The sequence below is a fragment of the Lycium barbarum genome, chromosome 4 (genome assembly GCF_019175385.1).
Source record: "Lycium barbarum isolate Lr01 chromosome 4, ASM1917538v2, whole genome shotgun sequence".
Lineage (NCBI taxonomy): Eukaryota > Viridiplantae > Streptophyta > Magnoliopsida > Solanales > Solanaceae > Lycium > Lycium barbarum.
Window position 1 is genome coordinate 1457178 of NC_083340.1, and position 121896 is coordinate 1579073.

Consider the following 121896-nt stretch of genomic DNA (forward strand, 5'->3'; position numbering starts at 1 on the left):
ATACTTATAGAGGTACTCCAGAAGTTTTTTTTTTTGGGATTTTAGAGGTGTAAGACATCTCCAAAGTTATGTTGTTGCTGGCAATCGACTTCGGATTGAGTTTACAAAGGCGATTAGTTTTGTCAACCTTTGCCTAATTTTCCTTGTGACCTTATTGTCGAATAGAGAATTCTTGGGCAAAGCGCATGACACTACTATATTTTTCCCAGAAAATTTCTTTGAGACGCATTCTTTGAGCTCAAACATTTGTTGTTTATAATAATGCACCCATCTGCAAATTCGATGTGGATCTTGATCTTCCATTTGCCATTCTCTCTGCTTTCACTCAACATGAAGCGACACACACTGAGTGCTTCTGTAACTCGATTACTTTATAGGTACGTAATGTTATCACTTCTTGGACTGAATTAGAGACTAGAGTAATATAAGCACAATCGATCCACGATGTATAAACATTGGTGTGATCGCGTGGAATCTTACGGAAGAATTAACAGGCAAGTAGTGGAAATCCAGCAGTTAACTTTTACACCATGGAAAATAGTGGAAATTCAGCAGTCTAATCACAAATATTTGCAACAGTGTCTTGCACTTCTGTTTATTATTAGCCAGTGTGAGAGCATAAATGCTGGTGTCAATTTGTTGGATGCTTTTAAATACCAGGCAGACTCTCTTTTCAGTTAATCAATGGCTGCTTAGTGCTGCTATTGACCTTGACCATACAATTAGTTGCTCAATGGCAGCATTTATCCGTTAAGTCCTTAGTAAAGGTTATTACTATCAGAATTGGCATCACCAAAATTTATCGAAATTGCCTTGTTTCACCCATAACTTTCTACGCGTAGCATAAATTTATGTGTATAAATTAATTAAAATTGCAATAAATAGTAGACATGAACTCCTAACTTTTTAAATTATAGGTTCAATGCTAAGAATATTAAAAGCTTGAACGCATAAAGTTTAAATCTTGGATCCGCTTCTGCATAGAGTTCAGGTTATTACCTTTACATCAGTTGATGTACCACGAGATTAGGGTCCTAAGGAATTAGTTATCTCAAAATAATGCCGTATGAATTTGCATCACTTGATAAAACGAATTATTTTGTCAACTTCTTCGAGGTGTAATGCTTTGTGAGATATGTATTTAATTCTTTTGTGGACAGACTAGTTTAGGTTAACAGTGTTTTGGACTCAATTCCCATTTACTTGATGTCTTAGTTCCGTATCCATCAAGTTCTCAGAACTTTAGTCTTTCTCCGGGAAGGCAAGAGGGATAAAAAAGTGTGTTAACTGGAAAACTGCCACACGTAATAGAAGTGTTGGAGGACTTGGTATAAAGTACTTGAAGCATCACAATGATAGCTTGCTTATGAAGTAGTTGCGGAAGTATAGTAGTGAAGACTGGTTCGCTGGTAAACATCAATAAGCCGTATAGAGTTAGTGTTTGGAAGCAAGCCATGTTTTGAACGCATTTAAGCCCTGAAGAAATACTTTTCTGTGGCAATGAGAGTAATCCTGAAGAAGCAACAACAAACAATTGATATTTCACTTTATCGTAACTATTTTTTCAGTTTTTTGTCCAAACATTTGTTATTTTTCAACCTTCGATAACATTGCTCAATAGCTTGTTATGCAGGAGGTATTTCAACAGTTAAATCCGCATTCTAACTGCTGAATTCGAGCTTCAAAAATGCTTCTATGTGGCCATGGAGACAAATTCGGAGACTTGAAGCGGCATATAAAGTTGCTGGTTTTTGCTATGCATGATGCATGCCTCACTAAATTAAATTTACAGGAAAGAAGAGTGTCTCTATGTAACAGATTCGATGCTATATTTGTGGAAATCCAGCAGTTAACCTATGGACCATGGAAAACAGTGGAAATTCAGCAGTCTAATCACAAATACTTGCAACAGTGTCTTGCACTTTTGTTTATTAATAGCCAGTGTGAGAGCAAAATGCTGGTGTCAATTTGTTGGATGCTTTAAATAGCAGGCAGACTCTCTTTTCAGTCAATCTCTGGCTGCTTAGTGCTGCTATTGACCTTGACCATACAATTAGCTGCTCAATGGCAGCATTTATCTGTTAAATCCTTAGTAAAGGTTATTACTATCAGAATTGGCATCACGGAAATTTATCGAAATTGCCTGGTTTCACCCGTTACTTTCTACCTGTAGCATAAATATGTGTAAAAATTAATTAAAATTGCAATAAATAGTAGACATGAACCCCTAACTTTTTAAATTATAGGTTCAGTGCTAAGAATATTAAAAGCTTGAACGCATAAAGTTTAAATCTTGGATTCGCCTCTGCATAGAGTTCAAGTTATTACCTTTACATCAGTTGATGTACCACGAGATTAGGGTCCTAAGGAATTAGTTATCTCAAAATAATCCCGTATGAATTTGCATCACTTGATAAAACGAATTATTTTGTCAACTTCTTCTAGGTGTAATGCTTTGTGAGATATGTATTTAATTCTTTTGTGACAGACTAGTTTAGGTTAACAGTGTTTTGGACTCGATTCCCATTTACTTGATGTCTTAGTTCCCTATCCATCAAGTTCTCAGAACTTTAGACTTTCTCCGGGAAGGCAAGAGGGATAAAAAAGTGTTCCGCCTTGTTAACTGGAAGACTGGCGCACGGAATAGAAGTGTTGGAGGACTTGGTATAAAGTACTTGAAGCATCACAATGATAGCTTGCTTATGAAGTAGTTGTGGAAGTATAGTAATAAAGACTGGTTCTCTGGTAACATCAATAAGCCGTATAGAGTTAGTGTTTGGAAGCATATTGTTGAACTCTAGCCCTGTTTTGAACGCACTTAAGCCCTGAAGAAATATTTTTCCGTGGCAATGAGAGTATGAGAGTAATCGTGAAGAAGCAACAATAAACAATTGATATTTCACTTTATCTTAATTATTTTTCAGTTTTTTGTCCAAACACTTGTTACTTTTCCACCTTAGATAACATTGCTCAATAGCTTGTTATGCAGGATGGTATTTCTACAGTTAATCCGCATTCTAACTGCTGAATTTGAGCTTCGAAAATGCTTCTACGTGGCCATGGAGACAAATTCAGAGACTTGAAGCGTAGTATAAAGTTGCTGGTTTTTGCTGTGCATAATGCATGCCTCACTCAATTAAATACTATGTTTGTTGTAGCAAGTAATCTGCCTTGCTTCCTTGCTTTCAAGTTACTAATCTGACTTTAATTTTTATGTATGGTAGATAAAATTTAGCTAGGGGCAATTCATAACTAAATCCAAGCTATAATTGGCTAGGAAATAGTATTTTTTAAATCTGTGCTAATGTTGTATATTTCCAAACAACGTCTAGTTATGTGTTTAACAACGTCTAATTACGGGTTTTTGTGTAGCTAGTGTTACATACTTATTTTTGAGTCTTGAGAATGGGAAAAAAATCCTAGTAAGGAGTGTGTTACATTTTAACAGGTCTTACACGGCGTGAGTCTGAATTAGTCGGGGGCTTCAATACAGGTATCAAGCACCGGATAGGAAACAAAAAACGAATCATACATATAAATTAGGTATTCCGAGAATAAGATTTTCTTAAAATAACATTCACTTTCCTAAAAAGAAAATTACAAGTCGAAAAAAGGAAGGTGGAATGTTTTATTCATGGTAAAAAATTTCCGGCACCCGATATTTACATCAAGTCCTAATAATATTTATAGCAAAACAGAGTTGAGAACCGATTCTAAAGGGCCAGAGATCAACAATAGATCCCTTTTGAAGTTTATTAGCGGACACAAATTTGTTCCATCCTTTGTTAAATACGTGTCTACTCAAGCTTTTCCATCTTGTAAAATTCATGTCATGAAAGTTACCCTGTGGATCCATTACTCTCACCTCAAGACCTTTATAATTGTTTTTGTCCTCCAATTTCTCTATCTCCCTTGAGCTCAAGTACTTGAGTATTTTTTTGTCATATGTACCTGCAAAGGCGGATTCATGATTTAAACATAATGAGTTCAATATCTAGCTTTCTTAAAAATTATGAGTTCATAATTTATATTGAAAAAGGGACAAAATTGTCTCCGTACTATCCAAATTGAGCAACTATGCCATATGTTAGACGTTTGGCCTAATATTTGCCAGCGGGAAAAAAAGGTCTTGTTTTTTGTCTTGACACCTAATTAAACTCCTGTTGATGATACTTTTAAACCATAGTAAACTATTTAGGGTAAATTTAAACTTTTGCTGATGGACAAGTAGAGTCCACCTATTAGAGCTCCACTAAGACTAACGGGGAATAGGAGACGATTTACTGAAGACAAAAGTATGACTGGCCCAAAAATTTAGTGGAGGTCGAAATTGAGCGATTTTGACTAGTATAGAACAAATTTGGACCTTTTCCCTTTTAACAACCCAAAGACAGATTCATGATTAAACTTAATTAAGTTCAGTAATTAAAGTTCTTAAAAATTATATGCTCATAATTTAATAATTTTTGAAATTTTGATAAATTTATTTTCTGTCTCACACAAACAGATGCACAGTAAATGTAAGCTACATCCCTCTACTTACGTACCTGCAGGAATAAAGAACCGGCTCAAGTTCTTGTTGACGTCCGAGTCCTCTACCTTTTTCCGGCCAATGTACACCAGTCCACTCCCTCCGGCGAGTAGAATAGCTTCACGCATATTTGGTGGAGGCAAATCTCTTTGTATTAATGCTTCTTGTTCTTCTTGTAATATTAATGGTGCAACTTGTTGTGGTTCTTCTTGTTGTAATAATAATGCTGCTTCTTTTGGTTCTTCTTGTAATGTACTAACAATTATAATTTTTCCAAATAGCTTTATGCTCTTCTCCTTAACTTCAATGTTTTCCCCAAAGAGTCTTATGGTGGTCATGTTTGTGCAATTGTGTTTTGACGTGAAACCTTAATTTGCATGTTATTTAATGAAGGAAGTTGTCCTATGTTTTTTTTTCCCATTTTGGATTGGATTGGGAAAGTTAATTATGTTCGATTTCTACTTTTTAGTACAATCCCATGCACATTAGGACTCCTAGCAAATTTGTTGATGTGCGAGTCCTCTTTCTCCTCATATTCTGTTTTTTCTATGTGGCTTATACATTAATTATAACTAAGTGATAATTGTGTACGAAAAGAATCCAAGATATAAGATTTATGGGTTCAATATTTAGCATTGAACTCATTGCTATATTTAAATTTTATGAGTTCAGATCTACTATTTATTGCATTTTTAGTAAATTTTACACATAAATTTATGTTTTAAAGTAATGGTTCATATGAACCTCATAAGCTCTGCATCCACCCCCTGTATGTATATTTCAATACATATCATGTATTTTTTGATTTGACTGTAAAAATCAAAGTCCAAAAAAATAATTAGATTCCAAAGTCTTGTCAACAACAGAATATGCTGTCCTTTGTTAGTGACCTTCGAAGTCAAAAACTATAAAGGAAGGTTTAAAACTATAAAGGAAGGTTTAACTTTTATACTCGCCCTAGCAACCGTACATACTCTTTAGTCTCTATGGCGAACTGGGAAGAATTGCCCTACGACATCATTGTTTTGATTGCAAAGCGTTTTAAACTGCTGAAAGATTTCATTCCTTTTTGTTCTGTTTGTACTTCTTGGCGAACTGCTGCTACAAAGGAAATCTTTGAAGTGCGTCCGCCCCAAGTTCCGTTGCTAATGCTAGCCGATAAAGATGAAGATTATCGAGAATTTTACTTTGTTTTCGAAGATAAAGTTTCACGCATGTTTCTCCCGGAAGTTAGAAAGGCAGAGTGTTTTTCAACAAAGGGATGGCTCTGCACCGTCGCGTATACTATTAACGGAGAGATGAACTTGTTGCATCCTTTCTCCCGTACCCAAATTCCACTTCCTCCAGAAAAAAACTTATGGGCTTTACAGGATTACGGACCAGTTGAAGCGAGAGGGATCTATCACTGCATGGACAAAGCTGTCTTATCTGCCAGTCCTTCTGTTACATCAAATTATGTGTTGTTGGTCTCCTATTATGCCGATGTGAATAATTTAGCTTTTTGGCGACTTGGAGACCTCAACTGGAATCATATTGATAGAAATTGGGGTGCGTTCAGTGATATCAACTATTATGATGGCCAATTTTATGGGGTCAGTTATAATGGCAAAGTTTGGGTTTTTGACATTGCAGGGCCTACTGATCCTCAACCAATTGTAGAGCCACGTTTGCTTGTTCATCTAGAAGATGATATGTTTAAACATCCCGGAACTAAGTTCTACCTAGTCGAGGTATCCGGTGCATTATTACTTGTTGCCCGATTTTCCCATGGAGATTGGAGCGATACTTTTAAATTTAAAGTGGTGGAACTCGATTTAATCAAAGGCGACATCAAGGAGATCAAAACTTTGGGAGATTTGGCTATTTTCGTGGGAAGTAATGCAGCAATCTCCGTTGACGCCTCCAAGTTTGCAAGAGTCAAGCCTAATCACATATATTTTACTGATGATTGGTATGTGGCATTTAACGACTTGGAAGGTGGTGGTGGAAGAGATATGGGGGCTTGTAATCTTGAAGATGGAAAAATTCAATCTTTTTATCCTGAATTGTCATTAAGCCCTATTTGTCCTCGGGTTACACCGTTATTTTTTCCAATAAAAAGTTGAATGATCTCCTTATTCTTTGTAATCTTAGTTGATGGATGGTGTTTGAATGCCAAGGTTTTAATCAATTCTAAATTTACTTTCTCTAGATGCTAAGTCATTTTAGTTGTTTGTTGTATTTTATATATGTATTTTAAATAGCAACAAATTTATAGTAAAGAGAAATATAGGGCCAAGGTGCCATGGTAACAGCATTGTCAATTTGCATAGAATGACAGAAATGGTGTGGATATACCCCTTAACTGTGTGATTTAGAAAAAATATACCCTCGTTAAAAAATGGTGTATAGATACTCCTGCAGCTACACAAGTGACACAAATATACCCTTTTTGCTGACGGAAGTATTTTAGAAAATCATGTAGCTTGTTTTTAATTAAGAAAATGTCATGTGGCTATAAAAAATTAAGTCTATCCATTTTTTAAGTAGACTTATTTCTTTAAAGCCAAGTGGTAATTTTTTTTTCTGGTGGATAAGGTCTGGTTCGTTTAAAAAATGATTAAACTTATTTTTTTAAAATCCACAAACATATTTTTTTAAGCGAACAAGAAGAACGTTCTTGTTGTTGTAATAATAATGCTGTTTCTTTTTGTTCTTCTTGTAATGTAACAGAAATATTTTTTTCCAAATAGCTTTATGCTCTTCTTTTGTTGCTCCTTCTCCTTTTACTTCAATGTTTCCCCCAAAGACTCTTGTAGGGGTCATGGTTGTGTAATTGTGCTTTGACGTGAAACCTTAATTTGCATGTTATTTAATGAAGGCAAAGTTGTCCTATGTTTTTCTGTTCCTTTTTGAACCGGATTGGGCAAGTTAATTATGTTCAATTTTTTATACTAACAATCACATGCACATTAGGACTCCTAGCTATTAGCGAAGTTCAGTTATATAATGAAGTAGAAATACACATTGATTCAAATAAGTAAAAATACGCATTAATTAACCTCTAATAATTATGATTCATTCCTTAAAGAAACACTTGTTGACACCCAATTTTGTCCCGCCTCTCCCCCGAATACCTATTTATACCTCTGGTATTTTGAGAAATTAAAAAATATGCATTTTAATTTTACTATAATTATTAGTCTTTTATTAACGCCCACGTTTTATTATTCCACTGCAGTTATTATTATTATTATTATTATTATTATTATTATTATTATTATTATTATTATTATTATTATTATTATCATTATTATTATTATTATTACTATTATTATTCTTAAATTATCATTTTTATTACTGATTGTCATTAATTATTATTATTCCTGTTATTTCCATTATCGTTATTATTATCATTATTATTATTATTAATTACTAATCATTATTATCAGCGTTATTTTTGTTATCAATCATTAATCATCATTATCATAGTTATTTTTATTATTAATTATTATTATTGTTTTATCAACAACTGTTATTTATTACTATTATCATCATTATTATTTCTTATTATTATTATCATTATTATCTTATTATTATCACTATTATTGTTATTATTATTAATTTATCAACATTTTGTCACTATCAATAATTGTTATTTATTATTGTTATCTTATTATTAATTATTATCCCCTTTATTATTATTAATTATTATCATTTTTTAATTATCAATGTTTGTTATCTACTATTATTATTATATCTATTATTATTATTTTATCACCATTATCGTTATTACCATTATCATTATTGTTATTAACAGTATTACTACCGCTATTTTTTTGCTGCTATTATTTAGTATTATTCAAACTTGCATTTCTCAACGTTTCTACCAACTTCCGCATACGCATCGCATTTACTTCGCACATTTTAATGATAGCATTTGTTATTAAATATTATTGCACGGTCATTTGCGACATCATATAATTTTTACCCGAGTCTTTTTATAATTACATATTTCCGTATTAGGTGATATTCTGGCACCCTTAGTACATCGTTAATCAAAATGTGTCTCTTATTCAAATTTAAAAGCCAAACTATTTCTTGCACTCAGTCCGTATTTTGACTTACCGGACCCCAAATCAAAGTCCGATTAATTCCTAATATTTTTTGGACTAAACCATGTTTTCTATCTCAATTTTTTAGACCAGTCCATGTTTTAATTCTAACCCATTCTTTCAATACTCAGTCCAAAAATGGACCCAGTCCAAAAAAGAACTGGGTCCGGCCCAATCTTGTTTAAAGGAAACCCTTTAGGGTTTCCCCTTCTCATTTTTCCCTCATTTTCACTTCACCTCCACCGCTGCTCCTTCTCTTCCTTTCCCGCCTCCCTCGCCGCCGCTCCCACTTCCCCCTTTCCCTCCTTCTTCTCCACTCCCCACTCACCCTTGTCCCCCACTTTTCTCTCTCTCCCGTTCCTCCTTCCCTTTTTCAGCACAAAAACAAAAAGAAAAACCTATAAAGAGGGGGCAGGAGACGAACACAAACAAAAAGAACACAAAAACACGAGCAGAAAACAAAGGGGAGAAACGGACCAAAAATCCTCTGAAAAAGAACAAAGTTTCCAGTGGTAAAAAAATCCCCAGAAAGCATTAAGATCGTAGTCGTCACAACGTCCTACATCGATTTAAGATACGCAATCGATCTTCTGTTTTTTTTTTTGTATTGCATCGAATCCGAGAACACACAAGCTTGATTCGGGTTTGGGTCGAAGGAGATTCGAAGTGTTCGCGGATAGATCGAAACCCCGTACCCATTTCGCTGCACCCGAAACAGGTGATTCTCCCTTTCCCCTTTGCGCTTTCTTATTTTTTTTTATTTTGATCTTGTTTGTTCTGTGTTGTTTGCTCTGGTTTTGTCAAGGGTAACGAATGATTGTACCAGTATTACCTGGATATAGTTTTTTTGCATAGGTTCGTATATGTTTAAATTTACTCAGTTAGTTTATCCTTAATGTGTGTTGATATGTGTTTATTCGAATATCATATTTGAAGTGATGATTTGTTGGTATGAACATGACAATGTTCGAGTATTACCTAGCCGATATTCGAACCATTGTCTAGCTATCTACCCCTTGGATAATAATATTCGGTTATAAGTATTTCAAATAATGGTTTGAGTACCCTCGAACGATATCACTTAGTTCTGTCTAAGCAGTAGTGCATAGGTAATGATCTAACGATGTCTAATTCCAAAGGATATATCAGCCTATTAGTTAAAGTGTGAATCCCACTGTTAGTTTCACTTAAGCTCATCCTATCTAAAACATAGACTTACATTTAGTATGGTTTAGATGGTTAATAATTCTAAATAACGAAGGATGTCCAATCTGGTCTAATATGGTGTTGTTGTTGTGTCTATGCCAATTCACAAACTGTTCCTGAAAATCTTTTAGTATTGGTATTTGTCTACTTGTTTCAGTCAGTTTTCAGCATGGATAAAGTATGTTCAAAATGTCCCTGCTTATTGTTGGTGACATTGTATATCTGCTTACCTCTGTACGCGTTCAACTTGTAATATTGATTGGAATCTGTATGAATAATGAGTTGCTACATCTGGTTAATATATTAAAATGAGAACACCCAAATATGCATTGATTAAATGCAATGTCTGGTATCTGCTCGTTATCCTCTTCTATGCCCAGTAATGGTAACACTATTTTCTACTACCTTCTCCATGTGTCTGCTTAATTGGATTTCAGGGTCCATGATCATGTGTTCTGCTCCTGCTGTTGTATTTTTTTTTTCTTTTTCTCTTTGAAGTTGGAAGTCGCAATTTGTGCCTCTTCCCTGACTTAGTATGCACTATCAGTTTGAATCATTGGTTTGTAAGCTCGAAGATAATGCTCACTATGATATATTAGAAAGTTGGTATGTCTCCCGTTTGTTTTGTTTGCTTGTCTGAGACTACTTATAAAACTCTGGATATAAAATGAATTTAGTATCATGCTACTTGTCCTCATATATGCTAATAAACATGTGCTATGCAGCAGAATATTTTTTTAAAAACCTACTGTGTCCAATATACTTTGATCTTGCTGAACCTTTCTCATTAATCTGATTCCAAGTTGTGTTCATTGGGCAGTGTTTTATTAAGTTTGAGAGTACAAATCTGAGTGTAAATATATGACATAATGTGAGCTCTAGATGGATATAAGAGGGTATGCTCTTCTTGGTGATTTTGCCCTCTATATCCTAGGTATATGAGAGGTATATCAGGTATATATAGCTGCCTATACTTAGTAAAATTTCAGAGAAAAGCATCAAATTTAAGTGGTATGTTGATGTGTATCACACTCTATGCTTAGAAAATTTTAAGGGGGAAAAAGGGGCATATCAGTGGTATATTAATGGTATACCTGTGTATACCATGCTTTCCAGTTGCTTTCCAGTATCAGTGGTATGCCAGTAGTCTACCTGTTGTTTCCCGCCCTTATGATATGAAACACTTTCGCATTCTATTTGCTTATCTTAATCCTGTTCATGCTTAAATGCACAAATGCTATACGGTTTTGGATTCTGCCATGTCTAAGTGCTGTTCTGCTTGTAAATTAAATTGTGTTGTACCTGAATTATGCAAATATACGCGGTATATACATAATCCACTGATCTGTTCTGAATTTATATTATATATATGTTTAGCCTTATTTATTGTTTAGGTACTAATCCTTTTCCTCTTCATTTTTTGCATGATCACCGTATACGAGTCTGAGAGACTCATTCTTCTTCCATATTCGGTGTTGGGCTAAAAGCCCAACGAAATCTTCTCTGTCCAGCCATCAACTACAGCAAAAACAAAAACCAATATTCTGGGCCGAGCCCAATTCCAACAGCAGCAGCAGCAGCCCCAGTAATAAAACTGCTGGGCCGAAACCCAGCAGTGACCCAGTATTAAGCAGCAGCGGCCCAACAAAAAAATAGAGCTGCTGGGCCGAAGCCCAACAGCGAACAAGGCCCAACAGCCCCAAAATGGCTGGGCCCATTTGATTCATTTTTTATTTTTCGTTTGATTGTGTATTATGTGACTAACGTTTTATTTTGTTTTATCCTTGCTAATTTAGATGAACTTTAGATGAATTAGTGGATTAACCTTAGCTATGGGTAGTTAACTTAAGAGAGAACTAACAATCAATTTCACAAATTATTCCCTTCTCTTCATGCTTTTATTTAAAATAATCAATTTGCAAAAAAATGACATGACCATATATTAAAGGATTCACATATTATTATCTTGAGAATTTTGAAACATCATGCAAATAGGAATTAAAGATTTTTTTTTGAACTTCTAAAACGCAAAATCAATCAATACATCATCGTTTAGTTTGTTTCAAATATTTGTTAATGCATTATGCAAACCCGCGTCTTCTTTTGCTTATACATTTCATGCGAGTTTTTATTTTAATTAGCATCATTATTTAAAATCTTTGTAACATTTATAAGTTTATTTTATATGGCATTTGCAGTTTCTTTTTTATGCGAATTATTATATTTTCTACAAATTTCATTTTAAACATCACTTTTTTTTTATTTAAACCTTAACAATATTTTCTAAATTTTATGGCATTTGAAGTCTCCTTTTATACAAATTATTATCTTCTTTTCCATAAGTTTTATTAGTATTTTATTTTAAATCTTAGCAACATTTATAAACTTCTATTTCAAATAGTATTCTAAAATCCCCTCTTATGCGAATTATTACTCCCATTTTTTAACAGTATTATTATTTGAAGTCTTCTTCTTTTATAAAAAAAAATGACATTTTAAAATCCTCTTTTGCATAAATTGTTATATTTTTACAAGTCTTATTTGCACAAGCTTTCTTTTAAAATTTAAATACTATATCCAACATTGATTAATTAACCTAAGTTTGGTCGGATAACCGTAAGTTAACGGATTCTAAAGGATGCCTAACCCCTTTCCTTTAGGATAATATAGAACCCTTACCTAGAATCACACTGGTTAAGCAGACCATTAACAGAGGTTTAGTTTTAACTTTACCTTAGTTAATAATCAGGTGTCCTAATTCACCATAAAATCAATTAGGTGGCGACTCCTTAAAACAAGCAATATAGGAATCTCCAATATGTTGTACTCCGCTTCAACCCGGTTAAAATGGGGTATAACAACACTCAGTCCCTATAATACCCACATATATTTTATATACTGATAGAATATCATAAATATATGATTTATTCCTTCAAAAATAAAATACCTAGTCCTCTATAATATCCACATATAAATTTCATATAGTGACAGGGTATCACATATGACTGGTTCCTTTTTTTAAAAATAACTAATCCTTGGTTCCTCGGTTCTCTGTGATACATGCATGGTATCTGTTATATATAGACAAGGTATCATAGAGGTATTTGATTTATTCCTTCAAGAAAAACACGCAGTCCTCTGTGATATTAACCTGGTATATATCCCATACTGACACAGTATTATAGAGCACTGGTGCATTCCTTAAAAATATATTTTTAATATATTTTTTATTAATAAATAAGCTAACAATAGTATTTTTATTAATTACCTTTTTTTAGTAGTCTAATTATTTAGTTTTGTTATATTTTTATTAGTCTAAAAATAGTTAGTAATATTTTTATATTTGTATTATTCTATCTTTCAAAAGAAAAACAAAACAAAAATGGGCAAAAAATTAAAACAAGAAGACAACTTAATGTTTTTTGTGGGCTGCATGTGTAATCTATATAATATAAAGTTAGACATAAATAAGGTGATGTGACACCTTTCTATAATCTCCATTGATATTTATCTTTATCTTCTTCTTTTTTTGACACTTTTAACCTATTTTTTAGACTTAAAAATTTCCAGAAAATTAAAGATGCCTCATTTATTTCTTTTAATTTTTTTTATTTTAATCATTAATGGCTCCACCACCCACCACCTACTTTTTTTTAAAGTTCCTATTTAATCATTTACCTAAATTTTATATATAAATTAATTTCTAATTAAGAGTTAAAGGTATTGTAGTAAACTTACAGGTTATTATACAATACTATACAGTCAAACCGAGCAATACAAATATTATTAAACCACAATAAACGGTAACCTTGTGTTCTTTAATACAATACAACAACATACTGTATCATATCATATTGTACATTAATGAACCAGCGGAAACAACCATCCAAACAGGGGGTTACTAGTTTCTAATGGCTAATGCAACTAGATATCATAAGCCTCGATAATTTATTAAATGTAATAACAATTCGCCAGCCAAGATTACAATAAAGGATAATAAATAACTTATAATACATCTAAAAATAATAATTCACCAAATTGAAAACAAATAGTGACTCCTCATGATTTGAGCATACATGGAGTTGACATTATTAGTGATGCCGGCAAATAATATCACATTATTAGCGATGGTACAACCCAAGTTGGTGGGCAAATAAAACTTACTGACATTCCAGGATAAAAAGATTCAATTGTTCCATCTTCCAAATTATAAGCACCCATATCTCTTCCCGCCCCTCCTTCCAAATCTCTATCATATTCATCTAACCAATGATCAGTAAAATATATGTAATCTGGCTTGATTCCTGTAAATTTAGAAGAATCGATGCAACTTGCTACATTGCGACCCAAAAATATTGATGAATCTCCCAAGGTTTTAATCTCGTCCTTCAATTCACCCTTGATTACATCTAATTCAACGACTTTAAATTTAAAACTCCTACGAATATCATCCTCCATATATAGGGTAACAAGTAATAGTCCACCAGATAACTCAACTAGGTAATACTGAACATCGGGCAAATTAAACTTATCTTCGTCCATCACAGCAAGCAAGCGTGTCTTTACAATTGGTTGGGTAATGTTAGGCCCTGCAACATCATAAACCTGTACTTCACCACAATAACTCATGGAATAAAATTGGCCGTTATGATACGTTAGAGCCGTGACCCCAACATGATTAACAACATCAATGTCGCCAAAACGCCATACAAGAACATTTTCCATAATACTGAACCATCAGTGCATAATCTGATGTAAGAGAAGGATTGGCAGATAAGACAGCATTGTGTATGCAGCTCCAACGTTTTCCACCATGTGGTCTTTCAACATAACCGAGGTCATGAAAATCCAACATGGCTTTTTGGGAGGGTAGCGGTATTTTGATGCAACAGATTCTGTTGTTAATCTGTATTCAAAAAATAATTTAAAATAGAATCTGGAAAAAAGAAAAATAAATTTGAGCTCACTGAATTCACAGTGTGTCCTTAAGGAAATTATTCCCCTCAAGTACCCGAAGTTATGGAATATATCCTCCCAGGATAGAACGAATTAACTCACCAAGGTAACGGTACCTCAAACCCCGGTGAACGACTAACGCAACAGACGACAACAAATCACACAGAATATATTTGAAGTGCAAAAAGAAGAAAGAAGACAATAAGAATTTTCGTAAGGAAAATCTGAAGGACTGGCCAGATTTATATGGCTATTGGGTAGAGTTCAGTTAAGTTGCATCTTTTCAGAATTATCCCCATTCACTTAACTTAAACCCAACAATCCCCCACATGAATGAGGATAGCTATATGATAAAGGAATGCACGGACAAGTGTGTGTGATTTGCAAGTAAAGATTAATTGCATCTGGATAAGTAGGTTTCCCGTTGAACTTTCCATAGTGAACATATGTCATATATACTCGTTCAATTGGTATTCTTTGAACCGTCGAGCTTTGGTGTTTACCTAGAAAATCATATGTCACACAATTAGCCCTTGACCGTCTTTGGTTCTCACTGTTGTGTTCGTTTTAGCCATGAACCCTGCCTGGTTTCATGAGTGCGTAAAGCAAGGGCCTTTACCTAACATACTCCTTGAAGCAGCTTACACTTCACACTCACATAGCTGATTCCTAAACGTGTCACCCCGCAGATACACTATTTGGTCATACCTGCCAAACTTAGAAACCATGAAAATGCTTAAGCTTTATTAACTCGTTAAAAAGCCTTAATGCTTTATCCTAATTTCTAGACATTGTCTTCATCATGAGAATAGGTAGAGTTATTTGACAATTTTGAACTGCCATTCATAACTTTGTTTGATCTCTTTGAACCTAACTCTTGGGATCTCCAGTATACTAAGTAGACTTACCGCCATGATAACTTGTCATAGGCCTTAAACCCATTCTCCCCGATGATTTTTCAACCGCCTCTCTAGTTAGGCCTTTTGTAAGTGGATCCAACTCGTTATCTCTTGACTTTACATAGTCAATAGTGATAGCTCTACTACAGAGTACTTGACTAACAACATTGTGTCTCCGTCGTATGTGACGAGATTTTTCATTGTACATAACGCTCCCTGCCCTACCTATTGTCGCTTGGCTATCACACTATATGCATATTGGTGCCAACGATTTGGGCCAGAATGGAAAATCTTCTAAGAAATTCCGGATCCATTCAGGTTTTTCACCATTCATGTCTAAAGCTATGAACTTAAACTCCATTGTGGAGCGGGCGATACAAGTTTGGGCGATTTCCAAGACACTGCACCTCCACCAATGGTAACAACATATCCACTTGTGGATTTTATTTCAGTTGATCTAGTGATCCAATTTGCATCGTTATACCACTTAATAACCGCAGGATATTTATTATAATGCAAACCAAAAAAATTATAAATAGGATATATAGTAGACTGCTCACTACACTTAAAGTGACATCATGATTGTCACACCCCAAACCATGGCCTGGACGTAACACGGCACTCGATGCCTTACTGCATGTGACCGAGCGAACCACATGGCTTGCTGAATCATCATGAGGCACAACGTAAGCGGAAATGTAACGTGAATGCATGATGAGTCTTTATAAAATGTAAAAAGTAATAATACTTAATAAAAATACTTGTTTAAACATGAGTGCGAAAATAATATGAATGAGCCAAAAATGGCTATACGACTCAGAAAGTCTGACATAACATAACTGACTTGTCTAGTCTATGAAACCACTATCATGAGTCTGACTGTAAAACATACTTGCTGGGACAAGACCCTTAACATACCTTAAATGCATAGCTAATCATAAAATAAAGAGTTGGCTAAACCCCGAGTGAGATGGGGCTCACCAATAAGCTGATATGAGCAATGTCCTACAAGTAAATCTACTGTCATGTGAATCAATACCTGCATCGTGAAATGCAGGCCCCCGGGGAATAAACTGGGACGTTGGCACATTGAATGTACTGGTATGTAAAGCAACTGAATGAAATAAATGTGGGACATGAAGTAATAAAGATAAGAACTGAATGTGAAACTGAAACCTGGTCATGAGCATGAACATGAATACATATATAATATAAAACATAAGTAAAACATGGTAAGTAGGGAGAGAATTTCATAAACCGACAATATGATATCACCACGTGGGTACGTGGAGTCTGGTACATCGCCAGCCCAGCAGATCCCCCATACCTTGCCAGGGTATAAGGTGGTAACGTGCCCGATGGATCCATTCAGTGTAAATTAAGGAATCGTCCTAACTGGGAAGTAATCCTTGTCCTACGGTGGCTGCATAGTTTCAGGCTATCTGAGCCTTCTCGGTAACTTGTACAACTTCCAAAAACATGAACATGATATAGTTGTTTAAGAAGCCTGTGACTTTCGTGAAATAACTTGTAATCATGATTTCACAAAATAACTTGTAAACATGGTTTCATGAAATAACTTGTATTTAGCATGTATGTATCTTGAATCATGGCATGAAGATAATTATATAATACAATTGCATGAAAACTTATAGACATGTAGGAGATTCATGAAATAAACATTTTTATTTAAAAACATGCATGCAAGAACTAATGGAATACGAGATATGGGTTTTCATGGATTACAGACAGATTCTCAATAATCAAAATGAAATATCAAGAACACAACAACGAGATTATATCACAAAGCTTAATATAATATAGTAAATGGACCTAGGGTTATCATAAACGTGGCTAGAACCCTACTTTTTGGAGAACTTGCATGTAATCATGGAAGAAGGGCGTGGGGAAGAACAATGATGTTCTCACACGTAGATAGAAACTCTACATACCTGGTAATGCTCCAAACTTGTATAAAAAATTTGTTCTTGAAAGAAGAATCCCAAAGCCTAGTCTTGAACTCCCTTTAATTGGGTTTTCTTGAAAACTCTAGGTTAAGAATGATGAATTCTTGATTAGAATCCATGGATACATGTTAGAATTGACTTAGAAGGCTTAGAATAGGCTTACCTTGGTGTTCTTGATGATGGGAGAAGATGGAGGTCGTTCTAAGGCTTGAAGGAATGCAAAATAATGATTTGGACTGATATGGATGAATATATACTGTTCTGGGTCGTAAAATTACATGGTCATTATATACGGTCCGTATTTTAATATATGGGCCATGTTTCAGGTCGTATTTTCTGGACTGCTGTGCGATTCTTCAGTAAAATGGCTATAACTTTTTGTACAGATATACGCTTGACCTCCATAATATATCACTGGAAAGGTATTTCAAAGCTCTACAACTTTAATAGAGGAAGTTTTCCAAAATTCCCAAATAATAAAGGGGTTATGGTCGCTGGAAGTAAGACCTTCTACAAACTCAATTGAAAACATGCCCCGTAGAGTGGCTTCCAACTTTGTTTTGCCCAAAGACTATTCTTATGACTTGATTAGTTTTCAAAACACTTCCTATATCTCCCATATTTGTTCCATTGAACCCCCTACCTTTCGCGTTAAACCTTAGCCGAAGATCCGAGATGTTACAATATCTCCCCCTTGGGATCATTCGTCCTCGAATGATGGGTCATGATCAAGAATGAGACTGGACATGGCTTGAATACATGAACGTAAAAGAAACATGACATAAAACATAAGAGCTTGACATGTTTACATGGGAACATGATCTTGGATCATGAGAACTGACTACGCGATTACATTGAAACATGTACACGGGAACATGAGACTGAGTAGTACCTACATGAATGAGAATCGTGAAACATTTGTCCTCGATTTATGACTAGTGGTTAAGAATCGCTACTAACTCCGAAATCTACAAAAAATTTTGGCAGGACTTCCTTCATAATTCGGACACTCACGACATTTCTCGAACGCCTACCAGCTAACTAAAGTACCAATACACAACTCACAAGGTATCTTAATACGCATGATCTGACATAACGTGATTTATGAATCTTGAATGTGGCTAACAGGAATATTGAGCTGGCCTGAACATACGGATATTGGCTGAATGATTATATGATTACTATACATGGGTTTTGGAAGAGAATCCGTAGGCACAAATGACATGAGTTCTGGAAAATGGGCACTAACATTACATGATTATCTGGGCATGAAGAGCATGACATGGGACATAAATACATCAAAACTGTCTGGCATGAATACATGAGTGCTAAACGGTCATGAGATACTGATAAGTTGGTATTTTCCAACTTATTTCTTCTTGAACCTTAAACTTTTGAATTGTTTGATTGAGAAAATAGTGCATTTACTATGGTTTACTTGAATTTTATAGGTTTATATGATTGAGAAGTGATCATGAAGATATCAAGTGAAAAACAAGTCAAAAAGAGATCAAAGTGAGGAAAATGACAAAAGTGGCTAAAAGTGCAAAAAGTGGCCAGATCTGCAATTTCAAAAATCTAAAAATATTGAGGTTGTTTTTGTCATATTTTGACTTTGCATAAGTATGGAACTATAAAAGAAATACTTGAGAGTAATATCTTTCATCTTTGGCCATTTTACACAAGTTTGGGAGTTAGGGTTCATCACAACACTTTGGAAGAGAAGATTTGGAGGCACCCAATGAGAAATTCTTTACCCATTTCTTCTACTCTTGCTATGTATTGAATATTTATGTGTGTGGTATTTCATTTCAATGCTTGAATCTTGTTTATGCAAATATTCATATGTTTAGTTTGGATGAATCTCTTATTTTGCTTATGTATTAAATAATTTTTATTTCTAATTGAGTGGGTTTATTGTTTCTCTATTAACTCTTCAAGATTTAATGTCATTTAATGGTGTACAACATTATTTGTGCCTAAATACCCTTACTTTGCTTGGAAAAAGAAAGTAGAGATTAGGAAAAGAGTTAGTAGCAAGGATTGGGGGCTTAACCCTCATCTAATAACTTGAGCTAAGAATAGGATAGTTAACTTGAGATTTAATTGGTAGTGCTTAATTTCACACTCTAAAGCTTGGAAAAGTTTAGAGTGAAATTCATTGATTTGGTTGGAAGACTTTCAATGAGATTTTGAAACCATTATCTATTAACATAAACTCGCTCTTAGTTATAAAATTGTAAAATATATTGGATCGTTACTTGAGAGTAATTTCCTTTGTACCCATGCTTGTGGCCATTGATCATTTTACTTGCTTTCTAGGTTAGTTTACATTTTTGCATTAGTTATAATTTTCTCAAAACCAAAATATTATCAAGTGTTTGGCTTAGTGTAGAAAGTGAAAATTCCTTACTTGCTTGATCGCCTAGTATATTGGTCCTTGTGGGATTCGACCCCGACTCATAGTTGGGTAATTATATTGCATACGACTGTGTACACTTTCTCTTTGAGGAGTGAATTTGGACGTTATCAATTTTGGCGCCGTTGTCGGGGAACAATTTGGCGTATTTGGGTTAGTTTGGGATTTAAGCTTACTTGATTTGGTCCAAACTTGGGAATATTTGTGTAGTTATTTTCTTTGACTTTGTTCATTTTCTTAGTTTTTGTAAATGGCATCATATAATGAAAATTGGTCGGATGGTAGTTGTTCATACTTTGATGATCCTTGTCCTTATTGTGGAGGACTGCACTTATGTCAAAATTGTTTGAATTCTCCTGGGGGCGGATTGTGCGCACAATCTCAAACCTATGAGTGGAATATTTGTGATAGGTGTGGTGGTCAAAATGGTCATTGGGCTAATTGTGTTTATTTGTCCTTCCCTTCCCCGAACCCCCACTATGACGATTCTACTTTTGATTTTGATGATGATAGGGCTATGGAAGTGGAAGAAGTTTCAAATGCTCAAAATGAGAGGATAATGCTCATGTTGGAGACCATTCTTGAAAAGGAAGAAAAGTTGAACTTAGAACTCGAGGACTTGAGGCAACCACTTAATGACTTGAGGCAAGCAATTAATTACAATGACAAAGCTATTCACACCTTGGAGGATCAAGCGAAATTATTGGTTGAGGCTCATAATGCTCACCAACTTGAGGGTGTTGAAAGTAGACAAGAAAGTGTCCAAAACATGAATTTCTCCATGGGTGGATTTTTGCAAACTTTGAATGACTCCCACCATGAAGAAATGGAAATTGTGGGCCAAGATTGGCTTATGACTCAAGCTTAACAACTTGAAGCCTATGGGAAACACCGTGAAGGCATTTCGCGGATGATGGAAGAATTTCTAAAAATTCATGTTGAGCAAAGTCAAGAAGTTGAGCTACTTGAAATTGCTATCCGGATATTGGAGGCCGAATTGAATGCAAAAATTGAGGAATGTGATGCTCAATATCAAAAAGCCACGGAGTGTAACTTTGAGTTGGTTTGCAATAAAGAAGAGGTCAAGATTGACTTTCAAAGGCTAATGGTGAATTGCCAACCGATCAACCCAAAAATAATGCAAGATGTCGAGATTGAAGAAATGATACTAGAGTTGCTTAAAAAAGTTCATGAAATGGTTTTTGAAGACTCTAGTTCATTTTTGGGTTAGGATGTCAAAATTCATGCAAGTTTGGAATTTGAGCGCATTGGACCTCATTCTAACCATTTTTTAACATTGTGCTTGGTGGGTGATATGGAAATTGAACCACCCGAGCCTATGGAAGAATTTGGTGATGAAGACCAAGGTGTTTTTCACTCCTTCATGGTGTAGGAGCTTTCAATTTGCCATGTCAGATTATTTTGATGACATATGTAGTTGAGTGATTTTATGAGATAATAGGCCAAAGTTGAGTGATTTTATTGATAAGTAGCAAAGTTTAATGACTTTACAACATAGTTTTTCAAAGTTCAATGACCTTTCGAGATATTTACCCCTCAAGATCTCATTACCCATGACTCCATTTTCGATTTTTCACCATTACCGTCTCCAATTTTGAGAAGGTGCAATTATACCCCTCAATTTTGCGAAAAGTGCTAATATGTCCTTATAATGACTTTTATTTTAATTTAAAAAATTCCGTCAGCAAAAAGGGTATATTTGTAGCATTTGTGTGACGGCAGGGTATATATGTACTACTTTTTTTAACGAAGGTATATCTGCTCTAAATTGTAAAATTGAGGATATATTTGCACCTTTTTCCTAATATATATAGCTTAATCATTTCTTGGTATAACAATAATAGGGCAATTTAAATGTTTGGGATAATAGCACTTTTGGTCCCTAAATTGTTGATAAATACTAATTGTGATCCTTATAATATTTGACTAAGCACATTTAGCCTTCAATTAATAGAGATGTTCACTTTTAATCCCCTTGCTTGTGTGAATATTCACAATTTGTTCATAATTATTGATCGCCCCACCACTTAATTACCCATTTATTGTTTTAAACTTATACTGTTACTTCATATTTGACGGTAATATAGTTCTAAAAGTAGTTCAAATACAACAAACTTCTTACATAAAAGGACTAAAAGCACTCGTTTGGATTACTTAAAGGTTAAAAATGTGTCAGATATCACAAGGACTTAATTAGAATATACCTACAATTCAGGGATCAAAAATACACTATACATTTCCTTCGGTTGGTTATATTCCCCGCCAAAAGCAGTCGATATTAGTACAGTTAGTTACACTAGTAGTTTTATCCTAACTCTCTGAATCTACCATGGATTTCTCTGTAATCAAGGTTCTATTCATCTTCATTTCTTTCATATACCCGGAAGCTAAACTATGATTTGCTCATTGGGTAAGATTGTATAAGAATTGAGAATGTTTTGATAATTTTCACAATTTGTGGGGTTTTATGTCTATAAGAGAAAATACAACTTAAAATATCCAAATTGTATATCCAAACATGGTTCAAAACCAGGTTTCAAACCATGGTTTCAAACCATGGTTTCAAACCATGTCCAAACGGGGCCTAAGATGATGCAACTTATGAGTTTTAACAGAAAAGTATGATTTGGAATATTGGTTTTCTCTATTTGCATTTTGCTGTATCAGGTAAACAATCTTTATAATGGTTAGAACATGGATTTCGTGGATTAAGATAGTCGTAAGTTTTAAAATTCAAGCTTTAATGGTATATAATACATGTAACTATTTTCAGCATCTATATTTCAACTTCTATTGAAATTTCTTTCTAAAATGAATAGCTAGCACCTTTCTTGTATGTTACTTCGCTAAAAGGGCAGTCCGGTATACAAGCATCCCGTGTTAGCAGGGTTCAGTAAAGGGCCGCACCCCAAGTCTCCTATTTTTCATTAAGAGTAGTTTATATTTTTTAATGATTAACATCTTTTTTGCGTATTAATAATCATTTGCTTTTAACTTTTCATATTTATATTCTCAAATGTTTACTATTTAAGTTTATTACACCTCCAAATTCAATCAAAACTCATTTCGCTCATGATGAAAAATAGTTTTTCATTTTTCGAAAATTATAAAAGTTAGTTGTACTTCAAGGAACATTTTGGATAGCAAGTTGTGGCTGAAAAATAGGGAGCAAAAAGAATAAGAAACAGTTGATTTTTTTGTTGTTGTTATTTTGTGCCCGTAAATTCTCAACTAAATTAGTAAAACATTTCTGATTTCATGTTTGGTTTGCTGCTCTCTAATTCCTTTTCTCTTTCTAATTTATCTAATTTCTTTGTCGAAGAGAGATACCAATTGTCATGCTACTAGATGTGATGCAATAATCAAAACGAAAATGAAAAGAAAATAACAAGAAAGTAAAGGATAGATAATTTGACATAACTAAAGACCCAAATTAGCAACCAAAGTTCTTCAAATAAATAAGACCTCTAATTTAGGAACTAAAGAGCACCAAACTCTTAGGATGACCAAGAGGGTTTGATGACCCAAATAACCAATCCTCTCACAATGTTCACAATCTCAAGCTTAGCAAGCTCTCAACACTCAAAAGAGTTTTACAATCTCAAAATATCAATAATCAAAATAGTCTAAACCCTAGGGAAATGTCTAAGTCTACTACTTATAATAGGATAATAAGGAAGACAAGCTAGCTATTATAAATATACCCTTAATGAAGTAAGAGTCCTGTTTGGTTGGTCTTCCTTGGAAATGAAACTCGAAAAAGGCTTGCATTTAAGTATTAACCTCTGTACACGCATAGCCATCTTCGTCACTCTTCTCCATTCCGTCCTCCCAAGCAATCTTCCACGCTTGGGATCCTTGGTATGGCGCTAATGCATGCTAACGAGTGCCTATCTTCATGTACAACCCTTGTGATGTTTGGAGCTCCTTGACTTGATTCCACAAAGGTGATCTTGGGGGAACTAGGATTGCATCAAGATGGAGTTTGATTCTCCATATATTGCAGTGTAAATGAAATTCTAAATGAAATTTTACTTATCAAAATTTGATCGTTTTGAGTTCTCAATTATTTCTTTTTGTAACTATATATTAGCTTTTCATCTGTTTCTTCTTTTCTTTTCTTTGTAGTTTGTGCCTTGATCTTGGTTTTATCATGTCCAATCATGCGGGTCCAAAAAAAATTAATAAAATATAAAAATGCATAGAGAATAAAAAGTTGTGTTGAAATTTTTTATTGTACTAAAAGAAATTTACATTACATTTATATATAGATTCTTTAGAATGATAGGAGAAAACAAATGCTTCAAGAACACTTAGTGTATTTTTATATTTAGAAGTGAAAGGCATACATTAGCAACTTATGTGACTGAGTTAAGGAAATGTCAAACAAATAATCATTCTCCTCATCTTTAATAGAAATACACATATATGAAAAGTATTACTTTTTCTATATTGATTATTTAAAAAAAAAAATTAATTTAGTGATGTCTTTTAACAATCGGGGGAAGCACGGTGAAATTTCCTAGTGGGAGAATAAATATAGTCTACCCAGCGATTTCCGCAAATGCAAAGTTTCGCTCGCAGAGGCGACGCTGCATCTGCAGAAAATATTCCGCAGATGCGAGCTCACTTACCCGGTCAGATACTAGCAGAAGCGGAAGAAGAGCTGCGGAAGCGGGCTCGCGGATGCGGCCCATGCAGATGCGGAGGAAGGGAAGGCTAGATGAAATCAGAAAGAGGTAGATAATAGAATAAGAAAATGCTGTCACTTGTAGGGATTGTGATTTGAAGACACACGTTATAGAGCTAATAAAGGAGTGACTAAGTGAACTTGTAGATGAGGATACGTGAACAATGTTATTAAGAGCTCACTGAATAAATCAAATGTCAAGATTTATTCCTAGCTAACTACTTCTAAAATATCAGTTAAAAAATCCAAAATATCAGTTGACCGGTTGAAGAAAAGACAATTATTGTTTACTATAGAATGTGCCATTTCTCACCAACTTCCAAAAGTCGTCTAAAGGTCAAATCTTACCCGCATAATTAACCTAAAAACCCCAAAATCCTCTGGAGCTACGCCACTCATCCCCGTAGACCCCTGAACACGTAAAAAAAAAAAAAACTCGAGAAAGGTATTTTCCGGAGAGAAGGAGAAAAATTCTATGATGGGCCGTTACGACTCTATTTATGTGTCATCTTCATTAATGATAATTAAGGGTAAAATGGAAAAAAAATAATTAATTTTACTTTGAACTTCTAAAGTGATAAATAATTGAGACAACTATTTTTAAGAATCGCGACAAATAATTTAGGGAGCAGTTGGTTAGGATTTTATAGGAAACAATAATTGTCTTTTCTTCAACCGGTCAACTGATATTTTGGATTTTTTTAACTAATATTTTAGAAGTAGTTAGCTAGGAATAAATCTTGACATTTGATTTATTCAGTGAGCTCTTAATAACATTGTTCACGTTTCCTCATCTACAAGTTCACTTAGTCACTCCTTTATTAGCTCTATAACAGGTGTCTTCAAATCACAATCCCTAACAAATGACCGCATTTTCTTATTCTATTTTCTACCTCTTTCTAATTTCATCTGGCCTTCCCTTCCTCGTCTACAATCAAGCTTCCATAAGCTTTCTTTATCTGCTTTTTGACTTAACGGGTATATATAAAAAAATTGTGAGTGAGAGAGTGAAAAGAAAGAGTAATTCCACTTTTTAGGTGAGTTAACTATAACATTGCTACTCTACTTTTTTGACCTAGACGTACTTTTTAATTTTGTATAGGTGATAGTGACTAAGGACTTGTTTGGCCATAAGAATTATTCACTTTTTTTTGATTTTTTTTTTTTTTTTTTTCAAAATTAACGTTTGACCATAAGAATTTCAAATACAACTTGAAATTGTATTCCGGAATTTCAAAAATAAGAAAAACTTATTTTTCAAAATTTTCACTTTTATTACAACCAAAACAACTATTTTCAACCAAAAACTACAATTTAAAAAACTATGGCCAAACACAACTCCAATTCCAACTCCAACTCTAAAATTCCAAAAAAAATGATTTTTTTTTTATTTCTATAGCCAAACGCCTACTAAAAGTATAAGTCGTTGTTTTGACAAAAGACATACTACTCCCTCCATTTTATAATAAGTAAATTTCTAGCATTTCTTTGGTCCAAAACAAATGAGTTTTTTAAAGCTCGATGAAGTTATTAATTACTCCGTCCATTTCAAAATATTTTCTATCACTTTTTTCATTGTCCAGAATAGATGAAGTTTACAAAGTCCAAAGATGTATTAATTAATTTTCTTAAAACTTACCCTTCTTTCTAGTTTTCAACTATATCAACATTGACTATTTCTAGTTTTAAGAAAAAATTGGAAAGAGTAAAAGAGTTATATTGACAAATTACTCGTTATTAGTGCCATTAATTAAATTTATTAGAAAATATTTCTTAAGGACATGTAAAATAAAAAGGCAGCAGATAATTTGAGATGAAGAAAATACACTTTTAGATTTTTAAAAAAAGTTATTCATTTTGGACCAAAAAAAAATGCCAGAAATTCATTATTATAACGGAGGAAGCATTTTACTTATTAGCTTAGAGGTACCTTTTAACTTCTTCCATTTTTTTTATATTTTTTTTGTGATATGGCAATAAATTTGACTTACTTTCTTTCCAGAACATATATAATTGACCAAATACATAAGTAGCTCCTTAAATTTGAAACTATTTTCTATTTAGACACTTTAACTAATGTTTGTTCCTATTATCCACCTCAACTCCATAAGAAATGTGCTATCCAGCACGAATTTAACAAATCAAATCAAAATTGCTGTGTGAAACTCACTCTCTTTTGAAGTGGCAGCCTAGACAAGTAAAACATTTCCATGTCAGCCAAAAGAAATAGAGATAAAATAAAATTTAAATAAGAAAGAGACCAAAAAAAACCTAACCATCCAAACAGAGTGTGAGAAAAGAAAGTAGGTGTTGGTCGGGAATCCATCACCAGCACTCCGGCAGAAAGGAGTTGTGTGTTTCCTACCCCCCCCCCCCCCCCCCAAAAAAATTTTTTTAAGTTATTATAAATCAAAGATGAAGAAAAAAGTGTTGCCCGCTGAGATGTGCGAAAGGAAGAGGCAAAATCTAAAGAAGAAGAAGGTGGCGGTGATTATGGTGGTCGCTGACCAGATATGAAAAAGGCCCGGATCAGTATCCCCGAACTTTCAAAACTTCGTTTCTTCACTCTTTTTCATAATTACTTAACTAGATACCTATCAATTTTGTTGTAATCGGTTGGGTTCATGCTGCTTTGATTTCATCGTCAATTGCACGAGCCGACATTATCCAAAGTGGCGTAAATTAAACTAGAAGGAATCAGAAGACATCATTTTTAGTTAGAAACATCTCAACGAAATTTTCTTGGAGCAGAAGAGGTTTAATGGGTGGCATTGACAATGGTAGGAGAAAGTACTGTAAGAGTAAAGGAAAGGCTAGGGAGAGAGAAGAGCCAAAAAGAAAAAATGAATACTAATTCTCTTGGCTTTTCACGCACTCAAAGAAGGTGTATCACACTTGCCATGCCACTTCAGCAGTTCATGACTAATGGCACACTTTATATATAGATCAAGTGTTCAATAGCAATAAACTTTAATTAAAGTGTCTAAAAGAAAAATATTGTCAAGTTTAAGAGGTATCTATGCATTTGGCCTATATAATTTGTCATTGTGAAATTTAATTTAGTGATAACCATTCAAGAAAGGCCAAAACAAGCAAAATACGAACCCCTACCAACAACTGGGAATATCTGACCAGAAATTATTATTATTATACTGAAAGCAATAGCAGCAGTCTTTTTGCGTTCCACTACTTTACTCGTCTGTACTCTGTACCTTTCCCTGTAAGGTGTCTTACAATTTTGGCTCCATGTAATTTTTTGTTAAAGCTTTTTTTTTCCCCCAAATTTAAATGTCTTAATTTAATTAGATATGGAGTTTAAAAAATAAAAAGAAATTTTAAATTTTATGGTTCTAAATTAAAAATATGTATAATATATGAAATGTCATTTGAATCTTATGATTATAAACTTATCAGTTAAGATATTTGAATTATCAAATTACTAAATATAGAAAAAAATATTATTTTTGAGACTAATCAAAATAAAAGTAAAACACTTAAATTGAGAAGGAGGGTGTAAAAATTTCCTAGTTGATTTTGAGATTTATTGTTGTATTGAAATTTTCAAGTTAAAAATTTGGCTCCAATTCTACGAACTTTTCATAGAGGACAAAAGTTTCAAGAGTTCAAGTTGAGAATTTGGCATCAATTCATCAAACTTTTCATATTACTTCATTAACCGCTAATCATAATAATCAAATATCAATATTAATTATCTCTAGTTTAAAAAAAATAAAAAGAAAAGGATAATATTGAACAAATTAGTCTTTAATTAACTTAAAGGTGTGTCACATCCAAAAGTTTATTTATTTGGAAATGTACAGAGTAGTAGTATTAATTATCACAAAAAGGTAATTTGTGACATTGACTTTTGGTGGCAAATAACGGCACCCATCCACAAAAAGACAAAAAAAAGCAATACTCCTTACAACAGAAATTATATACTGCAAGTCTGCAACATTACCAACAGTCTTTTTACATCTCACTACTCTACTCAGCTGCACTCTGTACCTTCCCCTGCAAGGCGTTTCTTGCATTCGTCTGTATATCATTTCCATTTCTTTCATTGGTATTTTTCCCTCTAATAGGAGACACTTTCTTTGTTTTTCCACATCCAGCTTTAGAACGCTAGCGAGGTATACGTATTTCTCCAATACATACGTATTTCTTCATAAAAAATTCTTCATTATATTTTGCTTTGTATTTATGGTATATACGTCTGTAATATGTTACATGAGTCATTTTAAGATTTCACATTTATGTTGTTTAGTGTTTTCGTCCATCTATGGGTTATCTGAAAACTTTTTTCCAGGAAAACACAAGGGGTGTTTTTGGGTCTAAATTTCATTTTTAAAGGTCTTTTTCTCTAATCTGTACATGGGTTTTATACATATTTTTTGTTTTTGTTAATTTTGCATATATTTCGTCCATCTATAGGCATACATTATATATAAACACTGATTTTTATCAAGCAATGCTCTCTTCCCCTTTTTCTTGCGTTTGCTCAAAAGGATGGGTGTTTGTGCTCTGGATTTTAATTTCTATGGACATTCAAACTATTTTACGTAGTTTTTAACGACGCCCCCCCGACCCAGTGGCTCATCCGAACCCCCTCGGCGAAAAATTACAGTGTATTTTTAAAGTTAAAATTATATTATTATGTATAAATAATAGATGTTAAACCCCCTGACTTCTTCGTATATTTACCTTTTAGAATTTTTGAACCCCTGGATGAAAATCCTGGCTCCGCCACTACCCCCACCCCCCCACCCCCTTTAAAAAAATATTTGCTCTGTTTTATCAAGCAAAAAAGGAATGAGTGTGTTGTGTTAATATATTCACCCTCTAGCTGTTTTTTACTCGCTAGTTACTCTTTTGTTTCTCTAGGCAAAATAAAGGTCATTTGTGACATTAACTTTTTGGTGACAAATAAAGCACACATCAAGAAAACTCCAAAAATACAGAAACAATATACTCTGAACCGTACCAACCAACAGAGTCTTTTTGCAATTCCACTACTCAACTCAACTGTACTCACTCTCTACCTTTGCAAGACATCCCTTTCATTCCCCTCTCTCCATATCAAGCAATTTCTCATATCCCTTTCTATGATTTTCACTTCTACTATCTGCCATTTAGGTTTTTTCTTCTTTTCAGAGCATGAGTGAGGTATATATCTTCATCATTTGCTCCAACAATGCATACGTATTTCTTCATAAAAATTCTCTATTTTGCTTTATTTTATGGTATATGCATATGTATTTCAGATTTTTTATTGTTGTTTAGTGTTTAGGTCCATCTATGTGTTATTTCAAAACTACTTTCTACTCTGTTTTTTCATCCAGTATATATTTGCTTTGTTTTATCAGGCAAAACATCAGGGCCTATATTTTCATTTTTAAAGCTCTTTTTCTCTAATCTGTACGTGGGTTATATTCAGATTTTTTGTTTTTGTTTATTTACATATATTCCATCTATCTATGGGTGTACATTGCATGTAAACAGTGTGTTTTTTCACAAACAATGCTCTCTTCCTCTTTTGTTGCATTTAAATGAAAAGGATGAGTGTTTGTGCTCTAGTCTGTGTATATTCAGACTTTCATTGTTGCTTATTTATGTATATTGAACACAGTTTTTTTTTTTTTTTTTTAATATTATAAATATTTACACTGTTTTTCCCGGCAAAAAAGAATGAGTGTTTGTGTTCTAACTTTGATATATACTCTGCTTTTCAGGTTTTTTTTGTTCATGTTTGTTTTTGTCCTCTAAGTGCGTTCATAAACACTGGGTTTTACTTTATTTTCCCTTTGTTCTTGTATTGACTCTCTGTTTTTCAGTACATAGTTGTTTTTGCCAAGCAAAAAAGGGTATTTCTGTCAACAGCCCCTCGTCCCCCTTTTTTGTAGTAATATATTTACTCTGTTTTTACAGGGGGAAAAAAAAAGAATGTGTGTTTGTGCTCTAAATTGGCATTTGAATTATCGGAAAAGGGCCAAAATTACCCCTGAACTTTGAAAAATAGTTCATTCATACCCTTCATTGTACTTTAGAGCCAATTATACCCTTACAGTTATACTATGGGGTCAATTATACCCTTCTGTCTAACTGTTGCCACGTGGCATCATCCCAGCCCTTCAAAATTATTTTACCCTCAAATAATTTTTTACTCACTAAAATAACTCAATCCGACCCGAAATTTTTTTTTTCAGCAAAAATAATACGGATAATTTTTCCAGAAAAAATATAAAAATTATCCGTATTATTTTTGCTGAAAAAAAAAATTTCGGGTCGGATTGAGTTATTTTAGTGAATAAAAAATTATTTGAGGGTAAAATAATTTTGAAGGGCTGGGATGATGCCACGTGGCAACAGTTAGACAGAAGGGTATAATTGACCCCATAGTATAACTGTAAGGGTATAATTGACCCTAAAGTATAACGAAGAGTATGGATAAACTATTTTTCAAAGTTCAGGGGTAATTTTGGCCATTTTCCGTTGAATTATTGTATGGATATTCAAACTGCTTTTTAGTTTTTATGAACAACGTCCCCCCCCCCCCCCCTCTTCCTATAAATAGTTGCTCTGTTTTTCTGAGCAAAAAAGAACGTGTTTGTGCTTGAGCATTTCATTTGTATGGTTCTGTCTGTAATCTGTAACAATCATTCTTTTTATTGTTGTTTATGTATGTTAATTTTGACCGTCCAGCTGTTTTTACTCACTAGTTACTCTCTTGTGAGTCTAGGCAAAATAAAAGTCATTTGTGACACATCCAGAAAAGAAAACGCCAAAAATAGCAAAACAACAGAAGCAACAGTCTTTTTGTAACTCCACTGCCTTTCCCAGCAAGGTATCAAATTCTCAAATCCATTTCCATCTTTTTCACATTTCTTCTTCTCTTCACTTACTATCTGCCGTTGGGTTTTTTTCTTTTGAACTGGAGACTCTTTCTTTGTTTTTTTCACAGCTTTTAGATCACCTGTAAGGCATTATAATATCATCATTTGCTCCAATAATGCATACGTGTTTCTTCATAAATATTTCCATTTTTGCTTTGTGTTTTTGTATATGTACATGGGTCATATTCAGATTTTTATTGTTGTTTAATGTTTATGTCCATCTATGTGTTATTTTAAAACTACTTTCTATCTGTTTGCTTCCAGTGTATTTATTTGCTCTGTTTTTTCAGGCAAAACTTCAGGGTGTTTAGGGTCTATATTTTCATTTTTAAAGATCTTTTTCTCTAATCTGTACATGGGCTATATACAGATATTTTTTGTTTATTTACGTATATTTCGTCCATCTATGGATGTACTTCGCATGTAAACACTTTTTTTTTTTCATCAACGATGCTCTCTTCCTCTTTTCTTGCATTTATCTGTTTTTCTAGGCAAAAGGACGGGTGTTTTTGCTCTAGATTTTACTTTCTATGGATATTCAGACTTTCATTGCTGCTTATTTATGAATATTGAAAACAGTTTTTAAATTTTTCTCAACAACCCTTCGTCCCTCTTTTTTTTTTTTTTTTTTTTTTTTTAATATTTACTCTGTTTTTCTAGGCAAAAGAAAGGGTACTCGATTCCATTTTCCTTTGTACCTGAGTGGCATTCATTTTTTTTTTTTTTTTGGTCATCTAAGTGCATTCATAAACCCATGTTCATAAACTTGCTTTTCCAGGCAAAAAAATAAATACATAGGAGTTTGTGATCTAAATATACATTTGTATTTTTATTTTTGTTTATGTGTGTTAATTTTCACCGTTTAGCCGTGTTTCAGTCGCCTAGTTAGTTACTCTCTTTTCTCTAGGCAAAACAAAGGTCATTTGTGACATAAACTTAATTTTTATGGATATTCAGATTGCTTTTAGTTTTCATCAACAACGGCCCCCGCCCCAGTGGCGGAGTCAGGATTTTCATCCAGGGGGTTCAAAAATTCTAAAAATTAAATACACGAAGAAGTCAGGGGTTCAACATCTACTATATATACATAACAAAATAATTTTAACTTTGAAAATACACTGTAATTTTTGGCCGAGGGGGTTCGGATGAACCCCTAGAGCCAATGTGGCTCCGCCCCTGCCCGCCCCCTCCCTCACCCACCCACATTTGTTTTTTCTTTATTTCTATAGTTGCTCAGTTAGCAAAAAAGAATGGGTGTTTGTGCTCTAGATTTCCATTTCTATCATTGTATGACTCTTTCTCTGTAATGTGTAACATGGGTCTCTTTCATATTTTTGTTGTTGTTTGTGTGTGTTAATTTTCACCGTCTAGCTGTTTTTACTTTCTGTTTCTCAGGGCAAAATAAAGGTTATTGTAACATTAACTTCTGGTGACAAATAAAGCACACATCAAGAAAACTCCAAAAATAGCGAAACAACAGAAATACTAATATACTCTGCAACCATACCAACAGTGTCTTTTTGCAATTTCAATACTCAACTGTACTCACTCTCTACCTTTTCCAGCAAAGCATCTCTTTCATTCCTTTTTCTCTATAACAATTTCTTAAATTCCTTTCCATAATTTTCACTTCACTTTCTATTTTCTTCTTGTTAGAACACTAGTGAGGTACATTATCTTTTTCATCATTTGCTCCAATAATGCATACGTATTTCTTCAAAAAAATTCTCTAGTTTGCTTTGTCTTTATGGTATATGTACTTCGGTTTTTTATTGTTGTTTAGTGTTTAGGTCCATCTATATGTTATTTTAAAACTACTTTCTACTCTGTTTTTTCTTCCAGTATTTATTTGCTCTGTTTTTTCAGGCAAAACATCAGGGTCTATATTTTCATTTTTAAAGCTCTTTTTCTCTAATCTCTACATGGGTCATATTCAGATTTTTTATTTACGCTAACGATGGGTGTACTTAGTAGGTAAACATTGTTTTTTTCCACCAAAGATGCTCTCTTCTTCTTTTCTTGCATTTACTCTGTTTTTCTTCATAAAAATTCTCCATTTTGCTTTGTGTTTATGGTATATGCGTATGCATGTCAGATTTATATTGTTGTTTAGTGTTTTTGTCCATCTTTGAGTTATGTAAAAACTGTTTTTTCCCCAACAACACTCCATCCCTTTTTCTTCTATTTACTCTATTTTTTGCAGGCAAGACAACAGTTATATAGGGTCTAATTTTCATGTTTATGGCTCTTTATCTCTTATCTGTCACGTTTATGACAACAGTTATATAGGGTCTAATATTCGGGTTTCATTTTTGTTTCTTTTAAGTACATTAAACACTGCTTTTAAGTTTTTATCAACAATGCCCCCTTTATTTTTTATAGTTGCTCTGTTTTTTCAAGTAAAAAGGAATGGGTGTTTTGTGCTCTAAATTTTCATGTGGATAATTGTATGGTTCCTTATCTGTAATCTGTACATGGGTCTCATTCATATTTTTGTTGTTGTTTATGTATGTGTATTTTCACCGTCTATGTGTGTATTTCAACACTGATTTTAACCTAAAACACTCCACTAGTTACTCTTCGATTTTCTAGGCAAAAGAAAGGGTATTCAATTCTCCATTTTCATTTGTATCTGGGTCACATCCAGGAAAATTATTGTGTTCATGTTTGTTTTTTCCATCTAAGTGTGTTTGTAAACACTGGGTTTTACTTCGTTTCTCTTTGTTCTGGTATTTACTACTCCTTGCGGTTCAAAATAAGTATCAACTTAATCTTTAGCACAAGAAATTACTAATTTCTAGGGGGAATATAGGTATTTTGACTAAATGATTCTTTGTTAAAATTTGCATATTTCTATTAATTTGACACATTGAATTTGACCACTTTACACTTAATAAGGGAAACCTGAAAAATAAAATTAATTACTTTTGATTAGTTAAGTGGACGCTTATTTTGAACCGGAGGAGTATCTGCTTCCCAGTAAAAAAAAAATGGTAGATTTCTGTGCCACTTTTGTTATTTTATGGGAGGAGAACCGAGGGAAAGAAGGTTCTTATTTTGCTTCATTAAACTTTAACCCAAATAAATATCTTTTATCACCTCTGTTTAAGTTAGTTGAATAGTTTATGTATAATCAGCTCTCTGTTCAATTACTCAATACATGTTTCTTATTAAAGAGATTGAATCAATCCAGAAGTTTTATCTCTTTTTCTTACTTCCCTCTAAGAGTTTCTCCTCTGTATTTTTCTTCAGAATTCAAAATGAGGGATTCTGATATGTTTAAAGACCAAAAACTTTGGTCGACAAGGTCAATCATTATCGGAATACTAATTTCGGAATAGGCTGGGATGAACAACTTGAAAAGTTCGCGAAAAGAGCTAAGGGACTTATTTATAAACTTGAACAAATTCCAGAAGGTAGATGTTTATATTGAAGTCTGATTAATGTATATTAAAGTTCAGTTTATATATGTGAATAATTTTATATTTTGAATTTGATAGAAAAAATTCAATCGGGTAAAACACAATCTATTTATCATTACCTCAAAGGGTTTTTATTGGAGGTATCTTATGCCGAGTATGATGAGAGGGCTCGAGAAGAACTTGACAAAGCTGTAAGTGAAACTTTAATTTCATGGTTTTGTCATTTCCTTTTTATATTTTAATCATGTATTTACTTAATAGCTTGCGTTGGATGAGACATTACTCGACGCAATGATCGCTCGTGGTAATTGAAAAGCCGACCTTTTCAATGACATAGTCGAAGCAACTTTTAGCATTAGTAAGACCCACCTCACCTCCTAATTTCAAGGCGCAATTACCACGAGCGATCATTGCGTCGAGTAATGTCTCATCCAACGCAAGCTATTAAGAAAATACATGATTAAAATATAAAAAGGAAATGACAAAACCATGAAATTAAAGTTTCACTTACAGCTTTGTCAAGTTCTTCTCGAGCCCTCTCATCATACTCGGCATAAGATACCTCCAATAAAAACCCTTTGAGGTAATGATAAATAGCTTGTGTTTTACCCGATTGAATTTTTTCTATCAAATTCAAAATATAAAATTATTCACATATATAAATTGAACTTTAATATACATTAATCAGACTTCAATATAAATATCTACCTTCTGGAATTTGTTCAAGTTTATAAATAAGTCCCTTAGCTCTTTTCGCGAACTTTTCAAGTTGTTCATCCCAGCCTATTCCGAAATTAGTATTCCGATAATGATTGACCTTGTCGACCAAAGTTTTTGGTCTTTAAACATATCAGAATCCCTCATTTTGAATTCTGAAGAAAAATACAGAGGAGAAACTCTTAGAGGGAAGTAAGAAAAAGAGATAAAACTTCTGGATTGATTCAATCTCTTTAATAAGAAACATGTATTGAGTAATTGAACAGAGAGCTGATTATACGTAAACTATTCAACTAACTTAAACAGGTGATAAAAGATATTTATTTGGGTTAAAGTTTAATGAAGCAAAATAAGAACCTTCTTTCCCTCGGTTCTCCTCCCATAAAACAACAAAAGTGGCACAGAAATCTACCATTTTTTTTACTGGGAAGCAGATACTCCTCCGGTTCAAAATAAGCGTCTACTTAACTAATCAAAAGTAATTAATTTTATTTTTCAGGTTTTCCTTATTAAGTGCAAAGTGGTCAAATTCAATGTGTCAAATTAATAGAAATATGCAAATTTTAACTAAGAATCATTTAGTCAAAATACTTTTATTCCCCCTAGAAATTAGTAATTTCTTGTGCTAAAGATTAAGTTGATACTTATTTTGAACCGCAAGGAGTAGTAAATACCAGAACAAAGAGAAACGAAGTAAAACGCAGAGTTTACAAACACACTTAGATGGAAAAAACAAACATGAACACAATAATTTTCCTGGATGTGACCCAGGTACAAATGAAAATGGAGAATTGAATACCCTTTCTTTTGCCTAGAAAATCGAAGAGTAACTAGTGGAGTGTTTTAGGTTAAAATCAGTGTTGAAATACACACATAGACGGTGAAAATACACATACATAAACAACAACAAAAATATGAATGATACCCATGTACAGATTACAGATAAGGAACCATACAATTATCCACATGAAAATTTAGAGCACAAAACACCCATTCCTTTTTACTTGAAAAAACAGAGCAACTATAAAAAATAAAGGGGGCATTGTTGATAAAAACTTAAAAGCAGTGTTTAATGTACTTAAAAGAAACAAAAATGAAACCCGAATATTAGACCCTATATAACTGTTGTCATAAACGTGACAGATAAGAGATAAAGAGCCATAAACATGAAAATTAGACCCTATATAACTGTTGTCTTGCCTGCAAAAAATAGAGTAAATAGAAGAAAAAGGGATGGAGTGTTGTTGGGGAAAAAACAGTTTTTACATAACTCAAAGATGGACAAAAACACTAAACAACAATATAAATCTGACATGCATACGCATATACCATAAACACAAAGCAAAATGGAGAATTTTTATGAAGAAAAACAGAGTAAATGCAAGAAAAGAAGAAGAGAGCATCGTTGGTGGAAAAAAAACAATGTTTACCTACTAAGTACACCCATTGATGGACGAAATAGCGTAAATAAAAAATCTGAATATGACCCATGGAGAGGTATCTTATGCCGAGTATGATGAGAGGGCTCGAGAAGAACTTGACAAAGCTGTAAGTGAAACTTTAATTTCATGGTTTTGTCATTTCCTTTTTATATTTTAATCATGTATTTTCTTAATAGCTTGCGTTGGATGAGACATTACCACGACGCAATGATCGCTCGTGGTAATTGCGCCTTGAAATTAGGAGGCGAGGTGGGCCTTACTAATGCTAAAAGTTGCTTCGACTATGTCATTGAAAAGGTCAGGGAAATCATGACGGACAACATTGAGTCTTAGCCAATGGTATTATGATATACTCCTATCAAATATGTTATCTTGCGTCGATTGTTAGTGATATGGACGCGAGTTTAGGTGCTTTGCTTTGGGAAAAAAAACTTCAGTTTAGTTTGGTTAACATCTTTCTTTAAGACAGCAGGTATATTGGTCTGTAAAGTTGGTTCCGAAGTCCAGATAAGATTTGTACTGATTAGAAAATAAATACTCATGCCGTAATCTAGTTGGTGAAAGGATGTGATTCTCAAGGAATGAATTCTGTTGAAGTGCTCAACTCTGATTAATTGAATCCCTCCAAAGATAGATCTAACACATTGTAACTACTCCTGCCTAAATGCAATGACTATAAATTATTTTGGATGTGTAGCTTGGGCTTGGACAAGCCGACAGGGACACAGACATGAGCCCAGGTCTAGCAAACTAATGAGTTTTATCAGTACACCTGCATGTGTTGGTCTGTATATATGACCTAAACTGATTAAAAACATTTAAGTCACGGGTGGACATGAGAAATTTTTATATGTTTTACACTATTGTCTATTAGCAGTTGCATATGTGGGTTATTTCAGTGCTTAGTAACAAATGTTTGGCTCCTCTAGGATTTGCAATTCCACTACTCAATTGTACTCAATAATCGATTTATGTGTTTAGCATCAAAGTAGAAAGGACTTATTTCAAAGGCTGGCAATGCTGGAAATAAGAATGTTGGAAGAAACAACTGGTAAATATTTTTTACGGTCCCTTTTATTCCTTGTTAAATCTAGTCTTTAATTATTTATTAAATTCATTTTTTAAGGGTGACTATTCTCCTCCCAGTTCCCATTATCTCTTTAAAGGTGAAACTTAATGTCTTGCTGCAGCATTTCTTTTTTTTCTCAACATATACTCTTCTTCATCAGGTACTATGTTGCATGTGATCGTGAAGGCACAAATTTTGTACTCACTGTGTTCGGCTATTTCCGCACTGGAGTAAGTAACATCTTTGATTTATTAACACATTTGTCTATTGAATACCAATAGAGTGAATTACGCACTTGGATTAGAATGTTCACTAAATTGGAATCTGCCTTCGGTATTTGTTCCGTTAAATAAGAGATTTACAATGTATTTAAATTGCACTTGAGTCTTATTATATTCAAGAACTGATCTTATATCCAATGTGTCCACCAACTAAACTATTGATAAGGTAAATAAACTTGACATCATTAATTTCTGTTAGACATGATTGTGGTATGACATAGCTTCTCATTTTCATGTGCCTTATGTAGAATAAAGAGATGAAATAAATCATATATGGAAAAAGAGAAAGACTAAAGAAAAGTTTGACTGTATAGTAAACCTGTCTTCTTGTTCAGAGAGTAGTTTAGTGTGCAGTGAGTAATGAGAAATTCTTAGAGTCAGTTGCTGCTGTTCAGTTGCTCAGTTTCCACTTAGATTTTCATATTATAAGACCCTTATATTTTCAAATTATAAGATTAGAAGCTACTACTGATGACAGATTGAAAACAAAGATGAGGTCATGCTGCTGGATCCGGCCTACCAGTCAATTCATTTTCGATGGAAAGGAAAGGTAACCTTTGATCTTTTTACTCTCTGTTTCTTTTGCATCCATTGCTACTTTTATATGCTTAGGACTGCAAGAACTTTTATATAGTCCATATTTAAGCTTTTGTTCTATGTATGTAGTTTCACAATAATTTGTAAACCAAACTGTTTCTTAACCTAACTGATACCTTGCTGCTCATTTTTTTACCCCAGCAATGCAGGTTCAAATTGGTGCGGATGAATCTTCGGGAAAAACTCCTTGTGAATGCTATTCCAATTCGTAAACCACCTTCTATTGTGTATAAGGGAAAATCCAAGATAAATACTGTTGGTGGACATGGAAACGCATAAGTTTAGCTTCTTTTTTTCTTGGACATTAATCGTGCTTATAGAAGATGTGTTAGTAAGCTGTAGTGATTTCTGGATTTTTGAAGATGTATTAACGCTATTCCAACTCCTGATTTTTGGATTTTTTTTCCTTCTCTTCTTTCTCCCACCTCTTCAGTTTCTTATGTAAACATTGTAATGGTTGAATATGTCATTTGTGGTAGAGTAGAAGGAACTTTACTGCCATGGGAGTGGCCTTACTCTTGTAGAAACTCTATTCTGCATACACTTGTTTATCTCTATACAAGGGCTATATGTGGAGCGGAAAGAACAACTACACAAAGGATATTTGGTCAAATTCTTTTCCTTTTTTGCGTTATTTTTTGTTATACCCCACATATATATCGATTTCCTAGAAGGTGAAGATTCTCTTGCTGAGTGTCTCTATATTCTCATTCATCCATATAGCTTGCCAATGGTATGAAAGTTTATAAAGTTGAATTGAGTTTTTCTTTCTTTCTTTATGTTATATGTTTAGTTATAGAGATTCTCTCAAGTCAAATAATCTTTAATAATATTCAGGTATATACATTGGTTCCTTCTCTTTGTTGTTATAGTAAAATAAAGCTTTCATGATGACTTCGTGTTGACTTTTGGATTTTATCCTTCTCTCTTTAGAATTTCATTGTTCATTATCTCAGGATTCTCGCCCTAATTCTAAATCTCATCATGGTGTGGAATAACGGGGTCAATCTCTTATTCTTTCTACTTATTCCATTCCAAGTTTGATGTGCAAACTTTGGTCAATAATGGGTTTATATATGTCAGCACTGGGGAGACCACTAAGGTGGTTGAACCATTCAAGCTATCAGAACCCATACAAGTAGCTGTATAAATTGTTGACATGCTGGTGTCTTTTTGTTCACAATCTGTCTTTGTTCCAATTTAAGGAGACGTGTGGTTTGCGGACAAAATTATACAGTAGTATAATATACAGTAAGATGCAAAGATTGTAACACTTGAAATAATGATCACTTGTTGACAAAATATCAATAGTAATCACTTGATTATTTAGTTCTTATGTACCTTTTTTCGGTAGATATTTGGTTCATTACATTATAATAGATGTACAGTATAAAGTTCTCAGTATAAAATAACTAGTGATCAAAACAAGAAGAGTGCTGCTGAAGGAAGATTCAGTACATTCTTTTCTCTCTGGCTCTCTTTTTTCTTATTTATGTTTATAACTGAGAGATCCTGAGAACTAACAATGCATTGTTCACAACTCACCATCTTCTACCCTTCTCTACTTAAATACTAGACTCTTGGGTTCAGAGTAAAACTTTTGACATGCGACACCTTTGCTGGAAAATTACAAATCAATTATTGGATTTTCCTTTTCTTTGCCAGTAGATACAGCAACTTGGAGCCACCTCAGCTCGGTAGCTTCTTTAGGCTCAGTGCTTGCCATTGTATTTTAGATGAGATATAGAGAGGGTCCCTGAAATAACCTTTGAATTAAATGAAGAATGTTCAAGGACTAAGGATTAATATAGGAGTTTCGATGGAATTAAAAGCCACTTTTCAGTTATTTAAGACTCAAGTTTTCAAAATTGGATACAAGTGATTTTATCTTAATGACGCAACACTCAAGTTTTTTTTTAATTTGCACAAAGGCCCATATAGAAAACCATCTTTTTACCCAAAAATCCAATCTCACTTTCTACTTTTATAGATTTGAATTAGTGAAGAAAATTTTAAAATATTTAAATTAATGTAGATTATCTTTATTGCTTGGCTTGAATTTTTTTTTTATCAATCTAGTGTGTAGGGGTGTATAAAGTAAACCGACAAACCATACTAAATCAATAAATGGAGTCAAACTGAGAAAAAAAAAACCCGACTAGTGGTTTGGTTTGACTTGGTTTGGTGTTGAAAAAAAGAAAATTATAATTGGTTTGGTTTGGTTTCAGCTAAAAAAAGTCAAACCGAACCAAACCAACCCGACATTTCATGTATTCAATTTTTAAAATATTTTATACATAAAAATATTTATTTGTAATGTAATTTATAAATATTTCTTAAATTTTTGTAGCTTTTTTATCTATTATCATATTATTCAAGCTTGAACTTAGAATTTTGAATGTTAATAAGTTTTATATCCTGCGGATGTTAATAACTCAAATAAAGTCCAAACCAAAACCAACTCAACACTAGTGCTAACAAACAAAAAAAATCAATCTACCACTAAGAATGACAATAATGTTGTATATCTATTCTTTAGTTTCGCATAATTGGTTTAGAGAGTGAAAATACACAACTTGGTTTTTTTGCTTTGTCATGTAACTAATACTTGTTAGTTGTACTTATTTTAGATGACTTTATATTTTTAGATTATGGTCATTTTTTTATGGCTTATTAATTAGCAATATTTATTTTAACTGATTTTATTATCTTTTGTTGAATATTTTAATACAATGTCATCACTTTTCTCACATTTTGTGTTATTTTTTTAAAAAACATCTTAATTATAGAGTTGTGTCTTACTAGGACTAAAAAAATATTTGAAGTAAAAGTGGATATGTTTTGTATCAAGACTATTTCAGAAAAAAAAAAAAAAAACTGAAAAACCCGAATTTTATTGGTTTGGTTTGGTGTATAAACTTTAAAACCCGAGACAATTGGTTTGGTTTAGTGTTTAAAAAATTCGAACCAACCCGGTCCATGTACACCCCTACCAGTGTGTATATTACAGATAGTATTATGTCTATTCTATGGATTTAAGATAAACAAAATTTTAACATTCTTCATCTCTATGTTTTTCAGCTATGGTACCTGTTTAAACTAACTAAGATACTTAAACAACTGCAAATTTGCTGAACCTGCACATGTAGGTTTTATTTAAACATTGTTTAAACAATTTTAGCTAGTTTAAACAACCTTGTAGTTATTTTAAAATAAATATAATTGTGTACACAAAGAACCTACGCTGCATATATATAGGCTCCATTTATATATATTGTTTAAACAACTTGTTGTCGTTTACACAAATGACCTTAGAATATCTTATGATTATTTACACAAAATACTTCGTCCATGTGGTATAATTACATTATAAATCTAGTGCCATTTGAATTTTTTTGAGAGATTTCTTCAAAGCTTTTGGAGAAAAATATCTCCCCACACATGAGGAAGGAGGACAAAGAGAATATAAACATTCAATCGGGAACAAAGTCCAACAACTAGTTAACATTACATTTATTGAATTAATGTTAATTGAACATCAACAGAATTTTACTAGTAGATTAACATCTAATTAATGCGTATTTATTAATTTATTAATAATTGAATATCAATTTAGTAAAGTAATGAGAAATTAAATGTAAGTTAATGTAAACAACCACATATTGTTTAAGTAACCTAGAGTTGTTTAACATAATCAACTTGTGATTGTTTAAACAACTGAGTTGTTTAAACAATTCGTAATTATCTTAAACAATAATGAGTTGTTTGTGATAAATATACGGTTATTTATAAAACAAAAACATGTTGTTTGTTTATTTATTCATAGAATCACCCAATTAATTTTCACATTATCACTAGATGAATACGTTATTGTTAAAATTATTAGTAAAAACGCTCAATGATGTTTAATAGTAATCAAATCATTATGTTAAGGTTTAGCTAGAAAAAATGACTCCTTCAATGTTCAATTGTTATAGAGTCAATAAGTTAATATTTGATTATCAATATAATCACACGACTAATGTTTAATTATCATTATATCGATAAGTTATTGTTAAATTATCAGTATAATCACTCAACTACGGTGCAATTCTGATCAAATCAATAGGTTAAGCTTAACCTATATATGGAATGACACGTTTGATGGTCAATTATTATCAAGTTAGTAAGTTAATGTTCGATTATTCATAGAATTACCTAATTGTTGTCATTCAATTGATCTTTAATTTTAATCAAATCAATAGTTAAGGTTGACCTATATGTAGAATGACTCGTTTGATGTTCAATTGTTATCAAGTCAATAAGTTAATGTTCGATTATTTATAGAACCAACTAATTGACGTTCAATTATCACTATATCAATAAGTTATTGTTGAATTATTATTAATAGATTCACTCGTTTGATGTTCAATTCAAATCATATCAATAAGTTAAAGTTAGCCCATTTGTAGAATGACTTTGTTCGATACTCAAATGTTATCAAATTAATACTCAATAAGTTATTGTTAAATTATTAGTAGAATCATTCAACTGATCTTCAATTTTAATCAAACCAATATGTTAAGGTTGACCTATATGTAGAATGACTCATTTGTGTTCAATTGTTATCGAGTCAATAAGTTAATGTTTGATTATTTATAGAACCACCTAATTGACGTTCAATTGTCACTATATCAATAAATTACTGTTAAATTATTATTAATCGATTCACTCATTTGATGTTCAATTCTAATCAAATCAATACGTTAAAGTTAATCTATTTGTAGATTGACTCGCTCGGTACTCAAATGCTATCAAGTTAATAAGTTAATGTCCGATTATTCATATAATCACCCAACTGATGTTCAATTATCACTAAATCAATAAGTTCTTATTTAGAATCACTCAATTGATGTTTAATTTTCATTAAATCATTAAACTAAAATTTAACTATGTGTCGAATGACTGTTTTGACGTTCAATTATTATTAAGTCAATAAGTTAATAGTTAATATTACATAACAGACTTAATTGAATATTAATTTAATAATAATTGAACATCAATTGAGTGACTTAATGAAGAATTAAACGTAAGTAAATGTAAATTACAAATGGTTACTTGAACAACTTCTTGTTGTTTATTGTAAACAATTAGTGTCTGCTTAAACAATCATTTATTGTTCACTATAATTTACAAAAAGTGGATTCTTACGTAAACAACATGTGATTGTCCGAGCACCTTCTTGTTGTTTATCGTGAACAATCATTATTTATTTAAATAATCAATGATTGTTTACTACTAATAATTTACAAAGAGTGTGATTCTCATGTAAACAACCAGTGGTTGCTGTTAGACCCCGTATTTTATACGTCGAGTTATTCGCGAAGTAGTCAACGTGAGATAGAAACCTCGGATTTTTAATTTCTAAACTAGAACTAATCAGTTATAAATTTTACTTAGTATAAAAATGATATTGGAGATTAGGAACTACTTAATTGTGGTATTAAGTAAATATTAGTGGCAACAATGAGCCAAAATGCACCATAACATGCCATGTCCAAAAGATGACTCAAAGTCATCTAAAATAAGGCTATTATGGAAGACATACAAATAAACATTTAAATGTGATTCATCCACTACACTTACATTATATTGTGGACAACCAAATTGAAAGAAATGAGTGTGGAATTCAGCCAAGTGACCGAAAATAAGGCATCCATGTGAGGCATGCATTTGAATATTGAAAGCATCCATTATTTTATGAAGGCATGCATTATTTTATGAAGGCATAACATGTTGGAGGAACCATTGCATATTTAAATATTGACCATTCATCTTGTATGATTACAATGCACAAAGGTTAGTGTATTAATCATCCACTACACATGCAATTGTCTTGTAAACAATTGAAAGAAAAGGAGAAGAAAGGGGGACATTCGGCCAACTAGCCGAAAGTAGGAGAGGGAAGGAATAAAATTTTAGTGTAAAGTTAATTGAGTGACTTATTGTCATGAGTGGAGCATGTGTCCAACTTGTAGGCATCATAATTTAACCAAATAATGACTAAGGAATCAGCCATTACAATTCATTTCAACTTCACAACACAAAGAAAGAAAACTAGAAAACCCTAGAGAGGGAGAGAGAGAGAAAGCTCACGACCAAAGGGCTGATTTTGGAGTTCTTTGTGTTGATCAAAAAAATATTTCTTCAAATATTTCAACCCTTTAGAAGGTCCCTAGAAACGTGAAGATAGTCTTTGGAGCAACAAGAACCATTATCATTTCAATTCACAAACTCTAGCTAAGTTGAGAAATCGGATTGTCAAGGTAAGATCTAACTTTATTTTACATGTGTTAAGAGTGATGTAGATGTGTGAATATAAGTTTCATACATGAAATGATGTGTGTTGATGTTGGAACATGATAGTAGACATGAAATTACATATGTTGATGTTGAAGTATGGTTGTAGCTTGATGAACATGAATTGCATGCATAAGATCATGAATGTTGGTGTTGGAATGTTAATGTGGCCGTAGGGACTGTTTTGGTGGCATTGATGGATTGATTTTCTTTAGTAATTATGGTTGTTGCTATCATAGATTTCATGGTAAAAAGAATGAAAAGAATTGGAAGGTTAAAGGTGAAGTTATGTTAGTATGAATATAAATTGAATCCATGAGATTTCGTGTGTGATGTTGAAGCATGTTGAAACCGAGTAGGGATTGTTTTGTGTGGAAGATAATGAACTGATTTTACTTGATATTTTGATTGTTATTGTCAGGAATTTTAGGATGGAAATGAAGGTGTTTGATGGTTGGAGTTGAAACTAAAATCGTTTGTGAGTTGTTGTAAGGATTATAGTGATGACAAGGTAGCTTAGTTGCGTATGAAGTGATGATGTACATGTCGTGTGGTTGCTGGTCGTAACTTACTGAAATTATATGAAAAGAAGACATGAAATAAGGTGTAATAATCGTATGTAATTCGCTTAATATGTTCGTAAACGTTTGCAAGAATTCCGAGCATCTTTATGTTGTTGGTTAAGGATTGTTTTGGACGTGTTGTTGTTTTTGTTAAGTTGGAAAAACTAATTATAATTAAGAGTATACATCATGTTGTCATAGTAATTGGGATGTTATAGAATCATTATGATAAAGTATTACGCCTATAGACTAATGAGAATAAAATAGAGGTGTCATAACCGCATGTAAACTATTATCGAATGTTGTATGGTATGGATTGATTTGAAGTCGCATATGGACTGTTTTGACACGTTGTTGTTGTTCTTATTGAACTTGGAAGATTAATGATAATTAAGATTATGCATTGTGTTGTATGTTGGATGGGCTGTTATAAAGTTGTTACATGCAAACGTTAAGGCTACAAACTATTACGAATAACTTGAGAATGTAGTAGCCGTATGTGAATTGCTATTGAATGTTGTGAATGTGGACTGTTTGGAGTGTTGTGTCGGCTGTCCGGATTTGTATTGAATGTATAATTATTGATGTGGGATTGGTTGTATGTAGTTGGTTTGACTACAAGAGAAAACGTCGTCTAAACATCTAGAAAGGAGTTACTAACGTTAGAATGCATTTTGAATCTCCCCGTAGCTTAACCGTAGTTGTTGGTGTCTTAATATAGGTTGAAGTATTATTGGGCAGCGTATACATATTGTGTGACGAATAAGCGCTAAAGGTATGTGAAGCTAACCCTTCTTTCTTTTTGGCATGATCGTTGTGAAATGAATAAACGATATATATACGATTCCAAAGGAATTCCTATTCCTAGAGCCACTAGGATGGCTAATGATCTTGATTCTCATAACTCACATTATATATACATGTTTTGATATGTACATATGATTTCAAAGTTCCATTTTGATATAATTCACAGGGATATCCGAAAGGTAAATGATATGACTATTATTGAATTTGCGAACAATGGTTCGTGTTGACTATTCTATTGAGTCCTTAAAAACGTTTTGAATTGCATATAGTTTCTCACTACTCTTCTTGTGCATATCTAAATATATCTTTCACCGAGTCCCGGGCCGGGTATGTTATCGTGCACACTTCCACTGCATTGTTCACCGAGTCTCTCATTGAGGGTCGGGTACGGTATATATATATTATGGTGTTATGTTGTGTTATAGTGTTATGCTGTGTTATGGAGTTATGCTGTGTTACGGAGTTATGCTGTGTTACGGAGTTATATTATATTCTGGAGTATGCTGTGTTATGGCGCCAGAGACGGGGTGGCGACCATGTTCACCGAGTTCCATAATGGGGCCGGATATGATATATGATATTGATGTGCATGATTTATGTTTCGAAAGCAAGTATTTGGTATTCTGATTATTGTACTCCTTTTCTGTACTCGATATTCCAGTTATGATCCTTTTACTGTATTTCACTCTTTATATGCTCAGTACATATTCCGTACTGACCCCCTTTCTTCGGGGGGCTGCGTTTCATGCCCGCAGGTACAGATACGCGTTTTGGTGAACCGCCAGCTTAAGACTTCCCTTCTGCTATCTTAGAGAGTTTCGTTGTTCCGGAGCCCAGACTTTGGTATAGATCTTTTTTTATCTAAATATATGCATATGATGTTTAAGGGTACGACGGGGCCCTGTCCCGTCATATTTCACTGTTGAAACTCTTAGAGGTATGTGGACATATGTGTGGGTTGTGTATGGGTTCTGTTCAGTTGCGTCTATACGATGTGTTGTGGTATGATATTCGTCTATAAGTGGCAGCCTTGTCGGCTTGCATATGATATTGATATGTGATGGCAGCCTTGTCGGCTTGCTTTTATATGTATAATTATGCAACAAATCTGAGACCATGGTTTGGTCGTTATGAATTTCATATGGTGTTTATTGTGGACTGAACATGTAGCTATACGAATATGTATACGAGTGCCCAGTTCGGATACTTAGTCACGGCCTACGGGGTTGGGTCGTGACAGTTGCCTTGGTAACTTCTTGTTGTTTATTGTAAACAACTAGGGTGTGTTTAAACAACCACATATTTTTTAAATAATTTGTGGTTGTGCAAGCAGAATTTTAAGTCTATAAATCGCAATTTTCATGTCTAAACAACTACATTTTTTTTTTCAAAAAATACAACAACTAAATATTTTTTTCTCCAAATTTAAATAGATGCATATGGACATGTATCCTAGGATTAAAATCTAAACTTGCAAACAACCACAAATCAATTAAATAACTAATGGTTGATTATACATACAACCTGGACTTGCAAAAAGCCCAAAACAGGCACAATCTTTTTAAACAACTCGTGATTATTCAGTATACAAAATATGAATTTGCACATGTTGCACACGTAAACAATCATATTTTTTAAAACAACTTAAGGTTGCTTATACACAAATCAGAACTAGCAAAAATTACATGTATAAACAACCACAAATTGTCTAAACAACCATGGGTTGTTTATATACTGATTCTAAATTTGCACTGGTTGCACCTGTAAACAATCACATAATCTTTTAAATAATTTGAGGTTGTTTATACACAGTCACGAACTTGCAAACATTTCATGTGTATATAGCCACATAAGTTTTAACAATTCATGATTAATTATTTATATATTGAATCAGAACTTACAAAGATTTCATGTGTAAACAACCACAAGATTTTAAAGAAACATGCGGTTGTTTATATATAAAATTTCTGTCCATGTATAAGTATTCATATACTATCTAGAACAATATAAACAACCACCGAATTTCGTAAAAAAAAAAAATCATGATTGTTTAAAAAATAGAACTTGAACTGGCACATATTCTATATGTAAGTAACAACAAGTTTCGTAAACAAATTATTGTTGTTTATACATGACACATGTGTTAGTTCATGTTCCTTTTATAAACGACTACAAGATCTTAATATAACAACAATTTTCAAGGACGATTTTGATCTTGATCAATCCAAATTACATCCAAATGATTTTAAATTTTGTATTCAACCTCTAAATATCGTTTCAGTAATTTCAAACAATGCCCACTTCAAATCAACAAAAATCAAATTTGAAAAATCAAATCTTCTTATAACACAATATTCTTAGGTGAATTTTTAACTATCCACAAGAACTCTTATTCAAAAAATAATATATATTTTCAGATCTAAAGAAGAAGAAGAAGAAGTAGAAGAAGCCGGAGAAAAAGAAGAAGAATAAGAGAAGGAGGAGGAGGAGGAGGAGGAGGAGGAGAAGAAGAAGAAGAAGAGAAGGAGGAGGAGAAAAAGAAGAGGAGATCGTATGAGAGAAGAAGAGATGGTATGGGTTTTTTTTGGAATGTTTTTACTTTTAATTATTTATCCTGAACTTTTAATAATTCTAATCTAGTCCCCCTTTAAACTTAATTAACCATATAAAATAAAAGAAATGAAAAAAAAATCTCTTATCCTTCATTCCACTCTGAGATGTCCCTTTTACCTCATTTTCCCGAGTTTTTGAAGGGTTTGAATAGTGTTCTGTTATTTTATTTTATTTATTTGTTTTACTTTCTCTTCAACCGAGGGTCGTTCAAAAATAGTCTTCCTACCTCTTATGGTAGGAGTAAGGTCTGCGTACACTCTATCATCCCAAGACCCCACTTGTGGGAATGTTGTTATTGTTATTGTTGAACAGGGTTTTATTTAGCATTAATATATAAATACTCTTAGTTCAAATACGAGGATCAAATTATTGTTTTTTGGTATTCCCTCTGTCCCATCTTAAGAAATCATAAATAAATAAATAAATAAATAAATAAAAGATGTCTTTTTTTTATTACCTTACCCTTATCTCTCTCTCTCTCCAATAACTACACTTTAATCAATATTGACTATTTTTCAGAACATTTAATATTAAGAATAACATGGCAAAATATTTAATCAAGTTTATCTTGATTTTGCAAATGGACAAGTAATTTGGAATATATCTTTTTAGGAGTGTGGACAAATAATATGGGAAGGAGGGATTAACAAACAGACCTACTAGCATCAAATTAGGGAAAAGTATATGGTGTGACCATCAGGGGAACAAAGGCTCAAAAGGCGCCATTATGAACAAATGACCTGAGTCGGCACAAAAGAGCGAAAAGCCCTTGTTGTATAATTGCTGTAAAATAAATGTATAATCAATGTATAATTCCTGTTTAATAAATATATAATTAATGTATACTTACTAATTATAAACATATTATACATTTTTCCTATACATTTACAGTAATGATACATATTCTATGCAACATTCTACATATACAGTATAATCATTGTTATATAGAATATGTATGACTATTGTATGTGTATGATACATTTTCTATACATATGATACACTTTCTATACAAGAATGATACAGTTATATACATGTGCTAGAATTAGTTGAAAAATGGTTAGAAAATGAAATTACTTTGAAAAGGGCTAAAAAATGACCTTTAAGATTCTTGGGCCACCGGGTGACAATAATTTCACCCGGATGGCCATTTGTGTCCTTATCCCATCAAATTATTATTACTCCATTATTTTGTGCGTAGGTGTTCGGGCCAATTTTCACATGAACTATTTCACGGAACATTAATTACTGAAATCGAAATCTGAAACCTCATAATTCTTTTTTACTTCATTAACTATTAGGTCACATATTTAAATTTTATTATTATTGTTGTTGTTGTTGCATAAATATAAGCATAATTAATTTAGTTATGAACGTTGAAATCATGTTAAAAGGCTAAAGAAACTAACATTATGTAGAGGGTTATTGAACACACCTTTCGATTGATTATATTATGAGATGTTTCTTTTTCACATTGGATGCATTATGTTCTAGCTTTTTACAACTACCAGAACTATCCTTCACTGTTTTATTAGGAAAAGATGTGTCCCTACACGCTTATGATTACTTGTTAGACTCTTTTAATCTTGACCTTAAGAGTGATAAGTAAGTATCAACTTAGGAAAACAGGGGCGACTATGTAGTTCAGCTGTACGAACCCATTAAATACATGAACATTAACAAGAGAAGCAAGAAAAATACATTTCAATTAACTACAAATTAAACGTGTTTAGCACCACCAACTGAATCAAAAGATCTACTAATTAATAAAAGAACCCGAAATAAGTATGGATCTTAAACTGTGATGGGGACCAACAGTGTAACAGATCAAGAAAGTAATAAGGATTACTGTGTTGATCAGGGGCGGATGCAGGCAGTGGTTAGGGGGTTCAGCCGAACCCCCTTCGGCGAAATATTACCTTGTATATACAATGTTAAAATTATTTTTTATGTATATATAGTACATATTGAACCCCCTTGACTTCTTGTTTGTTAACTAATTTATATTTTTGAACCCCCTTAGTGTGGATTCTGGCTCCGCCACTGGTGTTGATGCTCATGCCATCTCTTCTTTTCAGTTGCCAAGTTAATCACTCATTTTAAAAAAGTGCTCTTTTGTTTATTCACTTTGATAAAACAATGGCACTTGTTCTGTCTTTTTGTAGGTTCCCTGCAATGTTCACACACCCTTTCTGGATGGGGTGGGGGAAGGATTTCTTTCGCAAATAGTGGAGTATCATAAAACTCTCATCTATCCTTCTTTCTTTTGTTATGTCATAGATTGCGCGCATCTCAACTATTTCTATCGTGTACCTATAACCAACCAACACAGGGTACCAGATAACTTTGTCCGCTAAAATAACAAATGGGAAAAAATCATCTTGCGACTTTTGCTTCCACTAGAGTTTTAACTTAAACCTCACAATTCTCTTCACGCCAGGAGCAATCCTCGTGTATCCTACTTTAAAAGTGAGAAGAGTACAACACACCTATTGAGGCTTTGGATAATAAAAGCATTAGAAAATTGGAAACCCCACTCGATAATTTAACTAGACAAAAGTCTCGGGACAACAACTACTGTACAGATGGGCATGGACAAGAAAGATCCAAAACCACCTCAAATAATCCTAGATCAAATAACAATGAGAACCAAATAGTTCATGGAATTGAATCAATCAAGCACCATTCTTGTCAAGATTCAGCAACATTTGATTATCCTTTCATAGGCTCACCTTGAGCATATAGCTTGAGATTCAGCAACAGTTTCTCCAGCACCATCTGATTCTTACTTTTCTTGCCTGCTAATCAAATGATAGTGAATCAATGATCATGAGAATTCAAAGTGTTATTGATCACTATAAATACGTCTTAATCCTAAGCAAGTGGACGTCAGTTATATGAATACTCGGAAATAAAATATAAATAGAAAGTTTTTTAATGTATAGAAGACTCTGATTGGTTGTAATTTCATGAGGTTGTATATAAACCAATGTTCCGATAAAATCTTCACTGCCCCATCACTCCATTCGAATTCATCAAGAATCAATATTGCGTAAAAGAAAATTAAAAAGGGACAATAGCACTTTTGGTCACTAAGTTATTGGTAAATTCTAATTTTGATCCTTTTGATATACCTACCAAGGTAGGGTAAGACCTGCGTACACTCAACTCAATCATCCCTAGACCCCACTTATGGGATTACACTAGGTATGTTGTTTTTGATCATATATGACTCAACATATTTAACCTTCAATTAATTAAAGTGTGCATTTTGGTCCTTTCATATCACAAATATGTTACATTTGGACTATTCATGAATACTATTAATGTCAAATATGAAGTAACGGTTACTCCAATACTTGATGATAAAGTGCTATTAACTGACTGTCCAAAAAAAGTGCAATTAACTCAATTAAAAAGGAAAAAAATCACTAGAAACGTTCTCTATACTATCTGCCGGCATATAAGTTTCTAACAACCCCACATTGTGGGATTCTACTGGGCTTCTTCTTGTTGTTGTATATAAGCTTCTGACAACACTAAACGACTTAACGCACTAAAACTAACAAAACTCAATCCCAACCTAAGTTACTCGGACTCTTCGAAAGTGTTGCCGTACCCGTGTCGGATCCTCCAAAAATACACTACTTTTGAAGGATCCGACACGCACCTACGTAGGTATTTTTCTTACATAAAAAGCAATTACTGTTATGTTGTCAAGTATTACTACTACATTTATCTCCAACAACATGCTTATGTTACGAAAACTTAAACACTACATTACTTCAGTTATTTTTCAAATGCTTTTCAAATGTACCGTTCTTTTTCTTCTTGGTCTTGACGGGCAGGGCTAGCCAGGTCTTGATTTCAGGTTCATTGTCTATTGTCTTCGCAGGTGTCAGCTCCTGGAGAGCATGAGATGTGATCCTATCTGACCCGTTAGGCATCAATAGCACTGTGAATTTTATGTGAGCTACCAGATCACCTGCATATTGTTACAAGAAAAAATTTGTAAGTACAAGGGACATTACTGGAATATAGCATTTCTATGAGAATACAGAAGAAAAATGAGAGATAATTACATTTTTGGACCCCTCAAAAGAATAATAGCCAGTAAATGTATAGGTTTTGTATTTTAAATATAAATATACATATAAGATACATAATCAGTGTCTTGTTTTTCCTTGCTTTCATATTGTTTTCGATACGCTTGATCATATCTAACCTTTTGTCTTGTCTTGTCTTTCTTTCTCTCCTCTCTTGAGCCGAGGGTCTTTCGGAAACAGCCGCCCTACCTTTCAAGGTGGGGGTTAGGTCTGTGTACACTCTACCCTCCCCAGACCTCACATAGTGGGATTATACTGGGCTTGTTGTTGTTGTTGTTGTTGTAATCAGTGTATATGTTTTGTATATTTTAGGTAGCGACCGTAATTAATTTCGCCCAACAGGCCAAAAATGACCCAAATTACAGCTGCTTAAGCATGGCGTTTTGGCGTAGAACAAAGCGCTCAAATATTTTATTTTTTAAAATGCAGCGCACTAAAATATTTTACGGACCAGGTTTCTCATGTAGAACAGGATACGGCTGCAAAAGTTCATGGTTAACACATTCGACTAGTCCCAAACGAGCTCTTTTCTCCTCCAAATCCCTGTTACGAAGAACAAGGGTACAACATGATAATCATGAAACAACTATACTTACTACGGCACAAATCGTTAAAAAAGAAAACATTGAAAATCAAGACAACCTCACTGTAAATGGCATGATAGGGAACTTCTGACTGATTTTGCTGAAGATAAACCTCGATGCTTTCATCTTCAGGTCGTAGCTTTTATCTACAGCTCTCTTGTAGATGGTTGTTTGTTTCTCGTCCAACAATTCTGGCTGCAAAATTTTGAATGGCACAAGAAAGTAAATACTTGCGAGAATTTCAATGGGATAATTACATTTTTGGACTGCCCCAAAAACTAATAGCCAGAAATGTATAGGTTTGGTATATCAAGTATAAATATTCATATAGTATACATAAATATACATATAATATACATAATAAGTGTATATGTTCTGTATATTTTGGCTAACGACCGCAAATAATTTTGGCCGACTGGCCAAAAACGAGAAAAACCCATTTTCAATTGATAAGTTTTGGTTTCCATGTAATTGTCAGTCATCAAAAATTTCAACATTTTACCTTTCCTTCACCGGTGCTTGTAACAATGTCAACCCAATAGACCTCATTCTCCTCAAACTCTGCATCGTCATCTCTGGTATCAGGATTGGACACACTTAAGACAACTTTGTTTCCGTCAATCACAAACTGCTTCATTTGATGGCTCAAAACACCCTCAACGATCTTGCAGTCATATGCTGCAGCAACTTTCTGAATAGCTTCTGTTAAATCCGAGTTCTGCAACGTCAAAGAAACTGAGCAACAAATATCTAACGGAAACTAGTAGCTATAACAGTTGCTAGAAAAGAACTATTGGGAGAACTGTCAAAACAACAAGCATAAGATAAAAGGCAAGCTGTCATTAATCTTGAACATAAATCCACCTATGTAGTATTTTCCAAACACTCCAACAAGACCAAGGCATAAATAACTAACTCACACAGCACATTGAGGCAACAAGGAGGAGACAGATGGCAGTCTCAAACAAGTTGGGGTTGGCTATATGAATCCCCACTTCATGTGAACTCATTTCTTATCATCATAATACTAAATAGGATAAAAGTAAATAAGTTAAATATATATAAAAATAATTAAAATAAAACACTAAATAGTAATATTACAAGCTTTCTAACGGGTCCAAACCCTATCCTTAACTAGTAGCTATCACCTATATGGATCTTTTTCTTCCATTGTGTCCTATCTTTAGCTAAATCTGCACCGGTACACTTCTATTTTAAGAAACAAGTCCGCACTTTTAAAACATGATCATATAACCATAAGTAACCAGCGCTTAATGACTACTCGCGCATTAGGCATTTCCAACTAAATGATCTGTTTTCCAAGACTTGAGACAGAAAAGGTCTTGCTTCTAGAGCTAGGATCAAGACTCATGCCAACAAAATCTTGATTTTCAAATTTCACTTGCTCAAGTTTGAACTTCAAATCCACTTTCCTAGCACTATTAGACTGGGCAGATGGCAATAAACATCCTCCAAGCAGCACTTAACATACTTCCCCACATATTCACCGCATTCCTTCTATCTAATCAAGCCCACCTAAAGGCTAAAACCTACATTGCTCGGACTCTCCAAAAATGTAGTACTTTTGAAGGATCCGATACGCACCCGTCGACATTTTGATATGATAGATAACAATATTTTCAGGTAAAACACACAACTAATCTTTAGCAACTAGCACTTGACCGGCATTGATACTCATGCGGTCTCCATAAGGGAATGATAATTGTCATTGCGAACCGTCCTATACATGTAAGTGCTGATAGCTGAAGTTTGAAAAGCTCGACTTGACACAAGATAACGTTTCCCGATTCCTCCAATATATAACATCAAATATTCTAGCATATGCCAGACTAAGAAAGATTTAGATTAAATATTACCTTCCTTCCTGGTCTCACAAGCCTCAGAGCAACTTCAGCAGCTGTATTAGCAGCCGCAACTACATCAGCAGCTCTACCAGTAATAGGTCCTCCCTGGAGGACATGTGTATGAGCAACTACAGCAATAAAGCCATCTATATGACTCCCCATATCACTGCAAAAAAAAAAAAAAAAAAAAAAAAAGGTAACCATGTCTTACTCTTACAAACAGCTTATCTGATTCCACAATATAAAAGACAGTCAAGTTATCAAAAAGCAGCTTCATGATCCGCATTAAACAATTAAACCTTAAAGGGTTGTCAGGTCGCTGGTTAAGAAGTGAGTTATTCGTGTATTAAAACCAGCATAACTAATTCCATGTTTGGTATTATTTAGTTGCTATGTACAAAATTCAGCACATCAAGTACGATATTTGGTTACTAGTTTACGATCCCGCAAAACTAATACACCCTCCGTCCCAATTTATGTGACACACTCTCCGTTTAGTTTGCCCAAAAAGAATATCACCTTTCTATAACTAGAAGCAACTTAACTTTAAAATTCCCTTTTTACCCTTCATTAAAGGATTTATAGTCACACAAATGTCTAAATGTCTGAGGTTTGTTTTAGACCATAAATTTCAAAAGGCTTCCTTCCTTTCTTAAACTTTGTGCCTAGTCAAATGGTGTCATATAAATTGGAACGGAGGGAGTACATGTATAAGTTATGAGAGAATCTATGTATTATTTATGAAGGGTAGAAGATGGAATAAGTAATATATGAATAACTAAACCATGCATAGCTCTAACCAGCAACCAAACGACTCCTCGACCCCTGTAGAGTTAGAACTGGATTTGGAGAAAAATAAATTAACTACGTGATAAACAGCTCTTCTATTTTGAATTCAGGGCCAAATTTTACGCACAAATTACACTTCTCTTTACTACCATGCACTCACTGAAAGAAATTAAATCACATCAAAATGCTCTAAACTGCTACTTACATTTTCACCATATCACCTTCTTCCAATACTGTCTCATCACTAAACAGTGGAGAAAAATGGCAGACGGTATTGTTAACTGAAATGCAGGTCGGGAATGCCACGCCCCTCTCGATTTTCTTCTTCGCGTTCTTGTACATATTCCCTGTTTGCCTGTACCAGGATTTACTCATAAACAGAAAATCTAACTGAGAAGATATAAAAAGAGAAAATGCTCATACTCTTTGATAAAGGCATCTCCCTTTTCACAAAGATCAACTATCTTAGCTTTTGGCTTGCATTCAGACACCACCAACTGCAGAGCCTCTGAAGAATCAATAGCAAAATATTTTATTTGAAACTGGTAATCAATAGCAAAATATCAGAAAAATTTAATGATAAATTGACATAAATAGCCACCCATCAAAATAATCGCTTGTATAATTTTTGTATATTGTTAATGTATATTATACATAACATATATTCATTTTTATACAAATAGTGTATATTTTTTGTATATTTCGGCTAGCAAACGTAATTATTTTTGGCTGGCCGGCCAAATGTGTAACTTGCCCAAATTTAATACCAACTTTGTTTTATTTTATCATTACTAATTGGGTGTCAAACTGTTTATTTTTTTCTTCCTCTTTTGATAAAATACTATTTGTGGAACCAACCTGTTCTTTTAATACCATATTTTACATAGTTGAATATCTTTTAGTACAAAAGTTTGTAACGCTAGCAGTGATTTTCAGTTATCAGATAACCACAAAATAGAAACCCCATTTTCAGGGGGACAATGTTCAATCCAAAAATCAAAAGGTGTATACAGAAAACATGAAAATATCCTTTTTTTTTGACACACGATAAAGCAGAAAATGAAAACCTGTCTTTTACTACCATCTTTTACATAATTTAATATTTTTAAGTACAAAAGTTGACAACATTAACAGTGATTTTCAGCTATCAGATTACTTAAATAGAGAAACCCCGTTTTTGAGGGGACAATTCTCACTCCAAAAACCAAAATGGGTATACAAAAAACATATAAATATTCTATCTTGGCGAGAAAATGACAAAAAAAGAATGAGATAAAGAAGAATACTAACTGTTGATAATTTAAGCAGCACTCTTATACTTCGTAAAAGGTTAAATGTGCTTAATCAAATAATACAAAGGACATAAGCAAAATCATCAATAATCAAGGGACCAAAAGTGCAATTATCCCTTTAAGCAGTGATTTTTCAGTTATCAGATAACCCCAATAGAGAAACACCATTAAAGGGGAACAATTTTCAATCCAAGAATCAAAAGGGGTGTCCAGAAAACATGTTAATATTCTATCTTTAACATACAGAAAGCAGAAAATGACAAAAAACGAATGGGATAAAGAATATTAATGGTTGACGATTTCAGCAGCACCCTTACACTTCTTTCTTCGCAAGAGTGCTTATACACACGGTATACAACATTATACACTTACGGTAAACAATATGTCCACCTTGTATAAAAGTGTATAATAGTGCATGAGAGGTGTTAAAGGAAAAATTAGGCTAAACCAAGTAATTAAGGAAACACTGGAGCTAAAACGGGTAAATATTCTTTCCTAGTAGACCTATAACGTAATTTTCCCAAACCCCATTTTCGAGGGGAGAATTTTCAATCCAAAAATCAAACGGTGTATACAGAAAACAAGTAAATATTGTATTTTTAACACTACATAAAGCAAAAAATGACCAAAAAGAATGAGGTAAGGAACAAAAGGGGTTGAAGAATATTATTCACTGAAGAATCAAACTTTTTCTTTTACATAGTTTGATTATTTTTTAGTACAAAATGTTGTAACATTAGCAGTAATTTCCAGTTATCAGATAACAAAAATAGAGAAACCCCATGCCATTGTCAATCCAAAAATCAAAAGGGGTATACAGAAAACATGTAAAAATTCTATTTTTAACACAACATAAAGAAGAATATTAACTGTTAAGGATTTCAGCAGCACATTTATACTTGGTAACAACTTTCGGATTTGTCAGATCGAATTCCTTCTTTTCTCTCTCCTCATCCGGCATGCTTAATCAACTTTTACCACCTGAAAAAAAAACACAGGAAAAAAAGGAATTAGAAAAGAGAAGAAAGAAATGATACAAATAGTGAAAAGGGTCGCTGAAAATACTTACAGTTTGGTTTCTTGATGGGATGGAAATGGAGGCGCTGGGGTTTTGAGTTAGGATCCGAGAGCCCTAAAGCTGCTATCACTCATCGAAAATTTTTGCATGCAAAATCATACTTGTGTGAGGACGCCCTTTTTCTGACATGTGTTTTCGTGGGTCCCTTGTCAGCAGTCTCACTCTTCTTTTTATTTAGCATAATATTTCCTCCCCTTCTCTTTTGATAGTCTTGCTTTTCTTTTATCAAAAGTCAAGTAGAGATAAATGGATTAATATTAATCCGTATTTTTTTATTAAAGATCACCCCGAATAAGAGCAATCGTGCAAATCGTCCATTTGAACATAGGACCCATTCGGGGGAGCGTTCCCAATAAAAAAAATCATACCCAGAATTCTTATTAGGGGAGGAACAACCCCATCCCTTAATTATTGTGACTTCCACCCTCAAATAATTTCACCAACTATACATTCTATATGCGTCGTAAACATTCTAACTTTAATAGTAGAAAGTAACTGGAATTACCTTGGACAATATATCCTCGCAAAATCCTAAAATTTGAGTTCTTAAATAATTCTATTAAACTTGGCGAAAAACTAGAGTTTAGGAATTAACAAGTGATATAAGTAGTGCTTATTTCACTAGTTTAACATAAATGGTGGAATCATATTTTGGGATGTTTACCCCTTCAAAAAGCTTTCAAGGATATGCCAAAACAATAAAAATTTCTCCCCCAAAAATCTTTTGATTTTTAATTCTTTAATTAAATTCATTTTCAATCTAATTACGAAACATTATGGGCCTTACACCCTTAAATCATAAGGAAAAGCACATAAAGGACCATCCGGACCAAACTATTCCCACCAGATGGCCATGTTTCTCCAAACTCAAAGTGTAGCCAGCATGATCTTTTGTGGCGATATTAGGCGCCACTAAAAGTCCGCTGCAAAAAAAGAGGACTATTTGTGGCGGTTTTAGTCGCCACTAAAGATCGATTTTGGTTTTTTGGTAAAAACCACTAAAGATCAACTATCTATAGAAAATGTATCATACGTATAAAAAAGTATCATTGTTGTATGGAATATGTATCCCTACCGTGTATCTATAGAAAATGTATCATATGTTTGTAGCATTGTTATGTAATTTGTGTATAATAAATGTATCATCAACGTATACTCACTAATCATACATATATTATTCATTAGTTATACATTGATTATACACTAATGATTCACATATTATACATATTCCATATAAAAGTATAGAAAATGTATAATTGTTGTATAATTTATGTGTAAACTGTATCATTCCTGTATAGAAAGTGTATCATACGTCTAGACAGTGTATCATACATATACATTATATAAACTTCATCATTCTTGTATAGAAAGTGTATCATACGTCTAGACAATGTATCATATATAAACTTCATCATTATTGTATAGACAGTGTATATAAATTGTATCATTTTTATATAGAAAGTGTATATATAATTCCAGCATATGTATATAAATTGTATCATTCTTGTATAGAAAGTGTATATAAACTGTATCATTCTTGTATAGAAAGTGTATCATACGTATAAAAAATATATCATACATATACGTATAGAAACCGTATCATTGTTGTATAGAATATGTATCACTACTGCATATGTATAGAAAATGTATCACACGTATAGAAACTGTATCATTATTGTATAATATGTGTATAATAAATGTATAATTAACATATAATTTATGTATAATAAATGTATAATTAACGAATAATCTATGTTTAATAAATGTATAATTAATGATTTTATTAGCGTGTAGTTAATATATTTTAGCTTGTTAAGTTTTCGATGATGGTTACTTTAGTATATAAAATGTATCATTATTGTATAGAATATGTATAGAAAATGTATCATAAGTGTTATTATACATGTTTTGATATATTTCTTGAAGGCTTAATCAAAGCATAAATATACACATATTTTGAAATGTTTTTTGAAAGTTCAATCACTGTATAAGTATATACATATTATACATGTTTTGAAACATTTGTTGAAGGCTCAATATGAATTTTAACCTTTAGTGGAGACTTTTTTAATTGCCACTTAAAAAAAAAATTGATCTTTAGTGGCGACAAATAGCCCTTTTTTAGTAGCGGACTGAAAGTCTATTTTTACAAAAAAAAAGCGTTTGGCCTGCTGGACCGGCCAGCTCTTGAGAATAGTTTGGGCCTGCCTGCCAGCTCACGGTATTAAGCTCAAATGTGGGATTACGTTGGCTATTGTAATTTCTTTTTCCCTAAATCATAAAGGAAAAAAGACATGGTGTCCCAAAAGAAAAGCCCAAAAAGATCTCACTTTACGATAGATTACTCCCAGAAATAACCCCTAAACTCATAATAAAGACAAGTCCTGACCAAAATCTAATTTCTCACTTTCTCCACTGTCTCATCCGTGACGCCTTGGACCTGCGACATTCCACATTGCAAGAGGAGATATCATCAGAAGTGTTCGTTTCTCTTGATGAAGCAATCAAAAGACAATCATCTCAATTGGCAAGAATGTTGTGTCACTTCTCTGCAAACCAATTGTTTCTCTAATGGAGTAAATGACTCAGTTCACTGCAAGGAGAATAATGCTTCAGCTTCTTCAGTGTTGAATATGCCACCAATGAAGGAAAAAAAGGTTCGATCAGTAATGTCTTGTTACTTGGAATGAAAATAATTAAGAAAAAGATGTATTTCATGACATCGCGGCATAGCTCCACATGAAACCGAAAAAAGGTAGGGCAAAATGACAAAATTTGAAAATTGACACACCAGCATATCCAATGCAGCAAGACTTGTTGGTTATGATTGCTATCCGCAATACACTTCTTCTCTCGAAATGCTGAAAAGATCAAATCTCCATAAAATATGTATCCCTAGAGTATGTATATAGAATAGGTATCCTGGAGTATGTATATAGAATATTTATCATTGTTGTATATTTTGTCTATAATGAATGTATAGTATGTGTATTATTAGTGTATAATCAATGTATAATGTACATACTAATGTATAATATACGTTTGATTAGTGAGTATTCGTTGATTATACATTTACTATACACAAATTACACAACAATGATACAAACCTATGATACATTTTTTATAATTATGATACATTTTCTATGCATATACGGTAGGGATACATATTCTATACAACAATGATATATTTTTCTATACATATGATATATTTTCTATAACTATGATACATTTTCTATACGTATGATACATTTTTTATACATACATCGTAGGGATACATATTCTTCTGATTTCCAAATACTGTGTAAATGCAATCACGTTATCCCCACTCCAACATGCTTCCAGATTTTTAAAAGAAAAACTTCCGATTTCAATGTTCATGTTTCTATTTCCACGCGACCACAAACAGAGTAAACAACAACCACATGTACATGTATCCTAACTTCAAATTACATAACTAAAAATCCAATCTTTAATGTAAACTTTTCAACTTTCTTCAAGGAAAAAAAAGAATTGGAAACTAAAGAAAGGAGTAATGCAAGCAAGAATAAAACCCCTACAAAGAAAAATTTATTGTGAAGAACAAAGAAAAGGATATTCCTACACGAAAACAAACAGAGTAAAATCAACTATAGCAGCAACAAAATGTATCCTAAATTCTAAAGGCCTAAGGCTTTCAATTTACAGTCAGAAATTCAAAAAATTCAATGCAAACCTCAAGTACTGAAACCCAATTTTATGGCTAACTGCTGGAATTAGTTTAGTGGCTACAAATTGAGTTTGGAGTAACTTGGGCCATCCGGTGGAACTATTTTGGTTATGAGACTTTCTCAATCATAAAGTCTCATAACCATGCAAAACAACAAAATCAGTAGGAAATTGTAGAATTAGATAGCTATGAGCATGGGCCCAACACTACAATTTACAGGTTTGAAATCACATAGCAAAATAAGTTTAAGCATGATAATTTAGAGAGAAAACAACATAACCTTGTAATAACATTGAAAATAACCTGGCAGTTGATAAGAAGCAGCATGAAACAAAAGTAATAGCCAATTGGAAAACATTCATGATGACTGCGTGGTTGCTTAACTCCCAGATCTGGGTATAGAATCCAAATTAGCAAAAATAAGATTACTACAAATTGATTTTGGAGATTCTTCTCCCGTTGCTTCTAACCAAGCTTATTGTTGTTTTGACAAAAATACATTAGGATATACATTTTTTGCACTTCAAGATGTATTTCTTTTTCATCTTCAAGATCCAACCGTACATTGACCCGTTCTATTTCTCCTTGCAATTTGCCTAACCTTTATCCTAAAAAATAATTTTATGTTTTTTTTCTTAATATAGTAACGTTTGACTCAATATAAAGTTTACTAATATTAGATTGATTAGTGTACTCGGTAAGCAGACGAAAAATATTGAAGCTACTGTTATAATTAAATATTGTAAAACTGGTACATAGTGTTCATAGAATGAGTTCAATATTTTGAAATTTGCTTTAGCGATATTTCAAATAAAATAATAGGTTTACAAATATTCAAAATTCAAGGTGAGTTTCAAGTTCTTTTATTTTATTTTTAAACTTCAACCAAATATTATCGAAAAGCCTACTTTAAAAATTCGAGACGTCCCTAAATAGAAGTATTTCATAACTATGGAGTATAAAATAGAAGAGTCATTTTTCTTAAAGTACCAAAGGGTTGTGTGTCAAAACCAATATAATAAGGGGTCGTTTGGTGTGTTAAACAAGCATAAATAGTTTGGGGATAAAAAATTTAGTGCTGTCTTATCATTTATTTGGTTACTAATTCTGGGATAAGTTATATCAGGTTAAGAAATAATATCGGGATAAGTTATTCCCGCCAGATGTTGGAATAATTGTACCAGTATTAGTTCTCCTGAATAAAACGATGAAAATGACAAAATATCATTGAGATCCCTCAAATCCTTTTCCTACTAAATAAGGTGGAAGGTATTTTTGTAAACAAATAACTTCTTTTAGAAATTGTGCAATTCATGTAATTTTTAATACAACAAACCAAATGGGTCGAATAACTAGTTCCAGCATAGCTAATCCCAACATAGCTAATTCCAGTATAACTATCTAGCATAACTTGTATTCAAAGGGGTCGTTGGATTAGGAAATAAGTTATCCCAGGATTACTTATCTCGGGTTAGTTATCTTGAAATTATTTATCCCACCCTCCCACAAGAATAAAATAACACTACAATCCCGGGATTAGTTATAACGCGATTGTATCCCAACCACACGTGAGATAAAATTATCTCAAATTTAATCCCAAAATTATTTATCCCTTATACCAAACGACCCCTAGTTGTGGGACTTCCAATCGTCCACAAGGCATACGTGTAAATAAAAGCAAAAATGAGGGCAACTTTCTAACCCACTTCAAACTTTTGGCTCCATTCGTACTAAACAACTTTAGTTTTTCATTTCCCACTCAATTTTTGTACTTCTTTTTTCCCCTTTCTGCTAGGTATGTTCTTCTAATTTTCCTTTGTAAAATAGTACTCGTATTTTTGTTCTTTTTTCTTTTTTCTTTTTGTGTTATTTGCTTTTGTTCTTCATCTTTTTTTGGGGGGTTTTGTTTGGTGACTTTTCAGTTTTCACTACAGTGAAGCAGTGAAAATGTATAGTTTTCCTTAAATAGAAGTATTTCATAATTATGGAGTATAAAATAGAAGATTCATTGTTCTTAAAGTACCAAAGGGCAGTGTTTTAAAACCAATATAATGTCACGACTCAATTTGGCTAAGCCGTGCGGGCACTTACTTTTCCCACCTTGGTAAGCGAACCCTCAACCCAATGATAATAAAGGCATAAATAAATAAATTAATTAAGCGGAAGAGAATAAATCACGTAAGTCTTACGATAATAATATAGAAGAAAGTGCGGAAATAAGAAATACACCTCCGGTCTGGTCTAATCCATACAAGAGCATCTAAATGAAATTATACAAGTCTGGAATGTAATGATACATCATATATGTTTATGTCTCAGAATGGAAAAGTAAGCCATAAATAAGAGGAGTCTTCAAGGCAGCGAACGTCTCGTGCTCACCCTGCAAACTCAATGTTGTACTGATAGCGAGGAATTTCTGGTACTTTCAATTTCATGATTGTATTCCAGGCTGAGCCACTATCAGCCATGGGAGATGGAAGCAGATCCAACCTGGAACTCTGCATTCATAAAAGAATGCAACAAGTGCAGGTCAGTGCAAAACCACAGTACTGGTAGGTATCATCGGCCGACTAAGTATATCTAACATAATTTAGACAATAAAGCAGGATAGGCAGATAAATGAACAAGTATAAGTCAAACGCAAATCAGAACCAAGTATCCATCTTCACCTAGGTTGAAGCATCTAAACCCGAATATGCCAAGTCTCAATATATCCAATCTGAAATCAACAACACAAGTAAATCTCCAGTTCATCACAATATAAGCCAAAATGCAATGCAATGCAATGATGTAAGAATGTCAATGCAATGTAGTGTACACATGTACTCCGGACGGAAGTATCAACGTCCCGGTAGCACAATCCATGGGGGATGCGCGAAGTCCATGTACTCACTCATCCACGATTCCGGGACAATCATCGGACATCAGATTCTCACATCACACAATCCACGATTCCGGGACAACCATCGGACATCGGACTCCTCACATCACTTGCACACAATCCATGATTCCGGGACAACCATCGGATATCGGACTACTCACATCACTCTCATGTAAACTGAGCTCAACTCATCACAATGTTTCATCAAGTATCAATAATGTGTCACCAATATATTATGAGAGATGTGAATGCATGCGATGTATGAGTCAACATGAATAATCAGATCAATATCACAAGCACCAAACATGGGTACACCAATAATATCATGAAAGACTACACAAGTCATATAAACACACTAACATAGCTATATTGAGGCTACAACTTATTCACTGTTTGGAGAAATTCTAATTACGCTGATACAGGGGAGGGGAGGATCGGACTTTCTGCAGAAAGTAAGTTACCTGCCATAAGTTTATAGAAAATTAAGCCTATCCGGGCAAAATTACATAGAAACTATGCCTTGTCCGGCATAGTTTTGTAGAAATTAAGTTATCCTACAGAACTATACCTGAAAAGGAATAGTTTATGTGTAACTTTGTCCGAATAGGCATAAATCCTATGAAAACTTGCCTTGCGAAAGTGTTAGAGTTCGAACCCAGAATGTCAGGGATATTTTCGGCCACTTTTTTATCACTTAAAGTGCCGACGGGAAAAAAATTAAAGATCAGTGATTTGAGGGACACAAATTAAAGACCACCCCAAGATAGGGGCAATCATGCGAATTGCTAGTGTATGGTTGTGTAGTATGGGGTAAATTTAAAAAATGAATTGTAATTGAAAAGTAGCCATAGATTTAAAAGTCACAGAAAAGTAGCCAATTTTTGGAATCCATGACACTGTCATTGTTTTCAAACTTCAAAAAGTTCAACTCCATCACATGATCTAGATGAAATCCAGAACATCATTGAGTTTCACTTTTTTTAGTTCAAAATTTGCCATGGATTTAAAAAATCACGACAATGTCCTGAGTTTTTCACTTGATTAAGTTCGAAATTCATGTCACTCTAATGTGTTTTTGCATAAAAATGGTATATTGAATAACTTTTCAAATGCTGATTATTTCTTAAAAACGGATAAGTAAAGTGATTAACCCGTACAATGAGTGCGAATACATTCAAAGAAGAAAGTTGGCTGACAAAGATGATGATTATCGAGAATTTTACTCTCTTTCCAAGAAGAAAGTTTCACGCATATTTCTCCCAGAAACTAGAGGACGAGAGTGTTTACCGTCAGAGGTATGGCTCTGTACCGTGGAAAATAATACCGGAGAGATTAACTTGTTGCATCCTTTCTCGCGTACCCAAATTCAACTTCCTCCAGAAAAAGACATATGGGCTTTACAGGATTATGAACCTGATGGAGTGACGTGTCACTTTATGGACAAAGTTGTTTTATCTGCCAGTCCTTCTGTTACATCAAATTATGTACTGGTGATTTCCTATTACGCAGGTAATGATTGTTTGGCTTTTTGGCGACCTGGAGAGCTCAACTGGACTAAAATTGACATTGAACCTAACAGTGCAGTCACAACTATGAATTGTTATAAGGGTCAATTTTATTACCTGACATGGTGTGGCGAAGTGTGGGTTTTTGAAGTTGCAGGGCCTCGTTTGGTTATTGAGCTGGAGAATGATATTTGGCACCAAGACTCAGTTCAGTTCTATCTAGTTAAGCTATCTGGTGCACTATTACTTGTTATCCGGTTTGCCAATTATGAGTTTCCAGATGGTCCAAATGGTGGCTACAAGACGTTTAAATTTAAAGTCTATGAATTAGATGTAAGCAAAGGTGAAATGAAGGGGGAGATTAAAACATTGGGAGAATCAACAATCTTTTTGGGTCGTAATGCACCAAGTTCCATTAACACCTCTAAGTTTACAGGAGTCAAGCCTAATCACATATATTTTACTGATGATTGGATTGGTCATTTTAATGTGTTGGAAGGAGGGGGTGGAAGAGAGATGGGGACTTACAATCTTGAAGATGAAAAAATTGAATCTTTTTATCCTGGATTGTCAATAAGTCCTGTTTGCCCGCCAACTTGGATTGCACCATCATACTGATAATTAAACTGTTCGCACTCACCTCCATGTTGGCTCATCATAAGGAGTAACTGTCTCTTTCTAGTTTTATGATTTATTATTTTTTCCAAGTTAAGCTGATTGTATGAAATATGAATGTCATCGTATTTGATCAATTCTAATTGTGCTTTCTCTAGACGATTGACACTTATGATATTCACTTCCCAAATACTCCCTCTGTTTCACTTTGTTTGTTGTAGTTTGATTTGGCAAAATCTTAAGTAAAGAGATGAAGACTTATGAAATTTGTGGTCTTAAATAATGTCATATTTGTGTGATGATAGAACTTATGAAACTTGTGATCTTAAACAAGTAATAATATCTGTTACCGCTACTAAAAACGCACTTATAGCCTACCCGAAGAAGGAGCATTATCTACCAATTAAATATTTTGCTTGATAATACCATATCTGTGTTCAGTAAGAATTGTATGCTATTTGCTTTAAAGAATTGTATGCTATTTGCTTTAAAGAATTGTATGCTATTTGCTTTACGTTTTGATATCCTGTCTAGGTACGAAAGTATCTGCATTTGATCCCTAAGTATCTATGGGATCAACGAACTCCAGTATGGATTGTATATCATTTGCAAACACGAAAACGCTAAGTTTATATTTTGTACACATCTATAGTTTATGAAAGATAAGTGTTCTACTTATAGAGGTACTCCAGAAGTTTTTTTTTCCGGAATTTTAGAGGTGTAAGACATCTCCAAAGTTATGTTGTTGCTGGCAATCGACTTCGGATTGAGTTTACAAAGGCGATTAGTTTTGTCAACCTTTGCCTAATTTTCCTTTTGACCTTGTTGTCGAATAGAGAATTCTTGGGCAAAGCGCATGACACTACTATATTTTTCCCCAGAAAATTTCTTTGAGACGCATTCTTTGAGCTCAAACATTTGTTGTTTATAATAATGCACCCATCTGCAAATTAGACGTGGATCTTGATCTTCCATTTGCCATTCTCTCTGCTTTCACTCAATATGAAGCGACACACACTGAGTGCTTCTGTAACTCGATTACTTTATAGGTACGTAATGTTATCACTTCTTGGACTGAATTAGAGACTAGAGTAATATAAGCACAATCGATCCACGATGTATAAACATTGGTGTGATCGCGTGGAATCTTACGGAAGAATTAACAGGCAAGTAGTGGAAATCCAGCAGTTAACTTTTGCACCATGGAAAATAGTGGAAATTCAGCAGTCTAATCACAAATATTTGCAACAGTGTCTTGCACTTCTGTTTATTATTAGCCAGTGTGAGAGCATAAATGCTGGTGTCAATTTGTTGGATGCTTTTAAATAGCAGGCAGACTCTCTTTTCAGTTAATCAATGGCTGCTTAGTGCTGCTATTGACCTTGACCATACAATTAGTTGCTCAATGGCAGCATTTATCCGTTAAGTCCTTAGTAAAGGTTATTACTATCAGAATTGGCATCACCAAAATTTATCGAAATTGCCTGGTTTCACCCATAACTTTGCGTAGCATAAATTTATGTGTATAAATTAATTAAAATTGCAATAAATAGTAGACACAAACCCCTAACTTTTTAAACTATAGGTTCAGTGCTAAGAATATAAAAAGCTTAAACGCATAAAGTTTAAATCTTGGATCTGCCTCTGCATAGAGTTTAGGTTATTAACTTTACATCAGTTGATGTACCACGAGATTAGGGTCCTAAGGAATTAGTTATCTCAAAATAATGTCGTATGAATTTGCATCACTTGATAAAACGAATTATTTTGTCAACTTCTTCGAGGTGTAATGCTTTGTGAGATATGTATTTAATTCTTTTGTGGACAGAGTAGTTTAGGTTAACAGTGTTTTGGACTCAATTCCCAGTTACTTGATGTCTTAGTTCCGTATCCATCAAGTTCTCAGAACTTTAGTCTTTCTCCGGGAAGGCAAGAGGGATAAAAAAGTGTTCCGCCTTGTTAACTGGAAGACTGCCACACGTAATAGAAGTGTTGGAGGACTTGGTATAAAGTACTTGAAGCATTACAATGATAGCTTGCTTATGAAGTAGTTGTGGAAGTATAGTAATGAAGATTGGTTCGCTGGTAAACATCAATAAGCCGTATAGAGTTAGTGTTTGGAAGCAAGCCATGTTTTGAACGCATTTAAGCCCTGAAGAAATACTTTTCTGTGGCAATGAGAGTAATCCTGTAGAAGCAACAACAAACAATTGATAGTTCACTTTATCGTAACTATTTTTTCAGTTTTTTGTCCAAACATTTGTTATTTTTCAACCTTAGATAACATTGCTCAATAGCTTGTTATGCAGGACGGTATTTCTACAGTTAAAGCCGCATTCTAACTGCTGAATTCGAGCTTCAAAAATGCTTCTATGTGGCCATGGAGACAAATTCGGAGACTTGAAGCGTCGTATAAAGTTGGTGGTTTTTGCTGTGCATGATGCATGCCTCACTAAATTAAATTTACAGGAAAGAAGAGTGTCTCTATGTAACAGATCGATGCTATATTTGTGGAAATCCAGCAGTTAACCTATGGACCATGGAAAATAGTGGAAATTGAGCAGTCTAATCACAAATACTTGCAACAGTGTCTTGCACTTTTGTTTATTAATAGCCAGTGTGAGAGCAAAATGCTGGTGTCAATTTGTTGGATGCTTTAAATAGCAGGCAGACTCTCTTTTCAGTCAATCTCTGGCTGCTTAGTGCTGCTATTGACCTTGACCATACAATTAGCTGTTCAATGGCAGCATTTATCTGTTAAATCCTTAGTAAAAGTTATTACTATCAGAATTGGCATCACGGAAATTTATCTAAATTGCCTGGTTTTACCCATGACTTTCTACCAGTAGCATAAATATGTGTAAAAATTAATTAAAATTACAATAAATAGTAGACATGAACCCCTAACTTTTTAAATTATAGATTCAGTGCTAAGAATATTAAAAACTTAAACGCATAAAGTTTAAATCCTGGATCTGCTTCTGCATAGAGTTCAGATTATTACCTTTACATCAATTCATGTACCACGAGATTAGGGTCCTAAGGAATTAGTTATCTCAAAATAATGCCGTATGAATTTGCATCACTTGATAAAACGAATTATTTTGTCAACTTCTTCTAGGTGTAATGCTTTGTGAGATATGTATTTAATTCTTTTGTGGACAGACTAGTTTAGGTTAACAGTGTTTTGGACTCGATTCCCATTCACTTGATGTCTTAGTTCCCTATCCATCAAGTTCTCAGAACTTTAGACTTTCTCCGGGAAGGCAAGAGGGATAAAAAGGTGTTCCGCCTTGTTAACTGGAAGACTTCCGCACGGAATAGAAGTGTTGGAGGACTTGGTATAAAGTACTTGAAGCATCACAATGATAGCTTGCTTATGAAGTAGTTGTGGAAGTATAGTAATAAAGACTGGTTCTCTGGTAACATCAATAAGCCGTATAGAGTTAGTGTTTGGAAGCATATTGTTGAACTCTAGCCCTGTTTTGAACGCACTTAAGCCCTGAAGAAATACTTTTCCGTGGCAATGAGAGTAACCGTGAAGAAGCAACAATAAACAATTGATATTTCACTTTATCTTAATTATTTTTCAGTTTTTTGTCCAAACACTAGTTACTTTTCCACCTTAGATAACATTGCTCAATAGCTTGTTATGCATGACGGTATTTCTATAGTTAATCCGCATTCTAACTGCTGAATTTGAGCTTCGAAAATGCTTCTACGTGGCCATGGAGACAAATTCGGAGACTTGAAGCGTAGTATAAAGTTGCTGGTTTTTGCTGTGCATAATGCATGACTTACTCAATTAAATTTACCGGAAAGAAGAGTGTCTCTATGTTTGTTGTAGCAAGTAATATGCCTTGCTTCCTTGCTTTCAAGTTACTAATCTGACTTTAATTTTTATGTATGGTAGATAAAATTTAGCTAGGGGCAATTCATAACTAAATCCAAGCTATAATTGGCTAGGAAATAGTATTTTTTTGAATCTGTGCTAATGTTGTATATTTCCAAACAACGTCTAGCTATGTGTTTAACAACGTCTAATTACGGGTTTTTGTGTAGCTAGTGTACATACTTATTTTCCAGTCCTGAGAATGGGAAAAAAATCCTAGTAAGGAGTGTGTAACATTTTAACAGGTCTTACATGACGTGAGTCTGAATTAGTCGGGGGTGTTAAATATTAACAGGTCTTACACAGCGTGAGTCTGAATTAATCGGGGGCTTCAATACATGTATCAAGCACCGGATAGGTAACAAAAAACGAATCATACATATAAATTAGGTATTCGGAGAATAAGATTTTCTTAAAATAACATTCACTTTCCTAAAAAGAAAATTACAAGTCGAAAAAAGGAAGGTGGAATGTTTTATTCATGGTAAAAAAATTCCTGCACCCGATATTTACATCAAGTCCTAATAATATTTATAGCAAAACAGAGTTGAGAACCGATTCTAAAGGGCCAGAGATCAACAATATCTCCCTTTTGAAGTTTATTAGCAGACACAAATTTGTTCCATCCTTTGTTAAATACGTGTCTACTCAAGCTTTTCCATCTTGTAAAATTCATGTCATGAAAGTTACGCTGTGGATCCATTACTCTCACCTCAAGACCTTTATAATTGTTTTTGTCCTCCAATTTCTCCATCTCCCTTGAGCTCAAGTACTTGAGTATTTTTTTGTCATATGTACCTGCAAAGGCGGATTCATAATTTACACATAATGAGTTCAATATGTAACTTTCTTAAAAATTATGAGTTCATAATTTATATTGAAAAAGGGACAAAATTGTCTCCGTACTATCCAATTGAGCAACTATGCCATATGTTAGACGTTTGGCCTAAAATTTGCCGTCGGGAAAAAAAGGATTTGTTTTTTGTCTTGACACCTAATTAAACTCCTGTTGATGATACTTTTAAACCATAGTAAACTATTTAGGGTAAATTAAACTTTTGCTGATGGACAAGTGGAGTCCACCTATTAGAGCACTAAGAATAACGGGAAATATGAGACGATTTACTAAAGACAAAAGTATGACTGGCCCAAAAATTTAGTGGAGGTTGAAATTGAGCGATTTTGACTAGTATAGAACAAATTTGGACCTTTTCCCTTTAACAACCCAAAGACAGAGTCATGATTAAAATTAAAAAGTTCAGTAATTAAAGTTCTTAAAAATTATATGCTCATAATTTAATAATTTTTGAAATTTTGATGAATTTATTTTCTGTCTCACACAAACAGATGCACAGTAAATGTAAGCTACATCCCTCTACTTACGTACCTGCAGGAATAAAGAACCGGCTCAAGTTCTTGTTGACGTCCGAGTCCTCTACCTTTTTCCGGCCAATGTACACCAGTCCACTCCCTCCGGCGAGTAGAATAGCTTCACGCATATTTGGTGGAGGCAAATCTCTTTGTATTAATGCTTCTTGTTCTTCTTGTAATATTAATGGTGCAACTTGTTGTGGTTCTTCTTGTTGTAATAATAATGCTGCTTCTTTTGGTTCTTCTTGTAATGTACTAACAATTATAATTTTTCCAAATAGCTTTATGCTCTTCTCCTTAACTTCAATGTTTTCCCCAAAGAGTCTTATTGTGGTCATGTTTGTGCAATTGTGTTTGGACGTGAAACCTTAATTTGCATGTTATTTAATGAATGAAGTTGTCCTATGTTTTTTCCCCATTTTGGACTGGACTGGGAAAGTTAATTACGTTCGATTTCTACTTTTTAGTACAATCCCATGCACATTAGGACTCCTAGCAAATTTGTTGATGTGCGAGTCCTCTTTCTCCTCATATTCTGTTTTTTCTATGTGAGCTTATACATTAATTATAACTAAGTGATAATTGTGTACGAGAAGAATCCAAGATATAAGATTTATGGGTTCAATATTTAGCATTGAACTCATTGCTATATTTAAATTTTATGAGTTCAGATTTACTATTTGTTGCATTTTTAGTAAATTTTACACATAAATTTATGCTTTAAAGTAATGGTTCATATGCACCTCATAAGCTCTGCATCCACCCCTGTATATATATTTCAATACATATCATGTATTTTTTGATTTGATTGTAAAAATCAAAGTCCAAAAAAAAAATTAGATTCCAAAGTCTTGTCAACAACGGAATATGCTGTCCTTTGTTAGTGACCTTCGAAGTAAAAAAACTATAAAGGAAGGTTTACTGATCCTTCCTGATCCTCAACCAATTGTAGAGCCCCGTTTGCTTGTTCATCTAGAAGATGATATGTTTAAACATCCCGGAACTAAGTTCTACCTAGTCGAGGTATCCGGCGCATTATTACTTGTTGCCCGATTTTCCCATGGAGATTGGAGCGATACTTTTAAATTTAAAGTGGTGGAACTCGATTTAATCAAAGGTGACATCAAGGAGATCAAAACTTTGGGAGATTTAGCTATTTTCGTGGGAAGTAATGCGGCAATCTCCGTTGATGCCTCCAAATTTGCAAGAGTCAAGCCTAATCACATATATTTTAGTGATGATTGATATGTGGCATTTAAGGACTTGGAAGGTGGTGGTAGAAGATATATGAGGGCTTATAATCTTGAAGATGGAAAAATTGAGTCTTTTTATCCTGAATTGTCACTAAGCCCTATTTGTCCTCCAACTTGGGTCACACCGTTATTTTTTTCCAATAAAAAGTTGAATGATCTCTTTATTCTTTACTTATTTATTCTTTGTAATCTTAGTTGATGGATGGTGTTTGAATGCCAAGGTTTTAATCAATTCTAAATTTACTTTCTCTAGATGCTAAGTCATTTTAGTTGTCTGTTGTATTTTATATATGTATTTTAAATAGCAACAATTTTATACTAAAGAGAAATATAGGGCCTAGGTGCCATAGTAACAGCATTGTCAATTTGCATAGAATGACAGAAATGGTGTGGATATACCCCTCAACTATGTGATTTAGAGGATTGGTTCATTCCTTAAAATAGAGCTCAGAGCTCTATAATATCAACTTGGTATATATAAAATATTGATAGGGTAACATAGAGGATTGACTCATTCAGTAAAAGATACGCTCATCATTCTCCTATGATACCCCCATGATATATATCATATACTACCCGGGTGTCACAAAGGACATGTTGATTCCTTCAAAAGAAAAAAAGAATAAAAATACTAGAAAATAGATTTTAAGCTTAATTTTGATAATTTTATTTTCATATCATTTTATCAAAGTTTTACTTATGAAAAAAAATAAAGTCATATTTAAGATATGAGTTTTGTTTTCATGATTTGAAAAATAAAAAATATATTGTTAATATATTTTTTATTAATAAATAAGCTAACAATAGTATTTTTATTAATTACCTTTTTTAGTAGTCTAATTATTTAGTTTTGTTATATTTTTATTAGTCTAAAAATAGTTAGTTAATATTTTTATATTTGTATTATTTTATCTTTCAAAAGAAAAACAAACAAAAAAAAAATGGGAAGGAAAAAGACAAAAAATTAAAACAAGAAGACAACTTAATGTTTTTTGTGGGCTGCATGTGTAATCTATATATAATATGAAGTTAGACATAAATAAGGTGATGTGACACCTCTCTATAATCTCCATTGATATTTATCTTTTATCTCCTTTTTTTTTTTTTTACACTTTTAACCTATTTTTTGGACTTAAAAATTTCCAGAAAATTAAAGATGCCTCATTTATTTCTTTTAATCATTAATGGCTCCACCACCCACCACCTACTTTTTTTTAAAGTTCCTATTTAATCATTTACCTAAATTTTATATATAAATTAATTTCTAATTAAGAGTTAAAGGTATTGTAGTAAAGTTACAGGTTATTATACAATACTATACAGTCAAACCGAACAATATAAATGTTATTAAACCACAATAAACGATGACCTTGTGTTCTTTAATACAATACAATAACATACTGTATCATATCATACTGTACATTAATGAACCACCGGAAACAACCATCCAAACAGGGGGTTACTAGTTTCTAATGGCTAATGCAACTATATATCATAAGCGTCGATAATTTATTAAATGTAATAACAATTCGCCAGCCAAGATTACAATAAAGGATAATAAATAACTTATAGTACATCTAAAAATAATAATTCACCAAATTGAAAACAAACAGTGACTCCTTATGATCTGAGCATACATGGAGTTGACATTATTAGTGATGCCGGCAAATAATATCACATTATTAGCGATGGTACAACCCAAGTTGGTGGGCAAATAAAACTTACTGACATTTCAGGATAAAAAGATTCAATTGTTCCATCTTCCAAATTATAAGCACCCATATCTCTTCCCGCCCCTCCTTCCAAATCTCTATCATATTCATCTAACCAATGATCAGTAAAATATATGTGATTAGGCTTGATTCCTATAAATTTAGAAGAATCGATGCAACTTGCTACATTGCGACCCAAAAATATTGATGAATCTCCCAAGATTTTAATCTCGTCCTTCAATTCACCCTTGATTACATCTAATTCAGCGACTTTAAATTTAAAACCCCTACAAATATCATCCTCCATATATCGGGTAACAAGTAATAGTCCACCGGATAACTCAACTAGGCAATACTGAACATCGGGCAAATTAAACTTATCTTCGTCCATCGCTGCAAGCAAGCGTGTCTTTACAATTGGTTGGGTGATGTTAGGCCCTGCAACATCATAAACATGTACTTTACCACAATAGCTCATGGAATAAAATTGGACGTTATGATACGTTAGAGCCGTGACCCCAACATGATTAACAACATCAATATGAGTCCAGTTGACGACTTCAGGTCGCCAAAAAGCCATACAAGAAATTTTTCCATAATGCTGAACCATCAGTGCATAATCTAATGTAAGAGAAGGATTGGCAGATAAGACAACATTGTGTATGCAGCTTCAACGTTTTCCTCCATGTGGTCTTTCAACATAACCGAGGTCATGAAAATCCAATATGGCTTTTTGGGAGGGTAGCGGTATTTTGATGCAACGGATTCTGTTGTTAATCTGCATTCAAAAAATAATTTAATAGAATCCGAAAAAAAGAAAAATAAATTCGAGCCCACTGAATTCACAGTGTGTCCTTAAGGAAATTATTCCCCTCAAGTACCCGAAGTTATGGAATATATCCTCCAGGATAGAACGAATTTACTCACCAGCGTAATAGTACCTCAAACCCCGATGAACGCCAAACACAACAGACGACAACAAATCACACATAATATATTTGAAGTGCAAAAAGAAGAAAGAGGATAATTAGAATTTTCGTAAGGAAAATCTGAAGGACTGGCCAGATTTATATGGCCATTGGGTAGAGTTAAGTGAAAAGGTGCAACTCAGAAGTTGCAACTTTTCAGTTAAGTTGCATCTTTTCAGAATTATCCCCATTCACTTAACTTAAACCCAACAATCCCCCACATGAATGGGGATAGCTATATGATAAAGGAATGCACGGACAAGTGTGTGTGATTTGCAAGTAAAGATTAATTGCATCTGGATAAGTCAGTTTCCCGTTGAACTTTCCGTAGTGAACATATGTCATATATACTCGGTCAATCGGTAGATTTGATATCTTTGAACCGTCGAACTTATATGTATACCTAGAAAACCATATGTCACACAATTAGCCCTTGACCGTCTTTGGTTCTCACTGTTGTGTTTGTTTTAGCCATGAACCCCGCCTAGTTTCATGAGTGCGTAAAGCATGGGCCTTTACCTAACATACTCCTTGAACCGACTTACACTTCACACTTACATAGGTAATTCCTAAACGTGTCACCCCGTAGATACACTATTTGGTCATACCTGCCAAACTTAGAAACCATGAAAAAGCTTAAGCTTTATTAACTCGTTAAAAAGCCTTAATGCTTAATCCTAATTTCTAAACATTGTCTTCATATGAGAATAGGTAGAGTTATTTGACAATTTTGAACTATCATTCATAACTTTGTTTGATCTCTTTGAACCAAACTCTTCGGATCTCCAGTCTACTAAGTAGAGTTACCGCCATGATAACTTGTGCTAGGCCTTAAACCCATTCCTCCCGATGATTTTTCAACCGCCTCTCTAGTTAGGCCTTTTGTAAGTGGATTCGACTCGTTATCTCTTGACTTTACATAGTCAATAGTGATAACTCCACTAGAGAGTACTTGACTAACAACATTGTGTCTCCGTCGTATGTGACGAGATTTTTCATTGTACATAACGCTCCCTGCCCAACCTATTGTTGCTTGGCTATCACGCTATATGCATATTGGTGCCAACGATTTGGGCCAGAATGGAATATCTTCTGAGAAATTCCGGATCCATTCAACTTCTTCACCGTTCATGTCTAAAGCTATGAACTTAGACTCCATTGTGGAGCGGGAGATACAAGTTTGTTTGGGCGATTTCCAAGACAATGCACCTCCACCAATGATAAAAACATATCCACTTGTGGATTTTATTTCAGTTGATCTAGTGATCCAATTTGCATCGTTATACCACTTAATAACCGCGGGATATTTATTATGATGCAAACCAAAAAAATTATAAATAGGATATATAGTAGACTGCTCACTACACTTAAAGTGACATCATGATTGTCACACCCCGAACCATGGCCTGGACGTAACACGACACTCGGTGCCTTACTGCATGTGACTGAGCGAACCACCTGACTTGCTGAATCATCACGAGGCACAACGTGAGCGGAAATATAACATGAATGCATGATGAGCCTTTATAAAACGTAAAAAGTCATAATAATTAATAAAAATACTTGTTTAAACATGAGTGCAGAAATAACATGAATGAGCCAAAAAATGGCTATAAGACTCTGAAAGTCTGACATAACATAACTGACTTGTCTAGTTTATGAAACCTCTATCATAAGTCTGACTGTAAAACATACTTGCTGGGACAAGTCCCCCAACATACCTTAAATGCATAGCTAATCATAAAATAAAGAGTTGACTAAACCCCGAGTGAGATGGGGCTCACCAATAAGCTCATACGAGCAATGTCTTGCAAGTAAATCTGTTGTCCTGTGAATCAATACCTGCATCGTGAAATGCAGGCCCCTAGGCAATAAAAGGGGACGACAACACATTGAATGTACTAGTATGTAAAGCAACTGAATGAAATAAACGTGGGACATGAAGTAATAAGATAAGAACTGAATGTGAAACTGAAACCTGGTCATGAGCATGAACATGAATACATATATAATATAAAGCATGAGTAAAATATGGTAAGTAGGGATACCATTTCATAAACCGACAACATGATATCACCACGTGGGTACGTGGAGTCTGGTACCTCATCGGACCAGCAGAGCCGCCATACCTTGCCAGGGTATAAGGTGGCAACGTGCCTGATGGATCCATTCAGTGTAAATTAAGGAATCGTCCTAACTGGGCAGAGTGATCCTTTCCTACGGTGGCTACGTAGTTTCAGGCTACCTGAGCCTTCTCGGTAACTTGTGCAACTCCCAAAAACATGAACATGATATAGTTGGCTAAGAAGCCCGTGACTTTCGTGAAATAACTTTTAATCATGATTTCACAAAATAACTTGTAAACATGGTTTCATGAAATAACTTGTATTTAGCATGTATATATCTTGAATCATGGCATGAAGATAATTATATAATACAATTGCATGAAAAATTATAGACATGTATAATATTTATGAAATAAGCATTTTTATTTAAAAACATACATGCAAGAACCCATGAAATACGAGAGATGGGTTTTCATGGATTACAGACAGATTCTTAATAATCAAAATGAAATATCAAGAACACAACAATGAGATTATATCACAAAGCTTAATATAATATAGTACATGGACCTAGGGTTATCATGAACATAGCTAGAACCCTAATTTTTGGAGAATTTGCGTGTAATCATGGAAGAAGGGCGTGGGGAAGAATAATGATGTTCCCACACGTAGATAGAAACTCTACATACCTGGTAATGCTCCAAATTTGTATAAAAAATCTATTCTTGAAAGAAGAATCCCAAAGCCTAGTCTTGAACTCCCTTTAATTGGGTTTTTTCTTGAAAACTCTAGGTGAAGAATGATGAATTCTTGATTAGAATCCATGAATACATGTTAGAATTAACTTAGAAGGCTTAAAATAGGCTTACCTTGGTGTTCTTGATGATGGGAGAAGGTAGGAGGTTATTCTAGGGTTTGAAGGAATGAAAAATAATGCTTTGGACTGATGTGGATGAATATATACTGTTCTGGGTTGTAAAATTACATGGTCATTAAATACGGTCCGTATTTTAATATATGGGTCGTGTTTTAGGTCGTATTTTCTGGACTGCTCTGCGACTCTTCAGTAAAATGGCCATAACTTTTTGTACAGATGTCCGCTTGACCTCCATAATATATCGTTGGAAAGGTATTTCAAAGCTCTACAACTTTAATTTGAGAAGTTTTTCCAAATTACCAAATAATAAAGGGCTTATGGTCTCTTGAAGTAAGACCTTCTACAAACTCAATTGAAAACAGGTCCCGTAGAGTGGCTTCCAACTTTGTTTTGCCCAAAGACTCTTCTTATGACTTGATTAGTTTTCAAAACACTTCCTATATCTCCCATATTGGTTCCATTATACCCCACACCTTTCGCGTTAAACCTTAGCCCGAAGATCCGAGATGTTACAATATCTCTCCCTTCGGATCATTCGTCCTCGAATGATGGGTCATGATTAAGAATGAGACTGGACATGGCTTGAATACATGAACGTGAAAGAAACATGACATAAAACATAAGAGCTTGACATGGTTACATGAGAACATGGTCTTGGATCATGAGAACTGACTACGTGATTACATAGAAACATGTATACAGGAACATGAAACTGAGTAGTACCTACATGAATGAGAATTATGAAAAACAATTCCTCGATTTATGACTAGTGGTTAAGAATCTCTACTAACTCCGGAATCTACAAAAATTTTTGGTAGGACTTCCTTCATAATTCAGACACTGACGACATTTCTCAAACGCTTGCCAGCTAACTAAAGTACCAGCACACAACTCACAGGGTATCTTAATATGCATGATGTGACATAACGTGATTTTTGAATCTTGAATGTGGCTAACATGAATACTGAGATGGCCTGAACACATGGATATTGGCTGAATAATTACATGATTATTGTAGGCATGAATGACATGAGTACTGGAAAATAGGCACGAACATTACATGATTATCTAGGCATGAAGAGCATGATATGGGACATAAATACATGAAAACTGTCTTGCATGAATATATGAGTGCTAAATTGTCATGAGATACTAATAAGTTGGTATTTTCCAACTTATTTCTTCTTGAACCTTAAACTTTTGAATTGTTTGATTAAGAAAATAGTGCATTTACTATGGTTTACTTGAATTTTATAGGTTTATATGATTGAGAAGTGATCATGAAGATATCAAGTGAAAAACAAGTCAAAAAGAGGTCAAAGTGAGGAAATGACAAAAGTGGCTAAAACTGCAAAAAGTGGCCAGAACTACAATTTCAAAAATCTGAAAATATTGAGGTTGTTTTTGTCATATTTTGACTTTGCATAAGTATGGAACTATAAAAGAAATACTTGAGAGTAATATCTTTCATCTTTGGCCATTTTACACAAGTTTAGGAGCTAGGGTTCATCACCAACACTTTGGAAGAGAAAATTTGGAGGCACCCAATGAGAAATTCTTTACCCACTTCTTCTACTCTTGCTATGTATTGAATATTTATTTATGTGGTATTTCATTCCAATGCTTGAATCTTGTTTATACAAATATTCATATGTTTAGTTTGGATGAATCTCTTATTTTGCTTATGTATTAAATAATTTTTATTTCTAATTGAGTGGGTTTATTGTTTCTCTATTAACTCTTCAAGCTTTAATGTCATTTAATGGTGTACAACATTATTTGTGCCTAAATACCCTACTTTGCTTGGAAAAGAAAGTAGAGGTTAGGAAAAGAGTTAATAGCAAGGATTTGGGGCTTAACTCTCATCTAATAACTTGAGCTAGGAATAAGATAGTTAACTTGAGATTTAATTGGTAGTACTTAAATTGTAAAATTGTAAAATATATTGGATCGTTACTTGAAAGTAATTTCCCTTGTATCCATGCTTGTGGCCACTGATAATTTTACTTGCTTTATAGGTTAGTTTACATTTTTGCATTAGTTATAATTTTCTCAAAACCAAAATATTATCAAGTGTTTGGCTTAGTGTAGAAACTGAAAATTCCTTACTTGCTTGATCGCCTTGTATATTGGTTCTTGTGGGATTTGACCCCGACTCATAGTTGGGTAATTATATTGCATACGACCGTGTACACTTTCTCTTTGAGGAGTGGATTTGGGCGTTATCAATTTTGGCGCCGTTGCCGGGGAACAATTTAGCGTATTTGGGTTAGTTTGGGATTTAAGCTTACTTGATTTGGTCCAAACTCGAGAATATTTGTGTAGTTAAGTATGGAACAAAATACCTATTGTTAACAAACTTCCTATTGTTCATATCACTTTTAATTGCCATTACAATTTTGTCAGACAGATTCAACATTCGTCCATCACTAATCACTCTCTATAAATGTGATGAAATACTCAGTCTGTAGACATTTAACCCCGAAGATAGTGACTGTCTAGGAATCAAAAAAGATGTTCCATTCTTCTTCATCTTAAAGAATAATTCTGGACAGATTTCAAAAATTTGACATACACCCCGAAACAAAATAATTTGTTTTACAAAAGCTTTTCAGAAAAATTCTTCTAATATTAGCCAAAATAATATATACATATTACTTTCATGATCTCTAGAATAACTTTCAAGTATTAATGTAAGCCTAATTCATGTCTTACTATCTTGAAAAAAATATTCCACGCACTTCGTGCATGCTACAATGTTATATACCAACTAATTAATTTTATGGCACACAAATAGAATATACTTTGAGATCATTAACTAATAAACGTCTACCCTAACATTTATAAAATTTGAATTTCATAAATCATAAAAAGTAGAAAATTAAAGGATAAGCAGATAAAGAAAGAAAAACCTAGATTTACTGCCGCTTTTTTTTTTTAACCAATTCATCCTTGAAGTAAACACATATGTTTCTATGACTTATGTCCCATTTGGACGAACGCTTAAACAGTGGAATGGTGAAGATCTTTGGTAAAGTGCTGCAATTGCACCCTTTATCACAGTTAATTTATTATCAAATACCAAACCCTGAAATGCATAACTGAAGAGCCCATACGACTCTCATTTTCTTTACTTTCCTCATATATAAAGAGTAGTACTCCCTCCAGACGTGTAGCAAATGCACGAATGACTTATAAGGGTACTCCATGTCAATTATCCAATTTAATGGTTAGATTGACCATACAAAAATGTGATACTCAAACAAAATAAAAGATACACGCCTGGTACTCTTTTCTCAAATGACACAATCAGTTGGTGATTAAACCAGTACCATTAACGTAATTTGTTGGTGTCATAACGTTAATTCGATGTTGTGACTTGCCACACCAATGCCATATACAATAATTAATACAACAATGAAGAAACTGGTTCTAAAGCCGAACAGTTTTGTTTGATGCCGTCAATCGAAATTCAATTCCGATTCTTATCTACCTGTTTTCTCAATCAGGGAATAAAACCGAATAATCTCTTACACAAACAGATGTTAGAAAACAGTGAAGTTTTTATCTTCTTCAAACCGAATAAACAACCGGCGAAGATTTTATATCTTCAAACCAACGAATGTTACTGAATCAGTAAAGTTTTTATATTCTTTATACCGAGTAGTAATTTGAAGTAGAAAATCACATAGATTTTAATCTCCAAACAACGGAGTAGAAAATCACAAAGTTTTTAGTCTCCAAAAATAGGCTTAATACCTAGATGGACCCTTAAACTTGACATGTTTTGTAAGATAAACATATAAACTTATAAGGTGACCAGATAGACACTTAAACTTACTCAAAGTGTATTTTTCAAGTTTTTCAGTTGTTTTGAAAACAAAAACTATATTTTTCAAACACTCACAATTTTCATGGCCAAACAAGCCCTAAATATATCACAAAATATTTTTTTTAAAATGCAAAAATAAGGCAAATGCATATACATGAGACTATAAATGTGCACTTAAACCAATAAATACTCGCTAATCGCAATTTTGCAGCTTTCAATTAACTCGGATTTTTTTTTTACACTTGAATAATTAAAAAACAATAACTTTAACCAATAAAAATCCTTAAAAAAAGAAATTTCAAATTAAGAAATTTCTAAGTTCAGTATTTCAAGTGTAAAAGAAATTTCAAATTAAGAAAACTGTAAAGCCGAGAAGAAAATCCTTAAAAAAAAGAAATTTCTTAATTTGAAATTTCTTTTTTTTAAGGATTTTTATTGGTTAAAGTTATTGTTTTTTAATTATTCAAGTGTAAAAAAAACCGAGTTAATTGAAAGCTGCAAAATTGCGATTAGCGAGTATTTATTGGTTTAAGTGCACATTTATAGTCTCATGTATATGCGTTTGCCTTATTTTTGCATTTTAAAAAAAAATATTTTGTGATATATTTAGGGCTTGTTTGGCCATGAAAATTGTGAGTGTTTGAAAAATATAGTTTTTGTTTTCAAAACAACTGAAAAACTTGAAAAATACACTTTGAGTAAGTTTAAGTGTCTATCTGGTCACCTTATAAGTTTATATGCCTATCTTACAAAACATGCCAAGTTTAAGGGTCTATCTGGGTATTAAGCCTATTTTTGGAGACTAAAAACTTTGGGTATGTACAGAATGTACCCGCGGCTACACATTGGGCGTATGACCACTATGTGAGGGCGAGCGTGCGGGCGTCGATGATGCATGACGGCTCCATATGTAGCAACAGGTCCAGAGTTGGGATGCGAGAATGACGAGCCTAGCCGTGGTCAGATATGACACTCCGATCCATGTGTACATGGAGAAGTACATGCGGATCACTCGCATCATTATTGGCAACCCCTCTAGGCGTCGTCTAGATGGCCTAGGATATATAGCTCTTGCAGGAGCATATGAGGCGCTGGTAAGATTTATTAGCCTTAAACTTAATCCATCGTCTTATGTACTACTTTACAAAATTATTCAATTGTTAATATTTGAAATTTCGCAAGGTAGAGGTTTGTAGCAAAATTAAAGTCTATTCGGGTAAACGGTAGGCGCCAAGGCAGAGGTTTGCCTTAAGACAAATTTTTACCCAAAATTAGGCCTTAACGCCTAACTTTTGTCCAAAATTAAGCCTATTCAGGCAAAAGTTAGGCCTTAAGGCAAACTCTTGCCCAAACTCTGCCTTATGAGGCTCACACTCTACCTGACGAATCCAAAACTCTGTCTTGCGAATTTTTTATTTTTGAGTGAACAGGATTCAAACTCGGAACTCATGAATTTTTAGGGGAAGGGCACCGGTGCCTTTGAAAGACATTCAGCGAAAAAAAAATTAAAAAAAATCAGTCTTTGGGCTAAAAAAACATTGAAACACTCTTGATTTGGGCCAAACTTATTAATGTAAAAATCTGAATTTTATATTCAAGCTTGAAAGAGAATAATTTCAGACTTGTCAAACTCGAATTCCAATACATCATGTCGTTACCTCGGTAAGTAGAAGGCCAAATGGGCCAAATTCTGATTTGGTTTTCAGTTACTGCTAAAAAATAGATGTAAATTACACAAAATGCAAGATTTTAAAAAATAATTTAAAATAACGGAAAATGGCAAAAAATATTCTTAACCTATTGAATTTGGCTCAAAAATACCATTCTTCCACCTATTTAGATAAAAAAATGACCTCAACATTATTTGTGTCACGCCCCAAACCTGAGTCTAGCCGTAACCTGGACCTCGGTGTCTGACTACACGTCACACAAAGTTGGAGATCTTTAATTTTTATAATTAATTTAGGATGTCACACAAGTTAGTTAAAAACGAATCATAAAGATTAAAATAATATTTTTCATTAAAAAATAGATATGCAAAATATATAATATAAATTTAATTACATATATACTGTCACGCCCCGAACCATGGCTTGGGCGTAACACGGCACTCGGGCCTTGCATGCATGTGTCCGAGCGAACCTCATGGCTTGTTTGTCAACATGGGCATCAAAATAATATAATCTATATGATGCAATTTAAATGAATCATGAAAATGTAATTTGCGGAATAAAGTCTTGAAATTATCTTGTAGCATGAAATATCATGAAAACATAACAGTCTGGAAACATGAAAGCATAACTGACTCTGTGGACTAGCATCTGTCTATGAAACCTCTAAAACATGTCTGAATACTAACTACCAGGACATGGCCCTGGATTACCATAAACTGAATACTAATGTAGACTCCATGTTGAACCCCGAGAGGAGTGGGGCTCACCAATAAGCTGATAACTTAAGTGATCCTACTGCGCAGGTGTATGCTCCTGTAAATCGGTATCTGCACCGTGAGGTGCAGGCCCCGGGCATAAGGGACGTTAGTACTTGGTGAATAGTACTAGTATGTAAAACTTGCTGAAATGAAGAACATGGCACAACATAGGTATAGGACATGAACTGAAACTGAATGTAACTTGAACATGAGCATGAGCATGAAACGTGAGTAAAGTCTGAAAACAGTAAATCAATGGAAATACATGTATGTAAAACTGCTTGTAACGCAGGGAACGCTATAGTATAACCGACAACATGATCTGGTACTTGCGTCCTACCAGGAGAACACTCACACCTTGCCAGGGGATATGAGATTTAAGAGATAATAAGCATGTAAGGATCCAAACTGCATAATGAAGGTGTTGCCTCCTCGCTGACAACCCTTATCCTACGGTGGCAACGTAGTTTCAGGCTATCTGAGCCTTCTCGGTTAACTAAGCAATTCCCAAAAACATGAACATGATATAGTTGGCTAAGAAGCTCATGATTTTCGTGAAATAACTTGTAATCATGAATTCATGAAATAACTTGTAACATGATTTCATGAAATACCTTATAATATGGTTTCATGAGATAACTTGTCATAGTCTTGCAAACATGTTTTTGATTCATGAGTAATAACAATAGTTCATAATTATATATATATATATATATATATATATATATATATATATATATATATATATATATATATATATATATATATATATATATAGTTGGCTAAGAAGCCCATGATTTTCGTGAAATAACTTGTAAATAACTTGTAATCATGAATTCATGAAATAACTTGTAACATGATTTCATGAAATACCTTATAATATGGTTTCATGAGATAACTTGTCATAGTCTTGCAAACATGTTTTTGATTCATGAGTAATAACAATAGTTCATATATATATATATATATATATATATATTGACTTGAAAACATGCTTGTAACTTGCTACATAAAATCATAAAGTTTCATATAAACATAATGAGAACACATGAGGAAGAATTCATGATTCATGGATTAAGCTAGGGTTCCTAATAACCGTAATGGAAGATTAGGAATACAATAACGAATATAGATACAAAATTCATGTACATAAATACATAAATACGGGCTACCAATATGTTGGGTTTAATGCCCTAGGGTTTCAACTTCATGGATATCAAGAAACGGAGCATGTGGAAGAACGTAGAGATTCCCACATATGGATGGAAGTTCTACATACCTTAATTGCTCCAAAACTTGAATTAGAGACTTGAGGTTTGAAGAAGATTTCCTAAATCTTGATTCTTGAACCTTGAGATGGGTTTTCTTGAAAACCCTAGATTAGGAACAATAATTTCTTGCTTAGATTATTAGGATATATGTTAGAATTGAGTTGGAATAATTAGAGTGGGCTTACCTTGGTGTTCTTGATGATGGAGGAGGGTAGAAGGTCGTTCTAGGGCTTGAAGGAATGAAAAATAATGATTTGAACTGATATGGATGAATATATATTGTTCTGAAAAATTAAATTTTCGTCCCAGTTAAATACTGGCCGTATTTTGAAATACGGTCCGTATTTTGAAATACGGACTGCACTGCGTCTCTTCAGTAAAATGACCATAACTCTTTGCACAGATGTCCGTTTGACCCCATAATATACCGTTGGAAAGGTATTTCAAAGCTCTACAACTTTCATCAAGGAAGTTTTCCCAAATTCCAAATACGTTTTGAAATACGGGCTGTATTTTGAAATACAGTCCGTATTTAACCATATGACATCCAACTGCCAGATTCCAGAATGCTCAGAAATCCTTGGTAACAGTTTACGACTTGAATTACGGGTCGTATACTGAAATACGGTCACTATTCATGGGCGTAAACCACCATCTTACAACTGAAGAGGAAATTTTCAATTCCCACATTCTTTATCTGGTTTTCTAAGTCTAGGATCATGGTCAAAGCTTAGGTTAAAGGTACGGGGTGTTACATATACAATCGTCAATGTGTCCCGTATGTACTTTTCTTTAGCTTAGCCTTTGACCTAAGGCCAATAACACCCCCACCACCCTCGCCATCATCCCCATCCAGCCTCCTATTAATAGCAGGACGCTCTAAGTCATGAATATCCCGCATATCACGTTCCGTTCCCTTCTTTGCTCCCTTGATCATAATGTGCTTCTTATCGTATATAAGGCATGCTACGACTTAAGCTAATCAGGCGGATTAGTAGGATCATATTCATTGACATCATCGGCCTATTTGGAGATGAGACCACAGGCACCGAAGGATGAACTTGGAAAACATATAAAAATGATTACTAATTTAAACTAATATTAATGAATTAAGTAGTATTAAAAATCTAACATGTGTCTCGACGGGGTTCTGAGTTGGCTCCTGAGAGGGCTCTGGTGTAGGATCTTGTAACACCACAGCTAGGAAAATCCCACATTGGCAAACAGTACATGAGAGATGTTGGGTATATAAGTAAGCATGTCTTACACTCCAGTGATACGTTTTAAAGCCATGCGGGTCTTGGCCCAAAGCGGACAATATCACTAGTGGACAGGGCTGTTACAGATCCGAAGTAGTCTCACGACCGAGATCCTGGCATATTTTTATTATAAATCTGGAAAAATTATAGTTAAAAAGTTTACTCCACGGATTTTCTAAAGTAATTGTCACGTATGTTTGAATTAAGAGAAAAGTTAAAAATAGGAAAGCAACAAACTGTTATTCTACCGCATTTGAACGACCAAATAGTGCAAAAAAAAAAAATAAAAAAAAATACATACTATATAAGACAGACTTAGACCAGATGAGTTTCCCAACAGAAACTAAGTTCCATAGCTTGCATCCCTTTATATTCAGTCCACCTTGTGTCTTGGGTCTGCAAATCTTATCCCAAGCCACTAGAGCAACTTTCTTCTCTACTTTAGAGCCACCCCATAGGAAAGACCTACATTTCTGATCTACCTCCTTTATCACACTCGGGAATAATATGAATACAGAACCCCAGAAGTTACGTAGAGAGAAGAGCAGGGGCGGAGCCACATACGGCGAAGGGGGTTCATTTGAACCCCTTCGCCAGAAAATTACATTGTTGATACATGGTTAAAATTATTTTTATGTAGAGATAGTAGATGTTGAACTTTTTTGAACTTCTTTTTGTGTCTACTTCTTCATATTTTAAACCGCTTATCGCAAATTCTGACTCCGCCATGGAAGAAGAGGGCAGGGTTATTTGTTCTTTACATCTTTCCTTCAGAACACGGAGATGATGGATATGATTATCTGATTTTCCCTCTATTCTCTGTGGTTACACTAGTTTATGTTTTTCAACTGTAGTATTGGCAATACCTTTAGACACTCATATGGGTCAGCCTAAAAGAAAATAAATAAAATAAAGGAGAAGAGACACAACCCTTCCCAAATAGTGTGTCACTAAAGATATAAACAGAAAGTTGTTTTGTTTATGAGCAGTTCTTCTTCTTTTTCCAGGATAGTGTGTTTCTTTTCTTCATCTGAAAAATAGAATATTTCTTTTCTAAAAGATAGAAAATAACTCTGTTCTTCTCTGTGAAGAACTACCACTGATTCCTACGAAGATAAAAGCGATGTCCACCAAATACCGGAACCATCTTTTGTAACAAGTGCGACTTAGACTGTAAATATTTATGGTGTAGTTAGTGTTCTTAACATGTAATTACACTTTTGACTAGTGAAACAAATATATGAATGTTCTTAGATTGATTGCATTTTTCCTTCATTGATATCAGAGCCTAGATTATTTGTTTCCTATAGTGGTGGCAACCGGTTGGAACCGGAACCGGTTATGGAACCGGTTAGAAAACCGGCCGGTTCCGGTTCCAAAACCGGAACCGCCTAACCGGTTCCGGTTTACCGGTTTTAAACCTCAAACCGGAACCGGTCCGGTTTGGAGTGATTAAAATCTATTTTTTTTTTTGTTTTTTGTATTATATATATATATTATAGTATTTATTTGTATATTGTAGCTATATTTTCATATGTTATACAACTTTATAATTAAAGTTTAAATATTTACTGACTAACAGCCTAACAGTAAGTCAGCAATACAGAATAGTGCTTTTCGTATACATATATATGTATAACTTACATATACTTATATATAAATATGTACTATATACTATATATACTTATATATATGTATAACTTAATATATATACTATACATACTTATATATATGTACTATATACTATATATACTTATATATATATGTATAACTTATTATATATACTATATATATGTATATATACTAAATATATGTATAACTTATTATATATACTATATATATGTATAACTTAATATATATACTAAATATATGTATAACTTAATATATATACTATATATATGTATAACTTAATATATATACTATATATATGTATATATATGTATAACTTAATATATATACTATATATATGTATAACTTAATATATATACTAAATATATGTATAACTTAATATATATACTATATATATGTATATATATGTATAACTTAATATATATACTAAATATATGTATAACTTAATATATATACTATATATATGTATATATATATGTACTATATACTATATATAGATATAGCTTAATATATATATATATATATACATATCTACTATATATACAATATATACTTAATATATATACTAAATATATGCACAACTTAATATATATACTATATATACATATCTACTATATATACAATATATACTTAATATATATACTAAATATATGCACAACTTAATATATATACTATATATATGTACTATATACTATATATAGGTATAGCTTAATATATATATATATATAGGTATAACTTAATATATATACTATATATACATATCTACTATATATACAATATATACTTAATATATATACTATATATATATATAACTTAATATATATACTATATATATGTATAACTTAATATATATACTATATATACATATCTACTATATATACAATATATACTTAATATATATACTATATATACAATATATACTTAATATATATACTATATATATGTATAACTTAATATATATACTATATATATGCATAACTTAATATATATATATATATATATATATATATATATATATAAGTATAACTTAATATATATACTATGTATACATATCTACTATATATACAATATATACTTAATATATATACTATTTTTTTTTTTAATTTTAACCGGTTTAACCGGTCCGGTTCCGGTTTAACCGGTTTAACCGGTTCCGGTTAAAAAAAATTTGGAACCGGACCGGTAAATTAATATCCGGTTAACCGGAACCGGTTAACCGGTATAACCGGTTCCGGTTCCGGTTCCGGTTTAACCGGCTCCGGTTACCGGTTAAACCGGTTACAGTTTAACCGGTTGACACCCTTAGTTTCCTAGTATTGTGTTGTATGTTAGAATTAAAAAAAATCGGGTAACGAATATTTTGAATTGCCGTGCCTCGTCATATTTGTTTTAATACATCCAATTTCTTTTGGAAAGAATATTGATTTGCGATGAATACGAGAATTATCGTTGTGGCGTTTGGCAATGACCAAGCCGCAAAATGGAATTGGTCATCACGCCTCAAACTATGTTCCCTATTTTTGATGGATTTATTCTTCGTTGAAAAAATTGAGAAAAGCAGAAACCCATGTTTTTGTCCAAATGGAGGTTTCAATGTTCAAATGGAGTAATACAGGTTCCAATGTTCAAATGGAGTAATATAATTTTGTCCAACGTGGACTTTGTCTTGTTGTTCACTTTCAATCATACAGGGACTTTACCACGGGAACCGAGTAACATCCCCTGTGATTTTTTTTAATTCATGTGGAGAAGTTGTTTTCCGGAACCAAAATCCTAAAAAATCACTTCGAACCAAAATACCCCAATAAAAAAAAAAGTTACAAAACTATCTTTAGCGCAGTAATTTACTACGCTAAAGCAGTTCACGGAGACGGAGCCGTTAACTGCTTCAGCGCAGTATTTTACTGCGTTATAGAAAAAAAAAAATCTATAACGCAGTAAAATACTGCGTTATAGAAACAGTACAAAAAAAAAATTGGCCAACTTTATTTTTTGCAACACTTAAGTGTTTTTTACCATACTTTGACCAACGATTAGTCGTGTGTCAAGACTCCGAAACATCAATATTTTATATAGAACCTGATATTTTTTTCTACGTACAATAATGCAGGCCCAATATATCAAGGAGACATAGACGTTCGGATCGTCATTTTAGGGGTTGAAAAGGTGCCCGAAGTAAGTTTTGTTTGAAAAAATATAGTGTTTTTCTATACTTTGACCAACGATTAGTCGTGTGTCAAGACTCCGAAACGTCAATATTTTATATAGAACCTGATATTATTTTCTGCGTACAATAATGTATGCCCAGTACATCAAGGATACGTAGACGTTCGGATCATCATTTTAGGGGTTAAAAAGGTGTTCGAAGTAAGTTTTGTTTGAAAAAACATAGTGTTTTTTTCATACTTTGACCAACGATTAGTCGTGTGTTAAGACTCTGAAACGTCAATATTTTATATAGAACTTGATATTTTTTTCTGCATACAATAATGTAGGCTCAATACATCAAGGATACGTAGACGTTCGGATAGTCATTTTAGGGGTTGAAAAGGTACCCAAAATAAGTTTTGTTTGGAAACTTTAGGGTGTTTCATTTCCTTTTTGACCCTAAGTAACTCCTTGGTAAATGTATCCGCTCTTTCGCTGCCACAATTTTTTTTAGTTTGTGGGGTCGTAGGGGTTTTATCCGCGCTCTGATTTGACGTCGGAGTCCCTACCCTAGAGTGTTTAGCCATGATGCGAAGGTCATGTTTGGATTGCGGGTAGATGAAGACCCATTATACAGCCGAGTCGAGCCTCCTCCTAGTCGCACATGGGAGACAGAGTTGACTAGGCTCACCGAGTTCGTGCCTGTGGACCCCAACACTATTTTGGTACAGAGTCCGGTGAGGATTAGTCACCTCTGCGATTATTTGCGTGGCTTGGAGCCTGTTCATGACGGCACTTTAGTTGTTGATTGTCATGCCCGTCTGTACCTACTCATTATATTTGAGGGTGTCCTGTTCCCGGACAAATCGGTTTTGAGCACTGCATAAGTTGATCTCAAGTATAATTGCTATATTTCTTGCATTGGTTATGTTTATTAATTGCTTTGGGTGATTTTTCTAGTTTTTAGAAATTAGGGATATAAATCATATTTTATACGTTTTTAGGAATAGTATATTTTAACAATCAACTATTATTTGCAAAAATTATGGATAAACACAACTCCAACTTCAAAAGTTTCAGAAAAAGTGATTTTTTATTTTATTTATTTCTATAGCCAAACGCTATTATTAAGTGTATAGACGTAGATATATAAAGGCGGGAATCCAAATGCGAAAGAAGTGAATTCACTTTTTAGACTCAAACAAAGTGACAGTTATCTCTCTCAAACACTTCACATTTCTCTCTGCAAAACACCCTTTTTTTTTTCCTGCAAAACACTCTCATCTCTATGTCTCAATATGACATGCTCACTGAAAGCAAACGTCAATCAATGCTGGCCAATGCACCTAGTAAGTGGAATCCCCGATGCGACGTGGTTGGGTGTGAGAAACAATGCCATACAATGGAAAAACTACATGATCACTACCAAGTCTTGCACCGTAAATATAAACTTACACGAGAATTACTTCCGTAGTGATCATGTAGTTTTTCCATTGTATGGCATTGTTTCTGACACGAAAATTACTTCCGCACTGCAGGTGAAAAAGCAGAGCACCATGATTTTTATGGTCATCATCCGCCTCCACATCATTAATCTTGGTAATTTTTCCTTGGGAATTTGAGTCATTATAGTAAGGTTTGATGATATCTTGGTAACTTTTCCTTGAGAATTTGAGTTATTATAGTAAGGTTTGATGATATCTTGAGAATTTTCCTTGAGAAATTTTTAATCTTGGTAATTTTTTTCAATCTTACTGATTTCTTGGTTCATACGAGATTTTTTTTTTCTTGGGGTCTAATTGTTTTTTCTTGGTCAATTCTTCAGCTGGTTGTGGTACCAACCAGTGTCTTAAAAGGCGAGGGCATAAGGCGGGGAGTTTTATATTTGCCTCGGCGAGGCGTAAGCCCCATAGGTATTTAATTTTTTGTATTTCATAAAATAAATATTTTTAACTAGGTAAAATTACATTAAACAAATTTAATATTACCTTTTTTTATTTTTTATACTTGTTGTCTTTCACTTCATATAGTAACATTAGTATTTATATTAGTGAGAATCAATTAAAGTCAATAAGATATTAACCATGTATTTTAAACATATTACCTAAGATGTTACTGTAAAAACTTTATTTAATAATATGAAGATTTGAGTAGTTTAGTTCAAAGTTTTAGAATATTGCTCTTACTACATAGATAGTGTTTTTCTTTCTTTTGTTATATATATATATATATATATATATATATATATATATATATATTACTTTTTTTTACAATCTTCAATATTATCAAAGAGAAATTTAAATCATAAAATTCATCGGTAAAATCTTTTGGGGCCCAAAGTAGAAGCTTTACTAGCCTCACCCTCTAGCCACCCTTGCTTACAACTTGTAATTATATATAACATAATTTTATAAGTATAAATAATACAACGAAATAAAAGCTATTATGGATTACATATCAACTCTAACATCTTAACTTTCAAACAATGAAAAAATCACAGTTTCTTAAAACAATACTACTATCATACTGTTCATTTTATATCAATAAACTTTATCAATACTATAATTAAAATGTAACTCCTTCATGAATAAAACTAAAATTACGTTCAAATAGTGAAATAATAAAATATGATAAAGCGAAATAATAAAATATGATAAATTTGATACGTAGGACAAAAGGCCAATGACAAGTGAAAATGTACAAATCGGCTATGGTATTTATAAAAGAAATATTAAGTGATATTCACCCTCACGATGTTCTCAAATAGTAAATATGCAATACTACGACTTGTTGTTTGAGTTACACCCAATCTTCTTATTTGTATAGATGAAAAACTATAAAGTATCATTCATTTGTTAAAGAATTATGAGGGTCAACGATTTTAATTAAGGAATTTAACATATAATTTGTGTAAGAACTGTTAGGCGAGCCCCGAGCGTTGAGCGTTAGGCAGGTTTAGGGCGTACAGTCAGGCGCTTAGGGCATAAGCTTCATAGGAACTAAGCCCCAAACGTGAGTCTCGGGGCGTTTTGCCAGCACCTCGCCCTAGGGCGAGCCTCGGGGAGAGTCTTCAAACTGCCTTTTAAAACACCGGTACCAACAACTTTCTTGGTCCTTTCGCTCTTGCTGCTGATAGTCTTCCTTACGGTCGTGATTTTGGTTGCTCAAGTCGCTCTGAATTGGTATACTTTCATTATACTTTCTGTTGTGTTTAATTTCATAGTAAGTAGATGGTGTCAGTGCTCGTCCTGTTATCCCTTTAACCATACTTTCTGTCCCTATTGTTTTGCTCGTCTTGTTTGTTGGGAATAAAATAGACCCGCAAAAATAATATTCACGGTATTAATGATAAACGCGGAACACTAAGTTATGGTTAAATCAGCAAGAATAAAATGCAGCAATAATGACACCAAGATTTTATGTGGAAACCCTTCTGAATAAGGGAAAAACCACGGCCAAGAGGAGCAGCTGATATCACTATAGTAAGGAATTTTACACTGTGTAGTCACTGTTGCACCCCATTTTAACCGAGGCTAAACAAAGCACAACTTATGGAGCTCTGAAATAGTTAATTATGTACAGAGTCGCCACCTAGCATTTAAGGTATACTAGGGTACCTATAAATTATTAATATATGCAGCTTAACATGGTCTAAGAAAATAAGTGAGATTCTAGGTAAGGGTTCAAATTATTCCGAAGGGAAGGTGTTAGGCATCCTTCAGAATCCACAAATGTGGTTCCCGGCTGGACCAATTTAACTATTCGAGAGATGTGTAAAAAGGATTGATTATTATTTACAAAAATTAATAGAATTTAGACTAAAGAATAACTAATATGACTATTCACATAAATAATCGTGCAATATGTATTTTTTACATATGTGATATAATAATTATTTTTTAAAAAAAAAGTTATGTGCAACTTAGAAACTTGGGTATGTGACAAAGGTATAAAAAAAAATGGACATGAAATTATTTTGCACTCGAAGTGAGTTAACTAATTTAACTAGTTAAGTATGTACGCCTAATCAATTAATTATGAGAGTACATTCTAAAGCCTAAATATTGAGGCAAATCACCCTATTTATTTACTTAAGTGTGCTAAGCTATTGAATTAAAACTCTAGCGAAACATGATAACTATAAGAATATTAGCTACGAAAATAATAACTGTCTAATATTGATTTTTCTAAAACACATAAAATTTAAATCACCTAAGCAGATCATAAATAAATACCATCAACCTGCACCCTAAAAAGTAAAGTTTCACTACATTTTATGCTTGTATAATTTAATAATGTAAATATATATAATGTGTATATATATATATATATATATAAACAGAGAATTTAAGAGGCTATTTGAACTTCTTTTGAATGTCATCTTCAAAAAGTAACTTCGGATACCTGCATGAGACTTAATAAAAATGTTAGTAAGAAAATAAATAACTATCGGATGAATTAAAGAAATAATGAATAAACTTAAAATAAAAAACCCGTCTTTGTACATGGAAGACCTTGGAAATCGACGGAAATTTCTTCATCGGCCACTCATACTATCTAAGTTGCTCTGCATCCATGGTTTCAATTCACCCTTCCTTTCCTGTTCGGGATTCTGCTAAAGACGTATATACAGCAAGCACAATCTCAATTCCCAAGTGTCACGGCCAACCAAGGACATATTGGTAAATCTATATACAGCAAGCGCAGCCATTTTTTCAGATCAATCAACATCAATAAAACACTAAGGTTCAGAACTCTTAAAAAAGCAGCAATCTTATTGTGTCATTTCCACCTTGTAATATAAAAGGGACATGAAAGTACTATTTACAAATATCAAATTTAGTAGTATGCAGAAGCAGATAAATCAAAGAGCCTATATAGTCCCTTGTTCATTTTTCAGCTAAAAAGGGTTGTTGATTAGAGCAAAACGAATTCATGGGCGTACCGGAGATTGTCAACCATTTATTTTCCGGCGTAGTACGCCGGAGTTTCTTTTCCGTTCAAACCGCGTTGCTTCGATGGTGACGAGCTCATGGTGACCGGATCTTTTTTATTATTTTTTTTTAATTTTATTTTAGTGTTTTCGTGATGGGATAACAGTGGGGAGAAGAGGGGGAAGGGAAGCGTTGGTGGTCGCATGGCAGGTTTCGTGGTTGTTTGGTGTGATTGGGAGACGAAGAAGGAGGTGTGGTTGCTCGCTGGCTGCTCCGGTTCACCGGAGCTTGAAGCTCCTCGCCGGAGTAGCGAAGAAGATGAAGTGGGGACTGTTTTGGTGTCGTTTGGTTAGGAGTCGTGGTTGACCGAAGTTGGCAGTGGAGTTGTGGTGGTTGTCGGCTGGACGGAGCAGGGGTGGTGGTCGGCGGCTATGGGAAGAGAGGGAGGGAGACGAAGAGTTCGCCGGAGCTCCGAGCTCCAGCGTGGAAGGGTGGCGGCTAAGAGAGAAGTGAGGGGAGAAAGAAAATGTTTAGGGTTTAGGGGAGAGAAAAAATCTGAAAATATGCTTGTGTATTGTGCAAATATGTGTTGGATCCTCTCATTAAATTAACCCCCCTTTTTCTTATAATATAAACAAACACCCCTTTTTATGCCCAAAAATAATGAAGCCATACCCCTTTGTTCCCAACCCATCATCTCAATTAACTCTTTTTTTTTTTAAAAAAAAGAAGTGATGAGATCTTGACTTGATCAAATTTTACTCTGCGTTTAAAAATTAATTACTCCGATTTTCTCTGCACTGTCGGACTATATTAAAATATAGTTAATTAATACATGTATAAATAATAACGCAAGTATAAAATATAAATATAAATATTAATATCTATGATATGAAAATGTATTGATATAAAATTAAGAAATAATTATTAATTGCACAAAAATGGTAATATTACGTTGTACATGTGCAAAATAATGATTCTTGAAAAAATGACAATAAATTGAGAAAATTCCTAAAATAATGATAATCATCAATAAATTGTTGAAAAAGTGTAAAAATGTATTAAAAAAAATGTATTTCGTGCTCTTTAACGAATCAGGGCCCCCCAAAACGTTAATTTTAAGCACGTCGAGCCAAAATTAGGTGTCAACAGTCACGAGTATAAATACTCCAAAGACCACTCACACCCAAAAAGAAAAATACTCTTTTGATTTTTCCCACCTCACTACAATATCACTCAGACTCTATTTTTCTTCACAGACTATTTTCTTACACAGTCTATGGTATACCTCACTTTGCTCTCACTCAGATGTATTGTCTGAGATTTTGGTGTGTCTAGCAAATGAGAAAGCTTCCCTATTTATAGGGATGAGATGAACCTATTGATATCATTAGTAACTCAAGCAAGCACTTGACAATTTGCCAAATACAAAGAATATGCTTTCTTCCTCAAAACAAGGGAGATGTTTTCTTCCTTAAAATGAGGGAGATGTTTTCTTCCTCAAAATAAGGGGATGGACCCAACAAATCTCCCCCTCCAAACCCATACACCTGAAGGAGGCATCTTCGTCTTCTCAGATAGAGTTAATGCCGACAAGTTCTTTGCATAACTCGAACTTGTCTCTGGGAGTCACCTTGGTTAACATATCTGCAGGATTTTCACTCGTGTGAATCTTCTTGACCTGGAACAATTCGTTCTCTACCTGATTACGAATCCAATGATATCTGACATCAATGTGTTTTGTTCTCGCATGATACATGGAGTTCTTGCTCAAGTCTATTGCACTCTGACTGTCACAATAGACAACATACTCCATTTGCTGCAATCCAAGTTCTTGAAGGAATCTCTTGAGCCATATCATCTCTTTGCCAGCTTCAGTAGCCGCAATATACTCTGCTTCAGTTGTAGACAGTGCAACACACTTCTGCAACTTCGACTGCCATGATATAGCTCCCCCTAAAAAAGTAAACAAATATCCAGTAGTGGATTTTCTGTTATCAAGGTCACCTGCCATATCAGAATCTGTATAGCCCTTCAAAATTGGATTTGATCCTCCAAAACACAAGCATTTATCTGAGCTTCCTCTTAGATACCTGAGCATCCATTTCACAGCTTCCCATTGCTCTTTCCCTGGATTTTCGAGAAATCTGCTAACAATACCGACTGCATGAGCAATATCTGGTCGAGTGCATACCATTGCATACATCAAACTTCCGACAACAGAGGAGTAAGGAATCTTGGCCATTCTCTCTTTTTCCTCCGTTGTTGTCGGACACATCTCTTTGCTCAGTTTCAGATGACCAAGGAGAGGTGTGCTAACCCACTTAGCATTCTTCATATTGAAGCGCTCTAGTACACGTTCTATGTACCTTTCTTGTGACAAATAAAGCTTCCTTTAATCTCTTGAACGAGTAATTCTCATGCCCAAAATCTGCTTAGCATGACCCAAGTCTTTCATTGCAAAAGACTTACTCAACTGTTTCTTCAACTCGTCAATCTTGGAAGCATTCTTGCCTACAATCAACATATCATCCACATATAGCAGAAGGATGATAAAGTCATCATCAGAAAATCTTTGTACAAACACACAATGATCTGAAGAAGTCTTCTTGTAGCCTTGCTCCCCCATAACAGACTCAAACTTCTTGTACCACTGTCTGGGAGCTTGCTTCAATCCATATAGACTCTTCTTAAGTTTGCATACAAGATTTTCTTTACCTTTTGCCTTGAAGCCCTCAGGTTGTTCCATATAAATCTCCTTTTCTAAGTCACCGTGAAGGAAAGCAGTCTTCACATCCATCTGCTCAATCTCCAAATCAAGACTAGCAGCCAAACCAAGAACTGTCCGAATGGAGGACATTTTCACGACAGGAGAAAATATTTCGTCAAAGTCAATACCTTTCCTTTGACCAAATCCCTTAACAACCAACCTAGCTTTGTATCTGGGCTTCAAGCTGTGTTCTTCGGCTTTAACTTTGAACACCCACTTGTTCTTCAAAGCTCTCATGCCCTTAGGCAATTTCACCAACTCATAAGTATGGTTCTCATGCAGAGATTTCATCTCATCTTGCATGGCTTCAATCCATTGATCCTTGTGCTCATCTTCCATGGTCTCCTCATAACATTCAGGTTCTCCCCCATCAGTGAGTAATACATACTCATTAGGTGAATAACGGGAAGAAGGAACATGCTGTCTAGTAGATCTTCTAAGTGGAATATCTGACTCATCCACGACTTCATGGGTAGGAGCATCTACCTCATCAATAGCAGCATCGTTATCATCATCAACATGCTGATCTGGAACATGATTCTGGGCATCACCATCGTCATCGAGCCCGCCAACATCATCAACATTTGTATGAGGGAATTGATCAAGGTTAACTAAACCTTCAAAACATGAAGATTTTATCTTCTCCGCTTTGTTAATATCTTCAATGGTTTGATCCTCCACGAAGATAACATCACGGCTTCTCACGACCTTCTTCTCAATTGGATCATATAACCTGTAACCAAACTCATCAAGGCCATAACCAATGAAGATGCACTGCCTTGTCTTGGCAGTTAATTTTGACCTCTCATCTTTAGGCACATTGATAACGTCCAAATCCACCCTATTAATTAGAATGGGCACGGTCGTATGCAAATATAATTTACCCAACTATGAGTCGGGGTCGAATCCCACAGAGAACAATATGTAGGTGATTTAAGCAGATTAGAAATTATCACTAATAATAGCTATGCCCGAACGCATCAATGGTGGTTTTTTTATAAGGTTTTTATAAAATATGGAAATATAAATTCTAATCTAGAAAGCAAGTAAATTGATCAATGGCAACAAGAATAGAAGGAGGGAAACTACTTCTCAAGTAACGATCCAATCTATTTCACGAATTGTAAATAATAGCAAGTTTATGTTATTTAGCCTCGGATAATGACTCTAAATTATCTTCTTCCGAAGATTAACTAGACTACCCAATTGAAGATCCCTCAAGCAATTAGGAGCATTAAGAACACCCGAATATGGCTACAAGTGGTATTGCCTATTCCTAGGTCAATTTCCATTAGATGAGGGTTAACGCCCCAAATTCATGTTAATTATTCTAACTCAACTCCGTTCTTCCTCTTCCGAGTTTCAAACAAAGTAAATGGGCGAGTTCAAAGGTTAGCTAATCCATTGAAAACATTCAAGAACAAGAATAATTAAAATAGCAAAAACTTACTTAATTAAGAACAATGCAAATGAATAAATAAGCACAACAAGAGTTTCAATCTTAATTGTCACCAAGAGATTTCCATCAACAAGGATTAAAAAGAAGAGAGAACATTTTTGTAGGAACCCTAGCCTCCAACTTGTGGGAGCTGCCAAAGATATCTGATGATTTGCCCTAATTTTCTATTTATATGAACTGGAATGGAAGAAGTCGTCAAATCCCAAGTTCTGGTCGAAAATTGCTGAAAAACCTTCAGTGCGATCGCGCCACGTCACTGCGCGATCGCGTGGAATTACTTAATTTATTTAGCGCGATCGCGTGACAACATAGCGCGAACGCGTAAAGTCACGATCTTCCTTCAGCGCGGTCGCGTTTCGTTCCTACGCGAACGCGTTAACTTAATAACGCGCGTGGGCGCGGTCGCGTGTCCTTCATGCGCGAACGCGCAGAGCAATATTTCGCCAAAATTTCCAGAATGTCCAGTTTTCTTCCAGTGATCAACTTTTTCTACTCTTTTTCGCTTGTTTTCCACACTTAGGCTCTAGGGACCTCATATTACCTAAAACATGACAAAAACTACGTAAAATAACATAGACTTGCTTAAAAACAAGTAAAACTTATAGCCGAAAAGCGTCGATTGTGGCGTAAAATCACGCCACATCAACACCCCCAACTTAAAGTATTTGCTTGTCCTCAAGCAAGCCATACAAAGCACGACTCAATCTAACACCTAGATATTATAGAATAACAATGTCTACATTGGTTATGACTCTGAACTACCGGCATGCATGTTTTTCTTCCAAGGACCACCCCAATTTCTGTTTTAAAGCAACATACACAACTCAAGAACACTACGACTAACCATGAAGCTTCAATGAATGACATCATATTATCGAACATATTATGGTGCACACAAACGCTACTTTAGGCTGTCACTTTATTTTGTTCAATTTTCATCCTTATGCCCTCACATAGACCAAAGAATGTCCCAACACACATATATACGACAAGAATGGGACGAAGACAACAGAGAAGAGAAAAACACTTACACTCACAAAGAAATTCATATCTACACATGCAAATACCATAGGCTTGCCCTTATTTTCTATGTTCTCATCCTAGGCTCGTTCGGTTGTGATCACATTAGGACTTGTTTCGGCTTGTAATGTAGGTTTAGGGACGGTTCGGATACTTTTTGGATATTAGTGACTCACCCTCCTTGAACACTACAACATCTTGTCACCTTAATTCGCCTCTTTTCTTTTCACCCCTTTATTTTCTTTCAGTTTTCAACCTCGATGTGGTTTTACTCCTAACCAACTTACAAATCTTTTTTTACAACAATTTTCTGAATTTTTTATTTTTTATTTTTTTTTATTTTTTTATTTTATTTTATATATATATATATATATATACGCAACTACCACATCGAATCTCCACTAGCAAACTCCACCACCCCCAACTTATGTTTTTAACATGTACTCCACATTTAGTTCACCCCCAACTTAGGCATTTTGCCTCATCTAACTAGTAGCATCAAGGAGGGAACGGGTGTGAAGATGGATTAATTTCACAAAGGGTAAGGTTTCATAATTGGCTAGCCAAGAAAAAGGTCAAAAAGGCTCAAAAGGGAAACTAAGGGTATTTAACACTTTTGGTACGGCTTATTTAGGCAAAGTGACTATTTCAACAAAGAAAGCCTAAGATCATCTCACAACCAAACTAACTTTCGGATTTCATACAAGACCAACCGGGCAAGTTCTAGATTATACATGCATAAACAGAATCAAACTAACAACTCACACACACATCGGCATAAGGACAATAATTTTTACACTTGTGACCTCCTAAGTAGTAATTCATCACACACAACACCCCAACAATCATAATGTCATATAAAGAATCAATCATGTCAGACAATAACTGTTCTAAGTATGCATTTTTCAAAATTTTGAGGGGTCTAAAAATTTCAACAAAACACAATACATGCCATTAGTTGCCAAATAGTACCAAATAAAACAAAATTACTCTATTCAACCTAAGTAACATCCTAAACATGCCAGTTTCAACAAAATAAAACCCCCCTCAGGAAAAGAACTTTGGCAAAGAAAAGCCGAGGAGGTTCCTACCCCTAACTAAAAAAACTTGCAGTGTCCTCACTGCAGTACATCAACACAGAAAAACTTTTTTTTTTCATACCTCCTAGCACTGCGTGCTAATGGTCATCTCTGCTCACCCTCTGAACTGGAGCTGCTGGGCTCTGGCAGGACAAAATCGTCCTCATTTTCCTCCTCTTCATGCTGTGCGCCGCATACACTCCTCAGAATGCTCATCATTTTGTTCAGGAATTTGCTTTGCTTCTTGGCATGCTCCCATGCCTTTTTCTGCCTCCTCTCTATTTTTCCCTGCTTTTCTTTGATATGCTTCATGTCCTCCACCACACCTGCTAATGTTGGACCAATAGGAACAGAGGGAGCTGTAGATGTGCCTTCTCCATGTGGGCCCGCAGGGAGACTAGCCACAAGCTGCTGAAGCCGATTGTCCACCCCATGGACCTGGGTGGAGATATATTGGAAAGGCCTGGCGGCTTCTTGCAGTGGTGGCAAGATTGGTATAGCCATGGGGGGGGGGGGGGCAGATGCCCCACCAATCGAATCTGATGCAGTAGATGTGAACTGCTGAAATGATGATGTTGCTATATCAATCTTCCTTTTATTCTGTACATTACCAGACCCTCTCTTTTTCAACGGATAAATCGGTCCAGCAGGCCCTTTTTCTCTGTCGCCTGGTCTTGTGGGCACTCCATCAGTGGAGCACAAGTAAGTGATCAATGATGGGAAGAATAAGCTCTTGGTCCGTTCAAGCACCACCTCCCGGATTTCCTGCATAATGAGCCTCCCCACATCAACAGGCAATCTTTCCATCACAGCACAAATTACTTTAGCCCTCTCAAGTGGCACCTCTGAATCATGTTTTGAATGCAGCACCCTGGATGTGACAATATCAAGCCAAGTTTTGGCTTCAGCGGTGAACTCTGCAGAGTCAATCCTTTTCTGCATTGTGTTTAGCCACTTTGGTTGTTCCCCACCGTGAAGGTGGGTCACAAACCATTGTTGCCGCAGGTTTTCGTACATCTGTGCCATCTCGCTGTTGTCACCATCCTGCAGATTATAATAGGCATTGATTCTTGAGGCATTGCACAGGACATCCACACCTCTGACTTTGACAATTGCCCTATGTGTAATGTCTGCCTCTGCAGCATTTGCGTAGAATTCCCGCACCAGGGTATGATTTGCCCTGATTGGTTCATCTGCAAAGCGTATCTAGCCGCTTGTTACCAACCTTCCATAGAACTCGGGCATCTTTTCTTCCAAACTTTCTGTTACAAAGCCCCTCTCTTCAATGAAGCTCTTTCCCAGCAGTCTATCATATAGCTTCGAACATTTTGCTGACTGGAAGGTGGTGGTGTCATAATATTCAATCAAGGGTACTTGGGCAGCACTGGATGATGAAGCCATTTTTTGAGTTTTAGTACCTACAAAACAAACACAATGCATATGAACACCTACAATGATGTATAATGAGGAGTTGGGTTAAGGACATTGGGCACCCAAGTTTTGAGCAGCTCTGTGCGAGCATTCTGTTTGTGAACTGGGATTTTTCCTTCAGCGCGATCGCGTGACAAGGAGTCGCGATCGCGCCATTTTGCTGTATTCCTTCAGCGCGATCGCGTCATTTTATAACTTCCTTAACCGCGATCGCGGTTCAACAGTATGCGATCGCGTTAATCTTGGTCCATTATTCAGCGCGTTCGCGTCTTGTATAGGCGCGATCGCGCTGACTCGTGTCAGATTTCTCAAAAACATTTTCACAAACAGGTGGTGTGCATGATTTTTTTGGGGCTTCGATTCAACGATTTTAAGCTTGTATTTTGCCCCATTTTTTTCATATATCAGCACCCAACTCTCAACTCACATCACTCAACAACAAACAACAATTTATATAACAACAAATTCAACAATTTCATCATACATTCATGCTTAAAACAAGTAAATAAAAAAAAAATCTTTCCCAATTTCTAACATGGAATGATGATAAAAACAACCCTAGGAACAAAATAATGAAGGAATCACATACCTTGTGGTTGCAAGTTGAAGAATTTTTCTTAAAATTTGAAGTTGAATTTGAGAGAAAAGTGGGAAATTTTTTTTTTTTTAGAAGAAGTGAAGGAAATGGGGGGTTTTGCCCTTTTTTTTTGTTCTGTTTTGATAACAGGAAAACGCGTGTCTGCGCGTTCGCGCAGAGGAATTTTCTCTCTTTTTTTTTTTTTTTTTTTTTTAACGCGATCGTGTGGTGTCTCGACGCGATCGCGAAGGGTTAAATTCGGCCCTGTTTTTCCAGATTCAGAAAATAAGCAGAAACCAGCAGCTACTGATTTGTGGCTGTTCTGAAAACTCAACCTATTCAAAACAATTCCAAAAATTGTGAAATTTTGCAGATTAGTCACAAATCATAAACTAAACAATTCTAAAAAATTAAATTTCAAAAATGATAAAAAAAAAAAAAAAAAACGATGGGTTGCCTCCCACCAAGCGCTTAAGTTAACGTCGCGGCACGACGGATACCAACTTTACCGCTTTTCTCGCCATTTGGAGCTTATGAATTGGGCACCTAACTTGGAATCAAGTTTGTGACCACGAGCAGCGGGGGGTGGTAAATATCTGATCACGCCAAGTAAAATATTGTTCATTCTACACTTCTTGGCTTTAAAGTGAGGAATGTCATTTTGCCTTGTTGAATTTTCAAATTGCAGAATATAAGGCTCTTGAACTTTTTGAACTATGACATCCTCTTTTTCCCCCGGATTGGGGTCAACACCAACCATATTGTTCAGAACAATGGTTGACTCCCATTCATTTTTTTCTTTGGCATTCCCAATAAACTCATCTTCATGATTTACCCTTTTATCTTGAGCATTGGGTAGTTCATAATGATTTGCCCGTGGAGGATTTTCTTTCATCAAACCAAGTTGGAGACTAGTTTCCAAGTACTCTTCAAAGGCTTTTTGATTTTCATTACCCTCACCTAGTAGACACTCCATCATGAGTTTGAACTCACCAATTTGGCCATGCTCACAATAAAAGTCATTACTAAACAAGTTTTCATGGAAAGATGCCATTTTTTTTTATATAAAATAAAACACAGAAAACAACTACACAAATATTTACGGGTTCGGATCAAAGCAAGTTAGCTTATTTCCTAGATTATCCAAAATACACCAATTGTTCCCCGGCAGCGGCGCCATTTTTGATAACGTCCAAATCCACCCTATTAATTAGAATGGGCACGGTCGTATGCAAATATAATTTACCCAACTATGAGTCGGGGTCGAATCCCACAGAAAACAATATGTAGGTGATTTAAGCAGATTAGGAATTATCACTAATAATAGTTATGCCCGAACGCATCAATGGTGGTTTTTTATAAGGTTTTTATAAAATATGGAAATATAAATTCTAATCTAGAAAGCAAGTAAATTGATCAATGGCAACAAGAATAGAAGGAGGGAAACTACTTCTCAAGTAACGATCCAATCTATTTCACGAATTGTAAATAATAGCAAGTTTATGTTATTTAGCCTCGGATAATGACTCTAAATTATCTTCTTCCGAAGATTAACTAGACTATCCAATTGAAGATCCCTCAAGCAATTAGGAGCATTAAGAACACCCGAATATGGCTACAAGTGGTATTGCCTATTCCTAGGTCAATTTCCATTAGATGAGGGTTAACGCCCCAAATTCATGTTAATTATTCTAACCCAACTCCGTTCTTCCTCTTCCGAGTTTCAAACAAAGTAAATGGGCGAGTTCAAAGGTTAGCTAATCCATTGAAAACATTCAAGAACAAGAATAATTAAAATAGCAAAAACTTACTTGATTAAGAACAATGCAAATGAATAAATAAGCACAACAAGAGTTTCAATCTTAATTGTCACCAAGAGATTTCCATCAACAAGGATTAAAAAGAAGAGAGAACATTTTTGTAGGAACCCTAGCCTCCAACTTGTGGGAGCTGCCAAAGATATCTGATGATTTGCCCTAATTTTCTATTTATATGAACTGGAATGGAAGAAGTCGTCAAATCCCAAGTTCTGGTCGAAAATTGCTGAAAAACCTTCAGTGCGATCGTGCCACGTCACTGCGCGATCGCGTGGAATTACTTAATTTATTTAGCGCGATCGCGTGACAACATAGCGCGAACGCGTAAAGTCACGATCTTCCTTCAGCGCGGTCGCGTTTCGTTCCTACGCGAACGCGTTAACTTATTAACGCGCGTGGGCGCGGTCGCGTGTCCTTCATGCGCGAACGCGCAGAGCAATATTTCGTCAAAATTTCCAGAATGTCCAGTTTTCTTCCAGTGATCAACTTTTTCTACTCTTTTTCGCTTGTTTTCCACACTTAGGCTCTAGGGACTTCATATTACCTGAAACATGACAAAAACTACGTAAAATGACATAGACTTGCTTAAAAACAAGTAAAACTTATAGTTAAAAAGCATCGATTGTGGTGTAAAATCACGCCACATCAACACCCCCAACTTAAAGTATTTGCTTGTCCTCAAGCAAGCCATACAAAACCATCACACATGTACAAAAGCTTTGCAACCAAACACTTTCAAGTGGTCATAGGAAACATCCTTGCCATACCAAACTCTGTTTGGAACATCACTTTGCAAAGCAACCGCAGGAGATAGATTAATAACATGTGCGGCGGTCAACAATGCCTCACCCCAAAAGGAATTCAGCAACTTTGCTTAAGAAAGCAAATATCTAACTCTTTCCATCAAGGTCCTGTTCATCCTCTCTGCTAAACCATTAATCTTACGAGTCTTAGGAGGAGTCTTCTGGTGTCTGATACCCTGTTGCTTGCAGTATTCGTCAAACGGTCCACAATATTCACCACCGTTATCAGTACGAATACACTTCAGCTTCTTTCTAGTTTCTCTTTCAACTGAGGCCTGAAACTGCTTAAAGACACCCAACACTTGGTCTTTAGTCTTTAAGACGTAGACCCAAAGTTTCCTTGAGCAATCATCAATAAAGGTGGCAAAATAAAGTGCACCACCCAAGGTCCTTGTCTTTATTGGACCACATAAATCTGAATGCACCAACTCAAGCAACTCTGTCTTTCTTGAAGGAAGATGAGACTTGAAAGAAACTCTATTTTGTTTTCCAGCCAAGCAGTGCTCACACTTTTCTAATTTAGCACTTTCGAAATTTGACAACAATTTCTTTTTGGCTAGAACATTTAGTCATTTCTCGCTAATGTGGCTAAGCCTCTTATGCCATAACGTTGAAGAACTATTGCTCTCAACTGCATTCACCATATCAACACAGGTAGAGGCCGTAGTCCAGTATAGACCACGACGCTTTTCGCCACGAGCCACAATCATGGAACCTTTAGTAAGCTTCCACTTTCCAGCACCATTGGTACTGACATATCCCTCATCATCCAAAACACCAACAGAGATCAACTGCAAACGAACATCAGGTGCATGATTTACATTATTTAAAACTAGTTTAGTTCCAATACTAGTTTTCAAACAAATCGTTCCAACACCAGCCACCCTAGATACAGTCTCATTACCCATACTCAAAGTTCCAAAGTCACCCGGAGTATAGGATGAGAAAAATTCCTTCTTTGATGTCACATGAGATGCGGCACCACTGTCCACAACCCAACTTGACTCATCACAAGCAATATTTATTAGATCCGCATCAAGGACAGTAACAAGATCTTCTGTAGTGACAGCGGCAACACGATTGCCATCTTCTTTCTTTTCCTCTTTATCTCTATTCTCCTTTTTCAAAATCCGGCAGAACTTCTTTGTGTGCCCTTTTTTCCCGCAATGATAGCACTCAATATCTTTAAGTCTGCTTCTGGATTTGCTTCTATGATGTTCTCTATTTTGAGAACCATGATTCTTGCCTCTCCTCCTAGTGTCAGTCACCAAGACATCTGATGAGGAGGAACCTTGAGATTTTCTTCTCATCTCTTCATTTAAAAGACTGCTCTTGGCAAGATCCATAGAGATCACACCATTCGGAGCAGAATTTGATAATGAAGTTCTAATAATTTCCCAAGAATCTGGTAGGGAACCAAGTAGAAACAAGCCTTGAATTTCTTCATCAAAATTAATGCCCATAGCAGATAACTGGTTCATGATCCCCTGAAAAATATTCAGATGATCTGTCATTGCGGAACCATCGTGGTATTTTAAACCCAGCATTTGCTTTATCAAAAACATCTTGTTGTTACCAGTTTTCCGAGCATAGAAACTTTCAAGATGCTCCCATAGGGTCCGAGCATGTGTCTCTCCAGAAATATGGTTCAACACATTATCGTCAACCCACTGTCTAATAAAGCCGCAAACCTGTCGATGCAACAAATTTCACTCTTCATCTGATTTATTATCAGGCTTTTTAGTGGCAAAGACAGGTTGATGAAAATTCTTGACATAGAGCAAATCTTCCATTTTGCCCTTCCAAATGGCATAATTTATGCCACTCAAAGTAACCATTCTACTAGTGTTGGCTTCCATCGTTTATCACAAATACAAATACTATTTTATTCGAAGACCAAAGTAATTCTTTTCTGATGTGGAAGTTCAGACTGTGCTGCAACCACAGAGCATACTCAGACAGAACCTTGGCTCTGATACCACTTGTTGGAATAAAATAGACCCGCAAAAATAATATTCACGGTATTAATGATAAACGCGGAACACTAAGTTATGGTAAAATCAGCAAGAATAAAATGCAGCAATAATGACACCAAGATTTTACGTGGAAACCCTTCTGAATAAGGGAAAAACCACGGCCAAGAGGAGCAGCTGATATCACTATAGTAAGGAATTTTACACTGTGTAGTCACGAGTATAAATACTCCAAAGACCACTACACACCCAAAAAGAAAAAATCTTTTGATTTTTCCCACCTCACTACAATATCACTCACACTCTATTTTTCTTCACAGACTATTTTCTTACACAGTCTATGGTATACCTCACTTTGCTCTCACTCAGATGTATTGTCTGAGATTTTGGTGTGTCTAGCAAATGAGAAAGCTTCCCTATTTATAGGGATGAGATGAACCTATTGATGTCATTAGTGACTCAAGCAAGCACTTGACAATTTGTCAAATACAAATAATATGCTTTCTTCCTTAAAATGAGGGAGATGTTTTCTTCCTTAAAATGAGAGAGGTGTTTTCTTCCTCAAAATAAGGGGATGGACCCAACACTGTTATCCCTTTTGAATTTTTTATCAGATAGGCCCCTGTTTTAACTCTACAAATAGTTGCAAAATTGAAGTTTAAGAACCTCATTTGATCTGGAAGACAAATTCCCTTTCATACCATCGATGGGTGAATTCAATTGCCTAGAATGATAGGAATACAATGCCATGACAACCTGCCAAATCCTTGGAATGCCTCACCATGATTACAATGGCTGTTGGAATGCCTTACCATGATTATATTGAAAAGCAGTTTCTATCTTTGCATCTCCTTCAACCAGGCATTATATAAATTTGGACTGTTCCTGGAGCTGTCAATTAAGCCAACAGAGTGAACTTTTTAGACTTTAAGTTAGAACCACATAGAGCTAAACCGGTACTTAAACCAATCAGTTCAGCAAAAATGAATTTATATATGACTAGAAATGAGGAAAATTCGACTTCCATTTTATTCCTACAGCAGCATCTTTAAACTCAAGCATGTACCAAATTCTTTCAAAGACTGAGATACACAATTATAAAAGGAAGCTGGAAAAATACATTTTATACAGCATGAAACTATCAACATCACTTAAGTTTAGACACTGCATTTCCGATGTTTAGCGATCGGGGCCAGCGACTATATTCACTACTATCTCCTTAACATATTGAATTTTCAATCGGTTTACCTGCAATGGAGTTATAATCAGTTTTTAACTCAGATGATAAGGCAGGAGATAAACGTGAGTGATCTATATGATCTTGATACCTTCTTCATTTTGCAATTGTGTTTCTGTGATTATATAATTTCATCGACATTTTTCTTGTGTAAATTTTTCTGTGATTAACGTGAGTGATCTATATGATCTTGGTACCTTTTTTTTTTAACAAGTCTTACAAAGGAGCCGGAAGATTTTTATCTAACATGTGGTTTATGCAGGCTGTTAGTGCTTTAGTTCCTAATCTTTCATTCAAATACAGCGAAGAAGTAAGAATGGCCGCCGTTCCTGGTAAATTTCTACATGTGTCTTCTAAAAATTCCTTTCAGGCTTTCTGAACTTTACCTGAAGTCTGCCAAATTGCATTTATTCTTTTGTAGCAATGCAATTACTGCTGTATTCAGCTGCTTGTGCTATGAATAAAGGGCTTCCTATAACAGGTTGTGACAAGTCCCCAGTTAAAGAGATATCTAACACTATAATCACAGATTTGCTTGATGGGTTAAAGAAGGTAACTAACCTAGTGTATCAGAATTTTTTTAATCAATATCATATTGATACGATCCGTTAAAAGTGATACTTTCCCTTTAGGAGTCAAACATACAAATTCAAGCAAGACTGTTGGAGGCATTCGACAAAAGCATTCAGGTAAGTCATTCAGGCACGGACAGTATTTTCAAAGATCAGCTTAGGACTGCATTCCTTTTTTTCTGAGATATGTCAATTGCCTAGTTTAGTGATAAGAAAGCCATTGTTAGATTTATTGTTCCCACAACCCTCTAAGGTCACACCAATACAAAGCTGGTTTAACCTAGCGTTTATTTATCCAATTATATATCACTCCATGCTTACTGCTAATTATGTGCTATTCCTTGCTTCTCTATGCTAAGCTTTTAGCAATAATATTTGGGTCTTCTGTATAATCCACGTGTTTTGTCCTTAAGATTATTTGACTGTGCACTAAAAAGTACTTAATCACAGATTCTCGGTTCACATTTAAGTAAACACCAAGCTGCAAAATTTCTTGATGGCATATCAAAGGCTCTCTCAACTTGCTCATACGACATAACAGAAAGAGAGAAAAGAGTTAAGGCGCGCAATGATTTAAGGGAGCAGGAACTACTTAAGGAGGAAGCTAAGCAACAATTAACTATATGTAGAAAAGTTAGTTTTTTATCTCAAAATAGCCTCAAAATACACACACACACTCTTAACGGGTTCTTGGACTTACGTTCGTCGGTTTCTTTGTTTCCTGAACTCAGATTGGCATCTGCCTGGGAACTATGGTGAAAAAACTCAAGCCATCATTCTTACCCCTTCTTGACAAGTTTTTGCCTAATGTATCACTTATGTGGGTAAGTTATTCTCTCTCTCTCTCTCTCTCTCTCTCTCTCTCTCTCTCTCTCTCTCTCTCTCTATATATATATATATATATATATATATATATATATATATATATATATATATATATATATATATATATATATATATATATATATATATATATATCTGTATGATGTACTATATGTATAAGTAAAAAGTGACTCAATTGATCTAAACTGCTAGTTTAACCAGTCTATTGACTTTCCCTTTACTTTTCGACATACTTCTGTACAGAGTAAAGATAGAACATCAGATGAAAGAAGAATTCCAGTGCACCTTTTCTGTGATATTGCTGAGAAGTGCTGAGAAGAAATATTCAGGCAAGTTTTATGTTATATTCAATGTCTTATTAGTCATAATAAGCACAATGGGCTTAGCTGAACTTCATTTTTGATTATTTAAAAGGTACTATGAGGACTGGACACCTCTCCTGCCTAGAGTTTACTATCATAAGAATCCAGATGTTCCACAGGTTTTATTTTCCCTTCTTTCACAGCTGCTTACCTAGTAAGTCTTTAGCATATCCTTCAAACCTGACGTTCTTTATTTTGTCAGATAGTGGCAACTGTAATTGGTATTTGTGCTGAATACGGAGCAGATTTCCTTAAGCCTTATACTACAGGTAGATTTCTGCAATATAATATGCTTAAGATATTTGTTTTCTCCACTAGCAGCACTGACTTAGTTTTCTAATGTTGTTGCAGTAATATCCGATCATTTAAAAACTGTAATGGAGCATCCTAATGCAAAACACCTGGATAACATCACGGCTTATGAGGCTGCTGTTTCTACCTGTGGCAAGCTAATCCAGTTTGTCTTGGAAGGCATCCACACCTATGAGGTTCTCTCTTACTACTCCTTGCTCTATCATTCTTATAAATAACACATTCCAAAAGAAAATTTCATACACCAGAACACATGACAAAGACTCATCACAAATTTACAACCTGTTGATTTTGGTTTTGTTAAATTTGTCATTTATTGACAGACCTACTATAAATTTTCTCGTCTTTGATGATTTACGGAACTGTTTTACATGGCAGTTTATCTTGCTTTGGCTTAGCCACTTACCAACAAGGTGTAATCTGGATGAGGCGAAAATCAGTCACGAACTACTTTGTTCAATGATGGAGACGTAAGTATTCGCCGTAGGCCAGCAATAAGTAATCAATGATTATCAAAACTTCAACATTCTTATGCATTGCTTGCACTATGCCTTGCTCTTTCAGGTCAGAACAGAAAGTTATTGGCCCTGACGGATCTTATATACCGAATATGATAACACTTTTTGCTGAGGTATTTTCCCTTTTCTGTATCCTGATGTGCGGTTCCATATATCCACTAAGATATCCTCCATTTCTTATGTTTGTCTTTATTTATTTTCCCCTGTAGGTTTTATGGGCAGGGAACAACTTGGCCACTGATGAAACTACGAGTGGAATTATCAAACTATTTTGATATCTTACCTTTACCACATCAAAACATGTTGCGCACCGTCTTGTCTATCGTATAAATTGTTTCTGCATTCTTTGAATAGATAGATTCGTACATGTATAAAACAGAAGTAGCTAACAGGAAAAGTAGCAGAGTCTTACTTGTAGACAGATAAAGATTACTGTAAAGAGTTTGATTGTTAAATCCCTTCAATATCATAACTTCTTTGTAGGTTTACTTTTTTGAAAAAATATTTTTCATATTTGGTTGGTCAAAATATTTAAATTTCTTTTAAAACAAGGAAAATGACTTCCATAGTAAGAGCAAGGCGAAAAGGCTATCTTTCAAGCTCATTGTATTCTCCTCTCCTCCCAAACGACCTCCAACACACACCCTTTGACCACCCCACCCCCTGCCATCCCCAAACCCCACTCCCCACCCCATCCATCCCTATAGTATTTTTCTAGATTTCATAAAAATACTCTTGAGATAATATTTTTTGCTTATGCATCAAACACTTAGAAGTATAAGAAACTCAATTATTTTCCTTCGTACAATCACATTCTTTTGTTTCACCTTTCGTTTATTCATCTTGTCATTTGGGGTCAAGGATAAATGCAAGATTTTTCCTAACAAATCGGGTATGAACGGACCAAAAGTGAAACACCAATATAAAATTAAGTAACTTCTAATAATATAGTAATTATTTAGAACTTTATAAAATGTACTCACTCCGATCCAATTTTGGATTATGAGAATCAAATGAATTACTCTTTGATTGCAATCTTTTCTTATCTTTTAAATATTTTAAATTATTAATTATTCTTCTCTCTCTGTATCTACCATGGATTTCTCTCTAATCAAGATTATGTTCATCTTCATTTCTTTCGTATACCCACAAACCAAAGCTCTCATATACCCTCAAGATCTCATTACCCATGACTTCGTTTTCGATTTTTCACCATTACCGTCTCCAATTTTGAGAAGGTGCAAATATACCCCTCGATTTTGCGAAAAGGTGCAAATATATCCTAATAATGACTTTTATTTTAATTAAAAAAATTCCATCAGTAAAAAATGTATATTTGCAGCAATTGTGTGACGGCGGGGTATATATGTACTACTTTTTTAATGAGAGTATATCTGCTCTAAATTATAAAATTGAGGGTATATTTGCACCCTTTTCCTAATTTATATAGCTTAGATCATTTTTTGGTATACAAAATAATAGAGCAATTTAAATGTTTGGGCTAATAGCACTTTGGTCCCTAAATTATTGATAAATACTAATTGTGATCCTTATAATATTTGATTAAGCACATTTAGCCTTCCATTAATAGAGATGTTCACTTTTAATCCCCTTGCTTGTGAATATCCACGATTTGTTCATAATTATTTATCGCTCCGCCACTTAATTATCCATTCATTATTTTAAGCTTATACTGTTACTTCATATTTGACTGTAATATTGTTCTAAAAATAGTTCAAATACAACAAACTTGTTACATAAAGTGACTAAAAACATCACATTTGGGTTAATTAAAGGTTAAAAATGTGTTAGATATCACAAGAACCTAATTAGAATATACCTACAAATGAGGGACCAAAAATACAGTATACATTTCCTTGAGTTGGTTATATTCCCCGCCAAAAGCAGTTAATATTAGTTATTCCTTAAACTCTGTGTATCTACAACGGATTTCTGTGTAATCAAGAATTTAATCATCTTCATCTTCATTTCTTTCGTATACCCACAAACCAAAGCTCTCATATACCCTCAAGATCTCATTACCCATGACTTCGTTTTCGATTTTTCACCATTACCGTCTCCAATTTTGAGAAGGTGCAAATATACTCCTCGATTTTGCGAAAAGGTGCAAATATATCCTAATAATGACTTTTATTTTAATTAGAAATATTCCGTCAGTAAAAAATATATATTTGCAGCAATTGTGTGACGGCGGGGTATATATGTACTACTTTTCTGACGAGAGTATATCTGCTCTAAATTATAAAATTGAGGGTATATTAGCACCCTTTTCCTAATTTATATAGCTTAAATCATTTCTTGGTATACAAAATAATAGGGCAATTTAAATGTTTGGGCTAATAGCACTTTGGTCCCTAAATTATTGATAAATACTAATTGTGATCCTTATAATATTTGATTAAGCACATTTAGCCTTCCATTAATAGAGATGTTCACTTTTAATCCCCTTGTGAATATCCACGATTTGTTCATAATTATTTATCGCTCCGCCACTTAATTACCCATTTATTATTTTAAGCTTATACTGTTACTTTATATTTGACGGTAATATTGTTCTAAAAATAGTTCAAATACAACAAACTTGTTACATAAAATGACTAAAAACATCACATTTGGGTTAATTAAAGGTTAAAAATGTGTCAGATATCAGAAGAACCTAATTAGAATATACCTACAAATGAGGGACCAAAAATACAGTATACATTTCCTTGAGTTGGTTATATTCCCCGCCAAAAGCAGTTAATATTAGTTATTCCTTAAACTCTGTGTATCTACAATGGATTTCTGTGTAATCAAGAATCTAATCATCTTCATCTTCATTTCTTTCGTATACCCACAAACCAAAGCTCTCATTTACCCTCAAGAACTCATTACCCATGATTCTATTTCGCCATTTTCGTCTCCTCTTGTTCCGGCATTGTTTGTTATAGGTGATTCTTCAGTTGATTGTGGGACGAACAACTTTCTTGGGACTTTTGCACGTGCTGATAGGCTTCCTTATGGTCGTGATTTTGATACACATCAACCTACTGGACGCTTTTGTAATGGAAGAATACCTGTCGATTATCTTGGTAATTCATTTTTTTTTTCTTGAGAATATTCAATTGGGTTAGTGAAAATGCTGAGAATTTTTCCAATTGGGTTAGCGAAAATGATGAGAATTTTTTCAACTGGGTTAGTGAAAATGTTGAGAGTTTTCAATTGTATTAGTGAAATTTTTAATAAATCAATTCCGTTAGTGAAATGTTGAGAATTTATCAATTGGGTTATTGAGATTTTCTTCAATTGGGTTAGTGAGACTTGTAAGGTTGCGATTTTTCAAAAAAAAAAAAATCAATTGGGATAGTGACATTTGTGAATAAGCTGAGAATTTTGTGACTGTTACATGTTTGATTAATTGTCTGTGAGATTAATGATTCAACTTTCTATGAAATGTTTTATGGATCTTTTGCTGTTAATTTCTTGATTTTGTTTCAATTGGGTTAGTGAAATTTGTGAAAATGTTTGAGAATTTGTCAATTGGGTTAGTGAAATTTTGATAAAAATGTTGAGAATTTTGTGAATTGGGTTAGTGAGAAAAATGTTGAGAAAGTATCAATTGGGTTAATGAAATTTGTGATAATGTTGAGAATGTTTTCAATTGAGTTTGTGATATTTGTGAAAAGTTAGAACTTATCAATTGGCTTTGTGAGATTTGTGAAAATGTTGAGAATTTTTTGGATTGGGTTATAGTGAGATTTGTGTCTGACAAGTGTTTGGTTAATTGTCTGTGAGAAAAATGATTCTACTTTCTTGTCTTATTAAACTATTCAGACTCAAAATTTTGTACATTCTTGATTTTCTTAAGGAATTTTGGGGAAAGATTGCTAATTTTCCACTTTTATATCAGCAATGCGTCTCGGGTTACCATTTGTGCCTAGTTATCTAGGGCAGGCTGGTTCAATCGAAGACATGATTCTTGGTGTTAATTATGCTTCTGCTGGTGCTGGAATTATTTTCTCTAGTGGCTCTGAATTGGTATATTTTCCTTTCTGTTTTGACCAACATTAATGATTAATTTTGTGTTTAGATTAGTGCTTAAACTAGATTATTATTTATGCAGGGTCAGCATATCTCACTTGCACAGCAAATAGAGCAGGTTACTGATACTTTTCAGCAATTTATAGTGAATATTGGTGAGGAAGCAACAACTAATCTGATATCAAGTTCTGTGTTCTACATTTCCATCGGGTCCAACGACTATATTCACTACTATCTCCTGAACGTATCCGATGTTCAAACTGTTTACCTGCCATGGAGTTTCAACCAGTTCTTAGCACAGTCGATAAAACAGGAGATTAAGGTGAGTGATCTATTTGATCTTGATACCTACTTCATTATGCAATTGTGTTTCTGTGATCATATAATTTCGTCAACATTTTTCTTGTGTAAATATTGAATTTTTCTACCATTCAGATGGACGCCTACTTGTTCACTTTGTTTAAAATAAGCTGCAAGGAGCAAGCTTCTCTAAAGGAGCTCAACAAAATCACTAGATAGATCAAACTTTGAGAAGTAACTTTTCACGAGTATTTTGTACTATATAAATCCCCGTCAGTTTATACAAAAGGAAAAACAAGATAGATTTCTGCCAATTTAATCTTTCCAATATGAAGCTAAAGAGTCTACTTTACACTCTGCTATAAGAGAGAACTATGGTATTCTAACAGATAAGCCAATTTCCTAGAATGATAGGAATACAATGCTATGACAATCTATCTATAGGAACCGAAGATAGATTCTAGAAATCTAGTCGGAAGGATGGAGAGGTCCTAACTGCTGTTAGACATGTGGGAAGACCTTTGACGTTTGTGTTGAAAGCCATTGGAGCAATAAAGGGAAGACTACTTGTTAGTAAAAAATTAGCTATATCGATTCAGGAAATATAACTTGAGTATCACCTAGATTTCTCCTAGATTACTTGGATCTTAGATTACATTACTTACTTTTGGCACTTTTTCCTGAGGCATTTAATTATTTTTGCCTCCTTGGATTGTTAAACTTTGTTAGATGATTCAATACTCAGTGATTAACTGTTGTCATAGTGAAGTTCATTGCCTATAACCTTATTAATTAGTTCACACTCCCCTATGGATCTACATTGCTTCCGAGATAATTTAGTTCAACGTGCAGAAACACAATACTGTTTAAGGCTTTTTGTTCATAAATTTATCTAATATGTATGTTTATACTGGTGGAACAGAACTTGTACAATGCCAATGTAAGAAAAGTGGTTGTAATGGGACTGGCTCCGATAGGCTGTGCACCTTACTACTTATGGCTATACCATAGCAAGAACGGGGAGTGTGTGGAAACCATAAATGACATGATATTGGAGTTCAACTTTAACGTGAGATATATGGTTGCTGAACTTAACGAGGAGCTTGTTGGTGCCACCGTCATTTTCTGTGATGCATTTGAAGGTTCAATGGACATTATTCAGAATCACGATCATTATGGTAAGACGATGCATATGATCTATAAAGATTCATTTGATTGGACGCATCAAATCTAACGCTGTTTGCTTTTCACTATAGGTTTCAATGTGACAGATGAGGCATGTTGTGGTTTAGGCGAATACAAAGGCTGGATCATGTGCATTACTCCTGAAATGGCCTGCAGTAATGCCTCGAGCCATATCTGGTGGGATCAATTTCATCCCACTGATGCTGTCAACGCGATCCTCGCTGAAAATGTCTGGTCCAGCCTACATACGCCTATGTGCTACCCGATGAACTTGCAGGACATGTTAGCTAAAAGCACCAGATAGTTGGACCAAAAGACATTACAATTTCTGAATATATGACATCTGAATAATCTGTATAGAATATTTTTTGACTTACTGAATAGTATGACCACACTGTATAGTTGGTGCAGCAATTCTTTGTGTTTCATTTTTTGGTATTACATACATATAGCTGTGATATGTCTGCAATGACAAAACTTGTTCCGTCATTTTACTGTAATGACGAAATTCTTGTTCTGTCAGTTTTTTCAAGTCATTAGTTAGAAGTATGTTTCAGCTTAAGTATTTCTTAACTTGCCGGGGGATAAGGCCTATAAACCAACTAATAGGTGCAAATTTGTAATAAGAGGAATCTTCGCAGCATATATTTATCATACTAAGAGTCAAATATAGCCCAGAACAGTATAAGTCATCCAGCCTATTTAGACTTGGACAATTTGGGCCAAGAAATTTATATTGATGGGTCAAGTAGGAATATCCAATAGTCCAAATGACTCTTTTGTTTAGTTTATTATGTATATTTTTTTCTGCATTTTCACACATCCTTTCTATGAGGAAGGAAAAAAAAAAGGTCATTTTGTTTTGGTAGTTAAACAAATTATAACTATCAAAACGTTTTCTTTGTCAACTTGATTGGAATTCACGTGTAGCTGTTGACGGGTTATATTATATGACTTGTTGCTTAACTTAATCTATCCAACTCATCTTGGCCAATGATAGTCCAGTTATAATTTAGTTATCAGTTTTGATCCATCTTAACTCAACCTTGTTGTCTACACTCTAAAAATCACAAAGAGATATAAAAATTTACCATTTCATACCTATTTTACCCTTATTATTAATTATTGGGTTGGAAAGTTCAAGGAACTATTAGTGGTCGCAAAATTATAAAGTATGTTTATGTTTTATTGATTTCAATTATTAGATGACTTAGTAATAATTAGGGGTGACATACTACAGTTATCATTCTACTTATGGCTCCTTAAAGAGTGGAGTACAATGGTCCCGTTGTACAAGAACGAGGGTGATATTCAGAGTTGCAATAACTATAGGGGTATCAAGTTGATAAGCCACATTATGAAAGTCTGGGAGAGGGTGGTCGAGATGAGGATGAGGAGGGATATGTCGATATCCGAGAACCAGTTTGGATTCATGCCGGAGTGATCGACTACGGAAGCTATTCATCTTGTCAGGAGATTGGTGGAGCAGTATAAGGACAAAAGGAGAGACTTACACATGGTGTTCATTGACCTGGAGAAGGCATATGATAAAGTCCCTCGGGAGGTACTTTGGAGATGCTCGGAGACTAGAGGTGTGTTTGTGGCCTACATCAGGCTATTAAAGACATGTACGAAGGTCAAAACCCGGATTAGGACAATGGGAGGTGATTCAAAACACTTTCCAGTCGTGATGGGGTTGCATCATGGATCAACCCTTAGCCCATTTCTACTAGCCTTAATGATGGTGAATTGACATGACATATTCCGGAGGAGGTGCCATGGTGTATATTATTTGTAGAGGACATAGTTCTGATTGATGAGACGCGTAGTGGAATTAACGATACGTTGGAAGCTTGAAGAACGACCCTAAAATCTAAAGGTTTCAGGTTAAGCACGACTAAGACTGTAATAACTCTTTTTTTTTTTTTTTTAAATAAGGGTTTGTTTGGTAATTTTTTTCTAAAAGGAATTAAAAAGAAGATAGAAAAGAAGGAATTTAGTGGGCCAAGC

The 121896-nt window shown here is 34.2% G+C and overlaps 6 protein-coding genes and 1 long non-coding RNA gene across 9 annotated transcripts; 5 read left to right on the forward strand and 2 right to left on the reverse strand.

Moving 5' to 3' along the window:
* The first annotated feature begins 5517 nt into the window (after positions 1–5517).
* Positions 5518–6636, forward strand: LOC132637060 (F-box protein At2g26160-like). Its single transcript, XM_060354208.1, has one exon. The coding sequence runs from the start codon at positions 5518–5520 to the stop codon at positions 6634–6636; it is 1119 nt and encodes a 372-aa protein (XP_060210191.1).
* Positions 6637–13944: 7308 nt separating this feature from the next.
* LOC132637061 (uncharacterized) lies at positions 13945–15701 on the reverse strand. The gene is made up of 3 exons (XM_060354209.1): positions 15696–15701; positions 14542–14737; positions 13945–14420 (listed from the first exon to the last, which is right to left on the reverse strand). Exons 1-3 carry the CDS (start codon positions 15699–15701, stop codon positions 13945–13947), a joined length of 678 nt encoding a protein of 225 aa, XP_060210192.1.
* Positions 15702–36080: 20379 nt separating this feature from the next.
* On the forward strand, positions 36081–39788 carry LOC132638046 (uncharacterized). Its single transcript, XR_009581588.1, has 4 exons — positions 36081–38308; positions 38487–38556; positions 39086–39157; positions 39346–39788. It is a non-coding gene; the product is annotated as an uncharacterized LOC132638046 (long non-coding RNA).
* Positions 39789–51854: 12066 nt separating this feature from the next.
* LOC132638047 (ERBB-3 BINDING PROTEIN 1-like) lies at positions 51855–59382 on the reverse strand. Of its 3 annotated transcripts, none has more exons than XM_060355038.1 (10): positions 59229–59382; positions 59030–59140; positions 57291–57375; positions 57073–57222; positions 56091–56244; positions 54716–54931; positions 54272–54408; positions 54081–54172; positions 53341–53508; positions 51857–52324 (listed from the first exon to the last, which is right to left on the reverse strand). In XM_060355038.1, the coding sequence occupies exons 2-10, from the start codon at positions 59118–59120 to the stop codon at positions 52236–52238; spliced, it is 1182 nt and encodes a 393-aa protein (XP_060211021.1). In that variant the 5' UTR covers positions 59121–59140; positions 59229–59382; the 3' UTR covers positions 51857–52235. The 3 variants fall into 3 exon arrangements, with proteins under 3 accessions (XP_060211023.1, XP_060211021.1, XP_060211022.1); XM_060355039.1 differs by having other exon boundaries at positions 51858–52321; positions 59229–59381; XM_060355040.1 differs by lacking the exon at positions 59229–59382 and having other exon boundaries at positions 51855–52324; positions 59030–59120.
* Positions 59383–66599: 7217 nt separating this feature from the next.
* On the forward strand, positions 66600–67947 carry LOC132637062 (F-box protein At2g26160-like). Its single transcript, XM_060354210.1, has 2 exons — positions 66600–66634; positions 66963–67947. The coding sequence occupies exons 1-2, from the start codon at positions 66600–66602 to the stop codon at positions 67945–67947; spliced, it is 1020 nt and encodes a 339-aa protein (XP_060210193.1).
* Positions 67948–78189: 10242 nt separating this feature from the next.
* Positions 78190–114635, forward strand: LOC132637063 (uncharacterized). Its single transcript, XM_060354211.1, has 13 exons — positions 78190–78402; positions 112016–112085; positions 112175–112305; positions 112386–112442; positions 112776–112958; positions 113057–113149; positions 113412–113476; positions 113583–113649; positions 113733–113799; positions 113882–113987; positions 114166–114312; positions 114407–114473; positions 114570–114635. The coding sequence occupies exons 1-13, from the start codon at positions 78190–78192 to the stop codon at positions 114633–114635; spliced, it is 1332 nt and encodes a 443-aa protein (XP_060210194.1).
* A 2434-nt stretch (positions 114636–117069) lies between these two features.
* On the forward strand, positions 117070–120287 carry LOC132638049 (GDSL esterase/lipase At1g71691). The gene is made up of 5 exons (XM_060355041.1): positions 117070–117452; positions 118271–118398; positions 118484–118723; positions 119624–119879; positions 119958–120287. Exons 1-5 carry the CDS (start codon positions 117158–117160, stop codon positions 120188–120190), a joined length of 1152 nt encoding a protein of 383 aa, XP_060211024.1. The 5' UTR covers positions 117070–117157; the 3' UTR covers positions 120191–120287.
* The last annotated feature ends 1609 nt before the right edge of the window (positions 120288–121896 follow it).

What these genes read in the sequence shown, in the direction of transcription:
- LOC132637060 (XM_060354208.1), top strand. Translation starts at nt 5,518, where the DNA reads ATGGCGAACTGGGAAGAATTGCCCTACGACATCATTGTTTTGATTGCA.
- LOC132637061 (XM_060354209.1), bottom strand. An exon ending in GTATTATGGAAAATGTTCTT is followed by an intron (nt 14,421 to 14,541) that starts GTATGGCGTTTT and finishes ATGATGTTGCAG; the next exon opens with GGCCTAACATTACCCAACCA.
- LOC132638047 (XM_060355040.1), bottom strand. Translation starts at nt 59,120, where the DNA reads ATGCCGGATGAGGAGAGAGAAAAGAAGGAATTCGATCTGACAAATCCG. An exon ending in GGAGATGCCTTTATCAAAGA is followed by an intron (nt 57,223 to 57,290) that starts GTATGAGCATTT and finishes ATCCTGGTACAG; the next exon opens with GCAAACAGGGAATATGTACA. An exon ending in GAAGGTGATATGGTGAAAAT is followed by an intron (nt 56,245 to 57,072) that starts GTAAGTAGCAGT and finishes TTTTTTTTGCAG; the next exon opens with TGATATGGGGAGTCATATAG.
- LOC132637062 (XM_060354210.1), top strand. Translation starts at nt 66,600, where the DNA reads ATGCGAATTGCTAGTGTATGGTTGTGTAGTATGGG. An exon ending in GTATGGTTGTGTAGTATGGG is followed by an intron (nt 66,635 to 66,962) that starts GTAAATTTAAAA and finishes AAAACGGATAAG; the next exon opens with TAAAGTGATTAACCCGTACA.
- LOC132637063 (XM_060354211.1), top strand. Translation starts at nt 78,190, where the DNA reads ATGCATATTGGTGCCAACGATTTGGGCCAGAATGGAATATCTTCTGAG. An exon ending in CCTTAAGCCTTATACTACAG is followed by an intron (nt 113,800 to 113,881) that starts GTAGATTTCTGC and finishes ATGTTGTTGCAG; the next exon opens with TAATATCCGATCATTTAAAA. An exon ending in ACCTGTGGCAAGCTAATCCA is followed by an intron (nt 113,988 to 114,165) that starts GTTTGTCTTGGA and finishes ATTTATTGACAG; the next exon opens with ACCTACTATAAATTTTCTCG.
- LOC132638049 (XM_060355041.1), top strand. Translation starts at nt 117,158, where the DNA reads ATGGATTTCTGTGTAATCAAGAATCTAATCATCTTCATCTTCATTTCT. An exon ending in AATACCTGTCGATTATCTTG is followed by an intron (nt 117,453 to 118,270) that starts GTAATTCATTTT and finishes CTTTTATATCAG; the next exon opens with CAATGCGTCTCGGGTTACCA. An exon ending in TCAGAATCACGATCATTATG is followed by an intron (nt 119,880 to 119,957) that starts GTAAGACGATGC and finishes TTTTCACTATAG; the next exon opens with GTTTCAATGTGACAGATGAG.